General features: G+C 48.1%; 5 protein-coding genes, 1 long non-coding RNA gene and 1 pseudogene across 21 annotated transcripts; 5 read left to right on the plus strand and 2 right to left on the minus strand.

Moving 5' to 3' along the window:
- Positions 1 to 5,588: 5,588 nt before the first annotated feature.
- On the plus strand, positions 5,589 to 14,391 carry ZNF304 (zinc finger protein 304). The gene is made up of 3 exons (XM_021097291.2): positions 5,589 to 6,014; positions 8,737 to 8,863; positions 10,732 to 14,391. The coding sequence occupies exons 1-3, from the start codon at positions 5,982 to 5,984 to the stop codon at positions 12,555 to 12,557; spliced, it is 1,986 nt and encodes a 661-aa protein (XP_020952950.1). The 5' UTR covers positions 5,589 to 5,981; the 3' UTR covers positions 12,558 to 14,391.
- LOC146402505 (zinc finger protein 586-like) lies at positions 12,711 to 61,496 on the plus strand. 2 transcript variants are annotated; one of them, XM_084962442.1, is made up of 4 exons: positions 12,711 to 12,847; positions 48,033 to 48,140; positions 49,589 to 49,673; positions 58,978 to 61,496. In XM_084962442.1, the coding sequence occupies exons 1-4, from the start codon at positions 12,817 to 12,819 to the stop codon at positions 58,997 to 58,999; spliced, it is 246 nt and encodes an 81-aa protein (XP_084818568.1). In that variant the 5' UTR covers positions 12,711 to 12,816; the 3' UTR covers positions 59,000 to 61,496. The 2 variants fall into 2 exon arrangements, 1 of the variants encoding a protein (XP_084818568.1); XR_014806879.1 differs by lacking the exons at positions 12,711 to 12,847; positions 58,978 to 61,496 and adding an exon at positions 43,368 to 43,592 and having other exon boundaries at positions 49,589 to 49,618.
- On the minus strand, positions 34,862 to 43,275 carry LOC110261313 (uncharacterized). The gene is given in 6 exon segments (XM_084962443.1): positions 34,862 to 35,320; positions 35,419 to 35,508; positions 36,087 to 37,323; positions 38,779 to 38,905; positions 39,604 to 39,645; positions 42,443 to 43,275. Coding segments are annotated over 6 exon segments (1,863 nt in total). The 5' UTR covers positions 42,500 to 43,275; the 3' UTR covers positions 34,862 to 35,010.
- LOC146402506 (uncharacterized) lies at positions 50,650 to 51,518 on the plus strand (annotated as a pseudogene).
- Positions 61,497 to 65,533: 4,037 nt separating the features above from the next.
- On the minus strand, positions 65,534 to 75,320 carry LOC110261314 (uncharacterized). Of its 6 annotated transcripts, XR_002345364.2 has the most exons (6): positions 75,162 to 75,320; positions 72,657 to 72,695; positions 70,871 to 70,997; positions 68,163 to 69,527; positions 65,836 to 65,893; positions 65,534 to 65,718 (listed from the first exon to the last, which is right to left on the minus strand). XR_002345364.2 is itself a non-coding variant. In XM_021097307.2 (5 exons), exons 1-4 carry the CDS (start codon positions 75,225 to 75,227, stop codon positions 68,197 to 68,199), a joined length of 1,563 nt encoding a protein of 520 aa, XP_020952966.1. In that variant the 5' UTR covers positions 75,228 to 75,320; the 3' UTR covers positions 65,534 to 65,893; positions 68,163 to 68,196. The 6 variants fall into 6 exon arrangements, 3 of the variants coding, with proteins under 3 accessions (XP_020952966.1, XP_084818519.1, XP_084818518.1); XR_014806864.1 differs by having other exon boundaries at positions 65,836 to 69,527; positions 70,871 to 70,955; XR_014806863.1 differs by having other exon boundaries at positions 65,836 to 69,527.
- A 151-nt stretch (positions 75,321 to 75,471) lies between these two features.
- On the plus strand, positions 75,472 to 91,642 carry LOC110261312 (uncharacterized). 8 transcript variants are annotated; one of them, XM_021097296.2, is made up of 5 exons: positions 81,489 to 81,756; positions 82,158 to 82,635; positions 84,908 to 84,949; positions 88,248 to 88,374; positions 89,830 to 91,642. In XM_021097296.2, the coding sequence occupies exons 2-5, from the start codon at positions 82,579 to 82,581 to the stop codon at positions 91,449 to 91,451; spliced, it is 1,848 nt and encodes a 615-aa protein (XP_020952955.1). In that variant the 5' UTR covers positions 81,489 to 81,756; positions 82,158 to 82,578; the 3' UTR covers positions 91,452 to 91,642. The 8 variants fall into 8 exon arrangements, with proteins under 8 accessions (XP_020952961.1, XP_020952964.1, XP_020952955.1 ...); XM_021097298.2 differs by having other exon boundaries at positions 82,158 to 82,340; XM_084962376.1 differs by lacking the exon at positions 82,158 to 82,635 and adding an exon at positions 87,767 to 87,832.
- A 9,994-nt stretch (positions 91,643 to 101,636) lies between these two features.
- Positions 101,637 to 118,607, plus strand: LOC110261319 (uncharacterized). Of its 3 annotated transcripts, none has more exons than XR_014806881.1 (5): positions 101,637 to 101,871; positions 114,120 to 114,263; positions 116,228 to 116,323; positions 117,030 to 117,247; positions 117,443 to 118,607. It is a non-coding gene; the product is annotated as an uncharacterized LOC110261319 (long non-coding RNA). The 3 variants fall into 3 exon arrangements; XR_002345369.2 differs by having other exon boundaries at positions 116,255 to 116,323; XR_002345370.2 differs by lacking the exon at positions 116,228 to 116,323.
- Positions 118,608 to 126,344: the final 7,737 nt, after the last annotated feature.

Consider the following 126,344-nt stretch of genomic DNA (forward strand, 5'->3'; position numbering starts at 1 on the left):
CCCTTGAAGGACGCAGGACACGTAGGCAGGGTCAGAGCTGGACAAGAACATCTCTGGCAAAAGTAAGCACAGATGTCAAGACAGACAGCCAACAGCGTGGTCTAGTGCAGGACCCAGTTGACAGTCACTGTGGCTGTAGCGGGAGAGGGGCGGGCGGTGAGCGTGGGCAGGGCGAGGTGAGGAGCTGGGATCTGCACTCATTCAGTGCGAGGTGTGCATCAGACATCTGAGAGGAAATGCTGGTGTCTAGGTGGGTGTGCCGTCTGGAGCTGAGGGATCATTTTGGTCTGCAGAGACATGGTGCAGCCCAGGAATGTATCTGACACCTGTAGTGGAACAGTGAGGTGTATTGGTGTGCTGCCATGTGAGTTATGTAGGAAATGCGGGGCATTCAGATGCTAGGACCTTTTCTAGGCCCCAGGATTTTGTTCAGGGATTTGAAGAAGGGTTTCAGGAAATAGAGCTTTGGTCCGAATTGGATGCTTTGGGGAAGTGGGGTTGATTCTATGACTAGATATCAGGAAATTGGTGTTTACAAGACTGGACAGAAGTGGTACTGAAGCAGGAACCAGTGGAAAGTGGAGCTGTCACTCATGTTAGCCAGGAGGGGGCGGGTGCTATTTGGTCATTTCTGTTTTTTGCATAGGGTTCTGGTTGTCTGTGCTTGGACCTGATGATAGGGCGGTTTTGTCTTTGCCTAGTTTTATTATGGTCACTGAGTGGCCCTTACTGAGGCGGGTGTTCTCTGAACTTGTTTACATTGTAAAAGACAAGTAAATAGAAACTGGTTAAATAGAGTTGGGAAACCAACAGGGGGGTCTCTAACACTCTGCCCCTGACAGCGGAGCCCAACAGGAAGAGGAAAGACTTCGGTCCAGGCAAAGACTCAGCCAATGAAAAGCCCGGGATTCTTTGTTTACTTTAGCCCCAGCGGGGCAGGGGTGGGGGCAGTTTCCTTTTTTCCCTCCATAAAAGTATCCTCCGTTCCTTGCTCTGCTGGGCCTTGCCAGTGGTTTGCCATGGTTGCCGACCCTGACTTACTGTTCTCAGCTGATCCCAAGTCAGCCCATCTTTGCTGGAGCAATAGCTGGCAGTTTATTTAAGTCAACAGTATTCAGCAGGAGACTCCCAGAGCTGAGGCAAGTGCCAGACTAGGTGCCTGGCTCCCAGACGTCCCTGAGCTTGGCTTTCCCTCTTCTAATCACAGCTTGTCTCATGGCATATAATTTAAACCTGTAATACAGATAGAAATTAGGCCCACACGGAGGAGGGAACATCCTGTGCAAAGATGAGGATATAGGAGTGATCCTGGGACATTTGAGAAATTGAAAGTTGAACTGAGGCCAGGGCCTGGGGACTGTGGTGACCCACCTGAGGTGATGGGCAGAGAAACCTCCCAGAGGAGGTGATTTCTGAGTTGTGAGAAGCTGAGGGCACAGAGATCCCAGCAAGGACCCTGTTCAAGGAGCGCCCGCGTGCTTGCAGAGCCAGAATGGCATTCAGATTCCCTTAGGGTAACTGGGCTAGGACAGAGCAAAGGACCTGGGTTCAGCATGGGCACGTTTGTCATGGGCCCAGAGGCAGGCACATGCAAGACACATGCAGACATGCCATAGGACATATATAGACTAACAGTAGACACTACAAGCTGTCATAAATAGGATTCCACAAAAATGAGTCAGTAAATTCCACACTCAGACACATATATGGGACTCAAAATCCTCTGCAGATGCACACACAGATACCCACCAGGACACGGAGTAGAAAGGGTATATTGTACTCACTAAGACACACACACACCCAGGAAAACAGACCTAGGACACCCAGACACCTATGCACACATGTTCTGCACATACCGAGAACAGTGCTCACAGGTGCATGCATGGGCAACAGGCAGCTGCACCCATGGGCACAAACATGTACATGGAGACACTGGGGCACAAGCCTGCAGAATGAGTGTGGAGACATGCACAGAAAGAAAAGCCTGGACAAAGAGGCTTCACAGAACACGAGGACAGCAGAGATGGGTACCTTGAGAGAGGGGCAAATGTGCAAATCCAAAGGCAGACACCTTTGTACAGCCACACTGACAGATGCAGATGTACAAATGGTCCTACACGTACAGGTACAACCATACACACAAGCGCTCACTCACAGCCATTTACAGTCACACGGACTTTCCAAAATGCAAGTATGCAAGTACTCAGATCTGTACCCATAGGAATGCCATGATACTTTTTTTTTTTTTTTCCTTTTTAGGGCCACACCTGTAGCATATGAAAATTCCCAGGCTGGCCTACACTGCAGCTCGAAGTAACACTGGATCCTTAACCTGCTTAGCAGTTCAGGGGTTGAAGCTGCATCCTCATGTGTATACTACTTGGGTTCCTAACACATGGCGCCCCATGATAAATGTTTAACATCTGCCCTTGAGAAAAGTGCATACAGATTACATAAGTTCATTACAAATTTTACTCATATAAGTATTTCTGGCACACAATTTACAAATAGTACTAATATATCCAATGGTCTCTAATGTAAATTCCACACAACCAATTGATTCTCATACAATGCTTTCATTAATTTCAGCTTTAACTCTTTTTTACTTATATTTTCCTTTTTATCTGCCCCAAAGCATCTGGAGTTGCTGGGCCAGGGATCAGATCTGAGCTGTAGTTGCACCCTAAAAAGCAGCTGTGGCAATGCTGGATCCATACATCACTGTGCCAGCCTGAGGCTTGAACCTGTGCCCCAGTGCTCCCAAGATGCGGCTGATCCTGTTGCACCACAGTGGGAACTCCTAAGCTTTCTCTCTTATTTGTTTTTGTTTTTTTATTTTTGTCTTTTTAGGGCCGCACCTGTGGCATATGGAGGTTCCCAGGCTAGGGGTCTAATCGGATCTGTTGCTGCCAGCCTACACCACAGCCACAGTAACGCCAAATCCAAGCCATGTCTGCGAACTACACCACAGCTCACGGCAACGCTGGATCCTTAACCCACTGAACAAGGCCAGGGATCGAACCCAAAACCTCATGATTCCTAGTCGGATTTGTTTCCTCTGTGCCATGACGGGACATCCCTAAGCCTTCTCTCTCTCTCTCTCTCTCTTTTTTTTTTTGTCTTTTCTGGGGCCGCACTTGCGGCATATGGAAGTTCCCAGGCTAGGGGTCTAATCTGAGCTGTAGCCTCCAGCCTACACCAGAGCCACAGTGATGCCAGCTCCGAGCCATGTCTGTGGCCTACACCACAGCTCACAGCAATGTTGGATCCTTAACCCATTGAGCAAGGCCAGGGATCGAACCTGCAACCTCATGTTTCCCAGTCGGATTGTTAACCACTGAGCCACAATGGGAACTCCTAAGCTTTCTCTCTTTAAGTATCAAGATTTGTATTAAACTTCAATATATGTATCTCTTATAAGCAAGCAATTTCAACTCAAAGTATATAGCCATTACAAATGAAAACATTTTTTTCTTCCAAAGTATATATAGATGAAAATTGATAGCCGCTGAATTATTATTATGTCATTTTATGAAATAAACTGAGATGAAACTGTGTCAATTCCACTGTCCACTTAGCCTAGTGGCAACTGGTTTTGATAAAATCTATGTTTTGAATCAAATCGCCTATAAAAATGTATTCCTTTGACAACAGACCTACCTGTAATTATGAAAATTTCTTACATCAAGTTTTTTTGTGTGTGTCTTTTTGACATTTCTTGGGCCTCTCCTTCAACATATGGAGGTTCCCAGGGTAGGGGTCTGATCGGAGCTGTAGCTGCCAGCCTACGCCAGATCCACAGCAGCGCGTGATCTGAGCCTCGTCTGCAACCTACACCACAGCTCACGGCAACGCCGGATCCTTAACCCACTGAGCAAGGCCAGGGATCGAACTTGAAACCTGATGGTTCCTAGTTGGATTCGTTAACCACTGTGCCGTGAAGGGAACTCCACATCTAATGTTTTTTTAAAAAAGAGCCCACAGGTATACAGATGTACTTGATGCAGAAATATTAACCATTACCTATAAGGTTACTTGCTAAGTCAAAGAGTTATTCTATTTTATACTTTAAAAAATAGGATTGGGAGTTCCCGTTGTGGCGCAGTAGTTAACGAATCTGACTAGGAACCACGAGGTTGCGGGTTCGGTCCCTGCCCTTGCTCAGTGGGTTAAGGATCCGGCATTGCCGTGAGCTGTGGTGTAGGTTGTGGACGCGACTCGGATACCGCGTTGCTGTGGCTCTGGCATAGACTGGTGGCTACGGCTACGATTAGACCCCTAGCCTGGGACTCTCCATATGCCGCGGAAGCAGCCCAAGAAATAGCAAAATAATAATAATAATAATAAAATAAATAAATAAATAAAATAAAATAAAATAAAAAATAGGATTGGAGTTCCCCTCATAGCACGTGGGAAACAATCCTACTACGAATCACGAGGTTGCGGGTTCTATCCCTGGCCCTTGCTCAGTGGGTTAAGGATCGCTGCTGCAGTGAGCTGTGGTGTAGGTCACAGACGCGGCTCGGATCTGGCGTTGCTGTGGCTGTGGTGTGGCCGGCAGCTGTAGCTCTGATTTGACCCCTAGCCTGCGAACCTCCACATGCTTCGGGTTTGGCCCTAAAAAAAAAATAAAATAAAAAGCATCAATGAAGTTCCTGGGTGGTTAAGTTCCAGTAGGTTAAGAATCTGACTTCAGCAGCTTGGATCACTTTGGAGGTGTGGGTTCGATCCCTAGCGTATGAAGTGGATTACAGGATCTGGCCTAGGAACTTCCATATGCCGAGGGTGCAGCCATGAAAAAAAAAAGTATATGTATATAATATTAGTGACTTGTCAAAGAGAAGCCTCTGATATCCTCCTGTATGTGTATGTGAGAACCTTGTGGAGATGATGAATAATAGCAGTTATCAGCTTGTGTGTATTAAAAACCATGCTTTGTTCCAAGCACTTTCCTTTCACTTCTCATGAGGTAGGGTGTAGTATTTTCTCATTTTAGTTGTTGTACTTTGGGTGAGGCGATGGTCATGACTATTAATGAGACCGCCCACCCTCGGGGTTTCTCTGTCAGGTGTAGGTTGAATCCTAGAACCTGCACTTTTAGTAAGTTCACAAGGGATGCTGACCCAATTTTGAGTATCAAAGAATAGGGGGAACATCTCATGCTATTACAGGAAGTCTGCACGAGCGAGGGCTATTCATCGTTCCATTCAAGTCCCAGTCCCAGTCGCCATCCTGGGTGAGATACCTCTCCCAGGATGAAAGAAGGCTCCACCTGCTGGAGAAGGCGGAGGAAGAGGCGCTGTCTCCAGTGACCGCGGAAATATGGGCGCGTCGCCTTTAAGAGGAGCTTAGACACTGAGAGAGGCAATTTTTCCACGAACCTTCTCCGCCCACCGGACTCTGCGCAGCGGCAGGCAAGGACAGGAAAGCTACCCTTTCCCGCACTGGAAGCAGGGCACGAACTCCTCTACCCAGAAGTCTGCGCCAGGAGCCTCCACGACGCTCCAAAGACGTTTCCTGCCGTCGGAGCCGGGAGAGGCGGGACTTCCGGCGGCGCCGTCGTGACGTCTTTTGCGCGAGCCGAGGCTGTCCAGAGCGGCTGTGGAGGCTGGGAGTCCTGGACCGGGTCCCCTCTCATGCCGCTGTTAGGAGCCGAGCAGGGACGGACAGTAACGAGGATAGGCTCTCACCCTGCGGCGTTATTACGATCCATGGTGTCCGTCGTGGGACGGGCCGCCTTGCGCGGAGGTGTCGGCCGGGGCTGCGCGCTTTCCGAGGCCTTCGTCCCGGCTCTCTGGCCTCGTCCGCCTCCGGAGGCGGCACCCTGATCCTTGTGCGCGTTTCTACAAGGGGGAGACTGGGGCTGGGAGGGCGACAGTCATCCTGAGGTCACCGCCCACTGTGCTTGTGGGGGTTCGGCTCTTCTCACAGAACCCGCTCCGTTCCCCGGCTCCTCAACCCGCTTCTGCTCACAGGATCCCATGGCGGCCGCTGGGCTCATGGACCGGGCTCAGGTGAGTGGAGGGTTCCTCAGGCCCTCACCTCTCGGGTGTAGGGGATGGTGTGTTCTAGGGTCTTCACCCCTTCGCCTTCATCGCTCCCTTCTCTGGCGGGTAAAGGAGCAGAGGGCGTCATTCTCGGCGGTTATGTGCTGAGGCTCCCGTTCCCAGTATGGATGGGATGAGGTGTGGAATGGTTTCCAAGACACAGAAGCCAGTTGTGCAGACGCTTGGAGGTGAGAATGAATTAGGAGTGTCTGGAAACAGCAGGTCAGTGTGCTGTTTGCTGAGAACAGAGAGCCGGCAGTCAGGGGTCTGGTCTGGCATGGCAGCCTGAGGAGCTTGTCCTCTTTCTGATGGTGGTGGAACCGTGGAAGGTTTGTAACTGAGAAGGGAAGTGTTTTGACTCAGGTGTTGACAGGCTGCAGAATGGAAAGATTGGGGGAAGCCTGTGGGTGGGCAGGGAGATCAGGGTGGAGTCTGCTGAAATAGCTCCTCAGGTGAGTGTTGATGGTGGGTGGACCAGAGTGGTGGCAGTGGAGGTTAGAGAAGTGTATGGATTTCCTGCCTTTTTTTTTTTTTTTTTTTGTCTTTTTAGGGCTGCACCTGTGACATATTGAAGTTCCCAGGCTAGGAGTCGAATTGGAGCTCTAGCTGCCAGCCTATGCCACAGCCACAGCAATGCAGGATCTGAGCTGTGCCTGCAGCCTACACCACAGCTCACGGCAATGCCGGATCCTTAACCTACCAATCGAGGCTAAGGATCAAACCCACATCCTCATGGAAACTAGTTGAGTTTGTTAATTGCTGAGCCACAATGGGAACTCCCTGCATGTTTTTAAATGTAGGGCTGAGGAGTTCATGTTGTGGTGCAGTAGAAACGAATCTGACTAGGAACCATGAAGCTGTGGGTTTGATCCCTGGCCTCGCTTAGTGAGTTAAGGATCTGGCGCTGCTGTGACTTGTGGTGTAGGCTGACAGCTGTAGCTCCAATTCATCTCCTAGCATGGGAGCCTGCATATGCTGCGAGTGCAGCCCTAAAAAGCAAAAAAAAAAATTTTAAATTAGAAAGTTAAAAAGTGGGCTTATGGAGATTTTCTGATAAGACATAGTGGTATTCTGAGTCTCTTCACCTGTCCCTCCCTTTGCACTATGAGTCTGAGGGCCTCATTTCAAGCCCAGCATCCTGAAGCTAGGTGAGAGTTATATGAAGAGGTCCCTACTGCTTACAGCCAATAATATGAGAACTAGAAGGGTGTACTTGACCCAGGGCCAGCATGTGCAAATGCTTGGAGGTAAGATTGAGTTGGGAGTCCTCAGGGAATCACGGTCTTAATCATGTTTCTTGGAAAAAGGGCCGAGAGTCAGATAAGAATGCTAGGCTGAGGAGCTGGACTGGTGTTCTGAAGGTGGTGAAAGACATTGAAGAGTTGGAGCAGAATAGAAATGTGATCTTAACAGGCTCTCTCTGGGAGCTGACTGGTTGAGGACGGAATGAGGGAGGAGCCTCCTGCAGTAGTCCGCATGAATGCTGATGGTGGCTGGCCTGAAGGGGTGGCTGTCGGAGTAAGAGGAGTTGGTGGAGTTTGGATCTGTTTAAGTCAGGAGAATGGATTTTCTGACAGGAAAAGTGCATGAGAGAAAGGGTCATGGATGACCAAGGGTCGGGTTTGGGTTTTTTTGCTTTATCTGATAGGATGATGCAAGTGTTATCATCTGAGATGGGCAGTTTGATGGCAGAGTAATTTTTGGTGTCTACGTCAGGAGTTAGGTTTTTTTTTTTGTTTTGTTTTTAGGGCCGCATTTGTGGCATATGGAGGTTCCCAGGCTAGGGGTCTAATCAGAGCTACGGCTGCTGGCCTACACCACAGCCACAGCAACGCCAGATCTGAGTGGTGTCTGCCACCTACACCACAGCTCACGGCAATGCCAGATCCTTAACCCACTGAGCGAGGCCAGGGATTGAACCTGCAATCTCATGGTTCCTAGTCAGATTTGTTTTCGTTGCGCCACGATGGGAACTCCAGGAGTTAAGCTTTTATCATGTTTAGTATAGGAAGTCCTAGAGACACCTTAGTTCAGGATCAAGCTGGACGCAGGTCGTTAGTTCTGGGCAGGGGTTTTCTGGTTGAAAAAGTTCAACATGGTGGCCAGCTTGTGAAGTGGGTTGGAGCTGTGACATCCTGCCTTTAATAACAAGAAAGTCAAAACTGGGAACTGAGGACCGGGTCTCTTGCTTACACACCTGGGTGGCAGTGCTGTCTGTCATAAAGACATGAGTGCTTTTCTGTGTACTGTGTGCACAGGGGCTCAGGGTGGGGGTTCCCTGGGAGGTGCGTATGGTATGGGTCAGAAGATTGTCAGTGTTAATGGGGGGTGGGTCACAGATACAAGGAAAGTAAGGTGAAGAGGGTGAAGAGCGTGATGGATGTGGTGGGAGGCGTGTCAACTGATGGTCTTAAAGTTGTGTCCAGGAGACGTGGTCTGAGGGTGCCAGTGGGAGAGTGTCGGTGCCCTTCATACCCATGGCTTCCACAGTATCTGTCTGCCCTCCTAGCGGGTCTGCTCTGGGTACACACAGTGATCAGAGGGACAGGAGAGAGCAGCACTAGTGCTGTCAAGGGCTATTGTCACGTCTGAGTGGGGAGGCTGGGGAGGAGGGGCCGGGGGTGAGTAGGTGAGTGACTAGACTGGGGAGTCCTGCTGTCTTTGGGCTCACCTGTCTCCATCATGGCAGGGCTGTGTGGCCTTTGAGGATGTGTTCGTGTACTTCTCCCGGGAGGAGTGGGAGCTCCTTGAGGAAGCTCAGCGACTCCTGTACCGAGACGTGATGCTGGAGAACTTTGCACTTGTGTCATCGCTGGGTAAGTCCTGTTTTACTTCTTTCTTGGCACGTGGCAAGTCACTCCAAAAGATAGTGACTTAAAACAAGAAGAAGGCGTCGTGTAGGTCTCAGTGCAGCAGGACCCTCATCCCAGCTCACCTGGGTGCTTTGGCTGAGGGCCTCTCATGCGCTTTCAGTCAGGCTGTCAGCGAGGCTGTGCCCTCATCTGAGTTCCTCATGGCTGTTGGGCAGAGGCCTCCCTCACTTTCTTGTCGTGGGGGCCTGTCCAGAGGGTCCTTCATAACACAGAAGTGGCCTTTTCTCTGAGCAGGTGAGCAAGAGAGTGTGTCTAGGATGATAGCTGGTCTTTTTCTAACCTGACCTGGAAGGAATGGTGCCGTCGTTTTGCCGTGGTGTGTTCCATAGAAACGGGTCAGGCAGTCCAGCCTCCTATCCAGAGAGGCGGCTTCCACAAGAACAAGAACAGCGGGTGGCCAGTCTTCCTGGGGGCCAACTTAGGGGCTGCCATCCACAGGCCCTCACACCCACTCCCAGGTCCTTGGGGTGTGATAATTGTTCAGCTTCCTGGGGGCTGCTCTTTCTCTCCAGACACAGCAGTGAGACTTCTCTCCCGCTTCTACGGTTTCCAGAGGAGGTGCTGTGAGTGCCAGGGCTGGGCCATATGCGGGTCCCCTCCCTCACTGAGCAGTCCCAGCGCCTTTCAGAACTGGGCGAGGAGTTCAGGGTGCTTCCGAGTCTGCCTGACAGATCCTGCAGGGCAGGGCACTTGCAGACCCCTGAGGCCTTGGCGGCCATGCTCTGCCTTCATCCTCCTGACTGACATTTCTTGGCCTTGACTGTGCCAGGAATTGTAGGCACTCCCGGGGTCACTGCTTGGGGAGGTCACAGGGATGCTCTGCCAAGTCCCACTTTAGGGGGTTTGGGGTTTTTTGTCTTTAACGTGTTCTTTCCTTTTCCGTGACCTGGGTCTGTCTGGGCCAGTCGTCTGCTCCGCATTTTCTCTACAGCTTCCTTCTCAAGATCCCACGCAGTTGCCCAGGTGGAGCAGGACAGAAAGGACTGTGTCCCTGACGGGTCAACCACAGTGAGAGAGGCAGAGAGGGCCCAGCCCTGTGGCGTGGGAGCCGAGAGGCATCTGAGGGCTGGGCTCACATCGGACCATCAGCCTGCTTGGTGTTCACCAGTGTTCTCTTGCCAAGACCTCGAGCGCTCCCTCGCCTCTGCCTTTCCCTCCCAATTTGTGGCACGTTGCCCATGTGACATTTCTCTTCTGTTTCCATCCCTTGGCTGTTTCCCAACCTCTCTGACCTCCGTGTCTCACTCATTCTTTGTCTGCAGCATTGGCTACTTCAGTTAATTTGTTTTTCATTTGCACCTGTGACATGCAGAAGTTCCTGAGCCAGGGATTGAACCCGCACCAGAGCAGTGGCCCAAGCCACAGCCATGACAATGTATGAGCCTTAATCCAGTGTGTCACCAGGGAACTCCCTGGCTGCTTTAGTTGAATGTGTCATGAGTTGTGCTCATATCCTTACTTAGTCCTTCAGAACCAGCTACTTCCTTGCAGTCAGAATCTCTGGGCCTGGACACATCCTCTGCGAAGAGCTCCCCTGACCCCAGCAGCCTTTCTGAAAGCCTTTGTAGAGGACCGAGTTGGAGACCACTGCTCTGCTTCCTGTACTCTGTCATTGTGTCTTTACCGATCATTTGTGCTCTTCCTTTAGAGGCCCAGGGCTGACAGGAGGCTCTTCTCACTTTGATCCTGGCCCCCTCATCCTGCCAAAAGCCAGCAGACTATTCATTGGTTTGTCACACATGCACATGTGGTGAAGTTGCCACGTCCTACCAAAGTGAGCGTGTCCTTCACTAGCATTTCTTTGCTTTCAGGTTGTTGGTGTGAAGCAGACTATGAGGAGGCCCCTTCTGAGCAGAGCACTTTTGTAGAAGGAGTGTCACAGGTCAGGACTCCCAAGGCATTCCCATTTATCCAGAAAGCCCACCCATGTGAGATATGTGACCCCCTCTTGAAAGACATTTGGCACCTGGCTGAACAGCAGGGATCATGCCCTGCACAGAAACTGTACACGTGGGACCCCTGTGGACGAGGATTCTTGTGCAGTGACAGCTTGTATCACCACCAGCAGCAATATACCAGGAAGGACCCCGTCCAAGGGGATGATCATGGGGCCTCATTTGGGAAGCACTGTGCTGTCCATACTTTAGGGAGACCCTGGACTTGGAGGGAGGCAGGGCTGGACTTCCCGGCTAGCTCTGGCCTCTTCCAGGACCAAAACATTCACAACGGAACAAGTCCATGCAAAGGAGCTGCGTTTGTGGCGTCTTTTCCACAAAGCCCTGGGCTCGGGCAGCAGCAGGGAGACCGTGATGTACTGATGCTTTTCAGATACAGTGATGACGGGAAAGCCTTCCTGAACACCTTCCCTCTGCTTGGCAAACAGATGACTCATGGTGAAGTGAGAGACTTTAGGTGCCTTCCATGTGGGAATATGTCCAAGGAGAAGTCAGCTCTTATTCATCACAGAAAAATTCATAGTGGAGAAGCATCCCATGCATGTAGGGAGTGTGGAAAGGCCTTCATTCAGCTGTCTCACCTAAAAATGCACCAGAAATTTCACAATGGAGAAAGACATTATACTTGCAATGAATGTGGGAAAGCCTTCAGCCGCAAAGACACACTTGTTCAGCACCAGAGGGTTCACACAGGAGAAAGGTCTTATGACTGCAGTGAATGTGGTAAAGCCTACAGTAGAAGCTCCCACCTTGTTCAGCACCAGAGAATTCACACTGGAGAAAGGCCTTATAAGTGCAGTGAATGTGGAAAAGCCTTTAGCCGTAAAGACACACTTGTTCAGCACCAGAGATTTCATACTGGAGAAAGGCCTTATGAGTGTAGTGAATGTGGGAAATTCTTCAGCCAAAGCTCCCACCTTATTGAGCACTGGAGAATTCACACTGGGGCAAGGCCTTATGAGTGCATTGAATGTGGAAAATTCTTTAGCCATAACTCTAGTCTCATTAAACATCGGAGAGTCCACACTGGAACAAAGTCTTATGTTTGTGGCAAATGCGGGAAGGCTTTTGGCTGCAAAGACACACTTGTTCAGCACCAGATAATTCACACTGGAGCAAGGCCTTATGAGTGCAGTGAGTGTGGAAAGGCCTTCAGCCGTAAAGACACACTAGTGCAGCACCAGAAAATCCACACTGGAGAAAGACCTTATGAGTGTGGTGAGTGTGGGAAATTTTTCAGCCATAGCTCTAATCTCATTGTTCACCAGAGAATTCATACTGGAGCGAAACCTTATGAGTGCAGAGAATGTGGGAAATGCTTTAGCCACAATTCCAGCCTCATTCTACACCAGCGAGTTCACAGTGGAGCAAGGCCTTATGTGTGCAGTGAATGTGGAAAAGCCTATATTAGTAGCTCTCACCTTGTTCAGCACAAGAAAGTTCACACTGGAGCAAGACCTTATGAATGCGGTGAATGTGGGAAATTCTTTAGCCGCAACTCCAGCCTCATTCTACACCAGAGAGTTCACACTGGTGAAAAGCCTTACGTGTGCAGTGAATGTGGGAAAGCCTATAGCAGAAGCTCCCATCTTGTTCGGCACCAGAAAGTTCACACTGGAGAAGGGCCTCATGAATGCAACAATTTTGGTGGCCCTTTAGCTACATCTCTTAAGCTTATTTAGCACCCCAGAAGTTCACACCAGACACTGGCTTTATGAATGCAGAAAATGTGCTGTGTCCTGTGCAAGAAAATAGGAATCACACCAGAGAAGCTCTGTGCGTGCCCTTTGTAAGGGAGCCAGCAGGTCAAGCTGCTACAAGGGTACATTCATCCTGGGGAGATTCCCAGTAAGCACTACGGAGGTGAGAAGGTTTCCTGAGGTGCACTGACTTTCTGAACTGCCCAGGGCTTTTGACAGAGTTCTGTCCCTACCAGTGCCTATGGCAAAAGCCACCTCCTTGCTGCCAGCTGGTAAGTCCCCTGTGTCTGTCTCTTACTCCAGTATGCTCAGGAAGGGTGGACCCTGTGCTATCTCCCCTCTTCCTGGGAGGGGGTCATGAATGTTCTGAGCCCACTGAACCTCCTCTCTTCCTGCCCCATGACTGCTTCTGAGTGACCATGTTTAGCTCTGGCTGAAAGGATCTGAACTGCAGTCTGCTGGGGATTTCCAGACAAGTTTTCCCTTCTTCCCGGACAGTATTGACTGTAATGTGACAGCTGTGACTGACTTCTCTGGCTTCCAAGTCGCCCACCTTTGGACCTCCCTGCCCCTGCTCCTCTGGTTTGTGCAGGGAGAAGAGCCCTGTGGCCGTCTTTCCTCTTGGGTCCGGTCACTGTGTGTAACGGATTGAGAAACGTTGTGTTCTGCTGCCATGAAGGGAGGAACACCTATGGTTGACATCAACTGTATGTGCCTCAGAAGGGACAGCTGGGTGGCAGGGGACAGCTCTCAGTCTAGTTTGCATTGTTGGCCCAGGCTTGCTCAAAGAGACTGAGGAGCTTTGTGTGCCAAATCCTGGAAGTCAGGATTTCTGTGAGCCTGAGGAGGGCATAGTTGGTGTGAAAACCTTCTGGAAGCAGCGTGAATTGGGTTCTTTGTTCCTAGAGAATGTTCCCTTTCCCCAGCACTTTTGAGGGAGTTCTGTTTCCGGGGCCTGTGAGGGAGCCATCGCTGGTGTCCAGGATCCCATAGGCAGGTGTCATTGACTGGAAGGCTGAAGGGCAAGGTGGGAATCAGAGTTGGTTTAGAAATAATGGAGTGGGGTGACTGGCTAATGAGAGGGTGTGTGTCTGTTGTGACGGAGGCGTCTCCAACGTCCGTGTGATTTTGGCTGTGTGGCATGAACGTGTACGGAAATTCTCAGGACCTTCAGATACCTGCATCTCCTGTGGCCAGGGCCACTCTCACAGTTAATAATCGAAAGTTATGGGGGAGTTTGTGTCGTGGCTTAGCGGTTAGCGAACTCGCTAGTATCCATGAGGATGCCAGTTCACTCCCTGGCCTCACTCAGTGGGTTAAGGGTCCAGCATTACTGTGAGCTGTGTAGGTCACAGATGCAGCTTGGATCCCTTGTTGCTGTGGTGTAGGCCAGGGCTACAGCTCTGACTCATCCCCTAGCTTGGGAACTTCCATATGCCATGGATGTGGCCCTAAAAGGACAAAAGAAAAAAGTTGCAGGGATTCCTGTACCTCCCTGGGCTGTAATGTTATGGCCATCCCTGCACAGGTAGGGACCCAACACCGACAGAAGAGAGATCCAGAGGCAGGGCTCCTCTGGCCCAGCAGACATTCCTAGTGACTGAAGTGAATGTGGACTTCATTGTCCTCCAGTTTTTGTGATACTGCGGCAGTATCCCTCTCAATTGTATGAGAGAGATATGGTTAGAGCCGGAAGGTTGGCAGATGAGACTTTCCAAGAGGAATGGTAAATACGGATTTTTGTGGCGAACATTTAGTTCTTGACATCTTTATTGAGGCATGCTGTCATGAAATAAATGGCATGTATAGATATAAAGTGTAAAACGTGTTATGTTTCAGCCTGTGAGCATGAAATAACTTCAATCAAGATAATGAAGACAGGAGTTCCTGTCATGGTGCAGCAGAAGCGAATCCGACTAGGAACCATGAGGTTGCAGGTTCGATCCCTGGCCTTGCTCAGTGGGTTAAGGATCTGGTATTGCCGTGAACTGTGGTGTAGGTCAGAGATGCAGCTCAGATCTGACTTTGCTGTGGCTCTGGTGTAAGCCGGCGGCTACAGCTCCGATTCAACCCCTAGCCTGGGAACCTCCATATGCTGCGGGTGCGGCCCTGAAAAGACAAAAAAAAAAAAAAAGGGGTAATGAAGACATCTAACACAATCAAAAAACTCCTTTTGTCTTTTTATAATCCTTCTCTGTTGCAAGCTACTTCACTTAGAATGGATAGACAACGAGGTCCTTTTGTATAGCAGAGGGAATTATATCCAGCCTCCTGGGATAAATCATAATGGAAAGGAATATTTTTAGGAGTTTCTGTTGTGGCTCAGTGGAAACAAAATTGACTAGTATCCATGAGGATGAGAGTTTGATCCCTGGCCTTGCCGAATGGGTTAAGGATCTGGCGTTGCTGTGAGCTGTGGTATAGGCCAGTAGCGACACCTCCGATTCGACCCTTAGCCTGGGAACCTCCATGTGCTTCGGGCATGGCCATTTAAAAGTAATGTATATATGTGTATAACTAAGTCCTTTTGCTGTATAGCAGAAATTAGCATAAATTGTAAACCAACTATAATTTCAAACAAAAAAAATATAATCCATTCCTCCCAGTTCTAACACCCTTTTCCACAATTCACAAGTAATAACAGGCATTATCTAGAATTTTATATAAACAGAATCGTATGGTATATACCTTCTGGAGAGTGGGGACTCTGGCATTTTTCACTAACTATAACTATTTTGAGATTAAGCCAGCTTGTTGGATGTATCAGTTGTTCATTTATATTGTTGAGTATGATTCCATTGTATGGATATACCACAATTGTTTTTTTTTTCCATTTACTTAGTGGATATTTGGGTTGTTTCCAGTTTTGGGCTGTTATACGTAAAGCTGCTATGAAGATTTGTGTACAAGTTAGCACTGAATAACATTCCGTTGCATGGCTACACTAGTTTATCTATTCGTGGACTCAAGGCCATCTTGATGGCTCCCATGAATAAACCTGCATTACGCATTGTGTGTAGGTTTTGCGTGGATATAAGTTTTCAATTCATTTGGGTTCAAGCCAATGAATGTAATTTGCTGGGTCATATAATAAGAGTATGCTCAGTTTTGTAAGAAACCGTCTTCCCAAATGGTTATATCATTTTGCATGCCCGCCAGCAGTCGGTGAGAGTTCCTGTTGCTCCATAACCTCATCAGCATTTCGTGTTGTCAGTGTTTTGAATTTTTGCTTTTCAGATAGGTGTGTGGTAATAGTATGTTATTGCTTTGATTTGCAGTTCCCCAATGACGTGTGATGAATATTTTTTCTTATTTTTTAAACAATGTCTTTCGAAGAGCAGAAATTTTATATTTTAGTCAAGTTCAAATTAATTTTTCTTTCATGGGTTTTGATTTTGGTGTTGTACCTAAAAAGTCATTGCCAAACCTAAGGTCATTTATGTTGTCTCCTATATGTCTTGTAGATGTTTTATAGTCTTGTGTTCAAGTTTATTACCTGTTTTGAGAAATCTTTGTGAAGGGTGTAAGATCTGTGTCTAGATCAGTTTTTTAAAGCCCCATTCGTTAAAGAGACAATGCTTTCTCCATTCCGTTGCATTTACCCCTTTTTCAAAGATCACTTGACTGTTTTTGTGTGGATCTATTTCTAGATTCTCTTTTCTAGTTTCTTCCATTTATTGAGATAATTGTCATGTGGCTGTGGGTTTTTTCCTTGATTGTTGTTTTTTCATTTTATTTATGTTGTATATTCCATTCATTGATATTCAGGTGTTAAATTAACCTTGCATTTCCTGGGACACATCTCACTTGATCATGTTGTATAATCCTTTGTATATGCTGCCTAGTCAGTTTTCTGAATCTTTTAAATGTATTATTATTATTTTTGTGTGTGTGTCTTTTTGCCATTTCTTGAGCCGCTCCCATGGCATATGGAGGTTCCAAGGCTAGGGGTTGAATCGGAGCTGTAGCCACCAGCCTATGCCACGTCTGCAACTTACACCACAGCTTATGGCAATGCTGGATCCTTAACCCACTGAGCAAGGCCAGGGATCGAACCCGCAACCTCATGAGTCCTAGTCGGATTTGTTAACCACTGAGCCACAACAGGAACTCCTTTTAAATGTATTTTCCATCCATGTAGATGAGTGATAATGGGTTTGTAGATATGTTTTCTTGTGATATCTCTGCCTGACTTTGCTATCAGAGGAATTCCGATTTCATAGAATAAATTGGGAAGTGTTTTCCTCCTCCTTTATTTTCTGGAAGAGTTTTTGAAGGATTGGTGATATTTCTCTTTTCAATGCTTGCTGGAATTCCTTAGTGAAAGTACCTGAGCCTGGAATTTTCTTGTGGTAAGATTTTCGATAAACATTACTTTTAAATTCTATACTTATGACAGATTTGATAATCGGTGTCTTTCTGAGAATTTGTCCATTTTAACTAAATTATCTATTGAGATTTAAAATTTAAATTATAAATTTTCTGCATACCTGACCCATGGGTGGGGTGGATCTTTAGAGATAAATGGTATTTGGGCTTTTAAAAGAGTTGTTGGGAAAATGTTGTGAAACTGAGTCCCCTTAAAACCAAGTTTCGCTGATGAGGTTATGATTTAACCTCTCTATCCAAAACCATGCTTTTTCTTGTCCCCTCTGACCTCAATCCTGTGGTAACTGAACACTTATCAGCCGAAGTCAAATGGCTAAAACTTCTGTTGTTGATGACATCATTAACATACAGACCCGGGTGGTTTCTCTAGGGCAGGATGAGCTACCAGAACTTGCAGGTCCTGGAGCACCACACCAGCGACTTATAACTCATAGGCATCCTGACTCCCGAACCTTAAGAAATGTCACAAGGGAGTTCCCGTCGTGGTGCAGTGGTTAACGAATCCGACTAGGAACCATGAGGTTGCGGGTTCGGTCCCTGCCCCTGCTCACTGGGTTAACGATCCGGCGTTGCCGTGAGCTGTGGTGTAGGTTGCAGATGCGGCTCGGATCCCGTGTTGCTGTGGCTCTGGCGTAGGCCGGTGGCTACAGCTCCGATTCAACCCCTAGCCTGGGAACCTCCATATGCCGCGGGAGCGGCCCAAGAAATAGCAACAACAACAACAACAACAACAACAAAAAGACAAAAGACAAAAAAAAAAAAAAAAAGAAACGTCACAAGATTAACCCCAGCATCGTTGTTTTTGCCCTTTAGAATCCCCTAACTCAAAGACCAGGTTGGAGGGCATTCCCATTGCAGCTCAGTGGAAACGAATCTGACTAGCATCCATGAGGCCGCAGAGTTGATCCCTGGCCTCACACAGTGGGTTAAGGATCCAGGGTTGCTGTGAGCTCTGGTGTAGGTCACAGATGTAGCTCAGATCTGCTGTTGCTGTGGCTGTGGGGTAGGCCAAAAAAGACCAAGTTGGAGTGGGTCTGAGACTTGTCTCCCAGTGTCACTTTGACATAAATGCCAGTTTGGCTTCAGTGCATCATGCCCGTGGGCCCTTTTGCTCAGTTGCATTCTGTGGATCCGGGGCTTGGGAAGGGTCTGAGCAAAGGAAAGAGGAGGGAGAAGGGGTCAGAAGGCTCGGGGGGAGGAGAGAGAGCTGGATATGGGAGGCAGCTGGAGGACAGAGAGGGTGGATTTGCTAGTGGAATGAGTCTCCTTTGGTTCTGCTCTAGTTTGTCGACTTGCTCATTAATTCATTAGTTTTGGCCAAAGACTCTTCTAGCAATGTCATTTTTATTTCAGAATTTAATTTGGAGGCCTCTCCATACTAATAAAAAAAAATACCGTTTGGCCTGAGAATTCTTACAAACTTTGTTTTCCAAGGTGCCTTTAAAGTTAACCCTTTTGTTCAGGGAGTTCCCGTTGTGGCACAGTGGAAATGAATCTGAATAGGAACCATGAGGTTTTCAGGTTCGATCCCTGGCCTCGATCAGTGGGTTAAGGATCAGGCGTTGCCATGAGCTGTGGTGTAGGTCGGCAGATGCAGCTCAGATCTGATGTTGCTGTGGCTGTGGTGTAGGCAGGCAGCTGTCGCTCTGATTGGACCCTTAGCCTGGGAACCTCCGTATGCTGTGGGTGCAGCCCTAAAAAGCAATAATAATAATAAAATAAAATTAACCCTTTTGTTCAAATTATGTGTCCCCCGAGTAGCTATTGAAAGCCCAAATCATCCTAGGTACAGTTATGCTATTCTGTAGCAGAAAGACAGGCATGGGAATTAAGGTTGTAGCGGGAATATGAAATGGTCGGTACAAAGGTAATGCTTGTTGGGCCTCAGGCCCCTAACCGGATGGTTGGCCTCCTCACCCCATAGACTCACAGTGATCCCCTAGCATGTGGATACCACAGAAAATAATACTCTCCTTTGGTTTGTGGATTATAGCCCAGCTCTCAATACACAGATTTTAAGATGGAAGGAGACCCAAGTCAGTTTATTGGTGACCCAGAGCAGAGTTTGTCCGTGTAGCCTCCAATATCGTGAGAACTGCTCACCCCTGGTCTGGGAGGCTGGCTTCCACAACGGGCTTCGGGGGCAGTGCCTGTGTTCCACCCTGGGATTCAGCTTCTCACAACAAACACTTTTAGACAGCACAGCAAAAGCAGTAACTCGAAGGACCGCAAAAAAGGCGTGAAAAGGAATGGCTTGATGCACCAAGGATCTCAAAGAACTGGGAACTAATAACAAAACCCAAGTGTCAAACTGAGAAGGAAAAGCCAAGAAACAACACAGCTGATTTACCACGTCCTCATGGTAGACTCTCGTTATCCTGAGCAGCGAGGCCCCAGGGACATGTGTGGGTGCCACACTGGAAGGCAGACAGTCTCGGGGGGTGGGTGGGTGGGGCTTTCACAGTAAACACAACAGGTTGTAACACCCTCTGCAGTGGATTCACCCAGCTTATCTTGTTCCTTTCATCCACTGAACATTGATGAGCAAGAAGACAAGGCTCTAGGGTAGTGTGAGCTGGAGGACAGATGAGACAGCAGGAAGCTCCTTACAGCTATTTTACATTCTTCATCTGAATTTCTCCTTTTTGAAATTATTTTTGCACTTGCTTTGATACTATTTGAGGAAATCATACATCTCTCATGCTCAACTGTTAGTAATCTTGATTTACCTCTCTCCATCATTTTTATTTTTATTTTTATTTTTATTTTATTTTTTGTCTTTTCTAGGGCTGCACCCAAGGCATGTGGAAGTTCCCAGGCTAGGGGTCGAATCGGAGCTACAACTGCCAGCCTGCGCCAGAGCCACAGCAACGCGGGATCCGAGCCGCACTGGTGACCTATACCACAGGTCACAGTAATGCTGGATCCCTAACCCACTGAGGAGGCCAGGGATCGAACCGGCAACCTCATGGTTCCCAGTCGGATTCATTAACCACTGCACCATGACGGGAACTCCTCTCCATCATTTTTAATATTGAATCAGCACATGCATATCATACAAAGATCTCGAAGAGGACTTTTACCATGTTTAATGAATACCCACTCTCGGGAAACTCATTTCAAAATTTACACTTGCATTATGGCATTTTTGTGTTCAGTTTGCACAAAAAATAGATAGTAGCAAGTTCAACAAGAATAGAAAACCTTGGAGTTCCCGTTGTGGCTCAGTGGTTAACGAATCTGACTAGGAACCATGAGGTTTCGGGTTCGATCCCTGGCCTTGCTCAGTGGGTTAAGGATCCGGAGTTGCCGTGACCTGTGGTGTAGGTCGCAGACGCGGCTCGGATCCCATGTTGCTGTAGCTGTGGTGTAGGCTGGCAGCTACAGCTCCAATTCGACCCCTAGCCTGGGAACCTTCATATGCCACAGGAGCGGCCCTAGAAAAGGCAAAAAAAAAAAAAAAGAAAACATTGCCTGTTAGTCTCACTACATCGATGTCAGTTTGTCGGAAGTCCTAACTCATGACTAACTCATAACTATTAATGAAGGCTGAACATTGAAAGGTCTGCAAATTTGTGAGCTAACAATAAACTGAACGTGATATCTGGTACCAAAAAATAAGTTAAGAAAGGGAATTTATGTCTGTAAGGGAGAGCCCTAGTCAGGCAGTCATCTCCAAAAAATGCCAGAGTTGGGAGTTCCTGTTGTGACTCAGCAAAAACGAACCCCACTGGATCCTTGACAATGAGGGTTCCATCCCTGGCCTCACTCAGTGGGTTAAGGATCCGGGGTTGCCATGAACTGTGCTGTAGGTCACAGACAAGGCTTGGATCCCATGTTGCTGTGGCTGTGGAGTAGGCCAGCAGCCGTAGCTCCGATTTGACCCCTAGCCTGGGAACTTTCATATGCTTTGGGTGCGGCCCTAAAAACAAACAAACAAAAAAAAAGCCAGAGTGGGATTCTTGCTGTGGCTTAATGGGTCATGGATCTGGCATTGTCCCTCTAGTGGCTTGGGTTGCTGTGGAGGTGCGGGTTCACTCCCCAGCCAGTTCAGTGGGTTAAGGAATTGGTGTTGCCACAGTTGTGGCCTAAGTCGAAGCTACAGCTCAGATTTGATCCCTGGCCTGAGAACTTCTGTGAGTGGGAACTTGCCATGAGTGCAGCTAAAAAAAATAAAACAAGAGCACATTCATATGACAGTGTCCCTCATTTAAGCTTTTGGGAAGGCTGCCTTCAGGAGTTGGCCGACTTTCATTAATGGGCGTGTTTCAGGATGGGTCGTCTCCAGTGTGTTACTCTGCTCAATACTAGTTGACTAGCAGTATTTCTGAAGCAGCGTTGCTATACTGAGGTACTTGCTGATTGGCTGTCACCTAGGGGGCCTGAACACTGATTGGCCGAATTTTAGAAAGTTGGGACTCCTCAATTATTTGTGAATTTTCAGAACCTTGAGTTTGCTGGGGTGAGGCTCTTAACAGGCTGGCTTTCAAAGATCATCCGAAGTTATCTCTCAAAAACTGTGGTTTTTTGTTCAAGACTTTGGAATTTGGGAATTTGGTCTTTGCCTTTCCCGTTACGAAAAATAAACACTTTAAATTTTAGTTCCCTCTTTTGTTCTTCCTTAGGCAAACCCTCAGCAGAGAACATAATGCATTGCTCTGAAGGTTTATTTATGGGGCTGTGTTTATAAGCTAATGTTGCCACTAAGTGATTTAATTGCCAGTTACCCTGAGAGAAAAATAGGTCTAACTACTGAGTTTTTCTAGTATGTTGTTAGAAGCTAAATACAGCATATTTAGGGTGTTCTAACAGTGTCAATACAGGACACAGGACATGTGCTGTATACACAGAACAGCTGCAGTCCTATTCCCGATGTCTGTCATGCACCTGCTCTCACACCAGAAACCTTGTACTCACTGAACATTTGTAGATCAGTAAATACACAACAGCACAACTTCTTTATTCATTTTACCGCGGCAGCTCTTTTTAAGTGTTGTATTTACTTCTCTCTCCAAGCTATTAATGCATAATGTTTTCAAGCATTAAAAATAAATCACATTTTGGATCCAAACTCTTGAGTGTGGCTAAGGTTTCCGCAAGCTTTACGTCTCAGCTTCGTTCTCTGACTCAGTGGCTCTTGCTCAAGCTTCACTGATTTCTTAACTTTTCCCCCCACTGTCAACAAATAAATTTCTCGAGAATCATTTCTGCCACTTTCACTGAAAAACTACAAAGTTATTATTAATAATACTTAGTGATCTACCTTGAGCAAGGGTTTTTCCAGAGATGATCCCAACTTCCTGTGGATGCTGTTGCTGCAATTACAAGTGCTGTTGCTGCAATTACAAGTGAAATGAGAAACCATCTTCCAGCAGGAAGAAATCGTGGAATCCCAAACCTTTTGTCAGGGACAGGATGGCCCCTTTGCACACGTGGTCAGATTTCAGAAAGGAATACACTATCCTGGCAGAATATGGCATGTGATAAGTTCCTCATCTTTTTGAGAAGTTTCACGTTCTTTTTGTCTTTTTTTTTTTTTTTTTTTAGGGCCGCACCCATGGCATATGGAGGTTCCCAGGCTAGGGGTCTAATAGGAGCTACAGCTGCTGGCCTACAGCACAGCCACACCAGATCCGAGCTGTGTCTGTGACCTACACCACAAACACCACAGTTTACAGCAACGCCAGATCCTTAATCCACTGAGTGAGGCTGGGGATTGAACCCTCACTCTCATGGTTCCTAGTTGGATTCGTTTCCACTGCGCCACGACGGGAACTCCAGGTTTCACATTCTTAAAAGAATTGGGAGTGTATCTCAGATGTGAAGTAATGTTATCTGGTATTAATAGTAAGATCGTTCACTAGGTTAGAACACACCACTGACTCTTCTGGGGAGGACAGTTGTTTTCTGTGGGAACCAGGGACACGCTGTAACCCTTTCTAACTGCTCTGGTGTCCGCAGACATCCCTTCTCCAAGCTCCCTATCCTAAGCCCTGTCTGGGGGCTCTTCATAGTGCACTTGAGTGAACCTACACATAAAAAGCAGGAGTGTACTTTTTTTTTTTTATTTTTAAGGCTGCACCAGCGGCATATGGAAGGTCCGAGGCTAGGGGTCAAATCAGAGCTGCAGCTGCTGGCCTACACGACAGCCACACCAGATCTGAGCTGTGTCTGTGACCTACACCACAGCCCATGGCAGTGCCAGATCCTTAACCCGCTGAGCAGAGCCAGAGATCGAACCCACATCCTCTTGGATATTAGTTGGGTTCATTACAGTTGAGACACAATAGGGAACTCTGGGAGCATACATGTTTTTGACAAGCATCAAGAGAGCCATCAGCTATGAGAGGACGCCGAGTAACAAACATTACGGAGTTCCCATCGTGGCACAGTGATTAATGAATCTGACTAGGAACTATGAGGTTGCAGGCTCAATCCCTGGCCTTGCTCAGTGGGTTAAGGATCCGGCGTTGCCGTGAGATGTGGTGTAGGTCACAGTCATGGCTCAGACCCCGAGTGAGTTGCTGTGGCTGTGGTGTAGGCCGGCAGCTACAGCTCCAATTAGACCCCTAGCCTGGGAACCTCCATATGCCATGGGAATGTCCCTAGAAAAGGCAAAAAGACAAAATAAGTTCTTTAAAAGAACAAAAACAAAAAAAGTATTACGGGATGGGGCATCCCTTTCTAGGTGCAGTCTTTGGAAATTTGCCATGATTCACGGGGTCTGAAATAACAGGTCTAAACATTTCTATGATGTAACCTAGGCTGCATTGCAAGGAAATCTGAGTATAACTCCTATAAGAGCCAGCAAAGCCCCACCAGGTTTTTGGCCCCAGAATTCCATTCCCCAGACCCTCACATCCTCCCTTGCCCTTTATCTACAACCCGGAATGACCAATGAGCGATGTTCTTAGAGGGCCCAGGTAAGGCAGGTAGTGGAAACTACTCCACCCAGAAGGCTGTGCCACCTGGGTGACCTGGCACCAAAAAGACTTCTGGGTAATGTGGTTTACTGCCACTACCCACTGTCTCTCACAGAGTAAGTGACTTCCAACCTGGCCTATGAAATGCAAAGGGGGAGTTCCCTGGTGGCTCAGTGGGTTAGGGATCTGGTGTTGTCATTGTTGTGGCTTGGGTTCTGCTGTGGCACAGGTTCAGTACCTGGCCCAGGAACTTCCAAGGGCCACAGGTGCAGCCAAACAATTTTTTTTTTTAATTTTTCGTCTTTTTAGGGCAGCACCTGTGGCATATGGAGGTTCCCAGGCTAGAACTCTAATCAGAGCTGTAGCTGCCGGCCTGTGCCGCAGCAACACCAGATCCAAGCCACGTATGCACGCAGCTCACAGCAATACTGGATCCTCAACCCACTGAGTGAGGCCAAGGATCAAATCCACAACCTCATGGTTCCTAGTCGTATTTGTTCCTGCTGTGCCATGATGGGAACTCCTTAATTTTTTTTTTTTTTTTAAGGCAAGACATAGCCACAGTAACACTGGGCAAAGGAATTCCTGACTCCAGTTGGGGACTTGCTTACTCTTAAAGGAGACGCTCCCGTCTTTGGAGAGTGGGCCTAAAAAAGCCCAGAAAGGTTCAGGACCTGTTATTTCCATCTGTGAAACACAGCAAGTTGCCAGATCTATACAGAGGGACACAGTATATCACAATGACACTCTCTGTCCATTCATAGCTGTCACCTATCTTGTTCCTTGTCAAATACGTGTAGACTGAGGTTTTGGAGGCTGTTTCATGACCCTCAGTGTGCAAGAAAACACCCCAGACATGGCATGTAGGAGACTGCAGAGGTCTTGATAATTAGTGACTTTATTCCAACCTAGTGACAACTTTTTTTTTCTTTTCTTTTCTTCTTCTTTTTTTTTTTTTTTTTGTCTGTTGCCCTTTTAGGGCTGCACCCACGGCATATGGAGGCTCCTAGGCTTGGGGTCCAATCGGAGCTGTAGCCTCTGGCCTACACCAGAGCCACAGCAATGTGGGATCTGAGCTGTGTCTGCGACCTACACCACAGGTCACAGCAATGCTGGATCTTAACCCACTGAGTGAGGCCAGGGATCGAACCTGCAACCTCATGGTTTCCACTGCCCCTCGAAGGGAACTCCTTTTTTTTGTTTGTTTGTCTGTTTTTTATTTTTACAGCTTCAGCTCTGGCATATGGTAGTTCCTGGGCCAGGGGTCTAATCAGAGCTGCGGCTGCTGGCCACAGCCACAGCCACAGCCACAGCCACACCAGATCCGAGCCAAGTCTGTGACCTACACCACAGCTCGTGGCAACGCCGGATCCTTAACCCACTGATTGAGGCCAAGGATAGAATCCACGAGGTCACAGAGACATTATCAGGTCCTTAACTTGCTGAGCCACAATGGGAACACAATAAACAATACTTTTATTGGGATATTTATTCCTAGCTGGGATTTCCTTCAAAATCTGAAGCCTTTCTGTAAAGGAGAGTGAATTATCACATGCCCTTTCCTGCCAAGTTACTTCACTGAACACTTAAATATGGTAGGTTATAAACTTTGTGTATTTTACCACAACAACATGATTAATCATAAAAAAATGTGCTAAGAAGTTTTATGACGCAAAGACATAGCTGAAAGACAGTACAAGAAAAACGTCAAATAAGAAAAATCTAGGAAGATATATCAGTGGAAGCTGTGTACTAGGCAGATGATTCAAAGTTTTTTTAGGTAATAATTTACTAAGGAAATGAATTTATTTTCTTTTTTGTCCTTTTTTTTGCTATTTCTTGGGCCGCTCCCACGGCATATGGAGGTTCCCAGGCTAGGGGTCGAATCGGAGCTGTAGCCACCGGCCTACGCCAGAGCCACAGCCACGCGGGATCAGAGCCGTGTCTGCAACCTACACCACAGCTCACGGCAACGCCAGATCGTTAACCCACTGAGCAAGGTTAGGGACCGAACCTGCAACCTCATGGTTCCCAGTCGGATTCGTTAACCACTGCGCCACGATGGGAACTCCAGGAAATGAATTTAAATTTACTAATTTAAGCTTCATTTTCCCACTTTGTTTTGCCATCCCCACTGCTGAGACCACCTCAGAAAACAGGGCAAAGGACGGGTGCTGCAAAGCTTAAGAAATGTTTTTTTGTTTTTGTCTTTTCTAGGGCTGCACCTGTGGCATATGGAGGTTCCCAGGCTAGGGGTCCAATCGGAGCCGTAGCCACCAGCCCACACCACAGCCATAGCAACTCAGGATCCAAGCCGCATCTGCGGCCCACACCACAGCTCATGGCAACGCCAGATCCCCAACCCAGTGAGCGAAGCCAGGGATTGAACCTGCAACCCCATGGTTCCCAGTCAGATTCATTAACCACTGAGCCATGACGGGAACGCCAAGCTTAAGAAATGTTGAACAGCGACAAGAGAAAGACATGTCGACAGAGTGAAGTTTAAAGATCGGACCGGGGACTCCAGACCTCAAGGATGAAGAGCCTCGAATGCCTCATCATCTTTATTGTGCTCTCAGGAATGTAAAAAATGTGGGAAAGTAGAAACCCCAAGGCCCTCTGCCTCCAGTCACATTGTATTTGAACTCTGACCTTTACTTGAACATTCTGTATCTCAAGGGCATCGATAAGGCTGGCCTCAGCTATCTATGCATAGCGTCTTTTTGCCTTTTCTAGGGCCGCTTCCCACAGCATATGGAGGTTCCCAGGCTAGGGGTCTGGCCTACGCCAGAGCCACAGCAACACAGGATCCGAGCCCCATCTTCGAACTACACCATAGCTCACGGCAACGCCGGGTCCTTAACCCACTGAGCAAGGCCAGGGATCGAACCTGCAACCTCGTGGTTCCTAGTTGGATTCGTTAACCACTGCGCCTCGATGGGAACTCCTCTCTCTTTTTTTTTTTTTTTTTTTTTTTTTTGTCATCTTTTATAGGCCTGCACCCGCAGCATATGGAGGTTCCCAGGCTAGGGTCTAATCGGAGCTGTGCTGTTACCACTGAGCCACGATGGGAACTCCCAAGAAGTCTGTATTTTCTTTTCGATCAATTTTAATTCCTTTAAGGCCTCTCAGGTCAGTGTTCTCGGGCTCTTTATCTTTGAGTCTCCCCATAGCAGAGCAAACAAATTGGATGTCTCATAGATGGGTGTCCCTGTACAGGGTCAAAGCCAATTAATATCCCCTAATAATTTCTGCAAATCATTTAATGTCTGTATTTGATCTTTTCTAAGTTCTACTTTCTGCTATTGTCCCTAAATATTGATATGGACTTTCAGATTGGACTTTCTCAGGAGCTATCATTAAAACTGCTTGATCAAGACATAATTGTAAAGCTTTTTTTTTTTTTTTTGCTATTTCTTGGGCCGCTCCAGCGGCATATGGAGGTTCCCAGGCTAGGGGTCGAATCGGAGCTGTAGCCACCGGCCTACGCCAGAGCCACAGCAACTCGGGACCCGAGCCGCGTCTGCAACCTACACCACAGCTCACGGCAATGCCGGATCCTTAACCCACTGAGCAAGGGCAGGGACCGAACCCGCAACCTCATGGTTCTTAGTCGGATTCGTTAACCACTGCGCCACGACGGGAACTCCTAATTGTAAAGCTTTATACACCGTCGAGATCGGTTCCTTTAAGGGAGCTGCACAAAGAACATCATCCATTTAATGAACAGTGTAACAATCTGAAAATTCTCTTTGGACTGGTTTATAGCCCGGGACACAAAATACTGGCATATTGTAGGGCTATTTAACTTGCTTTGAGGCAACATTTTCCATTGGAATCTCTTTCTTGGGGCTGTTATTTAAGAAAGGCACTGAAAATGCAAGTTTTTCTTTATCCTCTGGATGGAGAGGTATTGTGAAAAAGAAATTCTTCAAATCAATAACTATTAGCGGCCCATCGGCAGGGATCACACTAGGAGATGGAAGGCCAGGTTGTAACACCCCCATAGGTGGAATAACTGCATTTACCCTCTAAGATTTGTCAACAACGGCCATTTTCCTGAATTTTTCTTAATGGGAAACATTAAGAAACTGGAGAATTCCAAGGACTAAATGACTCTTCTGTATGTCCTTTAGCTAATTGTTCAGCAGTGAGCTCCTTCAACTTATCTAGCTTTTCTCTAGTTAGAGGCCGCTGCTCAACCCAAACCAGTGTCTCAGTTTTCTTTTTTCTTTCTTTTTTTTTTTTTTTTGTCTTTTTGCTATTTCTTTGGGCCGCTCCTGCGGCATATGGAGGTTCCCAGGCTAGGGGTTGAATCGGATCTGTAGCCACTGGCCTACGCCAGAGCCACAGCAACGCGGGATCCGAGCCGCCTCTGCAACCTACACCACAGCTCACGGCAATGCCGGATCGTTAACCCACTGAGCAGGGGCAGGGACCGAACCCGCAACCTCATGGTTCCTAGTCGGATTCGTTAACCACTGCGCCACGATGGGAACTCCTCGGTTTTCCATTTCAATCGTAAAGGCTCAGCAGAGGGGACATCACTTTTACAAGCAGTGGCCTCTATTGAAAAGGCTGATATCCAAGACCTGACCTATACTTTTTTGTGTGTGTCTCAGTAGGATACGCCCTTCCTTAATGGTATTTCCCCAGGCCAAGTCCAGGTTGATAACCTTGTTTCAAAAGCATGTTCTGACTTTGTGGATGTATTTATCGAATGGAGGGATATGAATTTCTGCATTCCATTGTTGTAAAAGGTCTCTTCCCCATAAATTGATGGGCAGATCTGCTGTGTGTGGCTGTAACTTAGTTGGCTGCCCATCAGGCCCAGTGCAAGGTAATATTTACAAGCTTTGCAACAGTCCTTGAGCTTTCCCTAATCCAGTTACATCAATGTCAGTGGGGTCAGTAGGCCAGTTACGAGGCCAGTGATGCCGGCTGATGATTGAGACATCTGCTCCGGGATCAAGCAAACTCATAAAAACTTTGCCATTTAATGTTATATTACAAGTTGGCCGTTGTTCGAGAATTTTCTCAGACAGAAAAACTCCTATTCATCCTGAGCTCCCAAAGCCCTTTTTTCCCTTGCACTATATCTGAATTTCCTACTTTGCAGTATGGTAGGATCAATAATTGGGCTATTCTATCCCCTTTCTTTATTTTCCATGGAACTCTGGTGGAAACCACTGCTTGAATTTCTCCTTGATAATCACAATCTATCACTCCAGTATGTACTCGTACCCCCTTATCCTCTGGATGGAGAGGTATTGTGAGATGAGTCTAGATCTTCCCAGCACTAATCCTGCCATTCCTTTTTGTAAAGGCTCAGTGATCCCTGTCTTAATAAGAATGGGGATATCACTAGGCATCACGATCTGATCCTTCACACAAGGGAGATCTATTGCTGCACTTCCTCTGTGGCAGGGGATAGTTCCAATGCGTTTCAGAGCACGGAGATTGTCTGGCTTGATTTTCGATGGGGAAGCCTCCCTTGGGTAATGGGGTTAGGAGCTGGCCCTTCTGGGAGTTTCCCATTAAGGGGGTGCCACCTTTATGGAAAGCAGAATGGCACTGGCTAGACCAGTGACATCCCTTTCTGCACCTTGAGCATAGCCAAGGTTGTTTCTGTCCTCTGGACTGGCTTTGAACTGGACCACTGTTATTATAATTGGGCATCCTCGCTTTTTGTCGACATCGTTTCTTTGTGTGTCCGGGCTTTCCACAATTAAAACACTTTCCTGAAAATTGGTTTTTTTAGTTTCAGGCCTGCCATTGCTTCAGCCGTCATTGTGGCCTTAAAGCTTCCTGTTCCAACTCCCTGACATAATCCACACATAACCATTTAATGTTCCCTTCCCTTTAACTTTTCCCATGGCCTTTTACAATCAGTATTCGCCTTTTCGAATGCCATCAATGGCAAAATAGTATCAACCACTTCTGCATTGGTGACCTGCCATCTAATGGCCTCCTGGAGGCGGGCTATGAATTCAGTATAAGCTTCTTTAGGCCTTTGTATAATTTTCTGAAATGAAGTTGGAACATGGACTTGAGCCTCAATCTTTTCCCAGGCTCGTAGGCAGCATCTCATAACTTGCTCAGTGGCAATATCCTCCCTAAGAACCTGCTCCTGTACACGTCCCCAGTGGCCTACTCCTGTTAACTGATCCAAAGAGACAGGAATTTTTCTAGTCTGATTATGGGCAGCCATAGTCTCAGCATGATCATGCCACCATGTTTTAAACTGCAGAAATTCTCCAGGAGCCAATACTGTATGTGCTAGAGTCGCCCGATCGGTGGGAATTAGTCTCTTACCTTCTGCTAGTCCCTGAATTATTCCCATAGGAAATGGGGAGTTTACGCCATAACTATAAACAGATTGTTTCAATTCCTTTAATATTTTGAACAGAAATGCCTCCTGCACTGCCCCATAAACTCCATTTGGATTGTCAGGATCTACCGCAGGAGCCGCTCTTTGATGAATAGTGACTGGGAAGGCCACCTGCATTGCATCTAAGTCACCTTCCTGTCTTGCCTGCAAAATGTCCTTTTGAATGGAAGGAAGAATAGGTTTTCCAGTTGCTGGTGGACCTTCCAACACTGCTGGAAATGCCAGCGCTCCACCCTTTGGTTTAACCAAAGTCACAGGAGGAGGAGGAGGCAGAAGAAATTCATGACTGGAGCTGTTGGTTCCAAATTAAATACTTCCCGCTGAGCAGCCTTTTCAGGGACCACATATTCGGGCTCCCCTCTTGGGTGTACAGAATCCTCATCCTGACTGTCATCTGAACATTCAGGGGTCTGCAAAGCCTCCAGTACCGATTTAACCAACCCCCGGGTTGACCAGATCAATACTGGGCATAGGAACTTCTTTACTATATAACTTTTTAAATGCACTGCCAACTTTTCCCCATGTTTTCAAGTCTAACATTCCCAAAGTTGGAAACCAAGTACAGTGTTTCTCAATTGTCTGTAATAATTCCAACAATCTACTTTTTAAAAAAATTATTATTATTATTATTTTCCACTGTACAGCATAGGGACCAAGTTACACACACATATATACATACTTTTTCCTCCTATTGTGTTGCGATGTAAGGATCTAGACATAATTCTCAATGCTACACAGCAGGCTGTCACTGTAAATCCATTCCAAGAGCAACAGTTTGCATCCATTAACCCCAAGCTCCCCATCCCTCCCACTCCCTCCCTCTCCCCCGGGCAGCCACAAGTCTATTCTCCAACTCTGTGATTTTCTTTTCTGTGGAAATGTTCATTTGTGCTGTATATTAGATTCCAGCCAAAAATCTACTTTTATTTGTTTTTGCTCCACCTGCCTTCAGGAGCTGCCCTAAAGTGCAGAAGTAAGGTCTATGTATTTCAGACCCAACATTATTTCCCATTATTTCCCCGAATGTACCTGAGAGCTTATTTGACTTACTGGCAGGAATTTTCAGAGGCCTCCCTTCTTTTTCCTCTCAAGGCTCTGCGGTGCTCCCGTAAATTCTGTTCCGCTGTCATTGCAGTCCTTGTCTTCCGTGCCCCACATTGGGCGGCTCTTGCCAAGACCAGCCCAGCGAACAGGGGTGGGGGGGTGTGGGGGGGTAAAGGGTGGGCGCTGCAAAGCTTAAGAAATGTTAAATAGGGAGTTCCCGTCGTGGCGCAGTGGTTAACGAATCCGACTAGGAACCATGAGGTTGCGGGTTCGATCCCTGCCCTTGCTCAGTGGGTTAACGATCCGGCGTTGCCATGAGCTGTGGTGTAGGTTGCAGACGCGACTCGGATCCTGCGTTGCTGTGGCTCTGGCGTAGGCTGGTGGCCTCAGCTCCAATTAGACCCCTAGCCTGGGAACCTCCGTATGCCGCAGGAGCGGCCCAAGAAATAGCAAAAAAACAAAAAAACAAACAAAAAAAAAGAAATGTTAAATAGCGACAGAGAAATACATATAGACCAAGTAAAGTTTAAAGATGGGCTGGAGGGGGTGCTCAGGACCTCATGGATCAAGAGCCTCAAATGATGATGCCTCATCCTCTTTATTGTGCTCTCAGGAATATAAAAAATGTGAGAAAATAGAAACCCCAAGGCCCTCTGCCTCCATCCAGTCACATTGTATTTGAACTCTGACCTTTACTCCAACATTCTGTGTCTCAAGGGCATGATAAGGCTGGCGTCAGCTATCTATGCATAGCATCTTTTTCTTTTTTTTGTCTTTTTGCCTTTTCTGGAGCCGCTCCTGTGGCACATGGAGGTTCCCAGGCTAGGGATCTAATTGGAGCTGTAGCCGCCGGTCTACACCACAGCCACAGCAACGTGGGATCCAAGCCGCGTCTGCAACCTACACCACAGCTCATGGCAACGCCGGGTCCTTAACCCACTGAGCAAGGCCGGGGATCGAACCCGCAACCTCATGGTTCCCAGTCGGATTCGTCAACCACTGTGCCACGACGGGACCTCCTATGCATAGCATCTCGAGGATCAGTCAGTGCCTGCTCAAGCAGTCTTCTGACTTGAGCTGACCCGGTTTTCCAAAGTCAACACCATGTCCTCTCGGTGAATGCATGACTTGCGGAGCCAGTTCCCTCCAGCCCCTCACTTACAGTTACTCATGGCTAAGTCCCACATCAGCACGAAAAAGCGCTTTCCCAACTTATAGTTTCCTTAGGGCTTAGAAAATACATTAGGAAGATTTCTTCCCACACCCCACAGCATGTGGAAGTTCCTGGGCCAGGGATCGAACCTGCACCACAGCAGTGACCCAAGCCACTGCAGTGACAGTGCTAGATCCTTAACCCACTGACCACCAGGAAACTCCCACTTTTAACACCTTTTTCTCAGAGTGATTGTCAGAGCATGCAGCTCTAGTATATAATAGGGCCTTGCTTATACTTATTTGAAGCCATGCTGTTGCATGCACAAGATGGATAATATTAAATATATATATTGATGCATTTAGTGAAAGCAGCCATACAAGAGTAACTGTGGGATTCCATTTATATAAAATCCAAGGAATTCCCACCATGAAGCAGTGGGTTAATAATCTGACTGCAGGAGTTCCCGTTGTGGCTTAGTGGTTAACGAATCCGACTGCGAAGCATGATGTTGCAGGTTCGATCCCTGGCCTCGCTCAGTGGGTTAAGGATCCAGCATTGCCATGAGTTGTGGTGTAGGTCACAGATGTGGCTCGGATCCTGCGTTGCTGTGGCTGTGGCATAGGCTGGTGGCTATAGCTCTGATTGGACCCCTAGCCTGGGAACCTCCAGATGCCATGGGAGTGGCCCTAGAAAAGGCAAAAAGGCAAAAACAAAAGCGAAACAAAAAAAAATGACTGCTGCAGAGGTGGGGGTACAGTTCCTGGCCTAGGAACTTCCAAATGCTGCAGGTGTGGCCATTAAAAAAAAAAAAATCTAGAAAATACAAAGTTCAGTGTCTACGTAGAGACGGCAGGTGGCTAGGGCTGACAGAAAAAGACTACACAGGGGCTAGTAGGAAACTCTATCTGTACATGTTCATTACCATGACTTTGGTGATGGTGCCATTGTGCACACATACATGAAGATACATTTTACATTCTTAATAAATGCAGTTTAATGTGTTTCAGTATCTCACTGTACCTCATAGTAAAGATTCCATGTAAAATCTCTCTCTCTTCCTCTACAAATATTATAAAATCTGGCAAAGTAGTACTGACTCCATTAGTACCCTGTCTGATGTCTTAGGTGAGTCAATTCTGACTCCTAAAAAGAGAAAGAAGTCCTGGAGTTCTCATTGTGGTGCAGGGGGTTATTGATCTGGCTTGTGTCTGTGCAGGGGACAGTTCCATTCCCGGCCTGGTGCAGTGGGTTAAGGATACAGCATTGGTGCAGATGTGGTCTTGGTTGCATCTGGGGCTTGGATTTGATCCCTGGCCCAGGAACTTCCATATGTCACGAGTGTGGCTGAAAAAGAAAAAATATAAGGAAATTCTGACAAATACTTCAACCTGGGGAAGTTAAGCTAAATAAACAAGTCACAGAGAGATGAAAAATGTATAGATTACACTTACATAAAGAGTACTGAGTTACCAAATTCATAGACAGGTCCACTATGGAGGGTAGAGGAAGAGATGTTGTTTGATGGGTGTTCAGTTTCATTTGAGCAAGATGTAAAGAATTCTGGAGATGAGCTGCACAAACGTGTGAATTTTTAAACATACAAAACTCTTAAAAAGGTAGGAAAAAAAAGATTTACTGCTGGAGTTTCCTGGTAGCCTAGTGATTAAGGAGCCAGCATTGTCACTGCTGTGGCTCAAGTCGATGCTGTGGCACAGGTTCCATCCCAGGCCTGGGATCTTTCATATGATGCAGAAGCAGTGGAAGAAAGGTTGATGGTACACTTTGTTACAACTATTTTCTCACAATCAAAAATATTTTTTTTTGGAGTTCCCAATGTGGTGCAGTGGAAACGAATCCAACTAGGAACCATGAGGCTACGGGTTCAATCCCTGGCCTTGCTCAGTGGGTTAAGGATCCGGCACTGCCATGAGCTGTGGTGTAGGTCACAGATGTGGCTCGGATCTGGCATTGCTGTGGCTGTGGTGTAGGTCATAGACGTGGCTCAGATCTGGCATTGCTGTGGTTGTGGTGTAGGCCAGCAGCTACAGCTCCGATTAGACCCCTAGCCTGGGAACCTCCATATGCCTTGGGAGCGGTCATAAAAAGACAAAACAAACAAAACAAACAAAAAAAAAAACCAAGCATATTTATTTAAAAAAGGATTAGTTCTTAAGGATTGGAGCAGGCGTTTTGTGAAGTCTTTCCCCATTTGCACTTCTCCCTCTGGTGTGAACTTTTTGATGCTGAGTGATGTGGAAGTAGTGCTTGTACATAAGCCCATATTCACTGCACTTCTAAGGTCTTTCTCCACCATGAAATCTCTGATGTATACTGGGGCTAAAGTTGCACGTAAAGATTCAGCTACATTCACTGCACTCAGAAGGCGTTCCTTCAGTGTGAACTCTTGGTATACTATGAGGGGGGAGCTGTACCAACAGTTTCTAATATTTTCTATACTCATAAGACCCACGCCAATATCAGCTGATAAGTTGCTTCTCCAGTGTAGGGAGTTTGGGGTAGTACCTAAAGAATTTACCACATTCTCTGAGCTGGTAAGGTTTTTATGACTGTGAACTCTGTTTAATAAGGTTGAGTTGTATTTGAAGAATTCTCCACATTAAAGGCACCCACTTCATCTTCATTGTGGACTTTCTGGTAATGAATGAGGTGGAATTTCCTAGTGAAGGCTTTCTAACCTTTACTGCACTCATGAGGCCTTTCTTGAATATGGGTTTTCTGATGTTGAACAAGTATACTCTTGTGGCTAAAGGCTTTCCCACATTCACTGCACTCATAAGGCCTCTCTCCAGTGTGATTTCTCCAGTGTGTAACAAGGTTGGAGCTATACTGAAAGAATTTCCCACAGTCACTGCACTTATGTATGATGAGTCTGCAGTGGTACCTGCAGGATGGTTTTGCCAATGTTTAACAAGCCTGGACTTGTACTTAAAGAATTCTCCACACAAGCTGCACTCATAAGGCCCCTCTATAGTATGAATTCTCTGATGTCTAATGAGTGTGGATGTGTACCTAAAGAATTTTGCACATTCACTGCACTCACAAGGCTGTTCCCTAGGGTGAACTCTCTGATGTTTAATGAATACAGAATTATACCTGAAGAATTTTCCACATACACTACACTTATAAGGCCTTTCTTCTCTGTAAACTTTCTGATGTTTATTGAGTGTGGAGTTATGCTTAAAGAATTTCCCACATTCGGAGTTCCCGTCGTGGCGCAGTGGTTAACGAATCCGACTAGGAACCATGAGGTTGCGGGTTCGGTCCCTGCCCTTGCTCAGTGGGTTAATGATCCGGCGTTGCCGTGAGCTGTGGTGTAGGTTGCAGAGACGGCTCGGATCCCGCGTTGCTGTGGCTCTGGCGTAGGCCGGTGGCTACAGCTCCGATTCAACCCCTAGCCTGGGAACCTCCATATGCCGCGAGAGCGGCCCAAGAAATAGCAGCAGCAACAACAACAACAACAACAACAAAACAACAACAAAAAAGACAAAAGACAAAAAAAAAAAAAAAAGAATTTCCCACATTCACTGCACTTATAAGGCCTTTCTCCTCTGTAAACTTTCTGATGTTTATTGCGTGTGGAGTTATGCTTAAGGAATTTCCCACATTCACTGCACTCAGAAGGCCTTTCTCCAGTGTGAATCTGCCAATGTTTAATAAGCTTGGACTTGCACCTGAAGAATTCCCCACACAAGCTGCACTCATAGGGCCTCTCTACAGTATGAATTCTTTGATGTCTAATGAGGGTAGAGGTGTACCGAAAGAATTTCCCACATTCACTGCACTCATAAGGCCTTTCTCCAGTGTGAACTCTCTGGTGCTTAATGAGTGTGGAGTTGTACCTAAATGTTTTCCCACATTCGTTACACTTATATGGCCTTTCTGCAGTGTGAACTCTCTGATGTCTAATGAATGTGGAACTGTACCTGAAAAATTTCCCACATTCACTGCACTCGTAGGGCCTTTCTCCAGTATGAACTCGGCCATGTCTTACCAATCGATAGTTGTACCTGAAAAACTTTCCACATTCTCTGCACTCATAAGGCCTTTCTCCATTGTGAATTCGCTGATGTTTCATAAAATTGGCATTGTATTTGAAGAATTCCCCACATTTGCTGCACTCATAAGACCTTACTCCACCACGGTGAACTCTCTGATGACTAATGAGTGTGGAGTTGTACCTAAAGCATTTCCCGCATTCACTGCACTGAAAAGGCATTTCTCCAGTGTGGATTCTCTGGTGCTGAACAAGGTGAAACTTTCGAACAAAGGCCAGCCCACAGCTGCTGCACTCATAAGGCCTTACACCAGTGTGGATTTTCTGGTGCTCAACAAGTATCTTTTCTCGGCTGAAGGCTTTCCCACACTGAGTGCACCTGTAGTCACGCTGTCCACCACCAAAGGCGTCCCCACACGCAGTGTCCCTGTGTGGCTTCCCCACACTGTGAGGGCCCGGCTGCTGCAGGAGGCCTGTGATGCCTGGGAGGTCCTTCCCATCTCCTGTGCATGTCGAGGTCCCATCTGCTATGTGAATGCTGCTCTTTGTCAGACAGGAAGGCTGCCCCTCATCCCTTCTGGAAAGTTTATCTCTAACCTGATGCTTTTCCTGCTGGAAAAGGTTTGTCACACCAACGTGTGGCCCTCGATCAGGGTACATTCCATCCTGCTTGGGCAGGCGCACAAGGCATTTGCAGAGTGGGTCACACATCTCACATGGCCGGGCCGTCCTCGTGGATGGATCTGGCTCTGGAGTCCTGGCTGGTGACACTGCCACAGAAAGAGCTTGCTCAGATCGTGCCTCCTCATCCTGGGCTCCATGCCAACAACCTGTGGCAGAGAAATGCTGGTGAAGTGCATGGTGATTCTGGTGGGAAGGGCAGCGGATCAGAAGTGACACACCCAGGACCAGAGCCCACGACAGGAGGGCCTGCTGTGCTGAGATGGACCTGGGCAGCTCCCATGATGAGAGAGCCCTGACACAGGTCAGGAGAGGAGAAAGAGGTACACTCTCGGTCTGTTTGGGCAGCTATACAAAGTACTACAGACAGGCTGGCCTCTGAAGAACAGAAATCTCTCTCCCACTTGCAGAGGCTGGAACCCGAGGCCAGTCTGCACTCCTCTGGGTGGCAGACGTCTCCCTGTGTCCTCGCACAGAGGAGGAGCTGGGAAGCTGTGTGTGGTCCTATCATATGGGCACGGACCCCCACTCATGAAGACTCTGCCTCCATGACCAGGCCCCTGATAAACCCGAACCCCACCTCCTAACACTGTCGCCCTGGGCAGGAGGTTTGCAAAAGATAAACTCTGGGGCGACATAAACATTCAGACCGTAGCCGGGGGGGAGCGACAGGACTGCACGTCAATGCTCTGCAGATGGCTCTCAACACACCTGTGGCTACTGGGGACTAGTGAGCTCTTTGGAGGAGGCTGTGTCTAGACCTAGAAACACCTGACTACGAAATGCAATGAGAATACGTGCAGACGTCACAACACCTTACACACAGTCAAACGAGCATCGCTGCAGAGGGAGCAATGAGACAGAACATGTGACAAGTCAGGGCCACACTGGTGTGCGTGCAGTGTGGCAGAAGAAACAAAAATGGGGAAGAAAAGGCAGAAATGAGGTGGTTCACCATCAACCAACAGGGAACACAGGACCCAGCCCTGTCCACACCCTTTCCCAGCCACCCTGCAACAAAGTCGTGCACTTTTGAACATCTCTGGCCACTGATGTTGTAAAACCCACACTAGCAGGTACCCAGGGGCTGCCCCGTTGCCCCAGGTGAGCACTGACGTGGCACCTGAGAGAGGCCAGTCCTGGGTGAGAGACAGGAAAGGGAGAGGCCAGCCCACATGCAGACAAGATCAAACACAGGACACCCACCATCCTGAAATCATAAGACCTTCACAGGGGAGACTGGGGAACAACCTGTGGTCCCCAAATGAGCAGTTAGGTTGGTGCCTGAAAGGAATGTCAGCAAGAGAAGGGGACGCCCTCGGCACCAAGTTCCAAGCATCTAGACCGAGTGACTCACCCGGGGACAGGCCAGGCTGAGGGCGTCTGAGACCAGATCCAGATTTCTGACCCCTCAGTCCCGTCTCACGAGCATTCAGAGTAGGAGAGACGGGGCTGCTTGGGGAGAAGGATGACCCTGTACACATGATCCAGCCCCGGCACCAACACCACAGGGGCCAGGAGACTGGAAGGCAGGGGGACCCATGGCCTCAGCGTGAGGAGGACAGAGCCCAGCCCAGGACACAGGCCGAGAGTGCACACCTTACCTGGTGAGGTCAAAAGTGCCAAGATCTCCGTCATCACGGCATGGTACAAGCGTCTCTGAGCCTCATCCAGGAGCCCCCACTCCTCCTGGGAGAAAGATATGGCCACGTCCTCAAAGACCACACGGCCCTGCCAGAACGGGAAGAGTGTGGTTCATGAACAGCTTCTGCTTTTAACTGTCCTTCTGTGGATTCTGCATTCATCCACCTGCCAGCCGTGAGTTACAGGGCTAAGCGAACGGCCAGGCCCAGAGCCCACACCCTGAACCTGCTCCGTGATCACTCTCACCCCCAAGCCAGTACTTCCCCTGCTCATCAGCCCAGGGCAGGAACCAGGCCCTGTGGGCAACAGCCCCCAGGTATTCCTGCCTCTACTCTCCCCCACCCCTTCCCCGCCTTTTTCCAACCTGCAGCCAGAGGAAGCCCGTCCAAACCTGGGTCATGGCACCTTCCTCCTCTGCTTCAAACTCACCCACCACCCACCAACCTGAGCTTGGGGGACCAGGACCTCTCTGAGATCTGAGACCTGTGTCCTGCTCCCCCAGCTCCCATTTCCACCAGATGTAACAGAGACCTGCAGTTCCCTGAACTTGCCCGCCAGGTCTCACCTGCAGCTGTGTGAACCTTCTGCGTCCGGTGGTCAGGAGGCCCTGCCTCGTCTCACCCCATCAGGTGTCAGAAACGGAACTGTTCCAGAATACCTGAGACTAAATACAGGACCCCAGGCCTGGGGAAAGCACGAGGTCTACAGACGCAGGAGAAGGGACACAGGTCGTGGGACACTACCCTTCCCTGGGGGCCTGAGTAGCAGGGTGACCCTCCACTCACCTGTTCAGGGTCCGTAAGCATTTCTGCCGCTGCCATGGGGCCCTGGGGGAAGAAGGAAGCCATGAGACACAGGTAACAATGTAGGACCCTACAGCCGAGCTGGGCCACCCTTCCTTGCCCTGGACCGCAGCTGACAGCCTCAGCTCAGTTTCTCAGAAAACAGTACTGCCTCTTAGCAGCTGGGTGACCCTGGAGAAGGACTCCCTGAGCTTCAGGGGAAAGTAAAGGCTTACGGGGATAAAATGCTTCCAACCTCATGGGGCTCACGTTAGTATCTAATGGAAGGAATTCATACCATGTATCAACTATGACTGTCCACAGAGTCCACAGTTGTGTACACATTTTTTTCTCTGCTTTTTTTGTGTGTGTGTTCGAGTGGGCGGGGGGGCGCAACAGAAGCATTTGGAAGTTCCCAGGCTAGAGGTCAAATCAGAGACATAGCTGCCAGTCTACACCACAGCCACAGCCACACCAGATATGAGCCACGTCTGTGACCTACACCATAGATTGTGGCAATACCAGATCCTTAACTCACTAAGCAGGGCCAGGGATGGAATCTGTATCCTCATGAATAGTAGTTGGGTTCCTAACCCACTGAGCCACAATGGGAACTTGTTTGTATTTTCAGCGCAAATGAAGTGATAGCATTTTGAAATGTGAGGTCTTAAATTTTCACTTCTTTTTAAGATTTCAGAGGTGGCCATAAATAAAACTTTACATTGTAACCAAATATCTAGAGGTAATTCAACGCAGAGCCAATTACAAATGTTTGCATAAATTTAATTGAGTATATAGGATCATTTCTAATTGCCTGTGTGTATGTATTTTGAGGAATATTACTTAGTTTTTTTTGAGCCTCCCCTGCAGCCTATACAAATTCATGAGTTAGGGACGTAATCAAAGCTGCAGCTGCCGGCCTGTACCACAGCCAGGGCAACAAAGGATCTGAGCTGCATCTGCATCATATGATGCAGCTTGTGGCAACTTTGCATCCTTTTTTTTTTTTTTTTTTTTTTGTCTTTTTGCTATTTCTTGGGCCGCTCCTGCGGCATATGGAGGTTCCCAGGCTAGAGGTCGCATCGGAGCTGTAGCTGCCAGCCTACGCCAGAGCCACAGCAACATGGGATCCGAGCCGCCTCTGCAACCTACACCACAGCTCACAGCAACGCCGGATCCTTAACCCACTGAGCAAGGGCAGGGACCGAACCCGCAACCTCATGGTAGCTAGTCGGATTCCTTAAGCACTGCGCCACGACGGGAACTCCCAACTCTGCACCCTTAACCCACTGAGCAAACCAGGAACCAAACCTGCATCCTCATGGATACTAGGCAGGTTTCTACCCTGATGAGGCACATAGGGACCGCCTATTTATTTTTTTAATCTTTTTTTCCCCTTTGGCCTCATCCATAGCATGCAGAAGTTCCTGGGCCAGGGATGGAACCAGTGCCAGAGCAGCGACAATGTCAGATGCTTCACCCACGAAGCCACCAGGGGACTCCTAATTAATGTTTAAATTAATAAATGTTTCGTAGTTCCCATCGTGGCTCAGTGGTTAACGAATCCGACTAGGAACCATGAGGTTGCGGGTTCGATCCCTAGCCTTGCTCAGTGGGTTAAGGATCCAGCGTTGCTATCAGCTGTGGTGTGTGTTGCAGACAAGGCTCAGATCCCGTGTTGCTGTGGCTCTGGCGTAGGCCAGTGGCTACAGCTCCCATTAGACCCTAGCCTGGGAACTTCCATATGCTGCGGGTGCAGCCCTAGAAAAGATGACAAAAAAACAACAAAAAAAAAACAGGAGTTCCCATTGTGGCGCAGTGGTTAACGATTTCGACTGGGAACCATGAGGTTGCGGGTTTGATCTCTGGCCTTTCTCAGTGGGTTAAGGATTTGGCATTGCCGTGAGCTGTGGTGTGGGTTGCAGACATGGCTCCAATCCCGAGTTGCTGTGGCTGTGGCATAGGCTGGCAGCTACAGCTGCGATTAGATCCCTAGCCTGGGAACCTCCATATGCAACAGGAGAACAGGAGCAGCCCTAGAAAAGACCAAAAAAAAAAAAAGAGTTTCATACTCTTTTTTAAACCAGCTACACCTCCGGTATATGGAAGTTCCCTGGGTTAGGGGTTGAAATGGAGCTGCAGCTGCAGGCCTACAGCACAGCCACAGCAACAACAGATCTGAGCCACATCTCCATCTGCAATTTACGCCACAGACTGAGCGAGGCTAGGAATTGAACCTGTCCTCTCATGGATACCTGCTGAGCCACAGTAGGAACTACTGTTTCATACACGTAGTTAATGAACTCTGTGGAAGGGACTGAGCAGGTAAGTCAGCTATTAGTCCATTCAGCAACCCGGCCTACCTACTAAGTCAGCCTCAAAAGGGAGCAGGGGAGCCCTTGACTGAAGCAGGGGACCACCTCTCTGGCCCTCGGGGGTGGAGGTGAGGTGGCAGGGCCCTGGTCTAGGACGCAGTGGCTGCGCCAGCCTGGCCCGCCTTCCCCTTGTTCTATCTCAAGTGGCCCTGGGCTCAGCAGAGCCTGCAAGTGGAGGACCCACACCAGCACACACTGCAGGCGCCACTGCAGGGAAGCGCCCTGTCCCGTCCAGCCCTCCTTTTCTTCACACAGGCCACGATCCTCCTGCGCCAGGCCTGCTCTTGTCTGTGGCCCATCAGGGATGCGGACACCTGCCCCCCATCTCCTGCCCTCCCTCACCACAGGGTCCATCTCAAGTCACAGTCCTAAGAGTGCCTCCTCAATCCCACGCCCTGGCCCGTCCACACCCGCCACTCCTTTGAGGTCTCCCATCCCGCCTCCTTCCTCTGCCTCCAGACTCTTACCTTCTCCTCCACGTATAGTGTCTCCATTTGGTGAACCATATGGTGATCTCGAAACATCTTGGGACCAACATGTCCAAGAACAACTCACCATCTTACTCCCCGAACCTGCTCATTGCAGCAACCTGCCCATCTACGTGCTTTTTCAGATATTCGGGCAAAAACTTTGGGATGGTGTTTCATTCCCGCCTTTGCTTACAATCGTATTTTACAAATGAGGGAATCCAACTGCTCCTTCTTTGAAGGAGAATCTCTTCGTATTTCCCCTGTCCCGAAACCACCCTAGTCCAGCCCCTACCATAATTCTCCTTGGTTCTATCGTGGTCGTCTCCTCCGCAGTCTCCCCGCCTACATCGCACCCTGTCTTATAACTCTGGAGACGGTCATCTCATCCTTTCACAACGATCCGTGGATTCCAGCGGCTCAGGCTGACGTTCCAGGGGAGACACTTCCTACCCTCTGGCCCCGACACAAGACACCAATGTGCTGACTCCGTGCACCTGCCAGCCGTGCACAGGCGGCCCCAGCCAACTCTCACCCGCACCCCAGCCACCTGGCTGAAAGGGCAACTCTCCCGAGACCGCCCTCTGCTCTGAACTCTGGGGCTGACCCGCAGGGAACTGACCTACACGCCCCTCCGTTCGAGTTTGATCTTCAGAGCTGGAAGTCGGGCCGGGTGGGGGCCGGGAGACTCAGCATCAATCTGGGCAGGGATCATCCCTAAGCCTCTCCGCCAGCCCTTTCCTCCCTTTTCCCAAGTGCCCACCAAGCAACGCGGAAGCCCTGGATGCGGAACTTGCACAAAACCCCAATACATGACAGGACGCCGGAAGTCCGCCCCGACAAGCGCACGCAGTCACCCCGTCCTTCTTCTAAGCTTTCATTGGCTGCATCATCTGGGGGCGGGACTTCCGGGGGCGTCTCCCAAGTGGTGTTTCTTTTCCATCTTGGGGGAAGGTGAGTCTGGAGTAGCAGCTGAAGTGCTTTAAAACGTGTAAGGAGAGGCGCGTTCCCCGCCGACCACAGGAGAATGCGAAGCCCCCCGAGCCCTGAGTTTATGGCTGTGGTCTTGTTCCCGCCCCTCTCCTTGCCTACCCAGGCCCCGCTCTTCCTACTGCAGGTGGCGGAGGCCGCGCCGCTGAGCCCGGCTCAGGTGGGTCGTGGGTCTTGTGTCTCCTGGGCCCCCACCCGGCCTGACTCCCGCCTCGGAGGACCAAATTCGGACCGAGAGGCGTCCGCTTAGTTCCCTGCGGGTCAGCCCCAGAGTCCAGAGCAGAGGGCGGTCTTTTAGCCAGGTGGCTGGGGTGCGGGCGAGAGTTGGCTGGGGCCGCCTGTGCGCGGCTGGCAGGTGCACGGAGTCAGCAGCATTGGGGCAACCCGGGGTGTCTTGTGTCGGGGCCAGAGGGTAGGAAGTGTCTCCCCTGGAACGTCAGCCTGAGCCGCTGAAATCCACGGATCGTTGTGAAAGGAGCGGCGATGATATGACCGTGTTCAGAGTTAGAAGTTTAAAATTTGGGAAACCGGGAGTTCCTGTCGTGGCGCAGCGGAAACGAATCCGGCTAGGAACCATGAGGTTTCTGGTTCGATCCCTGGCCTCGCTCAATGTGTTAAGGATCCGGGGTTGCGGTGAGCTGTGGTGTAGGTCACAGACGCGTCTCGAATCTGGCATTGCTGTGGCTCTGGCATAGGCCAGCGGCATCAGCTCTGATTTGACCTCTAGCCTGGGAACCTCCATATACCGCGGGCGGGGCCCTAAAAAGACAGAAAAAAAAAATTGGAAAACCGAGTGCGATGTCGGCAGGGAGACTACGGAGAAGACCACCACGACAGACTCCGGAAAATTACCTTAAGACAGGGAGGTCGTGGGACATGCGTGATTGGATGAAATTCTGCCTTGATTTCATCCCTAGAGTCTACAGGACTTTCTCATGCACCACCTACAGCTGTGAGCAGCAGTAGGGAGTAAAAGACCATTTCAAGGTTTTGTTTTGTTGTTTGTTTGTTTGTTTTCACCTGAAAGAGTTGAATTGGGGAAGTCATGGCAAGGAGCATGTTCCAGCGTAAAGATCCTGAGAGGAGTTTTAGATGAGAGCTCCTGCCATCTCTCGAGCTTGAGGCATCCCATGCGTATGTGGACATAAAGATCTGGCTGCTGGGCTGAGGCTCTTCCAGGGCTGGAGGGTGTGGGCTGGACCAGAGCATGACTTGGGAATGGGACTGAGGAGAAAGTGTCTCAAGGATGCCACTTTTGATGGGCCTTGAAGTGGGAGAAGAGCTGAGACTCTCAGTTTAGGGCCTAGGGGTTTCTTCATCCCTGATGTTCCCTCCATAAAGGAACCTATCCAGCTCGGGAGGTGTTCTGTCCTGTGTCTGTAGAAAAGGATGCTTGATTGTGGCAAATTGTTGGCCTGGGTGGAGATGGAAGTGTACGGAAGTGTAGACTCACCCCTGCAGGTCCAAGAAATAGCCAGCTTTGTGGAGGAGTTGCGTTCCCGACAAGCACACTGCTGGCTTGCGCCCTCCACCGCTCAGGGCAAGAGGAATGAAAGTGCTATAGTGAGTGGATCCTGCAGGTACACTGGAGGGGATCTTGCAAACAGGAGACTGGCTTGTTTGTATAAAGGAAAAGCAACAGCCCTGCCTGCTGAGACTCTCCCGACAACTCCTTGAACTCACAATGTATGAAACACGAATCAAGATATCAGTTAACCAGTGGTCTTGCAGTGGCACAGTGGCTTAAAAATCCTACTACAGGAGTTCCTGCTGTGGCACAATGAGATCCATGGTGTCTCTGTAACGCCAGGATGAGGGTTTGATCCCTCATAGTGAGTTAAAGGATCTGGTGTTGCTGTAGTGTAGGTCACATCTGTGGCTTGGATCTGATGCCTGGCCCAGGAACTCCATATGCCACAGGTGTCCGAAAATGGAAAAAAAAAATCCAACTGTAGCAGCTTGGGTCGCTGTGGAGGCATGGGTTTGATCCCCACCCAGACACAGTTGGCTAAGGATCTGGCAGTGCTGTAGTGTAGGTCCCAGTTGCAGCTCAGGTTCAGTCCCTGGCTCAGGAGCTTCCATGTGCCCCAAGTGCAGCCATAAAGATTTTTAAATTTAAAAATATGTACACATTGAGAGGCGATTAGAAATGAATACATTCAGGAGTTCCTGCGGTGGCAATGGAATCAGCAGCATCTCTGCAGTGCCAGGTCACAGGTTTAATCCCAGGCCTGGCACAGTGGGTTACAGGATCTACCATTGCCATAGCTGCAGTGGAGTAGATCGGAACTCATCCCTGACCTGGGAACTCCATTTTCCAAGGGGCGGCGGAAAAAGTAAAAAGAGAGAGAGCAAGGAATACGTTCAGTAAATTAAATATGGGGACCGTTTATTAAAATTTATTGTAATGTTAATTTACTTATAGTGTTATGGGGGTTTTTTTGTTTTGTTTTGTTGTCTTTTTAGGGCCTCACCCACGGCATATAGAGGTTCCCAGGCTAGAGGTCCAATGGGAGCTGAACCTGCCAGCCTACGCCACAACCACAGCAATGAGGGATCCCAGCCGCCTCTGCAAGCTACACCACAGCTCATGACAACGCCGGATCCTTCACCCACTGAGTGAGGCCAGGGATCGAACCCACATCTTCATGGCTGCTAGTCAGGTTCATTGACCACTGAGCCACAAGATCTCCTTATCTATAGTAATTGCTAATAGTTAATGTACATCACATTCTCTGAAAACCTTAAAAAGCAGAATGTGGAGTTCCCTTTGGCTCAGCATGATATGGGTCCAGCATTGTCACGGCAGTCGCTTGGGTCACTGCTGTGGTGTGGGTTTGATCCCTGCCCTAGGAACTTCCACATGCCACAGACATGGCCAAAAAAAACAAAAACAAAAAAAAAAAAAGAGAGAGAGAAAGAAAAAGAAAGGAACACAGGTCTGGAACTGAGGAGCCGTGTCCAGGTCGCAGACAGCCCCAGCGCAGTGGACAGAAGGACAGCTGTGCATCAGGTTTTGGAGGAAACTTTGTGAGGGTTTTGGTGGCAGGAATGGGAAGGAGGAGGTGAGGTGTGTGTCTCTGTTGGCAACCTGAATGGTGTTGGTGTGTGTCACGGAGACAGATGAGGAAGTGGAGCGGCTGGTGGTCGGAGAAAGGGGATGTGCCCCTGAGGGTTTCAGGGTAGACGAGTGTAAACGGCTTCCAGGGGCCGCAGACCTGAGATAGACATGGAGGCATCTCCGTGAGGAGCTCAGGTGTTGGTGAGTGTGCTGCCGGCATCAGCAGGGCTTACTACCCCTCTTGTGACCCACCTGGGATTTGTGGGGACTCTTGGTCAGGCCTGCATCATTTAATTCCAGCTGGGAGGGGAGTTTAGGTGGATCAGCCGGGAGCATTGCTAGGCCTGAGGTAGGGGCGGGGAGTTAGGTGCAGCTGGGCTTTGAATGAGGGTCAGATGAAGAGAGGCTGTGAATGCTTGTGGGACAGCGTGTGGAGACACGGTCGAGGGCCCAGTCAAGAGGGCTTCATGTTAGGTTTGGGGCTGTGAGTGTGACGTGAGTGACAGGGCCAGGTCAGGAGGACTACAGAGGGAGCCTGGTGCTCTCTGGCACCGGGGAACTTGGGCCTTCTAGGGGAGGCTGGGGCAAAATAGGCCTCTGATCCCATTTATAAAACACTGTGTGGCTTCCACGGGCACAGTGGCATGGCGGGCTGCTGGCTGTCAGGAACGGAGTTGCGGAAGCAGCACCAGATGTGCAGAGAGGGTCCCTCTAAATGCTGTGCAGGTGGGGAGGAGCGGGAGCGTGTAGCCCGAGGCCCTGACCCTGGGCACTTCAGGGAGGATGGCAGTTCAAGTTCGGTTGTCTGGAAGGAGCGTTGGGGGGGGCCTGCGAGTAACTGACTAAAAGTGGGGTAGCGTTCCCCTTCTGGGACCAGAGTTTATTTATTTATTTATGTTTGTTTGTTTTTGTCTCTTTGCCTTGTCTAGGGCCACACCTGCAGCATATGGAGGTTCCCAGGCTAGGGGTCGAATCGGAGCTGTAGCCACCGGCCTATGCCAGAGCCACAGCAACATGGGATCCGGGCTGTGTCTGCAACCCACGCCACAACTCACGGCAATGCCGGATCCTTAACACACTGAGCAAAGCCAGGGGTCAAACCCGCACCCTCATGGTTCCTAGTTGGATTCGTTAACCACTGAGCGACTATGGGAAATCCAGGTACCAGAATTTAGATGATGGTCACCCCGCCACTTGTCTTTATTGTGTTCTGGGCACAGTGATCTGTGAAAAGAAGGGACAGAGACACTGGTACCACCAGACCTTGTGTCTCTTCCGCACTTGGCGAGCTGGGGCGGAGGGGAGGAGGGAGTGGAGTGGGGGAGGAGACCAAGGATCCTGGGAGAGGAGCTGCCAGGATCCTTGATTGAACCGTCTCCATCTTGGCCAGGACTTGTGTGGGTTCTTTTTTTTTTTTTTTTTTTTTTTTTCATGTAGGTCTGCATTTTTATTTTCTTTTATTTATTTATTTTTTTTTCACATAGCTGGAAGGAATACTTTAGATTGTTTTTCTCACGTTGGGACTTGTGTGTTTTACAGACGTGGCTGTACTTTTCTCCCAGGAGGAGTGGGGGCTCCTCGATGAGGCTCAGAAATGCCTGGACCACCACGTGATGCTGGAGACCTTGGCGCTTCTGTCCTCACTGGGTAAGGCCCCCGCACCCACCCAGTGTCCTGGGCTGGGCTGTCTTTTTCCCCTTTCCCAGGGCAGCTCTGGCTTTCCCACAAGCAGACAAAGGGTGGAGACTTCCTCTCGTGGTTCCCTTGCATATGCGTGTGGGAGGCATTCCCAGGCTGGGTGCGCCCAGCCACCTCTCCCCAAGCAGCCCCATTCGCTGCTGCTCTGCAGCCGTGCCTGTCCCTGGTCAGGACACTCTGTTCAGATGCATGGAGGTCTTCTTCCTTCCTCTTGCTGACATTTTTTAGGGACCTGCCTATGCCAAAATTCGTGGGCACCACTGGTAGAGACTCCCAACTTTACAAGACTCTCCTGTGCCGTTCTCGTGATTGTAGAATGTGGGCTGTTGTGTTGGCCCGCTCTGGGGCATGCTGTCCCCTCCCTGTCCCTGTGTTTCACCTGTGCTGGTGTGTGCCGGGCCCCATGTAGATGCTCACCGTGAGGAAGAGGGAGGGCCCTGGGTGCCTGACGGGATGGATGTTACTCCCATCGGGGCCAAAGGGAAAAGGCTCTGGAGCTTGGGAGAGGGGAGAGGGTGTGTCATCAAAACTGGCTATGGGAGTTCCCATTGTGGCTTAGCGGCTAACGAACCTGACTAGTATCCCTGAGGACGTGGATTTGATTCCCGGCCTCGCTCAGTGGGTTAAGGATCCAGCATTGTCGTGAGCTGTGGTGTAAGTCACAGATGCAGCTTGGATCTGGCGTTGCTGTGGCTGTGGTGTAGGCTGGCAGAATAGCTCTGATTTGACCCCTAGCCTGGGAACCTCCATGTGCCTCAGGTACAGCCCTAAAAAGACAACCCCCCCACAAAAAAAAAAAAAAAAAAAAAAAAACCTGGCTATAAACCACACTGGAAACCATGCCCGTCTCCACCATTGGGTAATGCTGAGGACAGTGGTCACACTTCTTTCCATCTTTTCTTTCCCCGTTGTCGTTTCTCATCTTCCAATCCCCATCTCCCCCACTTTTGTAGCCTCTGTCTCATTCGTTCCCTTTAACTGCTGCCTTTGCCATGTTTTCAACGTTTGACTGATATTCAAGGTATTTCGACATTTGCACTCATCTTGAAACAGTCCGTAGACAGCAGCTCCTGGGTCATGATCAGACACTTCTCGGTCTGGACACAGCCCTCTACACAGTGCTCACTCTCCCCAGCAGCCGTGGTCTGTGCAAAGCCATTTGCAAAGGAGTCAACTGGGGACCCTTCTCCCTACCTTGTAGCTTCTCCTTGTGTCTTTACCTGCATTGGGGCTTTCCTGTCATATGAGCCTCCCAGGCCCAGCTCTGCACAGCTCTCATCCCTGCTGCCTGTCAGCAGTCCTGTGGACTTGCTCGTGGGTGTGTCTGACACACATTGTGGTGGGGCTGCCCCTCCCACCGATGTCAACTTGTGTCACCAGCCTCTTTCTGTTTACAGGTTGTTGGCATGGAGACCAGCCTGAGGAGCCACCCTCAGCGCAAGGCGTTTCTAGGGAGTGTCACCATCTGGAAGACCCAGCCCTGTGAGACATGTAGCTCACTCTTTTTTTTTTTTTTTTTTTTTTTTTTTTCGTCTTTTTGCCTTTTGAGGGCCGCTCCCATGGCATATGGAGGTTTCCAAGCTAGGGGTCCAATCGGAGCTGTAGCCACTGGCCTACGCCAGAGCCACAGCAACGTGGGATCTGAGCCGAGTCTGCAACCTATACCACAGCTCATCTACACCACAGCTCACGGCAACACCGGATCCTTAACCTACTGAGCAAGGCCAGGGATCAAACCTGCCACCACATGGTTCCTAGTTGGGTTCGTTAACCACTGAGCCACGACGGGAACTCCTGTAGCTCACTCTTGAAAGCCATCATGTTCCTGGCCGAGCAAGATGGAACGCACTCTGGGCGAGGACTGTCCACTTGGGGGGCAAGACTTTACCAGCACCAAAAGTGCAACATTAGAGAGAAACGTTCCAGAAAGGAACTGCGTTGTCCACATGACAGAGGAGACCTTGGCCTGCAGGGAAGGTGGGAAGGACTTCCCAGCCAGCCCAGGCCCTCTCCAACAACAGACTCTTCACCCTGTGGGAAAGCCACGTGGGGACACCGCAGGTGGAGAGGCCTTTCACAACAGGCACTCAGTGTGGGAAAGCCTTCAGCCGTAACCATATACTGGTTGACCATGAAGAGATGCATGCTGGATGAAAGATTTCTGAGAAGAGGGAATGTGGGAAGGCCTTCCTTAGAAAGTCCCACCTCAGCCGGCCCCAGAAAATCCACAGTGAAGCTAGGCTTTATGGGCACTCAGAATGTGGGGTGTTCTTTTTTTTTTTTTTTTTTTTTTTGTCTTTTTGCCATTTCTTGGGCTGCTCCCACAGCGTATGGAGGTCCTCAGGCTCGGGGTCGAATCGGAGCTGTAGCTGCCAGCCTACACCAGAGCCACAGCAACACGGGATCCGAGCCGCATCTGTGACCTATGCCACAGCTCACGGCAATTCCGGATCCTTAACCCACTGAGGGATCGAACCCACAACCTCATGGTTCCTACTCGGATTTATTTCTACTGCGCCACGACGGGAACTCCTGGGGGGTATTCTTTACAGAAATATCTGGCCTTGATGACCGCCAGAGAATTCACACCCAGCCAAGGCCTCTTGAATGCAGCCCGTGTGGGAAGGCCTTCCTTAGACTGTCCCAACTCCTGAGTCACCAGAAAACCCACACTGAAGAAAGACCTTATGGTTGCAGTGAATGTGGAAAATTCTTCAGGAACCGTTCCACACTCACTAGACATCAGAGAGTTCACACTGGGGAAAGGCCGTACAAGGGCAGTGACTGCAGGAAAGCTTTCACCCGCAAATATACACTTGCTGAGCATCAGAAAATCGACAGTGGTGAAAAGCCTTTTGAGTGCAGAGCATGTGGGAAAGCTTTCAGCCGCAAAGACAAAATTGTGGAGCACCAGAAAATCCACACTGGAGCAAGGGCTTAGGAGTGTGGCGAATGTGGGAAATGCTTTATGGACAACTCCTCACTCATTAGTCATCAGAGAGTCCACACTGGAGAAAGGCCTTAAGAGGGCGGCAAGTGTGGGAAATTGTTTTGGTACCGCTTCATGCTCATTAGACATCAGAGAACTCATCCTGGAGAAAGGCCTGCTGCAGGCATTGACGTAGGAAACTCTTACTGCAGCTCCATAGTCATTAGACGCTGGACACATGCCGCTAGAGAAATGCCTTAGGAGTGCAGCTGCTGTGGGAACTTTTAACAGTCCAACTCCAGCCTCAGCACACAGCAGCGAATTCATGTTGCTGCGAGGCCTTATGAGAACAGCAAATATGGGAACATCTTTATATACAACTCTGGCCTCTTTCAACATTGTTGAGGTGACACTGGAGAAATGCCTTCTAAGTGAAGTGAATGCTGGAGAGTCTGTAGCTCCCATTCATTTGGCTCCAAAAAGTTCACACCAGGAAAAGGGCTTAGGAAGGAAGCACATGGGGAAAGGACTTCAGCCAAAAGTCTGCTCTGATGGACACTGTGAAGTACACGTTCTGTACTTTGGGGTTTTTTCCCCCTTCTTATTGCGTTAAAATACACATACAGAAAATTTGCATCCTAGTGTAGTGTCAGTTCAATCCTGTGAGGTGCATTCACACTGTCGTGCAGCTAACTCATCTCCAGAGCTACTCTCCTCTTGCAGAAGTGAAGCTCTGTACCCATGAAAGAGTAACTCCTTCTCCTCTCCTCCCCTGACCCCTGGCAACCACTGTTCTATTCTCTGGCTCCTTGAAATTGACTGCCCTAGCTGCCTCCTGTAAGAAGACTCATAGAGTTTTTGTTTATTTTGTGAATAGCTTACTTCAGTTACCATGGTCTCAAGTTTCATCTCTCACACATCATGTTTCAGAGGCCCTTTTTGTTTGAGGCTGAAGAATACTCTGTCGTGTGTGTATCCCACTTCTTTATCCCCTCATCCATGGACGGACACTTCCCTTGTTTCCATATTTTGGGCTGTTACAAGAGTGCTGCTGTAGGAGTTCCTATCATCGCTCAGGGGAAACGAATCTGACTAGTATCCATGAGGACACAGGTTTGATCCCTGGTCTCGCTTAGTGGGTTAAGGATCTGGATCTGCCATGAGCTGTGGTGTACGTTGCAGATGTGGCTTGAACTGCTGTGGCTGTGGCTGTGACATAGGCCAGTGGCTACAGCTCGGATTCCGACCCCTAGCATGGGAACCTCCAAATGCCGTCGGTGTAGCAATTAAAAAACAAAACTCGGAGTTCCCGTCGTGGCGCAGTGGTTAACGAGTCCGTCTAGGAACCATGAGGTTGCAGGTTCAGTCCTTGCCCTTGCTCAGTGGGTTAACGATCCGGCATTGCCGTGAGCTGACGTGTAGGTTGCAGACGCGGCTCGGATCCAGCGTTGCTGTGGCTCTGGTGTAGGCTGGTGGCTACAGCTCCGATTCGACCCCGAGCCTGGGAACCTCCATATGCCGCGGGAGCGGCCCAAGAAATAGCAACAAAAGACAAAAAAAAAAAAAAAAAAAAAAAAAAAAAAACTCATTCGCAAAAAGTGCTGCTGTGAAAATGACTGCACAGATAGCTCCTTGATTTGTTCTTTTGTTTGTTTGGCATGTGGAAGTTCCTGAGCCAGGGATTGAACCCATGCCACATTGTGACCTGTGCCACAGCTGCAGCAATGCTGGATCTTTAACCTGCTGCGCCACAAGGGAACTTCCACACATACCTCCTTGAAAATACTGCTTTCAGTTCTTCTGGGGGTATAAACAGAAGTAGAATTCCTGGATCATGTGATCATGCTATTTTTAATATGTCGACCTGTTTTACCAGCTTGAGCATGTTATATTCCCATCAAAACTTCACATCGTTCTAATGTCTGCATCTTCATCAACTTAATTCTGCTTTCCATTTCAGGTTTCATAGTAGCTGTCCTAATGGGTATGAGGTAGTTTCTCCTTCATTGTGGGTTTTGGGGTTTTTTTGTTTTTTGTTATAGCATTTCCCTACTGATTAGTGATCATGCCTTCTTGGCCATTTGTGTTCATTCTTTGTAAAAACGTCTTATGTTTGCCCCTTTTAAAATCAAGTTGTGTTCTTATGGATGCGTTATAGCAGTTCTTTATACAATCTAGATACAAACCACTTATCACACATAGGATTTTCAAATGTTTGTCTTCTATTTATTAGGTTGCTTTTTCACTGCTGATTGTGTCCTTTGCACAGACGTTTGTAACTTTACCTAGTTTTGCTTTTGTTTCCTATGCTTTTCATGTCAGTGCCAAGAAGTTATTTCCAAACCCAATGTCATGAAGCTTTCCCCCATGCCTTCATCTAAGAGTTTTATGAGTTTACCTCTTCTTGTTAGGTCTGATCCATTTTGAGCACATTTTTGGATGTGGTTAAGGTCAGGGTCCAACTTTGTTCATTTGAATGGAGAGAGCCACTTGCCTACAATCTGTGGGAAAGACTGTTCTTCTATGGAATCGTCTTGACACTCTTGTTAATTATTTGATCAAGTATACTGGCTTTCAGTTCTGGGCCCTCTGTTCTGTTTCAGTGGTCTAGATGTTTGTCTTTATGGCAGTTCCACAGTGTTTTGCTCTGTACTTTTATGAAAATAGTGTCTTGATCCAGCTTTGAGTCCCTGGCTTGAGGCTACTCATTTCCCCTTTTGGAGCAGCTGATTAAGTCCACAGCCAACCACTCTCTGTATCAGGCGCTCAGCCTCTGGGCTGCTGTACACCATTCCTTCTGTCCCAGAGGCAGGGTACCAGGCAACTAGAGTCAGCCTGTATGCCCCTGACCCCATGAAGTTATTCCAGACAAGCAATCCTCAGGGAGCCTAGGACACCTAGCTGGCCCCAGGAGACTTGCTATATATAGGGTGCTCTCTGCAGCTCCAGGTTGCTTGCTGTGTCTGCTGGACGGCCCAGTGTGTGGTCTTCCTTGATGCCCTTCTCTCTTTTTAAGCCCTGAGTCACAGAGAATTCTGCCTTTTATCTGCCCAGGTGTCATTGTGTTGTGTCCCACTATCAAGAACATTTAAATCTGGGAGTTCTCTGGTGGCAAAATCGGGTTAAGGATCCAGCATTGTCACTGCAGTGGCTTGGGTTACTGCTGTGGTGCGGGTTCAGTCCCTGGCCCGGGAACTTCCACATCCTACAGGCACGGCCAAAAAAGAATGTTTAAATCTTGCAAAGCAACGATGCACCCGGAAGAGTATTGTGAGTGTAGTGACTGCTGACAGTTATTCAGCTCTTAACCTAAACTCCAACAACTCTAATAAATTTAAATTGGAGAAACGTCTTCGAAATGCATGCAATGTCCTCTTCCCTTGTTCTACAATTTCAGAGCAAAGCTCTGGAGATTAGCCTTTGTGGAGGAGAAATCAGCCAGACATGGAACCTCATGCATCCAGACATCCTAGGGAAATTCTCTTAAGTACCAAGAAGACTGGAAGATTTCAGGATGCACCTTGCACTTTCGGACCTGCCTGGAGTCCTTGGCAAAAATAAGCTGCTGCCAGTAGCTGTTATAGGAACCTTTCTCTACTGTATACCAGGGGATCACAGGGCTCAAGAATCCTCCTTGAGGTGCTCAGAGAGGACAGAAAGCTCTGCTTTTCCTTCATCTGGACGACTCACCAGTTGCTTGACTTTTGAGCTGCCTCTTTCCCTCCCCACTGATTGTTTTTGGTGGGTTATGACCCAGCTTTGGACAAGAGGACTCTAGCTGGCTTCTGCAAGTGGCTTATGGAGATTTACCTTCTTAGTATATTTGACTGACTTGTAAGAGTTGGGTTGATTTTTTTCCACCCTGAGACTCACCCACCCCAGGACTGCCCAGCTCACCCTGCAGGTGTGTGTGGTGATAAGGTTCTTATAGATGAAGGATGTTTATTCGTGGGATGCTATTTAATATCTGCTGTGGACGGACTGAGAGTAGATACTCCCTGCTCTGCCAGAATAAAAGAGTCAACAGATTTTTTGGGGACCTCTAGTTTGTATTTACTCTCAGGAGGGAAAATCGAGGATAAAGAATAGCTCTCGGAGTTCCCGTCGTGGCGCAGCGGAAACGAGTCTAACCAGGAACCATGAGGTTGCGGGTTCAATCTCTGGCCTCGCTCAGTGCGTTAGGGATCTGGCCTTTCAGTGAGCTGTGGTGTACGTCACAGACGAACCTCCAATCTACATTGCTGTGGCTGTGGTAAAGGCCGGCAGCTGTAACTCTGATTAGACCCTGGCTTGGGAGCCTCTATGTGTCGCATATGCAGCCCTATAAAGACCAAAAGGGGGGAGGGGGCAGAAGATCTAAACAGACATTTCTCCAAAGACAAAAACCTGGGCAAAAAACACATAAAAAGGAGTTCCCGTCATGGCGCAGTGGTTAACGAATCCAACTAGGAACCATGAGGTTGTGGGTTCGGTCCCTGCTCTTGCTCAGTGGGTTAATGATCCAGCGTTGCTGTGATCTGTGGTGTAGGTTGCAGACACGGCTCGGATCCCACTTTGCTGTGGCTCTGGTGTAGGCCGGTGTCTACAGTTCCAATTCGACCCCTAGCTTGGGAACCTCCATATGCCGCGGGAGCGGCCGAAGAAGTGGCAAAAAGACAAAAATAAAAGACATAAAAAGATGCTCCACAGCACTATTAGGGAATTGAAAATCAACATTACAATGAGGGGAGTTCCCCTGGTGGCTTACTGGTAACAAACCTGACGAGTATCCATGAGGAGTTGGGTTCGATCCCTGGCCTCACTCAGTGGGTTAAGGATCGAGTGTTGCCATTAGCTATGGTGTAGGTCCAAGACTTAACTCGGATCTGGCATTGCTGTGGCTGTGGTGTATGTAGGCCAGCAGCTGCAGCTCGGATTTGCCCCCTTGCCTGGGAACCTGCATATGTTGCTGGTGCTGTTGTGGAAACCACAAAAACCATGGCAGTGGAAGGAGACAAACAGCACTCGGAGATATGGAAAAGCAAGGATTATTCAGCTCTGGTGCGGGCTCAGAGGAGTCACCTCCAGAGTCTGAGCACCAGGTCTTTGTTCTCTGCAACTTTGATACATTACAAGGTCTTGATTTTCCCTCTTAAGCATCCCGGACCTCCCCCCTTCCCCAAGCAGACACTGTTCCTCCCTAAGAAACTGAGCAAGCAAGGTTACAGAAGCAGAACTGATAAGCAATGCTGGGAACACAATTAGCAGGGCTTCTGGCTTGGACATAGGGTACATGGTTGCTACATTATTACAAGAAGGGTGGTATGAGGCAAGCATAGCTGAAAAGGCTTGCAGGTACCTTTTTAGCCAAGGCGGGGGGGGGGGGGGGGGCGTTGTTCCTTAGTTAAAAATCTTACGTCAGTGCAGCCCTAAGCACCCACCCCCCCACCCGCCACACAAAACCCCAAAACTAAAATGAGGTACCATCTTACATCAGTCAGAATGGACATCATCAAAAAGTTTACACGGAGTTACTGTTGTGGCTCAGTGGTAATGAACCCAACTAGTATCCATGAGGACACAGGTTGGATCCCTGGCCTCGCTCAGTGGGTTAAGAATCTGGTGCTGCCATGAGCTGTGGTGTAGGTCAGGGGCTACGGCTCCAATTCAACTCCTAGTCTGGGAAGTTCCATATGCCTTGGGTGTGGCCCTAAATAAAATAAGGATACAAATGAACTTATTTGTAGAACAGAAAGAGACTGGCAGACTTTGAAAAATTTATGGTTATCAAAGGGGACAGGCAGGGGGAGGGAAGGGTGGATTGGGTGTTGGGATAGAAATAATCTTAAATTAGGTTGTGGGAGTTCCCGTCGTGGCGCAGTGGTTAACGCATCCGACTAGGAACCATGAGGTTTCGGGTTTGATCCCTGGCCTTGCTCAGTGGGTTAACGATCCAGCATTGCCGTGAGCTGTGGTGTAGGTTGCAGAGGAAGCTCGGATTGCGAGTTGCTGTGGCTCTGGCGTAGGCTGGGGGCTATGGCTCCGAATGGACCCCTAGCCTGGGAACCTCCATATGCTGCGGGAGCGGCCCAAGAAATGGCAAAAAGACAAAAATAAATAAATAAGATAAAATAAAATTAGGTTGTTATCATGGTTGTATAACAATAAATATAAAATTCATTGAATTATTTAAAAATAAAACAATTGCAACCAAAAAAAAAAAAAAAAACCCTACAGAGTTATGTATTTGATCATATAAAAGGCTCCAAGGAGGGTTCAAAGTGAGGACATGATTACTTTTATGTCTTTCTGGACAATATTTTTTTCCCTACACCCTCAGCATGCAGGTTCTGAGGCCAGAGATCAAACCTGAGCCACTGCAGTGACAACGCGGGTTCATAACCTGCCGAGCCACTAGGGAACTCCTGGACAATAGTTTTATTAAACCAAAGGTCACACTGATTCTTTCATGCATATTTGAAGTTAGCACCAAAGACAATCCCAAGGGAGGAATTTCAAAACACCCTGCTTGGTAAGAGCGTCCCGGAAATAAGGCTGGAGGAGTAACGGGGAAACCCACTCACGCCTGCCTGCAGGCATCCTAGTCTGCCTCCGAAAGTTCCAGGCACTTTACAACCCTTCGCAGACACTTTCTGTCCCTGCAAAAAGCTCTGCTGTTCCCATTTGCATCACGGCTTGGGAGAGGGCTCTAGGGTGGTGAAAAGGCTGCCCCGGGGCTGCAGAGAGAGGCATCAGGCAGAAGCCCCGACACGGGAGGGGCTCCTCAGAGGCACCGGCGCCGGAGGCTCCTCGCGGTGCCTGAGGGTGAAACCTCCCGGAGAAACTCACCCGGCCCAGCTGGGGGCCGGGCAGCCTGCAGAGGGTGGGCAGGCGGTCGCCGATCTTCTCGAGGCGGTTCACCGGCTCACCCGGGACCGGGCTCTCCAGCAAGTGCGCGAGGTGGGCGTCTGCGCGTGGAGAACCCAGGGCCTGCACAGGCTTCCTTGTCGTCCCGGGTTTTAACCCCTCGGCGGCAGCTCCTGAACCTCCCCGAACACGCGCCGCCGCTGCGCTGGTGTTGCATCTGCCAGGGAGCTCGGCGGGCGCCCTTGCGGTCCTCTTCCTCCAAGTGGGCGGCAGACCCAGTGGCCCTCGCCCCGCAGAGCCGCGTGGTCGCGGTGGAAATGAAAGGCCGGAGACGGGCAGATGCAGCAGGCCCGCGGATGCTCCTTGACCAGGCGGTTGCCGGCGGTCTCTACCGCCATGGAGTCACTCTGATGAATATGCGAGCTCACGGTTGGTCGGCAACAAGGAGCTGAGCTCAAAAAGCTGGCGTGGGCAGAAGTTCTCTTGTGGCGAAGCGGGTTAAGGACATGGCCTTGTCCCTGCAGTGGCTCAGGGATCCACCAGGGCACCCCGGTCACACGTCTTTTCTGTCGTGGACGTGGTCTAACGCACGCGTGTGCAGAGGCTTGTTGAGGGGAGTCTGCCTGCGGCCTTCGCAGTGTCCCCAGGACACCCGCGCATGGCCTCCGAGTTGCGCTGCGATGTGCCATTATTGTTTCCAGACTCAATGGGTCCTTCCCTTGGGGTGCACACTCACCGAACACACCCAGTACCTTTTTTTTCACGAATTTTAAAAATTAATTTACAGTGTTTTCTCAAGTTCTTTTGCATCGCAGAGTGACCCAATCACACACATTTCCCTGAGCTGTACAGGAGGGTCCCACTGCCCATCCATCCCCGACATAACCGTTTGCAGCCAAAACACCCCCAAATGCCCATCCACACCACTCCCTCCCCTCGCCCCCTTGAGAACCCCAAGTCTGCTCTCCTTGGCCATGACCTCTCTCTCTCTCGTTTGTTTGTGTTCGATAGGATCGGCTGTTCCATATTTTAGATTCCACAAGTAAGTGATATATGCTATTCGTCTTTTGCTTTCTGGCTTACTTCACTTAGGACGAGAGTCTCTAGTTCCATGCATGTTGCTGCCCGTGGCATTAGTTTGTCTTTTTTTATGGCTGAGTCATATTCCATGGTATAAGTATGTACCACGTCTTCTTAATCCATTTGTCTCTGGATGGACACCTTGGATGCTTCCATGTCTTGGCTGTTGTGAATAGCGCTGCTATGAACATAGGGTGCCTGTGTATATCTTTCAACGAAAGTGTTGTCTGGATGTATACCCAGCAGTGGGATTGCTGTATCACATGGTCGTTCTATATTTAGTTTCCTGCCGTACCTCCATACTGTTTTCCGTAGTGGTTGCACCAGTTAACATTCCCCCCACCAGGAGTTCCTGTCGTGGCTCAGCAGAAGTGAATCTGACTAGCATCCATGAGGATGCAGGTTCAATCCCTAGCCTCCCTCAGTGGGTTAAGGATCCGGTGTTGCCGTGAGCTCTAGTGTAGGTCACAGGCACACCTCGAGACCTGTGTAGCGGTGGCTGTGGAGCAGGCCAGCCGCTACAGCTCTGATTGGACCCCTAGCCTGGGAACTTCCACATGCCATGGGGGTGGCCCTAAAAAGCAAAACCAAAAAAAAAAAAAACCCAGACCAAAAAACACATTCCCACCACCAGTGGAGGAGGGTACCTTCTTCTCCATACCCTCGCCAGGATCTGCTATTTGTTGACTTGTTAATGGTGGCCATTCTGGCTGGTGTGAGGTGGTACCTCACTGCAGTTTTGATTTGCATTCCTCTAATAATTCATGATATTGAGCATTTTTTCAGAGGCCTGTTTGCCATCTGTTTGTCTTCTTTGGAGAAATGTCTATTTTAGGTCTCTGCCCATTTTTCAGTTGGGTTGTTTCATTTTTGTTGTTGAGTTGCATGAATTGTTTGTATATTTAGGCCCTTGTCTGTTGCATCGTTGGCAAAGATTTTCTCCCGTTCTATGGGTTGTCTTTTCATTCGTTTAATAGTTTCCTTTGCGATCCAAACTTTTGAGTTTGATTAGGTCTCACTGGTTTATTTGTGTCTGTATTGTCATTATTCTAGGAGGTGGATCAAATAAGATGTTGCTGTGATTTATGTCAAAGAGTGTTCTGCCTATGTTTTCCTCTAGGAGTTTCATAGTCTCTGGCTCACTAAGTCAATTAAAGCAGAAGCATTTATTACTTGTGACAAGTAAGAACACAGGGAAAGAGCCCTCAAAGCACTAAACCTGGGGTCACACATTTCCTATTCATGAAAGCACTGGCAGGGAAATGGTTACTCTGAGTTGCCAAAAGCTGCAAGCAAGCAGGCATAGGTAATTTGCTTGGGCTGAGTTACCTTGTTCACTGGGACATGCTGTAACCTTTTCAGAACATTAGGTATTTGGAACTTTCTGCAATGAATCTCCTCCAATCTCTTTTCTCAGATCATTCAACTTCACAAATTTCTATTTGTAAATTCTCTGTCCCTTTGAGATGTACATCAGTCTTTTGAAAAGCTAAATAAATCTCTTGCCAGTCTTACAACTCTGTAAAAATGTGGTCAGAGATTGTAATTTATGGTGGTGACCGAGTGAGGACAGGCATGCCTAATAGCATGGCAACTTCCCTGGGGAGAGGAGAGGCCCCACAGGCCAGGTAGGGCCCCATGAGGCCTGTCACGTGCAGGCTCAGGAAGCAGGACCTGGGACTGGGCCTTTAGGACCACAGTGTCAGGAAGAGCTAGGTAGTGACCTCCCCTCTGGGACAGGAAGCGAAACCAAGTGTGCTGTTGAAATGGAGTTTTTTTTTTGTTTTGTTTTGTTTTGTTTTTTTTGTCTTTTGTTGTTGTTGTTATTGTTGTTGTTGCTATTTCTTGGGCCGCTCCCGCGGCATATGGAGGTTCCCAGGCTAGGGGTTGAATCGGAGCTGTAGCCACTGGCCTACGCCAGAGCCACAGCAACGCAGGATCCGAGCCGCGTCTGCAACCTACACCACAGCTCACGGCAACGCCGGATCGTTAACCCACTGAGCAAGGGCAGGGACCGAACCCGCAACCTCATGGTTCCTAGTCGGATTCGTTAACCACTGCGCCACGACGGGAACTCCGAAATGGAGTTTTAACTAAAGAACAACCCCCCCTTGGCTAAGAAGGCAGCTGCAAGCCTTTCCAGCTGTGCTCATCACTATGCCACCCTTCTTGTAATAATGTAACAACTATGTGCTCTCTGTCCAAGCCAGCAGCCCTGCTAATCAGGTACGCAGCATTGCTTATCAGTTCCACTTCTGTAACCTTGCTTGCTCTGTTTCCTAGGGAGGAACACTGTCTGCTTGGGGATGGGGGAGGTCCGGGATGCTTACATGGAAAAATCAAGACCTTGTAGTGTATAAAAGTTAGTGAGAACAAAGACCTGCTGCTCAGACTCTGGAGGTGACTCCTCTGAGCCAGCACCGGTGCTGAATAAACCTTGCTTTTCCATATCTCCGAGTGCTGTTTGTCTCCTTCCGTTGCCACGGTTTTTGCGGTTTCCGCAACACTGTAACTGGAGCCTGGGAATTTGTAACCCGTGAGACCCGCTTGGGGGTGGGCTGGGGCGAGGTCGGGCGTGTGGGCGGCCCGCTGTGGGGATCCTCCCCGCTGAAGTTTGAGCCCTTGGCGGCTGCTTTCTGGCGGCCACTTCTCTCTCTCTTTTTTCCTTTGGGCAGCACCTGTGGAAGGTCCCCTGCCAGGGATTGAACCTGTGCCACAGGAGGGACAACACCGGGTCTTTAACCCACTGCGCCACAGGGGACTCTGTGGTGGCCACTTGATACCGTCGCTTCCCTCCGGAGCGGTGGCGACTTTCATAAGCGAAGGGATTTGCTAGCGGTGCCCGAAGCAGAGTTCCGGGAGGCCGGCAGCGCTGGCGGGATCCTCCCGGTCCTGCGGGACGGGCGCGCATCGTGCTCGCTTAGCATATTGTATCCGCAGGCTTCGGTGGGAAGGGTCGACCAGCGCCGCTGGGAGCAGGAGCGGGTGCCTCGGGTCTGGAGATGGAACTGGGGCCGGGCCACGCAGGGAGCCCCGAGGAGGGCGCGACAGCCTGGGCGGAGGTGCCTCTGCGGAGGTTTGCTTCCTGGGGGCGAACCTGCTTGGCGACCTGAAACCCCACGTCCATGGGCCCCTGGCACCTCTGCTCCCCACCCCCGGGGGTCAGGGAGACAAGTGGGCTGTGACCACGGTCCTAGGACTGGGCTGCAGTCCCAAGAGAGCCCCATCGTTGTTTCTCACTGGTTCAGCCTCAGCCTACTAAAGTGTCCCTGTTCTTCAATAGATGAAATTTTTTTCCTTCTCAGCTAAGTATTGTTTTGGGTTTTTATTTTATTTATTTGGAGTTCTGGCACCACCTTTTGGGAAGAAAACGTGAAGGAAAGTGGTGCCTCCTTTTCTCGGTCTCCATGGTTCTCCTACCTGTCTGGCCAGACAGAAATGGACAAGTTCCAGGATTCCTTTCAAGACATCCAAAAAGAAAACAGTGGCTGCCAGATGGCGTGCGGTAGAAACAAATAGCTGCTGCCGACCATCACCCAAGTTACCCCGCACTTCTAGGATGAACTAACAAATGGGGCTGTCCAGCTCTCTCACGTGAAGATTACTTAGCATTGATCTTGAGTACTTGCAGGGGGTGGGTCTTTGTGCTCGGTGTATAAGAAAGTGGTGACATTGCTTTATGACCTTAAACTCTTTAGTGCGTTGCCTGTGATGTGCGCCAGTGGAGTCTCCTGTTTGTGGAATAATTACACTTTCTCTAGGTTGCAGAGATTTTTCTGGGGCAGGTTGTGTTAAGCTATTTTGTCCCCCAACATTGGTCAGCTGTTAAATAGTATGAGAGTTAGAACAGATGAAGCTGAAACATGTGGTAAGGCCTAACAGGTAGGGCCTAGGAATTTCCACAATTAGAGGACTTTTCCAAGAGGTCATACAAACAAGTTCAAGACCCTTGTGATACACAGTTGAACAAGTTGTTACATTTTGCATCCTGATTGCAATGAATATACCTTAAACATGTTTTCAAGACAGTTATAATAATTGAGCTTAATGGGTTAAGGATTCACCACTTCTGTGAGCTGTGGTGTAGGTCGCAGACACAGCGTAGATCTTATGTGGCTGTGGCCTAGGCGAGCAGCTGTAGCTCTGATTATTTGACCCCTAACCTGGGACCTTACTTATGCCTCAGGTGTGGCCCTAAAATAAATAAATAAAGCTGAACTCAAATGTGGCAGGCTGATTAATGCTGCTCTGCCCCCCCCCCACAAGATGTCAGTGTTACCATCCCAGGACCCTGTTAATGTTACCTTATTTGATAAAAGGCTTTGCAACTGATTAGGGATTTTAAAATGAGACTAGCCTAGAATTATGTGTCCTCAGTGATGGTCTCACAGGTCTCCTTTTATTTTTATTTATTTATTTTTGGCTGCCCCCCCCCTTATGTGGAGCTCCCTTGCCAGGGATCAGATCCAAGCCGAGCTTTGAACTAAACTGGACTTGCTGCAACGCTGGGTCCTGAACCCACAACCTAGTGCTCCCAAGTCCCTGTCAATCCTGTTGTGCCACAGGGGGAGTTCAACAAGTCTTTTTTTTTTTTTTTTTTTTGGTCATTTTCTTTAGGGCCACACCCGTGGCATATGGAGGTTCCCTGGCTAGGGGGTCTAATTGGAGCCTTAGCTGCTGGCCTAGGCCACAGCCACAACACCAGGTCTGAGCAGCATCTGTGACCTACACCACAGATCACGGCAACTTGGGATCCTTAACCCACTGAGTGATGCCAGGGAGCGAACACCCAACCTCATGATTCCTAGTCAGATTCGCTTCTGGTGTGCCATGACAGGAACTCCTCTTTTTCTTTGGCTACATATTTGAAACTACCTATTACCAAAAGGGTGAGTATTTTCTAGTATCAATTTTAGAGGTTCGCTGGGGGTGGGGGGAATTAAAATGGCATAAGAAAACTTGTGGTTTCGGAAGCGTTGAGTCTGTGCAAAAACTGTATGAAACCATGTACCTGCAAAAATGTTTTAAGTCAGTAATTACACTTAGTTTTTTAGAAGCACAATTATGTTCTGGACTGTCCAAAACCACTCTCAGATTCTATGGAAGGACTCACAGAACTCAGGGAAGCTCCTAAATGAAAGGATTATTACAGGGAAAGGATACAGATGAACTCCAGGAAAGGAAGATGGCCTAATAGGACAAAACGCAGGAGAGACTACTTTGCCAGTTTCCAGTTGCCCCCTGGCTTAAAAGTCTCACAGCATCAATGTGTCCCAACATACATGCAGTATGGCTAACTGGGGAATCTCAAGTAAGCCTTGGTACTGTCCAGGATTTTTTGAATGTCTACCACATAGACAAGGAGTAACTCTGTGGCAATCCTTAAAACTCACCAGCTTCTCCAAATGTGAAACTGAGAGAGAGACCTAACCTGCCCAACCTCCCTGTACGGCAAATTATTAGTATAAACAACATAGGACAGCCCAAGCTCTGAGGTAATGAAACAGTCTCGTTAGGCCAAAAGTTTCAGGGATTTACAGGTTATGATCAACAGATTGGACAGCTCAGGCCTGTGATGGAATCCCTCACCCAGGTCCAGTAAAAATACTCAAAACTTGTGCCTTTCCTTTTTAGTACATTTTTCTCTTATCTAAGATTATTTATGGGTGTCTGTACAATGGAAAGAGTAGAAAGGTATGCTGCTGCACATATTCCCAAGTCCATACTAGGTAACCTAGAAATTGTGCCCCACAGCGTTAACAGCAGCTCATGACTAACAAATTCTTGAGCTTGTCTTACAGAACCACAGATAGGAGAACAACATGTTAAGACTCCTCAGCTTGATCATCACCTTCACTGATGAAGCTCGCTGCGGTGTTTTTCTCCCCACCCCCCTCCCCCCGCCTTAGTGGCATACCCTCTAGCTTCACATGGCCTAGGTCTTTTCACAGGACTCCTAGAGATAACAGCTCACTTAGGGATCGCTATAGTATTGGCCACTTCAGTTGCTTCTTAGAACCTTGGAGTCAGCCCTTATCCAGTTTGAGCTGGTTAATACTGACTGGAACCACCAACCCCTAAAACTGGGCCTGCACAGACGTCCAATGAATGCCCTTTTGATAGTGAAGGCCCCCAAACTGCACCCACAGATCAGGGTGTCTCCAATGTTGAAAAAGCATGTAATGCAGATCCACCTGCACACAGATTACCTCAGCTTTTTTCTACCTCTGATCACTGTCCCCACACCTGAGACCATCCTGCCTCTTCATTCCCTAAATATCTCCAGCATCTCAGTTCCATGATGGTAGATCTGAGACTTGTTCTATTGTCTCCATGTTCGGCTGCCTTGTGAACTTTCTCTCCTGCAAACCTTGGTATCTCAGCCTCTGGCTGGATACACCCTCTGGTTCACTAACAACCTCACATTCACAGCTTGAAACTGCCCAGGTTAGAGCACTTATACCAGGGAAATAGGCAAACACCTAAATCAAGGGTAGAATGCTTGTTTTATTAATTTTCTAAACTAAGGGAGACAATGTTAATAATAAGGACTATAATGGTGTGAGCATATTCATTCCACCCAGCAAAGTCTCTGAAGTCAAGTTCCAATGCATTTCTTTTACTGTCTTCTCAATGAATAATCACAGAAATTTTATCAAGAACAATAGACACCTGGCAAATGAACACAAATAAAAATATTCAACATTATGAATCATTACAGAAATGCAATCAGACCATAGTCAGATACCTCTACATGCTTTTAAAACACATAATATTAAAAATACTGACCGTACAAAACAGGTACCGGTGAGGAATGTAGGGAAAATGAAATGTTCCCATACTGTGCCTGGGAATGCAAAAAGGCAGTCATTCATTTTAGAATTTAAAACCATATGTTCATATAAAGAGTTTTTTGTACATGTTCATAAGTAAGTTTATCTGGGGGTAGCAAAACTGGAAACAAACTACAAAACCCTTGAAGTTCCTCTTGTGGCTCAGTGGGTTAAGAACCCAACCTAGCGTCAGTGAAGGATCCGGCATTGCCGCAAGCTATGGCATAGGTCTGCAGCTGGGGGTCCAACTGAACCCCTAGCCTGGGAACTTCCACAGGTACAGCTATAAAAATAAAAAGTCCAAAAAAACTACAAAACCCTATACATTAATAGATGAGTGGATGAACAATCAAATGGTAGTATACCCAAACTGTATTGTTCATAAATTAAAAAATGAACAATTCACATTTGTAGCTTAAATGATCCTCAAAATACTTCTGCATTGTCAAAGATAAATATAAGAAATGAACATTGAGATTCCAATGATATTAGAAGTCTTTCTAGACATTAATTGTGGAAAAAAAGCAAATCAACAGTAGTTGCCTGGGTGACATGTGGTATGAGAGTGATGGGTATTTGTTATGATGATGGTTTGATGGGTTTATAAACATTAAAATTTACCGAGTTGTACATTTTAGGTATGTTCTATTCAGTGTATACTAACTATGGAGCTCGGTTAAGTTCTAATAAAAATTGGCTTCACATAAAAATCTGAATCTCTTGGAGTTCCCATCATGGCTTAGTGGGTTAATGAATCCAACTAGGAACCATGAGGTTTTGGGTTTGATCCCTGGTCTTGCTCAGTGGGTTAAGGATTCAGCGTTGCTGTGAGCTGTGGTGTAGGTCGCAGACAAGCCTTGGATCCCATATTGCTATGGCTCTGGCCTAGGCTGGTAGCTACAGCTCCGACTGGACCCCTAGCATGGGAACCTCCATGTGCCACAGGTGCGGCCGGAGCAAAGATAAAATCTTAATCTATTTCCTGAATGTCTTTTTCAGTAGGGCTCTGGCAACTGCCATGTTACTTCACCTCCTCTCTCTGTGTCGTGGGAGGAATTCTGTCTCAATAGCAATGAAGACTGGTGAGCAAGGAAAGCTGTTTCCACTTGAGTCATCCAGGAACACTGCCTGGATCATAAAACTCAACATTCCAGGACAACACAATTTCTACTCTTTCCATTTTTTTCCCCCTACTGTGCAGCAGTGTCCTTGAGAGAAACAATTTGGAGATGCTTTGGGAATCCTAAACTTTACATTATTCAGACTGACAGGGACTCAGTCCACAGGAGAGAAACACCTCTGGAGCTCCTGAGACTTTCTGCAGAAACCTGATCCTGAACCACCCTACTCACAGGAACATCTGTGGATGCAACTTTACAATGGGTTCATCCCTTTTTGCTTGTTAAACTTCCTTAATTCCCTGTGTGTTTCTGTACCATGTATGGTACCCACTTAATGTCTACAATGTAACACTCAGTAATGCCAGGTTAGAGCGCAAAGCTCTTTTGCAACTGGAGCTAGTCAACATCTTCTCTGGAACAGTATTGGGGTATTATGTGACACCCCCTGTGAAGAAGAGAACAACTTATGCTACTCCAAAAAACACTGGTGGTTCTCAGGGTGACTTCTAGACCCACCAAAAAGTCTGACACCCAGGTCACAAGACTAATCACACAAAGCCCTGCTGTCTACCCCAGGAGCCCTTGGACCACTACGCCAGTTAGACTAAAACTGGAGTGAACTCTATTCTCTGCCATGATGCTATTCCCACTGAGGGAATACCATGTTCCCAAACAAGGTGACTTGGAGCTGGAACAATCCGTCCTGAGCATGACATGAGACAATGCCACTGAAGATAAAACTCTGTAAGCCATTCAGAACCCAGATTGCATTCCCTTGGTCAAAGCTGGTTATGTCCATGTCCTAGTCAGTTAGATACAAGAGAAGGACAACATTCACATGCTCAGGCTGTGCATGCTTCCCTACCCAGGATGGGTGAGCACAAAGGTCTATCTAGCCTGTCAGACTGAGGGGTGATGCTTAGTATGGGGATCTGCCACTCAGTAGAGGCAAGATGACTTCTGCCACAGAACCTCACAGTGACTTAAGTCTGGCAAAGGCCCAGGGCAGGTTAGAAAGTACAGCATGGCTCCTTAGAAGGTTTCTGTCAATCTGGAACTCAGAGTCCATCTCCACACTAGCAATGTTCAGATGTACGATGCTCAGTTGATGACTCCCCCACAGTCTCTTTAATATGATGCACTAACTAAGGACATAGCTCACCCAGTGCTCTCCTCCTCCCATTTGAAGGCCTTTCTTAAGCATGAACTTTCTGGTGACGAAGGAGGTTGGACCTCCGGCTGAAAGCTTTCCTACATTCGCTGCATTTGTAAGGTCTGTCTTGGCTGTGAAGTTTCTGGTGCTCAATCAGAGCAGCTCTTTGACAGAAGACTTTTCCACATTTGCTACACTCAAGAGGTCTTTCTCTGGTGTGCACTTTTCGGTGCTGAGTCAGTCGGGTGCTTTGGCTGAACACTTCTCCACATTTGATGCACTCATACAGTCTTTCTCCAGTGTGAATTCTCTGGTGCTGAGTGAGGCCAAAGCTTTGGCTAAAAAGTTTCCCACATTCAGTGCACTTGTAAGGCCTTGCTCCAGTGTGAACCCTCTGGTGCTTGATGAGAGTAGAGCTTTGGCTAAAAAGTTTCCCACATTCATGGCATTCATATGGCTTTTCACCGGTGTGGATTCTCTGATGTTTAATGAGGCTGGGACTTTGATTAAAGAATTTCCCACATTCGTTGCACTCATAAGGCCTTGTGCCTGTGTGAACTCGCCTGTGCTTAATTAGGTTGGAATTGGAGGTAAAGAATTTTCCACATTCATCACATTTATAAGGCCGTGACCCAGTGTGAATTCTCTGATGTTCATTAAGACTGGAGCTTTGGCTGAAGAACTTCCCACAGTCACTGCACTCATAAGGCCTTTCTCCAGTGTGAATTCGCTGGTGCCGAACAAGTGTGGGTTTGTTGCTAAAAGCTTTCCCGCATGAACTGCACTCATAAGGCCTTTCTCCAGTGTGGACTCTCTGGTGCTGAACAAGTATGTGCTTATAGCTGAAGCTTTTCCCACATTCGCTGCACTCATAAGGTCTCTCTCCAGTGTGAACTCTCTGGTGCTGAGCAAGCCTGTATTTACGACAGAAAGCTTTCCCACATTCACTGCACTCATATTGCCTTTGCACACTAGGAAAGGCCTCCACACACACAGTGTCCTTTTGTGGTGTGAGCTGAAGCTGGACAAGGCCACAGATACCAGGGAAATCCTTCCCAGCCTCCTGGCATGTGGCAGACACCGTGGATGCATAGACTATGTGGCTCTTCATAAAAGCCTTATCCATATCTGTTCTAAACATGTTCTTTCCATTGTGCTGGTGAAATTGCACTCCTGACTCACACAGGTTCTGGCCAGGGTGTGTTCTCAGCTCTTTAGCTACATGCAAACCACCTCCTATGTCCAGGCAACACTTTTTCCAAGCATATGCCTTCTGGGTGGACAGGTCTGCCTTTGAAGGATTTATGTGGGGCCCTTCTACAGAAATAGTCTGCTCAGAAAGTGTCTCCTTGTCATCAACTCCAGGCCAGCAACCTGAAAGAAGAGAAATACAAATGCCCTCGTATAGTTTTCGGTAGAAGGGGGCAGCCCCATCCCAGATATGTGTCTGACATACCAGGGAATAAGTCCATCAGACTATTTTCAAGACAAAGGAGCTGGGTGCAGGGTAGGAGAGGGCTGCTGTGCAGATTCTGGGCCTCTACACATCACAGAACAGGGAAGACTCACCAGGCAAAAGACACAAGGATGGGGTGAAGTGCACGGAGGAGCCAGGGATCCACTACTCCTCCAGAAACGGTTTTCACCAGGGCCTTGGCTGCTAGTGTCCTGTGTGCTGTGTGGAAGGGTGTGTCCAGCCCCAGGAAAATCCAACTGTCCCTGAGGAGCTGGTGTTCAAGGACTATCTTAAGACGGGTGCAGACCTTATGACACATTACGTTTAGGCCACATTACCCAAGCACAGCAGAGTAAGGATGGAGAGGATCAGGGAGGAGTGGAAGACAGAGGTGAGGGACAATCCTGGGCCGGAAGGCAGAGTAGAAATGAGAGAAGGAGCAAAGTGTCAAGAATGGGCAGGAAAGGCAGAAATGAGGTACACAGCCCCTGGCCATGGCACCCAAACAGTGCGGGGCACAGGACATGTTCCTGGTATGGTGTGAACCCAGCTGTGACATCACATCCTCCCCCAGATGTGAATCACCAGGGCCAGGCCCACTCTGAGGCCCTCTTGCTGTGCCTGGAGTCATGTCCACTCTGTCATGTACCCAGGGTTCTCCTCCCAGCTCCAGCTGGACAACATGGGACCTAGAAGATGCAAGTCCTAAGGGAAAGACAGGACAGGTGAGTGGTCAGTACTGGCCCAGGGGGGCAACCAATCCCAAACAATCTCGGGAAAGAAAAATAACACCACAAAACAAATCTCTGCGGGGGCGGGGGGGATGTCCTCACAGAGACAGCCAGGTGGACCCCACAGACAGGGACCCTATTGGGTCCCAACAACTCCCGACACAGTGAGGCCCCAGGAAACGTCAACTAGGAGGGGGCAGAACCTGGAGCCCAGAGGTCTACAGCATGGGGTCTACAGAGTCCCCTTAGCAGAGAGGGGCTGAGACTAATGGAACCCTCTGGACTAATTCTAACTCTCTGGGGGAAGAAAACCTTCACTGAATAAACTTCAGGGGCTGGTACTGGGGCTACTTGTGAAAGGAGGGAGCAGACACACTCACCCAGCCCTGGCACCCACAGCACATATGACAGGGAAGCAGTAACAGACATGTGCCCCTTGTCTAGCTGTGAAAAGTGTGGAGCTGTTCTTACAAAAGAAGGGAAAAGGCACAGACCTTTCCAGGGTGCCGGGAGAGGTATGAGCGCCTTACCCAATGATGCAACAAGTGCAAAGGTCTCCAGCATCACATCTCGGTACAGGAGTCTCTGGGCCTCATGAAGAAGCTTCCATTCCTCCTGGGAAAAGTACACAGCCACGTCCTCAAAGGTCACAGAGCCCTGTGATGACGGGGACAGAGGTGTCCATAAGCAGGCTCTCTCCCCAGGACCTCAGGAGTACCTATAACACCAGCCCACATTCACTCCGTGCTCATCATCCTCTCCAGCTCTCTCACTTAGAGGGCCAATACCTCTCTTTGCTTCCTTGAGCACGAGCTCCACCCCTCAGCAACAGGCAGGTGGAGAGACAGATGCCATCTAAACTGTGGGCCTGGGATCAGGGCCCTGGGTTCACAAGTCCTTCCCACATGCGTATTACTCATCAGACCTCCACGTACATCTGACCCCATCGCTACCACCTGGCCCACAAAACTGCCACATCCCCTGCCTCCTCACATACCCTTCTGCACATGGCATTCAGGAAGTACTTGGCCAATGCAACACAACCCCACTGTACCCCACGTCTCCACTGGCAGCTCCCCAGCCCTCTTCTGAAGGCTTCCCCACCAGGCCTTGTTCGAGACTCCAACTTCCGTCGCACCATGCGGATCTAACGACCTCTGGTCAGGTTCCACTTCTTCCCTGGACATGAGGTCTCTTCATCAGGTACAATCTCTGTCCCTTTAACAGCCACTCAAAATCCACACCCACGGGACACATCTTGGGTAAAGTCACTTGACATTCTGACAGACACTCCCCAGGTTCCATCACAAAATGCTATTAAGTCTATGGGAGAAGAAGTAAGCACCAGCCTGACACTGTTGTCAGTTCACATCTGTTTCTGTTTTACTTCGGCCTCAATGTCATGGCCACTCCCCCACGAAAACCTAGGCCACCTGCTGGACTTTTCATCACAATCTACCTTTCCATAGTAACTCCTCCTCCTTGTCTGTCTTTGGGAGGTCCACAGCCCTCTCCCTTCCTCTCTCCCCTAATGGCATCCTGAAGTCCTCCCTAGCACTCTAGATCTGAATGTTCAGCTCTCCACTGGTCTCCTGTACTGTGAAGTCTCTGGGACATGTGAACCTCAATATAGCCAAAACCCAATTCCTAATATTCTCACTAGAACGTACTCATACCACAGACTTCCCCATCTCAGCTGATGGCACACCCACCCTTCCAGGTGCAAAGGAGACAAAACTTTAGTCATCTGTGACCCCTCCACATTACAACAGCTGGTCAGTCCCTACTTCAAAACAAATCCAGAGGCCAAGTGTTTCTCCTACCTCCACACCCACCACTCTGGTCCTGCCACAACCAACACTCACCTGGATGCATGCAATTGCTTCTGGAATGGTCTGCTTCTTGTCTTCCTTGCCCTCAGTCTATTCTGCACTCGGCAGCCAGGGGTAGCCTCTTAAGTCCTAAGTCAGATCACTTTTGTCTTCGGTTCCAAAAATTCCATGGCTGCCATCACTCTCAAACAGAAACCCCACTTCTCAGGCTACCATCTAGGCCTGACTCTGGCCCCCTTGCTATGTGTTCTCACCAGATAGTAGCAGAGACCTCCAAGTCATGGGACACCCCCATCTCAGTCTCATCCCCAAGCATTTGTACATACTAACCCTTGTGACTAACACAACCTTTCGTATCTCTGTGAAATCTCTCCACATAACCTCAGGCCTAGACTTAGAAACCTGAGCTTAGAGTTTCTCCAGGATCTCCAGATAAGGCCAGGAAAAGCGGCATTAAAAGAGTTCCAAGACACCTGATACTTACTGGAGCGGGGTCCATAAATGGTTCAGCTGAACGTGGAACCTGTGGGAAAGGCAGAGCCAGGCAACTTTAACTCCCATCAGTAATACAGGTAGAAAAGATTTGTGAGTGAACCACTTAATATTTCAAGTGATGATGTATGGTCAAGGGAAAATAAGGCATGTAAAAGAGGGCAGAAGATATTATGGACTGTATCACAAAGCCATGTGGCAATGTCAAGAAAAGGCTTTCCAGAAGTGGGAAAAACAAGTGCAAAGACTCTCTAACAAGGTCATGTGTGGTGTGTCTGAGTAGTATCCATGAGGCTAGTATGTCTGGACCCTAGTGAGCCACAAGAATTAGGAATCAAGCTGTGGAGGAAAAATGGCTGTGGCATATCATATAATACTACTATAATCCAGAACCAGAAATACCAAAATTGAGTCTCATTTTATGTACAGGTCTGTTTCTGACACTTCCACTTGATGCCCTTATTCTTTTTCTCCTTTGCTAATAATACATTCTTTTTTGGTAAGATTTTTATTTTTCCTATTATAGTTGATCAATAATATATTCCTATCTCTTTTTTAATTTTTTAAAATCTTATTTTTTGGGTTTTTTTTTTTTTTTTTTTTTGTCTTTTTAGGGAAGACCTATGGAAGTTCCCAAACTAGGGACCAAATTGGAGCTGCAGCTGCCAGCCTAGGCCACACCCACATCTATTCCATCTGGGACCTCCACCACAGCTCATAGCAACACTGGATCCTTAACCCACTGAGCAAGGTCAGAGATTGAGCCTGCATCCTCGTGGATACTAAATGGGTCTATTACCTCTGAGCCATGAGAAGAACCCCTATTCACATATTGTGATGTTGAAATTTTCCCGAGAATAATTTCCTACATGTTTTTCTTTCCTGTGGTAGAGAGCAGACCACCATTTACTGGCTATACATTCAAAATGAATGTCTGGGAGTTCCTGTCGTGGCTCAGTGGTTAACGAATCTGACTAGGAACCATGAGGTTGTGGGTTCGGTCCCTGGCCTCCCTCAGTGGGTTAAGAATCCGGTGTTGCCATGAGCTGTGGCATAGGTTGCAGATGCAGCTCAGATCCCTCATTGCTGTGGATGTGGAGTAGGCCAGCGGCTACAGCTCCGATTTGACCCCTAGCCTGGGAACCTTGATATGTTGTGGGTGTGGACCTAAAAAGCAAAATAAGGAAATTAATTAATAAAATAAAAAATAAAGAGAATATTTTTAAAAACTTAAAAATCAAAAAAAAAAATAAAGTTGACATCTCACCTGGGAACTTCCATATGCCACAGGTGTGGCCTTATTAAAAAGACAAAAAAAAAAAAAAATCAAGAAATAAAATAAAATTTAAGAATTTTTTTTGGAGTAAGTTTATGAATGCATAAAAAAATGTGCATCAAAAAAATGTGTGTCAAAACATAATATGCAATAGTCTAAATATAATAATTTCATTCAAAGAACGACGTTAGAATTGGTAACATGGATCAAAACAAGATCAAAAAGTGGATATGTTAAATGCAATAATAATTTTAACATATACACTAGAAAAATGTGTGCTTAATATACCCCAGAATGGAAGGCAAGTATGGCTACAGTAACCATGTTTATAAATGCAGAGAACAATTACACACACACACACACCTAAACAAAGAAAATCCTTCTACAGGAGAATTTATAGACTTAAAAAAAAATAATTATTTATTTATTTATTTTTGTCTTTTCCAGGGCCACACTCGCGGCACCTGGAGGTTCCCAGGCTAGGGGTCTAATCAGAGCTGTAGTCACCGGCCTACACCACTGCCACAGCAAGGTGGGATCCGAGCCGTGTCTGCGACCTACACCACAGCTCACAGCAACGACGGAGCCTTAACCCACTGAGCAAAGGCAGGGATCGAACACGCAACCTCATGGTTCCTAGTCGGATTCGTTTCCGCTGCACCACGAAGGGAACTCCAGAGAACTTATAGACATTTTACTCCCATATTCATACTCTATGATACTCTACAAAAATGGAATGAATTGACAGGACGAAAAATACTGGTAAAGTCACACCATACTGAACAAATGAAAAACAGTAATTTTATGATCCCATTCGTTAAAAGTTTTGAAACAAGCGATTGAAACTCCAGTCGTTGAATATTTTCCACAGACGGGCAAAACTATCAAGAAAAGCAAGGACATGTTTACTTGAACATCAGATAATACGTTAACTTTGGGGGGATGGGGTTGTTTTGGAAGCACAGGCGGCTTCTAGGGGCTTATTCGCACATCTAGACCTGAGCGGTGAACGGATATTAATTTTAGAGTTGCTTATGCAACTGCATATGGAGGTTCCGCGCAATTTTTTTCTACGCAGGTTATATTTCAAAATTCGGAAAGCCAAGGTTTGGGGAGATAAATACATATAAACACGGGACACTGGTACGAGAACAATGATAAGAACAAAAATACTGCGGCATGAGAAGAGCGGGGAGAGGGACCGGAGGATGCAGCACTTACCAGAGGCGGGCCCATCAGCGCGTCCGCCGCCAGGGGAGTCTGTGCGCGAAGGTGCGGCCTAGGCATCGCCGCAAAGCGCCTTCCCGATTCGCTTCTCTTAGGCGGGTCAGCGGTCCCAAAGCTCGGGGAACAGATCCCAATTTACAAAATGTCGCCCATGGTGGACGCCGGAAGGCCCGCCCAGACGCCATCATCTCCCCCGGAAGCGCGCACTGCCCTCTGGGTAATGCAGTTCACAGCACCGCCGCCAGGACAGGAGACCCGGCTCCCCACCGGCAGGAAAGGTCCCGCTTCACCGCGAGGGTTGCTGGGAAGGGGTGTCCTCAGGCTCTGAGAATGGCCCTGGGTTCCATGCTTCCCAAGTGGGTCGCGCCCGGATTTCCATGGATTGTCGTCTGGACTGATCACAGGGAGGTAGGGAGAGAGGCGTTTCTCAAACCTACAAAACCAGGTGGGCACTTGATACCAGGTTCTCGCTCAGAGAGCACAGCCTTCCTGAGCTGGAGTCCAATAAATATCGTCTTACTGTTCTTCAATACCTGTAGGTGGAAGCTTTAGACTCAGTTTACAAGTTTTGTTGCTGAAACTTGACCTCTGTATACTGATCCTGAGTTAAATTATGGAGACAGAATTTTGGGTGAAATAGAAAAAAACAGTTTTATTTCTTTGCCAGACAAAGGCACCTACAGCAGCCCTCCCCCCAAACTGGCCCACCCTGGAGGGGGTAGTGAGGAATCTTATAGTGTTCAAGTAGCAGAGCAGGATCAGCTGATGGACATTCTCCTTATTGGTTGAGGTAATTGGGAGTCAGTCAGTGTCATCAACCTTCTGGTTCCAACCTTCTGGTTCTGGGCACTTACATGCTAGTGGGAAGCATACAGTTAACTTACTCCAACTGGTAGGAGTTTGAGTATCTGCAAAACAGCTCAAAGGAGATGGCTCAGATATTTATACTCCTTGAGTCCTTGCCAGAAATAAGTTGCTACCAGTATCTGTTGCAGAAGCCTCCCCTCCTCTACTGTATAGTAATGTGGCACAGGGCTTATGAATCATCCTTGAAGTACTCAGAGGAGGCAGAAAGCTCTGCCTTCCCTTCATCTGGAGGACTCACCAGTCACTTGACTTTTGAGGTGCCTCATTCCCTCCCCATTGAAATGAGGTTTTGTTTTGTTTTATTTTGTTTTTGGCTATTCAGAACGTTGGGCCAGGGATCAAACCCTTGCCACAGCAGCAACCCAAGTCACTGCAGTGACAATGCCAGATCCTTAACCTGCTGTGTCACATGGGAGCTCCCTCATTGAATTGTTTTGGATGGAATATGACCCAGCTTTGGACAAAAGGACTCTAGCTGGCTTCTACAAGCAGCCTGTGGAGATTTCCCTTCTTTGTATATTTGATTGACTTGTAATGGTTGGGTTAATTTTTTTTTCCACCCTCAGAGTCACCCAACCCAGGAGTCTCCAGCTCACAGTACTGGTGTTTGTGATGATAAAATTCTCTTTTTTTTTTTTTTTTTTTTTTTGTCTTTACTTGAGCCGCTCCCACAGCATATGGAGGTTCCCAGGCTAGGGTTCTAATTGGAGTTGTAGCCACCGGTCTATGCCAGAGCCACAGCAATGCAGGATCCGGGCCACATCTGCAACCCACTCCACAGCTCGTGGCAATGCCAGATCCTTAATCCACTGAGCAAGGCCAGGGATGGAACCTGCAACCTCATGGTTCCTAGTCGGATTCGTTAACCACTGCACCACGACGGAAACTCCTGTGATGATAAAATTCTTAATTGACTAAGGGAAGTATACCAGTGGTGTTCTATTTATTATGTGCTGAATGTGGAGATCAGAATTAGACTGCCAAAATAAAAGAGTGAACCTCTAGCTGTATTTACTACTCAGGTGGGAGAAGCAAGAGGATAAAGAATAGTTGTCAATCCATATTTGGTTCAATTTGCCTTGCTGTTCAAAGCCTCCTGGGAAAGTCTGAAGAATGTCACCAATTTCCTTGTCCTGGATATTGAAGATGGTTTGTTTCCCAGAAGAGCTTGAGGACAGGCATTTGGCAATAGCATGTGTTGGGAATCTCGTCCACAGAGGATGTCCCTTATTCCTCATCATTGTTGGGGGATGGCTAACTAGGGCATGTCATTCCACAAGGGGAGGTGTCAGATGAAGTCCCCAGCAGACCACTAGGCCAAACCAAATGAATGGCAAGGCAGCAGGACCATGGAGTAGTTTAGATAAACTCTCAACACCCGAGAAATGAGAGTTGTGGCAAACCTCAGAGGTTCATGGAAAACCTTGTCACATGCAGGACGTAGAGGGTTGGGGGGTATACTGTCCTCCTAAATTAGAAATAAATCCTAGAAAAGACTCAAGCGGGAGTTCCCGTCATGGCGCAGTGGTTAATGAATCCAACTAGGAACCATGAGGTTGCAGGTTCGGTCCCTGCCCTTGCTCAGTGGGTTAAGGATCCAGCGTTGCCGTGAGCTGTGGTGTAGGTCACAGACACGGCTTGGATCCCGTGTTGCTGTGGCTCTGGCATAGGCTGGTGGCTCCAGCTCCAATTCGACCCCTAGCCTGGGAACCTCCATATGCCGCGGGAGCGGCCCAAGAAATAGCTAAAAAGACAAAAAAAAAAAGAATCAAGCGTTATCTTATAGAAAAATAATAGCGTTATTGTTCATAAAGTTTGAAAATCAGGGATATGCAGCTTTCAGCTGTAAATGAAAGTAGTTTTGGGGGTGAAATGAAGGAGGTGAGGGATTTTTAAAAGTAAAAGCTGCAGAAGCCACAGTTGAGAGATTTTGTTTGTTTGTTTGTTTTTGTTTTTTCTAGGGCCGCACCCATGGCATATGGAGGTTCCCAGGCTAGGGGTCCAATCGGAGCTGTTGCTGCCGACCTATGCCAGAGCCACAACAATGCCAGATCCGAGCCGCATCTGTGACCTACACCACAGTTCATGGCAACGCTGGATCCTTAACCCACTGAGCGAAGCCAGGGATCGAACCCACCCGCAAACTCATGGTTCCTAGTTGGATTCGTTAACCACTGAGCCATGACAGGAACTCTGCAGTTGAGAGATTTTTTAAGGAGACTGGATGGCCCTTGCAGCTAGACCATGAGTCTTTGTGGAACTGAGCAGAAAACTATAGAGCTCCCGGTGGACAGAACCTCCCATCCATCCCAGTGTCCCCTGACTCTTATTGTTCAAAAGCTTTAGCCTAGGCCTTCCTACAGTTCCAAAGAACCAATTTAATCAGATAATTAAAATGCAGAAACAATGGAAAGCATTCAAGCAAGACAAAATAATGATAGTTTAGCCATCAAACAAAGTTAAGGGCTTTTTTTTTTTTTTTTTTTTTTTTTTTTTTTTGGTCTTTTTAGAGCCACACCTGCAGCACATGGAAATTCCCGGCTAGGGTCAAATCAGAGCTGTAGCTACCAGCCTACCCCACAGCCACAGCACCACCAGATCTGAATGTTGTCTGCATCCTACACTGCAGCTTCCGGCAATGCCAGATCCTTAATCCACTGAGGGAGGTCAAGGATAGAGATCCTCCTGGACACTAGTCAGGTTCATAATCAACTGAGCCACAATGGGAACTCCCAGTCAAGGACCTTTAGTTCCTTCTCAAGGTCTGTAGATAATATTCTGAGCCATGTGCTTGAGTTGTTTTGCAGAGTCTAAAATCCCTTCCAGGAGTTCCCGTCGTGGCTCAGTGGTTCATGAATCTGACTAGGAACCATGAGGTTGCAGGTTTGATCCCTGGCCTTGCTCAGTGGGTTAAGGATCCGGCATTGCCATGAGCTATGGTGTAGGTCACAGACGCAGCTTGGATCTGGCATTGCTGTGGCTCTGGTGTAGGCCAGCGGCTACGGCTCCAATTAGACCCTTAGCCTGGGAACCTCCATATGCTGCGGGAGCGGCTCTAGAAAAGGCAAAAAGACCAAAAAAATTAAAAAATAAATAAAATCCCTTCCAGGTGAAGGAAGTTAACTGGATGCTGATCATCAGACCATTTGAGCCATAAAATTGATTTTTGAGATTCCCGAAATATCACCCTGTTAACTCACAATCAACCAATTAGAGAATTTTGCATAAGCTGGTCACACTCCCTGTGACTTTCTCCCTCACTCTGACATTAAAAACCCTTCCCTGGAACCCCATCAGAGACTGGATCTTTTGACCATGAGTTTCCTTTTCTGCTTGCTTAGCATTCTGCAATAAATCTTTTTCCTTTACCACAACCCAGTGTCAGGAGATTGGCTTTACTGTGCACGGGGTGAGCTGACACAAGTTTGGTTCAGTAATACTTGCAGCCTGAGTGCAAGGTTTTGATGATTAGCTGTTATTGGAGCTTCTTTTTGGAGGCCTTTCTAGATAGGACCCTTAGCAGATTCAGAAGTCCTTACAGTTTTTGTTCATAGATATTTTTAAAAAATATTGTAAGTGACTGAACCACAGGTCTGTCATGACTGCCTGACTCCATTTTATGTTGGGTCTCTGTTAAACACAATGGGTCCATTTTCTATGTTTTTTCTTAGGGAATTTATTTTTATTTTTCATTAGAGAAGGTTACTTTATTTTTTCAATGCCTTTATGACCAAAGTATCAGGGAGTACCTAGGAGGGGACATCTCTTACTGAGCAGGAAGTGAACACTATGTTATGGTTTGTTCTTGGGGTGTTTATACTATATGATATTAATATTACATGTGCAATATGTTTGTGATACTGCAAAACATGACTTGCAAGAAAGAAATTTTTAGTTTGGCCTCACCATAAATGAATGCAAAATAGACAAATACAGAATCTAAGAAAACATGTGACATTCCTGCATACACAGAGCAGCTGGCAATCCTATTCCAGATGTGTTATATGCATCTACAATTTTGCGTAAAATCTAGTATGTGCTAAACACTTCTTAGATCTGTAAATACACACCACAACACAGCTTCCACATACATTCTCACCTTTCTAGCAAGACTTTCAAAAGATCCTGCAACCCCTCCAATCAGTTAATTAGACACATTTTCAAGTATAAATAATCATATTGGAATTGTCTTGTGATGCAGCAGGTTAAGGATTCAGTTATAACTGCAGCAGCCTGGGTTGCTGCTGTGGTGAGGGTTTTATCCCTGGCCCAGGAACTTCCACATGCCAGGCCCAACCCATAAAAAAATGAAAAAAAAAATTTTTAAAAAGGAATCATATGGAGTTACTATTGTGGTTCAGCAATAAAGAACCAAGTAGTATCCATGAGGATGTGGGTTTGATTCCTGGCCCTGCTCAGTGGGTTAAGGGTCTGGTATTGCTGTCAGGTACAGTATAAGTCTCAGAGGTGGCTCAGATCTGGCATTGCTCTGGCGGTGGTGTAGGCTGACAGCTGCAGCTCTGATTTGACCCCTAGCCTGGGAACTTCCATATGCCATGGGTGCAGCCCTAAATAAATAAATAAATAAATAACATTTTGAGTGTGGCCACAGGCTCAGCTTCATTCTCTGGCTTTTCTACTATTATTGTTATTACTATTAGCCTCACCCCTTGGCAAGTGGAAGTTCCTGGGCCATGGAACTTAGCCACAGCAGCAACCCATGCAACTGCAGTGACAACGCCGGATCTTTAACCCACTGGGCCACAAGCAAACTCCCCAGATTCTTGAAATAATGGAAGATAGCTCAGATATGGAGAAATATATATTGTTTGAAGAAACATTTTGCTCACTAGGTTTAAACAGAATCACTGCCTATACAACTAGAAAAGCTGATCATTTGAGACCCAAAATCACAGTTTCAAACATTCAACCAATTGTGTATCTCCTGTCATTATTTCTCCATCATCCCCACCATGGCTCTCTCTGAAGTCTTTTCTTTCTTGTCCTGGAACAATATGCCGAATTTCATTAAACCTAATCCAGAACTTCAGTCAACGTGTATTTGAAAAGCGACGATATAGCAAATAGCTATGAGTGTCCCTTTGGACGAGCAGACTTGGGGAGAACTTGCTGTGTTTCGGAGTCTGAAATAAAAGGTCCCTAAATTTTCTGTGAGTATTCCCAGAGAGCTCTCCAGAAATCTGGGAGCGTTCCCTTTAAGAGCAAGGGACGCACCCGCCTCGTGTTTGGAGCCAGGGAACTCCACTTCCCAGAGCCTCTTTTGGAGCCTCTAAGCCTCTACCACACACAAAGGAAGTGAGTAGGGGCTGTGAAATTTACAGGTGTGGCAGAAGCGGAACTACATTACCCAGAGGTCGCTGCGTGCGAGGATGCCCCATTCGACCCAATGAAAACGTAGGGGAGGGACGCACACGTGCGTACGTATTGCGTGGGGAGGGACTTCCGGCGCTTCCTCTTGCAGTGTTTGAATAACTTCGAGTTGTTCGCGGATTAATGGGCAGAGCGTCTTTTGGGGGACACCGAGGTGACGGAGCGGAAAAGCCGGAGAAGAGGCGTGGTTCCCGCTGCCCAGAAGCGGATGCGAGGCCCTCTGAACCCGTAGTTGACGGCGGTGCCCTCGTTCCCGTCCCGCTCACCACCTCCCCAGTCCCCGCTCTTCCCACGGCAGGTGGCAAAGGCAGCGCCGATGAGCCCGGCTCAGGTGGGTCCCATGTCTCCCGGGCCCCCACCTGGCCCGCCTCCCGCCTCCGAGGACCAAATTCGGACCGAGGAGCGCCCGCTCATCTTCTCTGCGGGTCAGCCTCAGAGTCCAGAGCAGAGGGCAGCCTTGGGAGGGTCGCCCTTTAAGCCAGTGGGCTGGGGTGCGGGCGAGAGTTTGCTGGGGGCCGCCTGTGCACGGCTTGCAGGTGCTGCGGAGTCGGCAGCGTTGGGGAAACCCGGGGTGTCTCCCCTGAAAAGTTAGCCTGAGCTTCTGGAATCCATGGAAGGTTGTGAAGGCAGTGGGGATGAGATGACCATGTCCGAAGTGAGTTTATTTTTTTACTTGTTTCTTTTTTCAATGCAGTGGTTTTGTTTTTGTTTGTTTTGGTTTCATTTTCTTAGCATGCAGAATTTCCCCGGCCAGGAATCGAACCCACGCTACATCAGTGACAATGCTGGATCCATAACCTCTAGGCCACCAGGGAACTCCCCAAAGTTAGAAGTTTAAATTTTGGAAAACTGGATGCCAATGGAGGCAGGGAGACTGCGGAGGAGACGACCACGATAGAACCAAGGAGAATTATGGTAGGGGCTGGACGAGGGTGGTTTCGGGACAGGGGAAATACGAAGAGATTCTCCTTCAAAGAAGGAGCAGTTGGATTCCCTCATTTGTAGAATACGATTGTAAGCAAAGGCGGGAATGAAACACCATCCCAAAGTTTTTGCCCGAATATCTGAAAAAGCACGTAGATGGGCAGGTTGCTGCAATGAGTAGGTTCGGGGAGTAAGATGGTGAGTTGTTCTTGGACATGTTGGTCCCGAGATGTTTCGAGATCACCATATGGTTCACCAAATGGAGACACTATACGTGGAGGAGAAGGTAAGAGTCTGGAGGCAGAGGAAGGAGGCGGGATGGGAGACCTCAAAGGAGTGGCGGGTGTGGACGGGCCAGGGCGTGGCCTGGGGATGGGATTGAGGAGGCACTCTTAGGACTGTGACTTGAGATGGACCCTGTGGTGAGGGAGGGCAGGAGATGGGGGGCAGGTGTCCGCATCCCTGATGGGCCACAGACAAGAGCAGGCCTGGCGCAGGAGGATCGTGGCCTGTGTGAAGAAAAGGAGGGCTGGACGGGACAGGGCGCTTCCCTGCAGTGGCGCCTGCAGTGTGTGCTGGTGTGGGTCCTCCACTTGCAGGCTCTGCTGAGCCCAGGGCCACTTGAGATAGAACAAGGGGAAGGCGGGCCAGGCTGGCGCAGCCACTGCGTCCTAGACCAGGGCCCTGCCACCTCACCTCCACCCCCGAGGGCCAGAGAGGTGGTCCCCTGCTTCAGTCAAGGGCTCCCCTGCTCCCTTTTGAGGCTGACTTAGTAGGTAGGCCGGGTTGCTGAATGGACTAATAGCTGACTTACCTGCCCAGCTCTTCCTTACAGCTCATTAACTAAGAGTGTGTGAAAGGCTACTTCCTGTTGTGGCTCAGCAGGTTAAGAACCCAACATAGTATCCATGAGGAGATGGGTTCAATCCCTAGCCTCGCTCAGTCTGTGGCATAGATTGCAGATGGAGATGTGGCTCAGATCTGTTGTTACTGTGTCTGTGGCATAGGCCTGCAATTGCAGTTCCATTTCAATCTATAGCCCGGGCAACTTCGATATGCTGCAGGTGCGGCTGTATTTAAAAAAGGTATGAAACATTTATTAATTTATACATTAATTAGGAGTTCCTTGGTGGCTCAGTGGGTAAAGGATCTGGCACTGTCATCACTGTGGCACTGATTCCCTCCCTGGCGCAGGAATTTCTGCATGCTATGGGTAAGGCCAAAGGGGGAAAAAGATTTAAAAAGTAAATAGGATGTCCCATTGTGACTCATCGGGTTAAAAACCTGACTGATATCCATGGAAGGTGCGGGTTTGATCTCTGACTTTGTTCAGTGGGTTAGGATCCAGAGTTGCCAGAAGCTGCATCATAGGTTGCAAATGAAGCTCAAATCCTATGTTGCTGTGATGTAGCCTGCAATTGCAGCTTTGATTTTAGCCCCAGCCCATGAACGTCTGTATGCTGCAGGTGTGGCTCTAAAAAGAAAAAAAAGAAACTAATTAACTAATATTCCTCTAAATGCATATCTACAGGCGATTAGAAATGATCCTCTAGCCTTGGTTAAACGTATGCAAACATTTTTGATTGGCTCTGCATTGAATTACCTCTAGGTATTTACTTACAATGCAAAGTTTTGTATATAGCAGCCTCTGAAATCTTAAGAAGAAGTGAAAATGGGAGTTGCCGTTGTGGCTCAGTGGTTAACCAATTCGACTAGAAACCGTGACGTTGCGGGTTTGATCCCTGGCCTCGCTCGGTGGGTTGAGGATCCGGTGTGGCCGTGAGCTGTGGTGTAGGTCGCAGATGCGGCTCGGATCCTGCTTTGCTGTGGCTGTGGTGTAGGCCAGTTTCTGCAGCTCTGATTAGACCCCTAGCCTGGGAACCTCCATATGCCATGAGTGCCACCCTAGAAAAAGACAAAAAGACAAAAAAAGAAGAAGAAGTGAAAATGAAGACCCGGAGTTCCTGTCGTGGCTCAGTGGTGAATGAATCCGACTAGGAACTACAAGGTTGTGGATTCGATCCCTGGCCTTGCTCAGTGAGTTAAGGGTCTGGTGCTGCCGAGAGCTGTGGTGTAGGTTGCAGACGTGGTTGGGATCCCACGTTGCTGTGGCTCTGGCATAGGCCAGGGTCTACAGCTCTGATTAGACCCCTAGCCTGGGAACCTCCATATGCTGTGGGAAGCAGCCCTAGAAAAGGGAAAAAAAAAAAAAAGAAGACCCCAAACTTCAAAACTCTACCACTTCATTTGCTATGGACATATGTATACAACTGTGGACTCCGTGGACAGTCATAGGTGATACATGGTATGAATTCCTTCCATTAGATACTAACGTGAGCCCCATGAGGTTGGAAGCATTTTATCCCCGTAAGCCTTTACTTTCCCCTGAAGCTCAGGGAGTCCTTCTCCAGGGTCACCCAGCTGCTAAGAGGCAGTACTGTTTTCTGAGGAACTGAGCTGAGGCTGTCAGCTGCGGTCCAGGGCAAGGAAGGGTGGCCCAGCTCGGCTGTAGGGTCCTACATTGTTACCTGTGTCTCATGGCTTCCTTCTTCCCCCAGGGCCCCATGGCAGCGGCAGAAATGCTTACGGACCCCGAACAGGTGAGTGGAGGGTCACCCTGCTACTCAGGCCCCCAGGGAAGGGTAGTGTCCCACGACCTGTGTCCCTTCTCCTGCGTCTGTAGACCTCGTGCTTTCCCCAGGCCTGGGGTCCTGTATTTAGTCTCAGGTATTCTGGAACAGTTCCATTTCTGACACCTGATGGGGTGAGACGGGGCAGGGCCTCCTGACCACCGGACGCAGAAGGTTCACACAGCTGCAGGTGAGACCTGGCGGGCAAGTTCAGGGAACTGCAGGTCTCTGTTACATCTGGTGGAAATGGGAGCTGGGGGAGCAGGACACAGGTCTCAGATCTCAGAGAGGTCCTGGTCCCCCAAGCTCAGGTTGGTGGGTGGTGGGTGAGTTTGAAGCAGAGGAGGAAGGTGCCATGACCCAGGTTTGGACGGGCTTCCTCTGGCTGCAGGTTGGCAGAAGGCGGGGAGGGGGTGGGGGAGAGTGGGGGGAGGTGGAGGCAGGAATACCTGGGGGCAGTTTCCTGCAATAATCCAGGAGAGTGTTGGTGACACAACTTCTACAGTGGTAGCTGTGGAGGGAGAGCAGTGCTTGGCTTCTGGATGTGTTGTGAACTAGAGCTGCCTGTGTTGCTTGTGGTGGAGAGAGAGGGACTCAAGGACGTGGGCCAAAAGGAGGAATCAGGGCCAAGTCCAGGAATCTGGCTGTGCTTGGTTTTGTTTTTTTTTAATTTTAATTTTTTTCTTTTGTCTTTTTAGGGCTGCTTCCCTTGGCATATGGAGGTTCCCAGGCTATGGGTCTAATCAGAGCTACAGCTGCAGGCCTATGCCAGAGCCATAGCAATGTCAGATCCAAACTGAGTCTGTGACCTACACCACAGCTCATGGCAATGCCAGATCCTTAACCCACTGAGTAAGGCCGGCGATCAAACCCACAACCTCATGGTTCCTAGTTGGATTCGTTTCTGCTGCACCACGAAGGGAACTCTTTTTTTTTTTAATGATTTTTATTTTTTCCATGATAGCTGGTGTCCAGTGACCCGTCAGTTTTCTACTGTACAGCAAGGTGACCCAGTCGCACATACATGTATCCATTCTTTTTCTCACATTATCATATTCCATCCTACGTGACTAGATAGAGTTCTCAGTGCTGTACAGCAGGAGCTCATTGCTTATCCATTCCAAAGGCAATAGTTTGCATCTGCTAACCTCAGATTCCCAGTCTATCCCATTCCCTCCCACTCGGCAACCACAAGTCTGTTCTCCAAGTCCGTGATTTTCTTTTCTTTTCTTTTTTTTTTTTTTTTTATTTTTTTTATTTTTTTTATTTTTTGTCTTTTTGCCATTTCTTGGGCCGCTCCCACGGCATATGGAGATTCCCAGGCTAGGGGTTGAATTGGAGCTGTAGCCACTGGCCTATGCCAGAGCCACAGCAACACGGGATCCGAGCCGTGTCTGCAACCTACACCACAGCTCACGGCAACGCCGGATCGTTAACCCTCTGAACAAGGGCAGGGACCGAACCCACAACCTCATGGTTCCTAGTCGGATTCATTAGCCACTGCGCCACCATGGGAACTCCGTGATTTTCTTTTCTGTGGAGAGGTTCATTTGTGCCATATGTTAGATTCCACATATAAGTGGTATCATATGGTATTTGATAAGTCATATTTCTTTCTGACTTATTTCACTTAGCATGAGAGTCTCTAGTTCCATCCATGTTGTTGCAAATGGCAGGAATCCGGCCTTGTTAGGAAGGATGGATCCACTACACTCGGCCCGGGGTGGTGGGGTGTCAGGTGTAGAAGGAACTTTCAGATGGAACGAGCAGAGTCGGGTTTTTTCCATATCACAGTTGTTTTAGGGACTCCCAGGAGATGGGGGACACTTTTACACAGAGATCTGGAGTTGAGAGGATGGATTCAGGATGGAGGCAGACATAACATAGTGGCTGGTGTGTAGGCAAGGATGAAGTGGACCAGCTGTAGGCAGCATCCCCTCTAGTTGATGGTGGCGATGCCATGAGAGGATGAGAAGTGGGGATGAAGGGCCTGAGGACTAGTTTCTTGGGTTGGGTACAGGCTGGTAATGGGGGCATCACCAGCACAGATGAGGGAGCAGGCGGGATGTAGGAGGGAGAATGCCTCCTGAGGGCAGAGGGGACACTTGATGGCTCTTGAGGGAGGACATGGGATCAGTTAGAAGAGGTACTATACCTGGGGAGGTTAGTGTAGCTGAGACACTGTGAAGCACAGAGGAGGGAGAGGGCGAAGGGCACAGGGGGTCTCATCTAGAAAAGGTGACTAGCTGAGTGTGGGGGGGCACCCAAGAAACAGGACAGGTAAGGAGACCTTCCAGGCAGGGCTTGGGGCCGGCAGCATTCAGGGGGAGGACTGGGCTAAATTGAAGGCTAGGAGCACTTGCCATTCCCTGCCTAGGTTCCGTGTGCAGAGTGCTCTGGAGGGTCAGAGGAAGGTACAGCCCAACGCGTGCCAGGCGGGTCAGGAGGCGGGTAGATGGTTGGCGCCAGGCCCTGGCCCTGGGCTTAGGAGGAAGGACAACTCTGAGTTTGGTTGTCTGAGGGTCAGCCTGGGGTCCCAGGACACGGGACAGTAGGGGAGGGCTGGGGCCCTGCATTCAGGGCCCCAGCCTAGGTGGTGCTGTCGCTCGACCCCTCCCCCGAAGCTCGTGCCCTGTGGTGGACGCAGTGATCGGTGGTACCGAGGAGCACAGGCCCCAGTGCACAGGACCTGGGGGACCTGGGCCATCTAGGGGGGCCTGGGAGGGGTACGTGTGGGGACAGGGTGGGGTCCTGAGGAGGGCAGGGCAACAGTGAGCGTACCCACAGGATCTTCGCTTGTGGAGCTGAATGGAGACACAGCGAGACCCACATGGAAGGAGGGTGTCATCACGTGTATGTCCCCGGAGCAGAAGGCCCACCGTGTACCACAGGCCCTGTGGGAAGTGCCAGATGTGGTCTGCAGGCCTGAGCACAGGAATAGGGAGGGAGTGGTCAGACCCTTTCAGACTTTGGAGGGAAGTGCAGGGAGGGTTGGAAGGAAAGCTGAGGGGTGGCTATTGGTCGGATTCTTGTGTGCCTGGGACTGGGGGCTGTCCTGGTGGCTGGTTCCTGCCCTGGGCTGATGAGCAGGGGAAGTACTGGCTTGGGGGTGAGAGTGATCACGGAGCAGGTTCAGGGTGTGGGCTCTGGGCCTGGCCGTTCGCTTAGCCCTGTAACTCACGGCTGGCAGGTGGATGAATGCAGAATCCACAGAAGGACAGTTAAAAGCAGAAGCTGTTCATGAACCACACTCTTCCCGTTCTGGCAGGGCCGTGTGGTCTTTGAGGACGTGGCCATATCTTTCTCCCAGGAGGAGTGGGGGCTCCTGGATGAGGCTCAGAGACGCTTGTACCATGCCGTGATGACGGAGATCTTGGCACTTTTGACCTCACCAGGTAAGGTGTGCACTCTCGGCCTGTGTCCTGGGCTGGGCTCTGTCCTCCTCACGCTGAGGCCATGGGTCCCCCTGCCTTCCAGTCTCCTGGCCCCTGTGGTGTTGGTGCCGGGGCTGGATCATGTGTACAGGGTCATCCTTCTCCCCAAGCAGCCCCGTCTCTCCTACTCTGAATGCTCGTGAGACGGGACTGAGGGGTCAGAAATCTGGATCTGGTCTCAGACGCCCTCAGCCTGGCCTGTCCCCGGGTGAGTCACTCGGTCTAGATGCTTGGAACTTGGTGCCGAGGGCGTCCCCTTCTCTTGCTGACATTCCTTTCAGGCACCAACCTAACTGCTCATTTGGGGACCACAGGTTGTTCCCCAGTCTCCCCTGTGAAGGTCTTATGATTTCAGGATGGTGGGTGTCCTGTGTTTGATCTTGTCTGCATGTGGGCTGGCCTCTCCCTTTCCTGTCTCTCACCCAGGACTGGCCTCTCTCAGGTGCCACGTCAGTGCTCACCTGGGGCAACGGGGCAGCCCCTGGGTACCTGCTAGTGTGGGTTTTACAACATCAGTGGCCAGAGATGTTCAAAAGTGCACGACTTTGTTGCAGGGTGGCTGGGAAAGGGTGTGGACAGGGCTGGGTCCTGTGTTCCCTGTTGGTTGATGGTGAACCACCTCATTTCTGCCTTTTCTTCCCCATTTTTGTTTCTTCTGCCACACTGCACGCACACCAGTGTGGCCCTGACTTGTCACATGTTCTGTCTCATTGCTCCCTCTGCAGCGATGCTCGTTTGACTGTGTGTAAGGTGTTGTGACGTCTGCACGTATTCTCATTGCATTTCGTAGTCAGGTGTTTCTAGGTCTAGACACAGCCTCCTCCAAAGAGCTCACTAGTCCCCAGTAGCCACAGGTGTGTTGAGAGCCATCTGCAGAGCACTGACGTGCAGTCCTGTCGCTCCCCCCCGGCTACGGTCTGAATGTTTATGTCGCCCCAGAGTTTATCTTTTGCAAACCTCCTGCCCAGGGCGACAGTGTTAGGAGGTGGGGTTCGGGTTTATCAGGGGCCTGGTCATGGAGGCAGAGTCTTCATGAGTGGGGGTCCGTGCCCATATGATAGGACCACACACAGCTTCCCAGCTCCTCCTCTGTGCGAGGACACAGGGAGACGTCTGCCACCCAGAGGAGTGCAGACTGGCCTCGGGTTCCAGCCTCTGCAAGTGGGAGAGAGATTTCTGTTCTTCAGAGGCCAGCCTGTCTGTAGTACTTTGTATAGCTGCCCAAACAGACCGAGAGTGTACCTCTTTCTCCTCTCCTGACCTGTGTCAGGGCTCTCTCATCATGGGAGCTGCCCAGGTCCATCTCAGCACAGCAGGCCCTCCTGTCGTGGGCTCTGGTCCTGGGTGTGTCACTTCTGATCCGCTGCCCTTCCCACCAGAATCACCATGCACTTCACCAGCATTTCTCTGCCACAGGTTGTTGGCATGGAGCCCAGGATGAGGAGGCACGATCTGAGCAAGCTCTTTCTGTGGCAGTGTCACCAGCCAGGACTCCAGAGCCAGATCCATCCACGAGGACGGCCCGGCCATGTGAGATGTGTGACCCACTCTGCAAATGCCTTGTGCGCCTGCCCAAGCAGGATGGAATGTACCCTGATCGAGGGCCACACGTTGGTGTGACAAACCTTTTCCAGCAGGAAAAGCATCAGGTTAGAGATAAACTTTCCAGAAGGGATGAGGGGCAGCCTTCCTGTCTGACAAAGAGCAGCATTCACATAGCAGATGGGACCTCGACATGCACAGGAGATGGGAAGGACCTCCCAGGCATCACAGGCCTCCTGCAGCAGCCGGGCCCTCACAGTGTGGGGAAGCCACACAGGGACACTGCGTGTGGGGACGCCTTTGGTGGTGGACAGCGTGACTACAGGTGCACTCAGTGTGGGAAAGCCTTCAGCCGAGAAAAGATACTTGTTGAGCACCAGAAAATCCACACTGGTGTAAGGCCTTATGAGTGCAGCAGCTGTGGGCTGGCCTTTGTTCGAAAGTTTCACCTTGTTCAGCACCAGAGAATCCACACTGGAGAAATGCCTTTTCAGTGCAGTGAATGCGGGAAATGCTTTAGGTACAACTCCACACTCATTAGTCATCAGAGAGTTCACCGTGGTGGAGTAAGGTCTTATGAGTGCAGCAAATGTGGGGAATTCTTCAAATACAATGCCAATTTTATGAAACATCAGCGAATTCACAATGGAGAAAGGCCTTATGAGTGCAGAGAATGTGGAAAGTTTTTCAGGTACAACTATCGATTGGTAAGACATGGCCGAGTTCATACTGGAGAAAGGCCCTACGAGTGCAGTGAATGTGGGAAATTTTTCAGGTACAGTTCCACATTCATTAGACATCAGAGAGTTCACACTGCAGAAAGGCCATATAAGTGTAACGAATGTGGGAAAACATTTAGGTACAACTCCACACTCATTAAGCACCAGAGAGTTCACACTGGAGAAAGGCCTTATGAGTGCAGTGAATGTGGGAAATTCTTTCGGTACACCTCTACCCTCATTAGACATCAAAGAATTCATACTGTAGAGAGGCCCTATGAGTGCAGCTTGTGTGGGGAATTCTTCAGGTGCAAGTCCAAGCTTATTAAACATTGGCAGATTCACACTGGAGAAAGGCCTTATGAGTGCAGTGAATGTGGCAAAGCCTTTAGGTACCACTGCAGACTCATTAGACATAAGAGAGTTCACAGTGGAGAAAGGCCTTATGAGTGCAGTGAATGTGGGAAGTTCTTTCGGTACAGCTCCAACCTCATTAAGCACTGGAGAAATCACACTGGAGAGAGGCCGTATGAGTGCAGCGAATGTGGGAAAGCCTTTAGCCACAGGCACATACTTGTGGAGCATCAGAAAATCCATACTGGAGAAAGGCCTTATGAGTGCAGCAAATGTCAGAAAGCCTTCATTAGAAAGTCTCACCTCGTTCATCACCAGAAGATCCACAGTGAAGAAGATGCGAGTGCTGTGATTATGGGGAACTCTTTGGATGCTACTTCAGCCTCATTAAGCAGAGAATTCACAGCAGTAAAGGCCTTATGAAAGGATCTGTTGTACAGCATAGGGAACTATATGCAATATCTTGTAATAATCTATAATGGAAAAGAATCTGAAAAATAATTATATGTGTGTGTGTGTATATATATATATGTAACTGAATCAATTTGCTATACATCTGTAACTCTGTAAATCAACTGTACTTGAATTACAAAAAATAAAAGGCCTTATGAATACAGAGGTCCCGGTACATCAGGTGCTACTCCAAACTCCTTAAACCAGAGAAGCACCTGATGAGCTGATGTCGAAGTGGGCCTTAGGAGTCAGAAAATATGGGAACTTGTTTGGTACAGCTCCACTCATTGGACCAAGAGCTCACACTGGAGGAAGGCCTTCTGAGAACAGTGAATATAAGTCTTTAGGTGAAACTCCAACTCCATCAGAGATTTCGCAGTGGAGATAGGCCTCACTGCAGCGATCATGGGCATATGTTTAGCCGTAACTCCCAGTTCATTCAAGCGCCAAAAAGTTCACACTTGAAGGAGTATCAAAGATAGGGAAGGACTTCAGAAAAATATCTGCTCTAATCTTTCCCTAAGAACTACTTTAATATAGTATGTATATATTTTATTGTAGTAAGATATACATAACAAAATTTACCCTTTACCATTATAATTGCATGATTTAGTGTCTTTAAAAACTCATAGGGGTATGGGGAAGAGTTCCCATCGTGGCTCGGTTGTTAACGAATCTGACTAGGAACCATGAGGTTGTGGGTTTGATCCCTGGCCTTGCTCAGTGGGTTGAGGATCCGGCATTGCCATGAGCTCTGGTGTAGGTTGCAGATCTGGCTCAGATCCTGTGTCGCTGTGGCTCTGGCGTAGGCCAGAGGCTACAGCTCCAATTGGACCCCTAGCCTGGGAACCTCTGTATGCCACAGGTGTGGCCCTGGAAAAGACAAAAAACAAAAACAAAACTCATTGAAGGAGTTCCCTTCATGGCTTGGTGGTTAACAAACCTGACTAGGATCCATGAGGATGCAGGTTCGATCCCTGGCCTCGGTCTTTGGGTTAAGGGTCCGGTGTTGCCGTGAGCTGTGGTGTAGGTCACAGACATGGCTTGGATCCCGTGTGGCTGTGGTCTAGGCCAGTGGCTATAGCTCCGATTCAACCCCCAGCCTGGGAACTTATATATGCCTCAGTTGTGACCCTAAAACAAAAAAGAAAGAAAAACAAAACACCAAACTCATTGTGTTCTCTTGTGTTGCAGCAAGTTAAGAATCCAGTATTGTCACTGCAGTGGCTTTGGTCTCTGCTGTGGTGTCCCTTGCCCGGGAACTTCCATATGTCCCAGTGTGGCCAAAAAATAAGAATTCGCATATTGTGCAACTAATTTTCAGAATTCTTTTCATCAATAACTTTTTGGAGTTCCTGTCGTGGCACAGCGGAAGTGCATCCAACTAGGAACCATGAGGTAGCGGATTTGATCCCTGGCCTCGCTTAGTGGATTAAGGATCTGGCATTGCCGTGAGCTGTGGTATAGGTCCCAGACTCAGCTTGAATCCTACATTGCTCTGGCTGTGGCGTAGGCTGGCAACTGTAGCTCTGATTTGACCCCTAGCCTGGGAACTTCCACATGCCACGGGTGTGGTCCTAAAAAGCAAAGCAAAACAAAACAAAAAGAAACAACTAACTTTTCCTACTCCCTACCTATTCAACTTGGCAACCTCTTTCTCATACTTAGTCTATGAATTTGACTACTCTGGATACTTTCTATACGTATAATCAATCGTTTTTCATTTCTTTGCCACTCGTTTATTTAGCTTAGTGTAATTTTCCCATAATAAGTTTTTCTCGTCATTTTCTCATCTTTTGAGAAGGAATCAGAATTGACCTGCCTAAGACATGGAGATGGGTGCTGATGATCATAAGTTTGACTGATAGGGTATATAGAGAAACAGGAGATCCAGATTTTATATAGAATACTTAATAACAGCTTTACCGACATACACTAAACTTCATTTATTAAAAGTGCAAAATGTTGGAATCTAAAATGTGACAAATGAATTCATCTACGAAACAGACTCACAGACATAGAGAACAGACTTGGGGTTGCCAGAGGCAATGGGGGTGAAGGAAAGAAGTATTGAGAGTTTGTGATTAGCAGATGAAAACTATTAAACATCGGATGGATAAAAAATGTCCTACTATATAGCACAGGGAAATATAGTCAATATCCTGTGATAAAGTGTAATGGAAGAGAATATATTCACTTTGCTATAGAATAGAAATTAACACAATATTGTGAATCAACTGCAATAAAAAATTTTAAAGTTTTTTCTGTTTTGTCTTTTTAGGGCCACACCCAAGGCACATGGAAGTTTCCAGGCCAGGGGTCGAATCAGAGCTGCAGCAACTGTGACCTACACCACAGCTTAAGGCGTCTCGGGGTATTGAACCCACTGAGTGAAGCCAGGGATGGAACCGACATCCTCATGGATACTAACTGGGTTCTCACCCTGCTGAGTCACAACGGGAACTCCAAATGTTTTAAAAGTTTAAAATGTATTTTCACATATCTGCACAAGGGAACCATCACCAAAGGCATGATAAAGTGCATGCCCATTACTTAGAGAATTTCCATTGGGCTCTTTGTTCTTTGTTATCCTCTCTCTCCTAACCCTACCCAACTTGCCATCTCAGGTACATGTTACAGTTTGCATTTTCTAGTTTTTTATATATGCAATTACTCCTATATGGCTGTTTGCATTTTCTAGTCTTTTTCTAGTCTTTTATATATGCAAATACTCCTATATGGCTGTTTTCACTAAGTGCATAAATGTATTTTTTGTTTTATTCGTATGTACAAAGGAATAACATCAAATAAGAATAAGCAAGTCTCTTATATGTGAGCGTTGCATTGTTCCTAAGCAAATATGCTTTTCATGTTCTGACAGTCACTGAGAAAAAGTTGTTTAAAGTATGAAGTGAAGTTGAAACTAAGTAATTTATTTGTCTGCCAAGACCAGCTCAGTGGGTTAGGGGTGAAGAACAGGTGCTGTGAAACTTAAGGAAAAAGTTAACATAAAACAAGACACAACAGAGACATTTATCTTAATTAAAGGTGGGAACTGGGGGACTCAATGTCTCTGGGACCAAGAGCCCCGCCTCAAGAAACCACACTGCTTTTATTGTGCTCTTTAGGATGACGTCAAGGGAGGAGGGGGCTATAGGTGCGGGATATAGGTTTTTTGTTTTTATTATTTTAAAAGTCACATAGTTGACAGATGGTTAAGCTTTTACTCTGACCTTTAGGTATTTAACAATCATTAGCATTTGAGGAAGCTTGGCCTTAGCTATCTAAGCATAGCATCTAGAGAATCCTCACTGTGCTTCCGCAAATGGCCTGCCTAGCTTTGCACCTTGGTTCTCTTTGCTAATGCACATTCTGCTAACGACCCCTCATAAACCACTAGGGGCCGTGAGGTTGTGAGGTTCCTCTTTCTCTTATTCTTTTTTTTTTTTTTTTTTTTTTTTTGACTTTTTGCTATTTCTTTGGGCCGCTCCCGCGGCATATGGAGGTTCCCAGGCTAGGGGTCGAATCGCAGCTATAGCCGCTGGCCTACACCAGAGCCACAGCAGCGCAGGATCCAAGCCGAGTCTGCGACCTACACCACAGCTCACGGCAACACCGGATCCTTAACCCACTGAGCAAGGGCAGGGATTGAACCTGCAACCTCATGGTTCCAAGTCAGATTCGTTAACCACTGCGCCACCACAGGAACTCCCTCTTTCTCTTATTCTTAAGAGGGAATATCATGCTGTGCGAATGGCATGCCAATCGGCACAGGTCTGGCGTGCCTAGACCAATGCATTAGGTCCTCATTCAGCTGACCCTGTGAATAACTTACGCCTTTAAGTCTTTGTTCTTAAGCTTAAGTCTTTTACCAGCACTGCAACTGTTTTTCAAGCAGGAAGATGGGGTAAAGCAGGACAAGATGGAGTGTTCAGCAAAGAAGCTCAGAAAATATTGCAGAAGATGGCTGGCAACATTTGTCCTCTTTTTTTTTGGCCACATGGGCCAAGGATTGAACCCACGCCACAGCAATGACCTGAGCTGCAGTTGTGACAGTGCCAGATCTTTAACTCGCTGTGCCAAAAGGGCATTCCCTGAAACTAGTAAGTTAAAAGGAAATTCAGTTTCATATGAATGTATTATCAATAAAAGAATTTTGAATCAATTGCCTTGTACACAAGAGTCCACTGATGTGTCTTTCTAAATTTTTCCCTTCTTTTTAGGACTGTACCTGTGGCATGTTGAAGTTTCTGGGCCAGGAATTGAACCGACACAACAGGTGCGGCAACACTGGGTCCATTTTTTTTTTTTTTTTTTTTTTAGAGACCCACCCAAGGCATATGGCGGTTCCCAGGCTAGGTGTCAAATTGGAGCTGCAGCTGCAAGCTTACATGACAGCTCACAGCAACCCCGGGTCCTTAATCCATTGAGCAAGGCCCGGGATAAACCTGCATCCTCATGGTTACTAGTCGTGTTCGCTACCGCTGAGCCACAATGGGAATTCCAATACCAGATCCTTCACCAGCAGCACCACAAGGGAACTTCCTAAATTTTCCTCTTCTTATTTGACTTCCTTTTACTGGTAGTGTCTTTATTTTTTATTTGTCTTTTGCCTTTCTATGGCCACAGTCACAGCATATGAAGGTTCCCAGGCTAGGGGTCTAATCAGAGCTGTAGCTGCTGGCCTATACCACAGCCACAGCAACGTGGGATCCGAGCCATGGCTGTGACCTACACCACAGCTCACGGCAACGCCAGATCCTTAACCCACTGCGCAAGGCCAGGGATCGAATCCACAACCTCATGGTTCCTAGTCGGATTTGTTTCCACTGCGCCACAATGGGAACTCCTTTTTTTTTTTTCAGTAGGGTCTTTAAGCTTTGTTTTTGTGTCATAAAATTTCTTAGTGAATTTTTAAAATCACTAAGAAATTTTAATTTTAATTTTAAAATTAAAAAATTTTTAGTAAAATACACAACACAAAAAGTTATCATCTTACCATTTTAAGTGTTCAGGTCTATGATGTATTGGGATCTCCAGAGAAACAGATCTGTGTGTGTGTGTGTGTGTGTGTGTGTGTAGAGAGAAAGGAGAGAGGTGTATTTTTTTTTTCTTTTTTAGGGCCTCACCCATGGCATATTGAAATTCCCTGGCTAGGGGTCAAATCAGCTGCAGCTGCAGGCCTATGCCACAGCCACAGCAATGCCAGATCCGAGTAGGACCTACATGTGGGACCTACACTACAGCTCACAGTAATGCTGGATCCTTAATCCACTGAGTGAGACCAGGGATCGAACCCCGAATCCTCATGGATACTAGTTGAGTTCTTAACCCTGAGCCACAGTGGGAACTCTAAGAGGTGTATTTTTAAAGGTCTTAGCTGGTGATTGTGATGGCCTGGAAAGTCCAAAATCTGCAGGGTAGGCTGGCAGGCTCTGGACCCAGGGAAGTGCTACAGTTCAAGGCCAGAGGCAGTTTGCTGGTATAATTCCTTCTTTGAAGTTCTCATTTAATCCTCAAACCAAGTGCCTCTTAAGAAAGTGAAAAATTACGAAGGTCAACAGGCATTATAGAATGGGAAATCAAAAGAGAATAGTTTTCAAGCGACAACTAGGAAACAAATGCAGATGCCACTGTCTGGTTGTATTTTTAAAATCTCAATGTGCTCAAAATATTAACTGAAAAATTTAAGATAGTTATATCTAAATTTAAGGCTTTCGGAGTTCCCATCATGGCTCAGTGGTTAACGAATCCGACTAGGAACCAGGAGGTTGCAGGTTCAATTCCTGGCCTTTCTCAGAGGGTTAAGGATCTGGCGTTGCCATAAGCTGTGGTATAGGTCGCAGACACGTCTCGGATCTGGCATTGCTGTGGCTCTAGCGTAGGCCAGCGACTACAGCTCCAATTAGACCTCAAGCCTGGGAACCTCCATATGCCACAGGAGCAGCCCTAGAAAAGGCAAAAAGACATAAATACATACATACATACATAAACTTAAGGTTTTCTGTTCCATAAGGCTCATGACAGTCAAAATTTAGAGATTTGAGTGGTTGAGAGAAAATGCTTTAAATGTGTAAGTGTGCCTATTTGCAGATAATTTTATTTTATTTATTTATTTATTTATTTATTTATTTATTGTCTTTTTAACTTTCCTAGGGCCGCTTCCCGCGGCATATGGCCAGAGCCACAGCAACGCAGGATCCGAGCCGCGTCTGCAACCTACACCACAGCTCACCGCAACGCCGGATCCTTAACCCACTGAGCAAGGCCAGAGACCGAACCCAAAACCTCATGGTTCCTGGTTGGATTTGTTAACCACTGCGCCATGACGAGAACTCCTGCAGATAATTTTAGACATACAAGTTTTAGATTCTTAATAGGAAAGAAGAACTCAAAGTCCTTAGAAATGAACAAAACAGGAACAGCTAGAGGGAATTCCATTTTCTGTCCTGGCGTGTAAGAAGATACACTTGACCACTCCATCCTAACAGCAAGTAAAAAGCTGAAAGTACTGGACAAACAACTACTCTTGTTAGGTTCCTAAGAAAAGGCGTGAGTTCCAGTTTATATTTGCCGTGTCCACTGTCAATGTGTATAGTCAACCTCACTCACCTGAAAAAGGAAAAGGGTATCTATAATAGTGAGATGTCTTATTTTCTTAACCGGTCACATGTTGAACATTAGTTTAATTTTCACCCATTTTTCCAATTTGTCTCTGCCAGGCCTTCAGGTAGGCTGAGGTTTCTTCATTTTTGTTTGTTTTTCAACTTGGTGGATATACCAAAAATTCAAATCGAGAACAGTCTGACTCCAAGGGGTTCTGCCTTCATCATGTTGCTGCAGGTTTATTTTTGGACATGCATTTACCGTGACCTTCTCCAGGGTATCCCCTCGATCTGGGACATCTTGCTCTAGGGACCCACTGAGAGCAGCAACTCTTGGTAATAAAGAGTACTCATCATCACCCAGGCAGTAAAGCACTTCCCCTTTTGCCTACGTGAAGGAGCCCAAAATGACCAAGTGGCTGTGTCATGTTCCACTTCATGTTCGGAATATTATTCTTCTGGTGGACGTTTTCTCCCTTAAAGAACAAGGCCTCTGGGAGTTCCCAGTGTGGCTCAGTAGAAATGAATCTGACTAGCATCCATGAGAATTCAGGTTCAGTCCCTCAGTGTTAAGGACCCGGTGTTGCCATGAGCTGTGGTATAGGTCACAGATGCATCTTGGATCTGGCATGGCTGTGGCTGTGGTGTAGGCTGGCAGCTACAGCTCTGATTCAGCCCCTAGCCTGGGAACCTCTATATGCCGCAAGTGCGGCCCAAAAAGACAAAAGATAAAATAAGACAACAATATCTGGTCGTGTAAAATTTGAAATTTTTTTCTAACTCCATATGCACATATACATGGAAGTAAAGGAGAAATATTGCATGGGACATGCTTATTATAAAAACTATTTGTTGTGTTTCTGAAGGAAATTATAACTCAGTTTCATACCTCTTTAGTGATACTTCCCTGGGAATTTGCCTCTCCTTAACATTTCCTTGTTTTGTAGTATTTGTTCATAAATATCCTTGTAGTTACCCTCAATATTCCATTTAGTTTGTTTCATAGCTTCCAGTGTAGTCCTACCCAACTTATTTCATTCCTTTGTCCATTGAACACTCCTTATTGAGACACGGGCATAAAAGAAGCACTGCGAAAAACAGCAAAAAAAAATAAACAAAAGAGAAGCACTGTGAGATGAAGGGCAGATGATGATGTACAGTGTTGCAGACCATGACGACTTCTCCTTTGATTTTCAGAAATCTTTTGTCAGGAGTTCCCATTGTGGTGCAGTGGAAATGAATCCGACTAGCATCCATGAAGATGCAGGTTTGATCCCTGGCCTCACTCAGTGGGTTAAGGATCCGGTGTTGGCGTGAGCTGCGGTGTAGGTTGCAGATGTGACTTGGATCCCGAGTTGCTATGGCTCTGGCATGGGCCAACACCTGTAGCTCTGATTTGACCCCTAGCCAGGGACTTCCATATGCCGTGGTTTCAGCCCTAAAAAGCAAAAAATATATACACATACATATATATGTATATATTTATCCACATCCCTGTTAATAACAATCTTATTTTATCATCTTCTTTACTAGTAGTGGAAAACTTACATCTCTCATGCTTAACTGTTCTTACATGCTGGTTGATAGTTAGCTGCCCATCATTTCCAACATTGAACAATTGCATTGTGGCAGGTTTTTGTAAAGCATTGCAAAATCTGACTACAAGATAATTAAGGCATCCTCACAAATTAGTTCTGGAATTGGGATAGAAATCATTAAATACAGGAAATTCCCTGTATATGCAGAATTGGCCATACAATTGCAGATATGTGTCATGAACATACCACTGTGCCTGAAACCAAGTAGGGGCTTACTGAACATGTGTTAGAACAGTAAATACACATGGCATTACAGTACCTCTATTCCTTTTTACTTTTAGAGCAGTAGCTTCAAAATGTCACCTCGACCTGTCACTCCAAGATGTAGAGAGCAATGTTTTCAAATCTGAATAGGAATCATTTTTTAGATTAAACACTGATTGTGGCCAAACTTCCAGGAAATCCACAGGTTCAGTTTCATTTTCTGACATTTCACACTTCACTATGTCTCACATCAATTTCACTATCTTCACCTTTTTTGGTCTATAACAAATGTTTCTCTAGAATATTGTCAATTTTGTTGAATAACTATAATCATTATTAATAACTTCTTATAATATCCATTTCATAAGAAATTTTAAGAGGTAATTTCAACTCCCTGTGCATTCACTGTTGCTGCAATTTCAGGTGAATTGCTAAATCAGTTCTCATGCAAGGAGATGAGATCTTGAAATCCCAAAACTTTGTCTCCTGGATAAGATGCCCCCTTTGCACCTGGGCTTCCACGGTTAGAAGGTCATACACTATCTTGGCACGAAATGTGATCATTGGTTCTTCTGTAGAGAGAGGTTTCAGATTTTAAAAGAAATGGATGATATCTCAGGTAGAGAAAAATAAAACATCTCAATAAAAGTGTTGCTTGCTAGGTTGGGACACAATCACTGATTATCCAGGCAGGAAAGACATCCCTCTCCAACTCTCTCTTATGCCCTGTCTGGGGTATTTTCTTTTATACTGGTCATGAAACAGCCTCCAAACTTCAGTCTACATGTATTTGACAAGCAACGAGAGAGCTGACAGCCATGAGTGGACCTAGAGTGTCATCATGATGAGGCCTGACCATTTGGGTGTGTAGATTTGGGAACTTGCTGTGTGTGGTTTTGTTTCCTTTTTTCGTCTTTTGTCTTTTTAGGGTCGCACCCCTGTGGTATATGGAAGTTCCCAGACTAGGGGATGAATTGGAGCTGCAGCCGCCGCCTTACACCGCAGCCACAGCAAGCAAATCAGGAAACCAGCTGTGTCTGTGACCTACACCATAGCTCACAGCAACACCTGATTCTTAACCCACTGCGCGAGGCCAGGAATGGAACCCGAGTCCTCAGGGATACTAGTCGGGTTCCTTAACCGATGAGCCAAGACAGGAACTCCTCGCTGTGTTTCATAGAATCTGCAGTAACAGGTCTCTAACTTTTCTGGGCTTTTCCAGTAGTGCTCTCCAAAGCTGGGTACTTCCAGCTTTAAGAATAGAGGAAGCTCGGTTTCATCTTTTTTTTTTTTTTTTTTCTTCCTTTTTACGAGGCACCCATGGGCATATGGAAGTTCCCAGGGTAGGGGTGCAACAGAAGTCTAAGTCACAGCACAGCAACACCGAACCCCAGCCACATCTGCCACCCACTCCGCAGCTTGCAGCAACCCAAGATCCATAACCCACTGAGGGAGGCCAGGTATGGAATCCGCATCCTCACGGAGACTATAGGGGGTCTTGAACCCGCTGAGCCAAAATGGGAACATCTCCCGCCCCAACTTTGAAGGCAGGGAAGTCCCAGAGCGCCTGAAGAAGCCCTCAACAGCCAGACTTTGGGTCCTCAAAGATGAGCAGCTGGGAAAACCAAGTCTCCAGGTTGCGCTCCTTCCGAGGCGGCGACTGAGCCAATGAAAGCCTAGAGGCGGGACGTACACGTGCGTGCGCATCGCGCGGGGGCGGGACTTCCGGCGCTCCGTGCAGCCTTTCCGTTACTCTCCGGCAGTTATCCCGTTCTACACGCCGATGTCCCCTAGGTGGGCACCGAGGTAACGGAGCGGAAAAGCAGGAGGAGAGGCGTGGTGCCCGCTGTCTAGAAGCGGATGCGAGGCCCCCTGAGCCCGCAGTTGACGGCGGTGCCCTCGTTCCCGCCCTGCTCGCCGCCTCTCCCGGCGCCGCTCTTCCCACGGCCGGTGGCCGAGGCCGCGCCGATGAACCCGGCTCAGGTGGGTGCTGCGTCTCCCGGGCCCCCACCCGGTGTGACTCTCGCCTCCGAGGACCAAATGCGGACGGAGGGGAGCCCTGTCAGTTCCCTGCGGCTCAGTCCCAGAGTCCAGAGCAGAGGGCGGCCCTGGGAGCGGTCGCCCTTTCATCCAGTGGGCGGGAGTGCGGGCGAGAGTTTGCTGGCGGCCGCCTTTGAACGGCTGCAGGTGCTACGGAGTCGTCAGCATTGGGGCAACCCGGGGTGTTTTGTGTTGGGGAGAAGGTGTCTCCCCTGAAACGTCATCCTGAGCCGATGGAATCTATGCAAGGTTATAAATGCAGTGGGTAAGAGAGGCTGCGATGTTGTGATTTACAAGGAATATGTTTGTTCATTCAGGTGGCCAAAATGTATTTTTCATGTGAATATGTTTTTGGTTCACAGTTTCAGTCTCACAGCTCCCAAAACCCTTGGAATTTCCTAAGTGTTGAGAGTGGTGGTATCCTTTGCCATGTGAATGAGGTGACTTTTGGAGACACCTAAGAATAGGAGGTGGTTACCAAGAAAACCAAACATATGACTAGAGGCTTGGCACATTCGGTCCCACCTCTCCCCCCTTAAAGGAGAGAAGAGGGCCTCGAGGTTGACTCTGGATTCAATAGCCAATTATTGAATCAATTATGCCTGTATAATGAAGCCACACAAAAAATAGGATTCAGAGAGCTTCCATGTCGTGAAGACATGGAGGTGTTGGAAGGGTAATGCTGCCTGGAAGCCCCTGTTCATATTTTCCATCTGGCTGTTCTTGAGTTGTGCTCTTTTATCACCTACCAGTAATCTAGTAAGGAAAATGTTTTTTGTTTTGTTTTGTTTTTTGTCTTTTTTAGGGCTGTACCTGTGGCATATGGAGGTTCCCAAGGTAGCGGTTTAATCCGAGCTGTAGCTGGCGACCTACACCACAGCCACAGCAATGCCAGATCCAAGCCGCATCTGCAGCCTACACCACAGCTCATGGCAATGCCAGATCCTTAACCCACTGGGCGAGGCCAGGGATCGAACCCACAACCTCATTGTTCCTAGTCGGATTCGTTTCCACTGCGCCGAGGCGGGTATTTGGGTCAGTCCCATTTCTGACCATGGACAGGTTTTTGTTTTTTTGTTTTTTTTGTTTTTTGTCTTTTTGTCTTTTTGCTATTCTTTGGGCCGCTCCCGTGGCATGTGGTGTTCCCAGGCTAGGGGTCGAATCAGAGCTGTAGCCACCGGCCTACGCCAGAGCCACAGCAACGCGGGATCTGAGCTGCGTCTGCAACCTACACCACAGCTCACGGCAACGCCGGATCCTTAACCCACTGAGCAAGGCCAGGGACCGAACCTGCAACCTCATGGTTCCTAGTCGGATTTGTTAACCACTGCACCACAACGGGAACTCCATGGACAGGTTTTGATGTGACACGAGTGCTGGGCACAGGAGCCAGAATGGTCAAAAGCTTTCAGGTGCCTCTTCGCTGAGATATTTAGGAAAGTGCAAATTCCTATCATAGCAGATGGTACAGGGAGCAGGCCTAGAATGACAGCCTTGGTTTTATGCCTCTCATCTGAGGACAGTGGGAAATAGGGAAGGTTTGGAACAGAGGAGAGTGGTGTTTTGACCCAGATTTCAACAGACTCCCTCTGGCTGCAGACTGGGTGGATTGCGGGGGTGAAGGTACAGTTTGGGTGACCTCTGAGTGAGTTCCGGCCCCTGTGCTGGTTCTCGTTCATTGGATGGGAGTGCTCATTGGACGGGAGTGGTGGCCGTGCAGGTGGGGGGAGTGGTTGGCTTCGAGTTGCATGTTGCAGAGAGCTGGGCACGCTTTCTTTGTGTGTGTGTGTATGTGTGTGTGTGTGTGTGTGTGTGTGTGTGTTGAATTAATGAACAAGTGGATAAGTGAATAAATGGGAGATGAAACTGTGTAAAGGTATATATGTATTCAAATATGAGGGCTGGAGTTCCCATCGTGGCACAGCGGAAACAGATCCACTAGGAACCATGAGGTTGTGGGTTCGATCACTGGCCTTGCCCAGTGGGCCAAGGATCCAGCATTGCCATGAGTTGTGGGGTAGGTGCGGCTAGGATCCCAAGTTGCTGAGGCTGTGGTGCAGGCCGGCAGCTGCAGCTCGACCAGACCCGCAGCCTGGGAAACTCCACACATGGTGAGTACAGCCCTAAAAAAAAAAAAAAAAAAAAAAAAAAGCAGGCACGCTTTCTGATGTGGCGCGCGAAGGAGCCGGAGAGATGAGTTGGAAGTGGGATTTGGGGACAGCCTCAAGGTTTTGGCCTTGTTGGGAAGAATGGATGAATGTTCCATGAATTAGGATGTGGAAGATCAGCCGTGGAAGGAGGTTTCAGAGGGATTATGAGGAATCCAGTTTTTGCCCCTCTGGTGTTCCAGAGACTCCAAGTGGACACGCCTGGTGAGCTGTGGGCTGGCGGATCTGGAGTTGAGTGGAGGCATTCAGGTTGCAGACAGCCACGATAGAGCAGCCAGTTTGTGGACCCCTATAGAACTGTGGGTCAGATTTCAGAGGGGGCATCATTTGTGGTGATAGTGCCCTTAGGAACAAGGGACGGGAGGATGGGGCCGAATCTTTGTCTCAGGTGGGCCCCTGAGCGGTCGTGCGGGACATCACACACAGCAGGGAGGAGCCAGAGTGGCTGGGGGCAGTGGGGTGCCTGTGTGGGGGGGTGTTACAAGGTCAGGGGGCCATCTTAGGGGACGGTGGGCATGAGGTGGATGCTGAGTTATGTCAGGAAGAAGGGTAGGTGTCAGTGAGGTCAAGGCAGTGTTTATCACCCCTCTGTGGACTCAGCAAGCTTTCAGAGTGACCCTTACCTGGACGGATGCACTCGGACTGGCAGATTAGGTACGGGGGAAATGGGATCATCTACGGGGGTTGCTCGTCTGCAGTTTTGTCTTCTTCTTTTTATTTTTTTTGGCTGCACCTTCAGCATGAAGAAGTTCCGGGGCCAAGGATTGAATGCTCGACACAGCAGAGACCCGAGTCACTGCCTTGACCATGCTAGATCCTTAACCCGCTGGGCCACAGGAGAGCTAGTCGGCAGGGTTTTTGTTTTTTGTCTTTTTAGGGCACATGGAAGTTCCCAGGCTAGGGGTCACATTGGAGCTGTATCCGCTGGCCTACACCAGAGCAAAACCAGATCCCAGCTGTATCTGCAACCTACACCACAGCTCATGGCAACCCCGGATCCTTAACCTACTGAGGGAGGCCAGGGATGGAACCTGTGTCCCCATGGATACTAGTTGGGTTCCTTACGGCTGAGCCACCACAGGAACAGTTTCATAGTCTGCAGTTGTGAATGAGGGTTCATTGGAGAGAGACAGTCAAGCCTGCTGCTGAGGCGGCCTGTGGAGAAGGGCAGCAATGGCAGAGTGCCAAGAACCTTGAGGTCCTCACAGAGGTTTCTGTGGCTCAGGTGGTTTTTTTTGGTCTTTTTGTCTTTTTAAGGCCACACCCACGGCATATGGAGGTTCCCAGGCTAGGGATCTAATCGGAACTGTAGCCACCGGCCTACACCACAGCCACAGAAAACGGGATCCCAGCTGCGTCTGCGACCTACACCACCACTCATGGTGACACCGGGTCCTGAGCAAGGACCCACTGAGTGAGGCCAGGGATCGGACCCTCGTCCTCATGGATGCTAGTCGGGTTTGTCAACTGCTGAGCCACGATGGGAACTCCTGTGGCTGAGTTTTAAAGCAAGAAACAGGGCCAGAGGGAAGACCTTCAGGTGAGGGCTTGGTGCCCTCTGGCACCAGGACACTTTGGTGTTTTGGGGCAGGCCTGGGACGGATTAAGATGCTGGATGCATTTGCTGTGCACTGCCTGGGTTCCACGTGCAGGGTGGAGAAATGCACTGCTGTGGTCTGGGAGTTTGGCCAGAGTCATGAAGGAAATGGGTCCACAGAGTGATGTGCAGGTGAGGGGTGAGCGTGGTTGACCCCGGCCTGTGGCACTTACTGTGGAATGAAGTGACTGAGTCTGCTTGTCTGGGAGGTACCTTCTGGGGATCTCTGGGAAGTCACCTGACAGAAGAGGGGTGGAGTCCACGTCTCAGGCCAGAGCCTGGGTGGTGCTTTTCTGCCCCCTCCTTTGCCTTTGTAAACTCTGGATACCAGACCCAGTGATCAGTGGCAGTGAGAGAACAGGCACCGTTGCCACCAGGACCTGGTAACTCTTCCTGATGGGGAAGCTGGGGGGAGGAGGCCCGGATGTGTGGGAGAAAGTTATACAACCATTGTACCTGCCAGATTTTCATTTATGGACATATACATGAGTAAATGACAACATGGAGAGGCCAATATCGTTGAAAGATGTTTTCTTTTTTTTTTTTTAATTTGTTTCTTGTCTTTTTTGTCTTTTTTTAGGGCCGCACCTGTGGCACATGGAGGTTCCTAGGCTGGGGTCTAATCGGAGCTGTAGCCGCTGGCCTACACCAGAGCCACAGCAATGAGGGATCCGAGCCACGTCTGCGACCTACACCAGAGCTCATGGTAACACCGGATCCTTAACCCACTGCGTGAGGCCAGGGATCGAATCCGAAACCTCAGGGTTCCTAGTCAGATTCGTTTCTGCTGTGCCATGACGGGAACTCTGAGAGGGATTTTCATTATTTATATTTCCCTGGTGTGCAGTGAACACCGTGTCCCACAGGGCCATGTTAGGAATACCAGATTTGATCAAGGGGAGGCCTAGGTCAGATCCTTGATTGGGGTTTTCCCAGAGCAATTGTGGAGACCAAGGGGGAGAGTTGAGGATTGACTAACCCAACAGGGTGGGAACACAGACCCACCTATCAGCAGACAGTCTGCCTAAAGTCATCCTAGGTACACAACCCCCTCTAATGACACCCCTCCCCTGCCCACCGGAGGGACAAGAGCTGCTCCACCCACCAGGGGGCAGGCACTAGTGCCTCCCACCAGGAAGGCTGTGCTAACCCTGGATCAACTTCAACCGCCATGGGGCAGACACCAGAAGCAAGAGGGGCTACAGTCCTGCAGCCCACAGAAGGGAGACCACAGATACACAAAGCCAGACAAAATGAAACAGCACAGTGATATGTTCCAGACAGTGGAACAAAAGAAAACTCCAGAAGAACAAGTAAGTGAAGTGGAGATAGGCAAGCTACATGAAAAGTCAGAGTAACCAGAGTAAGGATCATCCAAGATCCCGGGGCGGGGAGAGGCACAGATTGAAGGATTTCTAGGCTTTCATCTGTATTAGTGTGTTTAGTACTGTTGACCCGTTGTCGTTCAGAAGCTGTGTGGTCGAGTGAGGCTCTTGCTGATTGACCATTGCATAGGGGCCTAGGGCTGTCACTGACTGGATGTCTTTCAGGACCTGGTGGGGTGCAATAGTCTATTACTGTTTGGTCGAATTTCAAAAGCTTGTTCCTATCAATGATTTGCTAACTTCTAGAAGCTTAGTTTCTCTGTTGAGGCTCCCATTGACTTGATGAATTTCAGAACACATGTACTGATCAGAAATTATCTCTTCTAAACAATGGTTATTTGTTCACAACTTTGGATTGTGGCCAAGTGAAAAATCTTTTCCCTTTCCTGAGTATGAAGAATAAGACCTTTAATTCTCAGTGTCCTGTTTTGGTTTTCCCTTAGCCAAGCCGGAGGGAAACCATGAGGCACTGGCCAAATCTAACTGCCAAGTTTTTGGAAAGCATTACAAAAAGCTGCGAATAGGATGTTTTCATTGTGCTGACAAAGTCAATGCAGGACCCAGGGAAAAAATCTTGAAATACATGACGTGTGCCGTGTATACAGAACGGCTGTCAAGCCTACTCCTAATCTGTTCCGTGCACCTACCATTGTGACTGAAAGCCAGTAGGTGCTCATGGTACATTTGTCAGGGCAGTGAACACACACCACAGCATAGCTTCCTTATTCGTTTTCAACTTTCTAGCAAATCTGAATTTTTGTCCTCACCTCTCCTGCCAAGCAGTTAGTTGGCAATGTTTTCAGGCCTGTGAAGGAATCACATTTTGAAGACCTGTATGCTTCATGTGGGAACTACAGTACCCAGAAGCCACAGCTTGCTCCATTTTGTAGTCCAGGTGAACACATTTCAGGTGCTTCTGGAATGAATCTGTGTCTCGAAGGCTGTAGTCCCAACAATCCCCAGATACATGCTGCTTTAGTTCATCAGGTCTTCGTTTCTAAAATTTTGATTAATACTCATAACACATAAAAGTATTATGTAATTGACTGTGTTGTCATTAATGTTTACTTTCCATCTCCTTTGACTGGAATGACTGCGTCATAAGGGCAGAGGGGTCTTGACTCTTTGGATCTCGATGTGTCCTGTGCAGCCAGATTGGTGCCTTGAATGGGGAAGGCACCTAATGAGTGTTTGCTAAGGAGGGGATAAATAGGAGGCCACAGATGCCCTGTTTGTTTTTAGTGTTCTGGCAAAGCTGTCTGCTCTCTTTACATTTCCCCTTAAACTAAAATAAGAAGATATAAATCAATAATAAATCACAATTTTGAGAGCCTTCGTCACTACCAGCTCAGCTTCATTTCCTCACTTCTTAGACTTCTGCGTCCCTTCAAACTTCACTGAGAGCCTAACCTTCTTTAAATAACTAAATAATGATTGATTTCAGCAATTTCAACATTTCGTAATTTTTTTTTCTGAGATAATCTCACCTCTCCATGCACTGTCACTGTATTTGCAGTTGAAATGGTATTAACTCCCCAGCAGGGAAGGGAGATCACGGGGAGTTCTCCTCATGGCTCAGCGGTTAATAAACCTAACTAGGATCCATGACCCCTGACCTCACTCAGTGGGTTAAGGATCCGGCGTTGCTGTGAGCTGTGGTGTAGGTCACAGATGTGGCTCAGATCCTGCGTTGCTGTGGCCGTGGCTTAGGCCAGCACCTGTAGCTCCAATTTGACCCCTAGCCTGGGAACGTCCATATGTCGCGCAGGTGCGGCCCTTAAAAAAAAAGCAGGAGAGAAAAAAAAAAAAAAAAAAAAAACAAGAAAAGAGATCATGTAGTCCAGTCCTTTATCTCAGGGTTCAGATGCCCCCTTTCCAAGTAAGCTGTGACTGTGACCATGGAGTCACTGTCCAGACGTAAATCACTCTTCTTTTTAGATAGGTAGACCTTAGTTTTTAGAAAAAACTTGTGTTCCAAAACAGAGAGTTCCACTTGTGGCACAGAGAAACGAATCCAACTAGTTAGTATCCGTGAGGATGCGGGTTTGATTCCTGGCTTTGCTCAGTGGGTTAAGGATTCAGGGTTGGTGTGAGCTGCGGTGTAGGGTGCAGACATGGCTACATTGTTTCTAAAGTACCTTAAGGAGTTCAGTCCTTGCTCAGCAGAAACAAATCTGATTAGCATACATGAGGATGCAGGTTTGATCCCCAGCCTCACTCAGTGGGTTAAGTGTCTTGCATTGCTATGAGCTGTGGTATAGGTCACAGATGTGACTAGGATCCCACGTGGCTGTGGCGTAGGCCAGGAGCTACAGCTCTGATTGGACCCCTAGCCTGGGAACCTCCATATGCTTTGTGTGGCCCTAAAAAGACAAAAAAAAAAAAAAAAAGTTAAGTGCCTTTCTTGGATTGTTTAATTTTTAAAAAAGTTTTTATTTCTTCTTTGTAGTTGACTTACAATGCTGTGCCAATTTTCTGCTGTATGACAAAGTAGCCCAGTCATACATATATATACATTCCCTTGCTTATATTATTTTCCATCATGGTCTATCCCAAGACTGAATATAGTTCCCTGTGGGTTTGTTTTTTTTTGCGGGGGGGGCTGCACCCAAGGCACATGAAGGTTCCCAGGCTAGGGGTCTAATTAGAGCTGCAGCTGCCGGCTTGCACCACAGCTATAGCAATGCCAGATCTGAGCTGCATCTGTGACCTACACCCCAGCTTACAGCAATTCCGGATCTTTAACCCACTGATCGAGGCCAGGGATCGAACCGGCAACCTCATGGTTCCCAGTCAGATTCATTTCTACTGCGCCATGACAGGAACTCCTAGCTCCCTGTGTTATGCAGTAGGATTGCATTGCGTAAACATTCTAAATGTAATAGTTTGCATCTACTAACCCCAAACTCCAGTCCATCCCACTCCCTCCTTCCTCCCTTGGCTGCCACAAGTCCGTTCTCTATGTCTGTGAGTCTGTTTCTTTCCTGTAGGTTAAGTTCATTTGTGCCGTATTTTAGTTTCTCTTCCTGATTTACGTCACTAAGTATGAGAATCTCTAGTTGCATCCATGTAGCTGTAAATGGCATTATTTTGTTCTTTTTTTTTGGCTGAGTACTCTTCCACCGTATATATGTACCACATCTTCTTTAATATATTTATCAGTCAGTGGATATTTAGGTTGTTTCCATGGCTTGGCTATTGCAAATAGTGGTGCAGTGAACACTGAGGTGCATGTATTTTTTATTTTATTTTATTTTCCTGCTGTACAGCATGGGGATCAAGTTACTCTTACATGTGTACATTTTTTCCCCCACCCTTTGTTCTGCTGCAATATGAGTATCTAGACATAGTTCTCAATGCTACTCAGCAGGATCTCCTTGTAAATCTATTCTAAGTTGTATCTGATAACCCCAAGCTCTCATGTATCTTTTTGAATTGTAGTTTTGTCCAGATATATGCCGAGGAGTGGGGTTGTTGGATCATACGGTAGTTCTTTCTTTCTTCTTTTTATTTATTAATTTTTTAAAAAGTACTTATTTATTTTGTCTTTTTGCCTTTTTTAGGGCTGTACCCGCAACATCTGGAGGTTCCCAGGCTAGGGGTCTAATCGGAGCTGTATCCGCTGGCCTACGCCAGAGCCACAGCAACGCGGGATCCGGGATGTGTATGCGACCTACACCACAGCTCATGGCAATGCCGGATCCTTAACCCACTGAGCAAGGCCAGGGATCGAACCCGCAACCTCATGGTTCCTAGTCAGGTTCGTTAACCACTGAACCGCGATGGGAACTCCTTTATTTATTAATTTTTTTTGGCTCTTTAGGGCCACACCTGTGGCACATGGAGGTTCCCAGGCCAGGGTTCAATCGGCCACAGCCATAACAATGCCGTATTGGAGCCCATGTACTACCTGTGCCATAGCTTGTGGCAATGCCAATCCTTAACCCACTGAGCAAGACCAGGGATGCAACCTGCATCCTCATGGATACTAGTCAGGTTATTAACCAGCTGAGCTGCAAGGGGAACTCTTCATATGCTAGTTCTCTATTTGGTTTTCTAAGGTACCTCCATATTGTTTTCCGTAGTGGTTGTGCCAGTTTACATTCCCATCAAGTGTAGGAGGGTTCCTTTTCCCCTACACTCCAGCATTTGTAGACTTACTAATGATGGCCATTCTGACTGGTGTGAGGTGGTACTTCACTGTAATTTTGATTTGTATTTCCCTAGTAATTAGTGATGTTGAGCATTCTTTCACGTACCTACCCACCATTCATGTCTTCTTTGGAGAAATATCTGTTTAGGTCTTCTGCCCATTTTTCAATTGGGTTCTTTTTTTGTTGTTGTTGAGTTGTATGAGTTGTTTGTATATTTTGGAAATTAAGCCATTGTTGGTTGATTCATTTGCAACAGTTTCCTCCCATTCCATAGGTTGTCTGTTCATTTTTTTAAATGATTTCCTTTGCTGTGCAGAAGCTTGTAAACTTGCTTATTTGCCCCCCCCCCCCTTTTTGGTCTTTTTTAGGGTCACACCCACAGCATATGAGGTTGAATCAGAGCTGCAGCCGCTGGCCTACGGTAGTCAGAGCAATGCGGGATCCGAGCCTATACCACATCTCACAGCAACGCCGGATCCTTAACCCACCAAGCAAGGCCAGGGATTGAACCTACATCCTTGTGGATGCTAGTCAGATTCGTTTCCACTGAGGAGGACAGGAACTCCTGTCCCATTTGTTTATTTTTGTTTTTATTTTTATTGCCTTGGGAGAATGACCTAAGAAAACATTTGAGTGGTTGATGTCAGAATGTTTTGCCTGTGTTCTCTTCTTGGAGTTTTATGGTGCAATGTCTTATATTTAAGTCTCTAAGCCATTTCGAGTTTATTTTGGGGCATGGTGTGAGGGTATGTTCTAGTTTCATTGATTTACGTGCAGCTGTCCAGTTTTCCCAGCACCACTTGCTGAAGAGATTGTCTTTTTCCCATTTCATATTCTTGCCTCCTTCGTTGAAACTTAATTGACCGTGTCTGGGTTTATTTCCAGGTTTTCTATTTGGTTCCATTGATCTGTATGTCTGTTTTGGTAACAGTACCACACTGTCTTGATTACTGTAGCTTTACAACATTGAATGAAGCCTGAAAGAGTTATGCCTCCTGCTTAGTTTTTGTTCCTCAGAATTGTTTTGGCAATTCTGTTTTTTTTTTTTTTTTTATGGTTCCATATAAATTAAACCTGCATCCCATTGCTGCATAGAAGCCACCAATCACATTGTACCACAGCGGGAACTCTGCTTTTCTTTTTGGGGGGCTGTGCTTGTAACACTTGGAAATTCCCGAGCCACTGTTTGAACCTGAGTTACAGCAGTGACAACATCAGATCCTTAACTACTAGGCCACCAGGGAATTCTCTCTTTGGTTTCCTTGATAATTTTGCTAACTCTGTGGACTGTAGTTTAGTTTCACTTGCTTGTTTTTTAAAACTTTTTATGAGAGCTCCTGCTGTGGCGCAACAGGATTGGCAGTGTCTTGGAAGCATTAGGACTCAGGTTTGTTCCCTGGCCAGGCACAGTGAGTTAAGGATGCGGCATTGCCACAGCTGCAGCTTAAGTTGCAACTGTTTCTTGGATCTGATCTCTGGCCCAGAAGCTCCATGTGCAGTGGGGTGGCCAGAAATGAAAAAAAAAATTTTTTTTAAGTGACACTTTTTACGAATGGATTCATCTAAGTAATATGTGTGTTTTACTTCATTTACACAATATGGTGTGACTTTACCCATGTTTTTAATGGATATCAATTCATTTTCCTTTTTGAGCAGTATCCTATAATATAAATATATGAATAAATATCTTTATATATTCTCCTGTTGAAGGCTTTTCTTTTTTTCAAGACTCTTGAGGAGTTCCCGTTGAGGTCCAGGGGAAACAAATCCAATTAGTATCCATGAGGATTCGGGTTCTATCTCTGGCCTTGCTTAGTGGGTCAGAGATCCAACATTGCTGTGAGCTGCAGTCTGGATCCTGTGTTGCTGTGGCTGTGGTGTAGGGCAGCAGCTGTAGCTCCAATTCAACCCCTGGTCTGGGACCTCCATATGCCACAGGTGCAGCCCTAAATAGCACACACACAAAAAAACAAAACAACCTTTTTTTGGAAGGGGTCATCTGCATATTTTTCTTTTTTTCTTTTTTTTTTTTTTTTTCAGTTTTTTTATGGTTGCATCTTCAGGATACAGAAGTCCCCAGGCTAGGGGTTGAATTGGAGCTTCAGCTGCTGGCCTATGCCCCAGCCACAGCAATGCCAGATCCAAACCGCATCTGTGACCTACTCAGCAGCCTGCAGCAACACTGGATCTAACCCACTGAGTGAGGCCAGGGATTGAACTTGCATCCTCATGAATACTGGTCAGGTTCTTAACCTGGTGGGCCACAAGGGGAACTCCTGCTTTCTGTATTTATAAATATTCCTACTGTAGCCATACTTACCATTTGTTCTAGGGTATATAAAGCATGCATTTGTCTAATATGTAAGTTAAAATTATTATTGTATTGTGTGAGTATATGTATTTTTAAATATTACACATTTACTTATTTTAATTGGGTTATTCCTAGAAATAATTCCAGCAAAATTTGATCAGACATAAAAACCCATCAAATCTGATTAAATATAAAAATGCTGAATTGAGATTTTTGGAGGAATCTCCCCAAAATGAGGTTCTTGGAGGATAAAGTCAGTATAAAAGATGGGAGTTCTAGGAGTTCCCCTTGTGACACAGTTGGTTAAGGATCTTTCATTGTCTTTGAGGTGGCATGGGTTTGATCCTTGGCATTGCCAAAGCTCTGAAATTTCTCTAGAGTTGCCCTGGAATTTCCATATGCCATGGGTATGGCTGAAAAAGAAAAAAAGATGAGAGTTCTTTTTAGCACAATGGGTTAAGGATACAGTATTGTCACTGCAGTGGCTCAGGCAGAAGATGTTTCGCATACTGTTTTTGGTGTATTTGTGATATGCAGTTTCAGGAATACAGTGAGCATTTTTTTTTTCTTTTATAGGAGGCAAGTCTCTAACTGAAGACAAGGGTTTGATAGACTACGGACATTGGTTTGTACATTCAGATCAGTTCCAGCTGACCCCTAAGATATGTCAGTAATTGGTTTAATCTAGAGAGACATTCTGTATTGCTTCTTGCTTTAACTGTAAGTAAAAACCTTTTTAAAAATGTATTTTATTTTCAGATTGATATATTTTGTTGTAAATCTTTTAAAGTTTAGTTTTTCTAAGTGTTATAGGATTTTGGGTTCTTGTCTGTCTGCAAGGTGAAAAATAAGACTGAAGCAGGTGGAGGAGAATGGACGAACAGGTCAAAATTCTTATTGTATTTAAATGACTATTTCTTTTTACTCCACATTACTAATTTTTTTTTTTTTTGTCTTTTGTCTTTTTTGTTGTTGTTGTTGCTATTTCTTGGGCCGCTCCCGCGGCATATGGAGGTTCCCAGGCTAGGGGTTGAATCGGAGCTGTAGCCACCAGCCTACGCCAGAGCCACAGCAACGCGGGATCCGAGCCGAGTCTGCAACCTACACCACAGCTCACGGCAACGCCGGATTGTTAACCCACTGAGCAAGGGCAGGGATCGAACCCGCAACCTCATGGTTCCTAGTCGGATTCGTTAACCACTGCGCCACGACGGGAACTCCCACATTACTAATTTTAACTTCGTTCTCTGAAATTACTATATTACTCCTTTTCTTTTTACTCACTGCACCACATGTGTTTGACAAACACTTTTGCATTTTGTAAACTTTTCATTTTACAGTATACACACACTTAGAGGTTTAAAAGTCAGAAGTGACATCCAGTTATTCCAAACAACTGGATGTCAAAACTTTTAACCCCTTCATGCGAGATTTATCATCAGTACAAAGTTACTACATGGTGGTTTTGTTCTCTACCATGGGAGATAAAAGCATGTAGGAAATTACAGGAGTTCCCGTTGTGGCTCAGTGGTTAACGAATCCGACTAGGAACCACGAGGTTGCGGGTTCGATCCCTGCCTATTTAAAAAAAGAAAAAAAGAAAAAGAAATTACAGATGATCTCTATGAATAGTTATGGATCTGTGGTGACCTAGCAGTTAAGGATTTGGTGTTGTCACTGCAGTGGCTAGGGAACGTGCTAAAGGCACAGCCAAAAAAAAAAAAAAAAAGCTAAACGTAAACAGTAGAGGAGTTCTCTTGTGCCTCGGTGGTTTAGGGGTCTGACATTTTCGCTGCAGTGGCTGGGGTCCCTACTTTGGCATGCATTTGATCCCGGGCCTAGGAATTTATGTATGCCACAGGTGTGGCCAAAAAAGACAAAAATAATAAAATGTACATATTCTTGAATTCTTTTATACAATGTTATAATAATTCCACATCAGAATTTAATTTATGGAGTATTTAAGCTAGACTTTTATGTAAGACAATAATTTTCAATATAACCAAAGTAAAATTTGAAAAGGAACAATAGCTCGCAGCCAGCTTTGAGGGCCAACTATGCACAAGAAGAGAAGTATGTATAAAAGATAGAAAAAGGTAATCAAATGGAGGTGTCAGAAACAGACCTGTGTGTGAAATGAGACTGGATTGATATTTCTGGCTCTGGACTGTAATGACGTTGTATGACCTGCCACAACCATTTCCTCCACAATGTGATCTCTTACTCTTCTGGCTCATTGGGTTCCAGTCACACTAGCCTTGTGGATACTACTCAAATACACCAGACATGACCTTGACAGAGTCTTTGTACTTATTTTACCTCTTCTGGAAAGCCTTTTCTCAACATATCCGCATGACTATGGCACAACTCTATCATGCCTCTATGCTCTCTTATATCCATTATTTTATTATCACTCTTCCTTGGCTTGACAACTAGAGATCCTAGAGAAACTCTTAAGCTCAGGTCTGAGGTTATATGGAGAGATTTCCCCGAGATACGAAAGGTTGTGTTAGGTACATGGATTAGTATGTACAAATGCTTGGGGATGAGCTTGAGATGGGGGTGTTCCATGACTTGGAGGTCTCTGTTACTGTCTGGCGAGGACAGATGGCAGGGGGCCAGAGTCAGGCCTAGATGGTAGCCATAGAATTTTTGGAACTGAGGAAAGAAGTGATTTGACTTAGGACTTAAGAGGCTACCCCTGACTGCAGAGTGCAGAACAGACTGAGGGCGAGGAAGACAAGAAGGAGCCCATCCCAGAAGCAATTGCATGCATCCAGGTGAGTGTTGGTTGTGGCAGGACCAGAGTGGTGGGTGTGGAGGTAGGAGAAACACTTGGCCTCTGGATTTGTTTTGAAGTAGCGGCTGACCAGCTGTTGTAATGTGGAGGGGTCACAGATGACTCTAAAGTCCCCTTTGCATCTGGAACAGTGGATGCGCCACCAGCTGAGATGGGGAAGTCAGTGGTAGGAGTACTTTCTAATGAGAATATTAGGAATTGGGTTTTGGCCTTGTTGAGGTTCACATGTTCCAGAGACTCCACAGTATAGGAGACCAGTATAGAGCTGAACAGGTAGGTCTTGAGGACATGCAGAAGGGGGTTGTCACAAAGTCAAGGAAGAGGAATGGTCATCAGCAAGAAAGTAGGGAGCAGGAGAAGGGAAAGTCCAGCAGGAAGCTAAGGTTTTCATGGCTCAGAATTAGTCCAGAGGGTTCCATTAGTCTCAGCCCCTCTCTGCTAAGTGGACCTCTGGGCTCCAGGTTCTGCCCCCTCCTAGTTAACGTTTCCTGGGACCTCACTGTATTGGGAGTTGTTGGGACCCAATAGGGTCCCTGTCTGTGGGGTCCATCTGGCTGTCTCTGTGAGGACACCCCCCCCCCCCAGAGATTCGTTTTGTGGTGTTATTTTTCTTTTCCGAGATTGTTTGGGATTGGTTGTCCTCCTGGGCCAGTACTGACCACTCACCTGTCCTGTCTTTCCCTTAGGACTTGCATCTTCTAGGTCCCATGTTGTCCAGCTAGAGCTGAGAGGGAGTGGACATGGCTCCAGGCACAGCACGAGAGCCTCAGAGTGGGCCTGGCCCTGGTGATTCACATCTGGGGGAGGGTGTGATGTCACAGCTGGGTTCACATCATACCAGGAACATGTCCTGTGCCCAGCACTGTTTGGGTGTGTTGCACCCCAACCTTGAGTCTTTTGCCTGGTGAGTCCTCCCTGTTCTGTGACATGTAGAGGCCCAGAACCTGCAAAGCAGCCCTTTCCTACCCTGCCCCTCCCCCTTGTCCTAAAACTAGTCCCGTGGACTTATTCCCTGGTATGTTGGAACACATATCTGTGATGGGGCTGCCCCCTTTCTACCAAAATCTGCATGAGTTCATTTTTATTTCTCTACTTTTAGGCTGCTGACATGGAGCTGAGGACCAATAGACACCTTCTGGGCAGAATATTTCTGTAGAAGTGCCCCAGATACATCCTTCAACGGCAGACTTGTCCACCCAGACGACCTGTCCCTGGGAGAGGTGTAGGCTGGAAGAGCTGCACAGTCCCTGCTTCCACATTGTCGTCACATTGCGGGAAGCTGGGGAGGATTTCCCTGGTAGCTCTGGCTTCCCCCTCCCAGCAGCCCTGGGATCTATTTGCTTTCCTTTAACAAAGACTTCGCCTGCTTGCTGCCTGTGTGTTCCTGGAGTTCATTTCTTTGACTGCCCTGATCAGGAACCCGGATTCCCATATCATCTTTCTGGTGGTATCTTTTGGGGACTAGTCTGGGATCCAATCCAATACATCTGCACTCATAAGAACGTCTGAGTCCCTGCCAGATCTCCAGCAACAGATTCATGGGATGTCTGATCCAGCTCGCCCTCTGGAACTAGTTGACCTCTTCCTCCTGGTGGAAATATTTCATCACCATAGCCATCATCATGATCTTTAATCCTTTTATTTGGACCCTATATAATTAATTGTATTTCTCACTTCATTACATCCCAGTTAAAAACTATGGACCTGGAGTTCCCGTCGTGGCTCAGGGGTTAACGAATCCGACTAGGAACCATGAGGTTGCAGGTTCAACCCCTGGCCTTGCCCAGTGGGTTAAGGATCTGCCATTGCTGTGAGCTGTGGTGTAGGCCACAGACATGGCTCAGATCCCACGTTGCTGTGGCTCTGGTATAGGCTGGTGGCTATAGCTCTGATTTGACGCCCTAGCCTGGGAACCTCCATATGCCGTGGGAGCAGCCCTAGAAAAGGAAAAAAGACACCCCCCCCAAAAAAAAAAAAAAAAAACTTAATTGAGCTATATAGTCAGTTTGCCTTGAACTAACATACCTAAAATGTATGGCTTGGTAAATTTTAATCTGCCTAAGCCCATGGAATGATCATCATAACATTCATCACTCCTCTATCTTTTGACATTTCTCCCTAGGCCCCCAGGCTCTGCCACTTTTTCACCTTCAGTTAGTGTTTTCTAGACTTCTTTTTCCTGAAAATAATACTCTGTGAACATGTACAGAAAATTCTTTATATGAACATATGACTTTAAAATGAAAGCTCTTTTTACATCCCCATGGACAGTATGGGAGTGTTTGTTCACTTTCCCTGTCTATATTCTTTCATTAAAAAAAAAATTTTTTTTTTTTTTTTTTTTTTTTGAATAGGCAGGAAATCTAAGCTAGGACAACTGAGGGGTTCCTGTCCTGGCTCAGCAGTTAAGAAAGCTGACAAATTTGACCCCTGGCCTCTCTCAATGGGTTGGGGATCCAATATTACCCTGAGCTGTGGTGTAGGTTATGGTCGAGGCTCAGTTCCTCTGCTGTAGGCTGACAGCCGTAGCTCTGATTTGACCCCTAGCCTGAGAACCTCTATATGCCCCTGGTGTCACCCTAAAAAGAAAGAAAACCTATCTCTACACAGGCCAAGATAAAGTCCAAAGAAAATGGTGACTACGTGGGGCAAATGCTCTCATGGTCACGTCATAGGAAACATGGATTTCAGCATGACTGACCAACCACAATTGACGGAAAATAAATGCCCTCCACTCCACCCCAGGGGGGTTGGCGGGGGGGGGCCTTAAAGGGGGAGTACATCTGTACTATGTAACACTATGTGTGTTGAAATATGGCAAAAGTGATGGTGAACTGTAATCTCATCAAAAACAAAGCAAAAGGTGACCTGGGCATCTCAGAACATGATTGTGTTAAAAGAACCTGGTTCATAACCGTGAGGATGCTGGATCCCTGGCCTCTCCCCGTGGCTTAAGAAACTAGCATTGCTGTGAGCTGTGGTGTAGGACGGCATTCCACCCCCTAAGCCTGGGAGTTTTCATATGCCATTGGTGCGGCCCTAAATCCATTTCTTGGATTATTTTTGTCTTTTTAGGGCTACACCCTGGCATACGGAGGTTCCCAGGCTAGGGGTCTAATCGGAGCTAGAGCTGCCAGCCTACACCAGAGCCACAGCAAAGTCAGATCCGAGCTGTGTCTGCGACCTACACCCCAGCTCATGGCGACGCTAGATCCTTAACCCACTGAGCTAGGCCAGGGATCGAACACACAACCTCATGGTTCCTAGTCGGATTCGTTTCCACTGCATAACGATGTGAACTCCCAGCCTTCCTTTTTAAACAAAAGAACAAAAATACTACTTAGTTGTGAAGGAAGAAATTTTCACCTACTGAGGAACAGGGACACTTTAGGGGCTGGAGGCTGAGGCTAAATCAGAAAAAAAGATGGGGCCTGTGATGAGACCCTCCTGCGAGCGTAGCCCAGTACCTGGGCCCACGCTCACAGCCCACTTGTCTCCCTGACCCCCAGGCGGTGGGGGGCAGAGGTGCCAGGGGCCCATGGACGTGGGGCTTCAGGTCGCCAAGCAGGTTCGCCCCCAGGAAGCAAACCTCCGCAGAGGCACCTCCGCCCAGGCTGTCGCGCCCTCCTCGGGGCTCCCTGCGTGGCCCGGCCCCAGTTCCATCTCCAGACCCGAGGCACCCGCTCCTGCTCCCAGCGGCGCTGGTCGACCCTTCCCACCGAAGCCTGCGGATACAATATGCTAAGCGAGCACGATGCGCGCCCGTCCCGCAGGACCGGGAGGATCCCGCCAGCGCTGCCGGCCTCCCGGAACTCTGCTTCGGGCACCGCTAGCAAATCCCTTCGCTTATGAAAGTCGCCACCGCTCCGGAGGGAAGCGACGGTATCAAGTGGCCACCACAGAGTCCCCTGTGGCGCAGTGGGTTAAAGACCCGGTGTTGTCCCTCCTGTGGCACAGGTTCAATCCCTGGCAGGGGACCTTCCACAGGTGCTGCCCAAAGGAAAAAAGAGAGAGAGAAGTGGCCGCCAGAAAGCAGCCGCCAAGGGCTCAAACTTCAGCGGGGAGGATCCCCACAGCGGGCCGCCCACACGCCCGACCTCGCCCCAGCCCACCCCCAAGCGGGTCTCACGGGTTACAAATTCCCAGGCTCCAGTTACAGTGTTGCGGAAACCGCAAAAACCGTGGCAACGGAAGGAGACAAACAGCACTCGGAGATATGGAAAAGCAAGGTTTATTCAGCACCGGTGCTGGCTCAGAGGAGTCACCTCCAGAGTCTGAGCAGCAGGTCTTTGTTCTCACTAACTTTTATACACTACAAGGTCTTGATTTTTCCATGTAAGCATCCCGGACCTCCCCCATCCCCAAGCAGACAGTGTTCCTCCCTAGGAAACAGAGCAAGCAAGGTTACAGAAGTGGAACTGATAAGCAATGCTGCGTACCTGATTAGCAGGGCTGCTGGCTTGGACAGAGAGCACATAGTTGTTACATTATTACAAGAAGGGTGGCATAGTGATGAGCACAGCTGGAAAGGCTTGCAGCTGCCTTCTTAGCCAAGGGGGGGTTGTTCTTTAGTTAAAACTCCATTTCGGAGTTCCCGTCGTGGCGCAGTGGTTAACGAATCCGACTAGGAACCATGAGGTTGCGGGTTCGGTCCCTGCCCTTGCTCAGTGGGTTAACGATCCGGCGTTGCCGTGAGCTGTGGTGTAGGTTGCAGACGCGGCTCGGATCCTGCGTTGCTGTGGCTCTGGCGTAGGCCAGTGGCTACAGCTCCGATTCAACCCCTAGCCTGGGAACCTCCATATGCCGCGGGAGCGGCCCAAGAAATAGCAACAACAACAATAACAACAACAACAAAAGACAAAAAAAACAAAACAAAACAAAACAAAAAAAAAACTCCATTTCAACAGCACACTTGGTTTCGCTTCCTGTCCCAGAGGGGAGGTCACTACCTAGCTCTTCCTGACACTGTGGTCCTAAAGGCCCAGTCCCAGGTCCTGCTTCCTGAGCCTGCACGTGACAGGCCTCATGGGGCCCTACCTGGCCTGTGGGGCCTCTCCTCTCCCCAGGGAAGTTGCCATGCTATTAGGCATGCCTGTCCTCACTCGGTCACCACCATAAATTACAATCTCTGACCACATTTTTACAGAGTTGTAAGACTGGCAAGAGATTTATTTAGCTTTTCAAAAGACTGATGTACATCTCAAAGGGACAGAGAATTTACAAATAGAAATTTGTGAAGTTGAATGATCTGAGAAAAGAGATTGGAGGAGATTCATTGCAGAAAGTTCCAAATACCTAATGTTCTGAAAAGGTTACAGCATGTCCCAGTGAACAAGGTAACTCAGCCCAAGCAAATTACCTATGCCTGCTTGCTTGCAGCTTTTGGCAACTCAGAGTAACCATTTCCCTGCCAGTGCTTTCATGAATAGGAAATGTGTGACCCCAGGTTTAGTGCTTTGAGGGCTCTTTCCCTGTGTTCTTACTTGTCACAAGTAATAAATGCTTCTGCTTTAATTGACTTAGTGAGCCAGAGACTATGAAACTCCTAGAGGAAAACATAGGCAGAACACTCTTTGACATAAATCACAGCAACATCTTATTTGATCCACCTCCTAGAATAATGACAATACAGACACAAATAAACCAGTGAGACCTAATCAAACTCAAAAGTTTGGATCGCAAAGGAAACTATTAAACGAATGAAAAGACAACCCATAGAACGGGAGAAAATCTTTGCCAACGATGCAACAGACAAGGGCCTAAATATACAAACAATTCATGCAACTCAACAACAAAAATGAAACAACCCAACTGAAAAATGGGCAGAGACCTAAAATAGACATTTCTCCAAAGAAGACAAACAGATGGCAAACAGGCCTCTGAAAAAATGCTCAATATCATGAATTATTAGAGGAATGCAAATCAAAACTGCAGTGAGGTACCACCTCACACCAGCCAGAATGGCCACCATTAACAAGTCAACAAATAGCAGATCCTGGCGAGGGTATGGAGAAGAAGGTACCCTCCTCCACTGGTGGTGGGAATGTGTTTTTTGGTCTGGGTTTTTTTTTTTTTTGGTTTTGCTTTTTAGGGCCACCCCCATGGCATGTGGAAGTTCCCAGGCTAGGGGTCCAATCAGAGCTGTAGCGGCTGGCCTGCTCCACAGCCACCGCTACACAGGTCTCGAGGTGTGCCTGTGACCTACACTAGAGCTCACGGCAACACCGGATCCTTAACCCACTGAGGGAGGCTAGGGATTGAACCTGCATCCTCATGGATGCTAGTCAGATTCACTTCTGCTGAGCCACGACAGGAACTCCTGGTGGGGGGAATGTTAACTGGTGCAACCACTACGGAAAACAGTATGGAGGTACGGCAGGAAACTAAATATAGAACGACCATGTGATACAGCAATCCCACTGCTGGGTATACATCCAGACAACACTTTCGTTGAAAGATATACACAGGCACCCTATGTTCATAGCAGCGCTATTCACAACAGCCAAGACATGGAAGCATCCAAGGTGTCCATCCAGAGACAAATGGATTAAGAAGACGTGGTACATACTTATACCATGGAATATGACTCAGCCATAAAAAAAGACAAACTAATGCCACGGGCAGCAACATGCATGGAACTAGAGACTCTCGTCCTAAGTGAAGTAAGCCAGAAAGCAAAAGACGAATAGCATATATCACTTACTTGTGGAATCTAAAATATGGAACAGCCGATCCTATCGAACACAAACAAACGAGAGAGAGAGAGGTCATGGCCAAGGAGAGCAGACTTGGGGTTCTCAAGGGGGCGAGGGGAGGGAGTGGTGTGGATGGGCATTTGGGGGTGTTTTGGCTGCAAACGGTTATGTCGGGGATGGATGGGCAGTGGGACCCTCCTGTACAGCTCAGGGAAATGTGTGTGATTGGGTCACTCTGCGATGCAAAAGAACTTGAGAAAACACTGTAAATTAATTTTTAAAATTCGTGAAAAAAAAGGTACTGGGTGTGTTCGGTGAGTGTGCACCCCAAGGGAAGGACCCATTGAGTCTGGAAACAATAATGGCACATCGCAGCGCAACTCGGAGGCCATGCGCGGGTGTCCTGGGGACACTGCGAAGGCCGCAGGCAGACTCCCCTCAACAAGCCTCTGCACACGCGTGCGTTAGACCACGTCCACGACAGAAAAGACGTGTGACCGGGGTGCCCTGGTGGATCCCTGAGCCACTGCAGGGACAAGGCCATGTCCTTAACCCGCTTCGCCACAAGAGAACTTCTGCCCACGCCAGCTTTTTGAGCTCAGCTCCTTGTTGCCGACCAACCGTGAGCTCGCATATTCATCAGAGTGACTCCATGGCGGTAGAGACCGCCGGCAACCGCCTGGTCAAGGAGCATCCGCGGGCCTGCTGCATCTGCCCGTCTCCGGCCTTTCATTTCCACCGCGACCACGCGGCTCTGCGGGGCGAGGGCCACTGGGTCTGCCGCCCACTTGGAGGAAGAGGACCGCAAGGGCGCCCGCCGAGCTCCCTGGCAGATGCAACACCAGCGCAGCGGCGGCGCGTGTTCGGGGAGGTTCAGGAGCTGCCGCCGAGGGGTTAAAACCCGGGACGACAAGGAAGCCTGTGCAGGCCCTGGGTTCTCCACGCGCAGACGCCCACCTCGCGCACTTGCTGGAGAGCCCGGTCCCGGGTGAGCCGGTGAACCGCCTCGAGAAGATCGGCGACCGCCTGCCCACCCTCTGCAGGCTGCCCGGCCCCCAGCTGGGCCGGGTGAGTTTCTCCGGGAGGTTTCACCCTCAGGCACCGCGAGGAGCCTCCGGCGCCGGTGCCTCTGAGGAGCCCCTCCCGTGTCGGGGCTTCTGCCTGATGCCTCTCTCTGCAGCCCCGGGGCAGCCTTTTCACCACCCTAGAGCCCTCTCCCAAGCCGTGATGCAAATGGGAACAGCAGAGCTTTTTGCAGGGACAGAAAGTGTCTGCGAAGGGTTGTAAAGTGCCTGGAACTTTCGGAGGCAGACTAGGATGCCTGCAGGCAGGCGTGAGTGGGTTTCCCCGTTACTCCTCCAGCCTTATTTCCGGGACGCTCTTACCAAGCAGGGTGTTTTGAAATTCCTCCCTTGGGATTGTCTTTGGTGCTAACTTCAAATATGCATGAAAGAATCAGTGTGACCTTTGGTTTAATAAAACTATTGTCCAGGAGTTCCCTAGTGGCTCGGCAGGTTATGAACCCGCGTTGTCACTGCAGTGGCTCAGGTTTGATCTCTGGCCTCAGAACCTGCATGCTGAGGGTGTAGGGAAAAAAATATTGTCCAGAAAGACATAAAAGTAATCATGTCCTCACTTTGAACCCTCCTTGGAGCCTTTTATATGATCAAATACATAACTCTGTAGGGTTTTTTTTTTTTTTTTTGGTTGCAATTGTTTTATTTTTAAATAATTCAATGAATTTTATATTTATTGTTATACAACCATGATAACAACCTAATTTTATTTTATCTTATTTATTTATTTTTGTCTTTTTGCCATTTCTTGGGCCGCTCCCGCAGCATATGGAGGTTCCCAGGCTAGGGGTCCATTCGGAGCCATAGCCCCCAGCCTACGCCAGAGCCACAGCAACTCGCAATCCGAGCTTCCTCTGCAACCTACACCACAGCTCACGGCAATGCTGGATCGTTAACCCACTGAGCAAGGCCAGGGATCAAACCCGAAACCTCATGGTTCCTAGTCGGATGCGTTAACCACTGCGCCACGACGGGAACTCCCACAACCTAATTTAAGATTATTTCTATCCCAACACCCAATCCACCCTTCCCTCCCCCTGCCTGTCCCCTTTGATAACCATAAATTTTTCAAAGTCTGCCAGTCTCTTTCTGTTCTACAAATAAGTTCATTTGTATCCTTATTTTATTTAGGGCCACACCCAAGGCATATGGAACTTCCCAGACTAGGAGTTGAATTGGAGCCGTAGCCCCTGACCTACACCACAGCTCATGGCAGCACCAGATTCTTAACCCACTGAGCGAGGCCAGGGATCCAACCTGTGTCCTCATGGATACTAGTTGGGTTCATTACCACTGAGCCACAACAGTAACTCCGTGTAAACTTTTTGATGATGTCCATTCTGACTGATGTAAGATGGTACCTCATTTTAGTTTTGGGGTTTTGTGTGGCGGGTGGGGGGGTGGGTGCTTAGGGCTGCACTGACGTAAGATTTTTAACTAAGGAACAACGCCCCCCCCCCCCCCGCCTTGGCTAAAAAGGTACCTGCAAGCCTTTTCAGCTATGCTTGCCTCATACCACCCTTCTTGTAATAATGTAGCAACCATGTACCCTATGTCCAAGCCAGAAGCCCTGCTAATTGTGTTCCCAGCATTGCTTATCAGTTCTGCTTCTGTAACCTTGCTTGCTCAGTTTCTTAGGGAGGAACAGTGTCTGCTTGGGGAAGGGGGGAGGTCCGGGATGCTTAAGAGGGAAAATCAAGACCTTGTAATGTATCAAAGTTGCAGAGAACAAAGACCTGGTGCTCAGACTCTGGAGGTGACTCCTCTGAGCCCGCACCAGAGCTGAATAATCCTTGCTTTTCCATATCTCCGAGTGCTGTTTGTCTCCTTCCACTGCCATGGTTTTTGTGGTTTCCACAACAGCACCAGCAACATATGCAGGTTCCCAGGCAAGGGGGCAAATCCGAGCTGCAGCTGCTGGCCTACATACACCACAGCCACAGCAATGCCAGATCCGAGTTAAGTCTTGGACCTACACCATAGCTAATGGCAACACTCGATCCTTAACCCACTGAGTGAGGCCAGGGATCGAACCCAACTCCTCATGGATACTCGTCAGGTTTGTTACCAGTAAGCCACCAGGGGAACTCCCCTCATTGTAATGTTGATTTTCAATTCCCTAATAGTGCTGTGGAGCATCTTTTTATGTCTTTTATTTTTGTCTTTTTGCCACTTCTTCGGCCGCTCCCGCGGCATATGGAGGTTCCCAAGCTAGGGGTCGAATTGGAAC

Source organism: Sus scrofa, chromosome 6 (genome assembly GCF_054392235.1).
Source record: "Sus scrofa isolate SSC_HxYL_T2T_F1_AM1 chromosome 6, Sscrofa_HxYL_maternal_Yorkshire_Landrace_v2.0, whole genome shotgun sequence".
NCBI classification, from domain to species: domain Eukaryota; kingdom Metazoa; phylum Chordata; class Mammalia; order Artiodactyla; family Suidae; genus Sus; species Sus scrofa.

What these genes read in the sequence shown, in the direction of transcription:
- ZNF304 (XM_021097291.2), top strand. Translation starts at nt 5,982, where the DNA reads ATGGCGGCCGCTGGGCTCATGGACCGGGCTCAG. An exon ending in GGCTCATGGACCGGGCTCAG is followed by an intron (nt 6,015 to 8,736) that starts GTGAGTGGAGGG and finishes CCATCATGGCAG; the next exon opens with GGCTGTGTGGCCTTTGAGGA. An exon ending in TGCACTTGTGTCATCGCTGG is followed by an intron (nt 8,864 to 10,731) that starts GTAAGTCCTGTT and finishes CTTTGCTTTCAG; the next exon opens with GTTGTTGGTGTGAAGCAGAC.
- LOC146402505 (XM_084962442.1), top strand. Translation starts at nt 12,817, where the DNA reads ATGGCAAAAGCCACCTCCTTGCTGCCAGCTG. An exon ending in GGCGCTTCTGTCCTCACTGG is followed by an intron (nt 48,141 to 49,588) that starts GTAAGGCCCCCG and finishes TTCTGTTTACAG; the next exon opens with GTTGTTGGCATGGAGACCAG. An exon ending in CATCTGGAAGACCCAGCCCT is followed by an intron (nt 49,674 to 58,977) that starts GTGAGACATGTA and finishes TGTGTTCGATAG; the next exon opens with GATCGGCTGTTCCATATTTT.
- LOC110261314 (XM_021097307.2), bottom strand. Translation starts at nt 75,227, where the DNA reads ATGCCTAGGCCGCACCTTCGCGCACAGACTCCCCTGGCGGCGGACGCG. An exon ending in CGCTGATGGGCCCGCCTCTG is followed by an intron (nt 72,696 to 75,161) that starts GTAAGTGCTGCA and finishes CCTTTCCCACAG; the next exon opens with GTTCCACGTTCAGCTGAACC. An exon ending in CATTTATGGACCCCGCTCCA is followed by an intron (nt 70,998 to 72,656) that starts GTAAGTATCAGG and finishes CCGTCATCACAG; the next exon opens with GGCTCTGTGACCTTTGAGGA.
- LOC110261312 (XM_021097305.2), top strand. Translation starts at nt 75,498, where the DNA reads ATGGCCCTGGGTTCCATGCTTCCCAAGTGGGTCGCGCCCGGATTTCCA. An exon ending in TGCTTACGGACCCCGAACAG is followed by an intron (nt 84,950 to 88,247) that starts GTGAGTGGAGGG and finishes CCGTTCTGGCAG; the next exon opens with GGCCGTGTGGTCTTTGAGGA. An exon ending in GGCACTTTTGACCTCACCAG is followed by an intron (nt 88,375 to 89,829) that starts GTAAGGTGTGCA and finishes TCTCTGCCACAG; the next exon opens with GTTGTTGGCATGGAGCCCAG.